Source organism: Cetorhinus maximus, chromosome 3 (genome assembly GCF_964194155.1).
Source record: "Cetorhinus maximus chromosome 3, sCetMax3.hap1.1, whole genome shotgun sequence".
Taxonomy (NCBI): Eukaryota; Metazoa; Chordata; class Chondrichthyes; order Lamniformes; family Cetorhinidae; genus Cetorhinus; species Cetorhinus maximus.
In genome coordinates, this window is record NC_135881.1 from 99,994,210 (window position 1) to 100,138,388 (window position 144,179).

Below are 144,179 nucleotides of genomic sequence, written 5' to 3' on the forward strand. Positions count from 1 at the left end.
TCTTCATGTGGGGCAGGAACCAACCACCGGGCGTGGCGCAAAAACCAGACCCACAGCAATGAAGGGAGAGATAATGTCCGCTGTTAGAAACATGAAAAGGCCTAATAGAAACACTTCAGCAGCAACTCCAAGGTTAAGTTGTTATAGATGTGGAGGCGACAACATACCAGACATCTGCAAATTCAAGGAGGCAGAATACCATTACTGCCATAAGAAAGGTCACATAGTAAGGCAATGAAGGGCAAAGCCGAAACAGCCTGTAAAGCAACAAACTAACATGAGTGAATTAAAAAATACAACAAATCCTGAAGCTGCCGATATTGACATCTATTCCCTGTGTAACGTCTCTGTATAACGTATAAAAACCGAACCTATCACTGTCTCAATCTAGGTTAATGAGAAGCCACTAATAATGGAGGCGGATATGGGTGCCTCAACCACAGTGGTAAAGAACACACTGTCAAATACCTTAATAAAGGTAGACAGCCAATAAACCTGGAGCAGACAACCGTTAAATTAAAGACATACACTGGGGAATCTATTCAGGTAAAGGTCATCACCACAGTACCAGTGTCTTCTAGGCAACAGACAGCCCAGCTGCCTGTGATAATAGTGACAGGAGAAGGGCCCAGTCTTCTGGACTGAGACAGGTTACAGAAAATCAAGCTTGACTGGTCTGAAATATTTCACGTGAAAACAGAAGGAGTTCCTGAACTGTTAAGGAAATAACACATTGTATTTCAGGATGAATTAGGGAAGTTAAAAGGCCTGCAGGCCAAGATATTTGTGGATCCTTATTTGACACCACATTTCTTTAAGGCCAGCCCTGTGCCTTATGCATTGAAGGAGAAGGTGGATGCAGATCTGTGCTGGTTAGAAGAGCTGGGCATCATCCAACCTGTCCAATTCTAGGAATGGGCAGCACCCATAGTTCCACCATTAAGCCTGACCAAACTGTACGTATTTGTGGGGACTATAAATTGACCATGAATAAGGCCACAAAACTAGACAAGTACCCCATTCCAAGGATAGATGGCTTATATGCAAAGCTGGCTGGAGGCAAGTCTTATACAAAGTGGATATGAGCCACACCTACCGACAATTAGAACTGGATAGCACATCGAGGGAATACATGACTATAAACACACACAAGGGTCTTTATCAGTACACTCACCAACCCTTTGGAGTATCATCCGCACACGCTATCTTCCAGAGAATAATGGAGAGTCTTTTACAAGGACTTCCCCGAGTGGTAGTTTATCTAGATGATGTTCCGGTCACTGGGGTCAACCAAGGCTGAACATTTGGCTGACCTGGAGGAGGTGCTAAGAAGGTTCATGGAAGCCGGCTTACGGTTACAGAAGGAAAAATGCACATTTCAAACACCAGAAGGAACTGGGTCACAGGGTGGAAGCCAAGGGTTTGCAACCAGTAGAAGAGAAAGCTCGGGCAATAAAAGCTGCACATTCACCGTCCAATGTAACCGAATTCATGTCCATCCTGGGTATGATCGACTATAGCCGCTTCTTGCCTAACTTATCAATTGTGTTAAGCACCAACACATTTATTGTTAAAAGAGAATCACATTGGTCGTGGAATTCACAACAGGAAGAAGCCTTTGTGAAAGTGAAGGAACTATTGCACCCATTGTCTCTACTGATACACTACGACCCATTGAAAGAGTTGGTATTAACATGTGATGCCTCCCCTTATGGTGTAGGAGCCGTGTCATCACATAGGGCTGCATCTTTCTTATGTCGGGTGGGCTGGCGAGAGCAGGCGGGGCGGGTGCGGAGCCAATCGCCGCACATGATCGCCTGCGCGCCGTCATTTTACGTGGGCGGGCTAATTAAGGCCCGCCCAGTGTAATGCTCGGCTGATAACACTCAGTGCTACACCTGTGCAGGCGGGGGTAAGAGGGAGAATCGGGGCCTGCGCTCTTTCACGCATGCACGAAGCTGCCTCAGGGAGATTAAGTTGATAAGAAAATGTTGTTATAAATAAAGTCAAAAATTATTTAAACATGTCCCCTCATGTGACAATGTCACATGAGCTGAGAAATGTTCGCCAAGTTCACCAAATTTATTTATTAATTTTATAAAACTTTCAGGATACCTCATCCCACCCGTGGATGAGGTTTCCTGGAAAACGCGAAGGCCGCTTGGGCTCTTCACCTGCCCGCCAACATTAAGGTTGGACGGGCAACAGTGTTAATGATATTAATGACTTTCTTAATGGCCTTAGTAGGCCCTTGACAGTTGGGCAGGTGCTCAGTCACCTCTGGCACGTGCCTGCCGAATGCAATATCGGAATGACGTGTGATGACATTGGGATGCACGCCCAACATCATATCGCAACATTTTGCGCGTCGGCATGTCGGGCCTGCCCCCGCATTCCATAGAATAGAAAATGGGTCAGAAAGGCCCATTGCTATGTCTCGAGAACCCTCTCTACAGCCGAGAAGGGTTATTCCCAGCTAGAAAAGAAAGGTTTATCGATGGTATTTGGAGTGAAGAAATTCCACCAATACCTACATGGATGACATTTCACCATTGTATCAGACCATAAACCATTAATGAGTTTATGCAGTGAAGATAAGGCCATTCCGCCAATAGCATCAGCAAGAATGCAACACTGGGCCCTGATATCATCTGAATATGAGTATGTCTTTATGTACCACCCTGGCTTACACATTTCAAATGCAGATGCACACAGTCATCTCCCGTTGCCAGGTAGCATTGTACATGCTCCTGTTCCACATGAAGTTATGCTATTACTGAATTTCTTGGATTCTTCGCCTGTGTGTGAAGCAAATTAGAAATTGGACAAACAGAGGTCCAATATTGTTGAAAGTCAGAGACTTTGTTTTGCAAGGATGGTCAAATTTGCCTGTATCTGAAGATTTGAGACCATTCCATGCCAGAGACACAGAGTTAAGTTGTCAAGATGGAATTTTGTTGTGGGGATCAAGAGTTGTCGTCCCATCACAACATAGAGAACCACTCTTGACAGAGCTTCACAGTGCACATCCCGGCATATCAAAGATGAAAATGCTTGCACAAAGCTATGTCTGGTGGCCAGGCATCGATAGTGATATTGAAAGCATGGTCAAGCACTGTCTCTACTGTCAGCAACAACGGAAGCTGCCTGTTTCAGCTCCACTACATCCGTGGGAGTGGCCTGGTTGACCCTGGGTTAGACTACATATCGATTACGTAGGACCATTCTGAGGTACCACGTTTTTGTTGATTGTAGATACGCATTCTAAATGCATGGATGTATACAAAGTCAAATCACAAACATCGAACGCAACTATCGAGAAGTTGTATCCTTGTTTTAGCATACATGGCCTACCAGAAATTGTCATTTCTGGTAATGGTACAGCTTGAATCTGAATGGAATCAGACATATTAAAACAGCCCCTTACCATCCCTCAGCGAATGGTTTACCCGAGAGAGCTGTACAAACTTTCAAGTCTGGTATGAAAAGGCTATCAGAAGATACTCTAGAAACTCGCTTTCTTCTCAGTTATCGTACAATGCCACTTTCAACTATGGGTTCAACACCGTCTGAATCATTGATGAAACACCACCTACGTACATGGTTAAGCCTGGTGTTTCCAAATTTAAAGGGGAACACAGAGAAGAATCAGAGTGATCAAAAATTGAATCACAATATATACAGCAAAGCTCAAACATTCAGTGTAGGTGACACGGTATTCATGCAAAATTTCAGAAGTGGCCCTTTCTGGGGTCCTGGAACCATTGTCTCAGAGACTGGTCCATTATCTTTCCAAATACAAGTGGAGGGTAGAATTGTTTATAAGCATGTAGGTCATACTTGTGCTAGAGAGACATTCTAACAACCAGCTATTCTGCCTGTGATTAAAGTCGAACCATCAATTCCTGAGGTGACAGATCAACCTAGAATAGACATGTCTGATGTCTCCGTAGAGTTGCCAAACTCAGAACTGTCACTTTCTAATGATGTGTCTCGTGCTGCAGTTCTAGATTCTGTCGATCCTGTTGAGAAACCTCAAGTGGTAGAGCTACGCTGCTCTAGCCATACAAGGAAAGCACCTCAGAGGCTTGATCTTTAATCACCTGAAGTTGTATATATGTAAATGTTGTTGGATATTCAAAATTTTCCCTGTAAATAGAAAGTGTAAAAAAACTAAAGGGGGAGGAAATGTAATAACTGAAGATATAGGCTCTCCTGCTGTCTATCAGAGGTCACGTGGTGTTCTGGGAGGCTCCGACCAATGAGCACTAAGCGCAAGCAATCGGGTGGGGTGGGGCTTCCTAAGGAGAGTCCTGATTGAGCGTGTAGCACCTGAAAAGCTCTCTGCAATAAAGTTTATCTCTTTCTTGTTGAAGCCCTGTCTGCTCCATCGAGTCATTGCACCAGCTAATGCTCGATTCTTCTCTTCTTGGTGGGGCAGTGCTTCTACCCAATATTGTGGTCCTGCCATCATTGTAACTCATTTTTCTGGGTTGTTTGATTTCAGCTGCAATAGCAGAGGAAAATCTAGCACAAGAGCTAAAAAGCGAATAATAAGAAAAGGATTGACTATCAGATTGTGTAGTTGATAACGTAGTGAAGGTTGCACTGATTGCTTCTGCTATCCCCCGCTAAAGGACCTAAATCTCTTTCTATGGGGTTTCATGCCCTTGGTGCCAACAAACTATTGGGGAGAAATTAGGCTGCGTAGCACGCATATTTTATATGCAATGCAGCCTTCAGTTGCTTGAAAATGTGAATCCAAAATGCTCATACCCTTCTGAAGCGATGTGCTCAGGACATCATCTTAATAAGCGGGTTTGCATTTTCACACATCTAATGACCAAAGGCAGCATGCAGAGCAGGCATCAATCAGTGAGAACTACTGATTTGAGGCCAGCACTGCCATTTCAAATGCCAAAATCCAACCAATACCTTGTTTTCAGCTACACTGGCATGAAAAACATTCCTCAGCGAAACTTTAAAGGAATCATGAACTACTTACAGGTTGGTTGCTGGTTTATTTATTCTGGCTTTTTTCTGAAACCGTAGGTGTTTTTAGAACTTTCCCATACTTAGCTAAAGTTTAAACAGTATACAGGAAGTGGACTGGCTGGTGCTGAAGTTCTCTTTGTTGACATAAAATTTTGTACTGAAACAAGTTTCCTCCAGACATGGGTGGCCGAGACTTGAGCATGACTGGGAGAATGAAGGGAGGTCACGCAGAGCAGCCGCAAGAAGAGAGAGGAGGAGGGAGAAAAGGGCTCATATCAGGAAGCCATTTTTGTTTTATTCTTTCATGGGGTGTGCGTGTTGCTGGCAAGGCCAGTGTTTGTTGCCTATCCCAATTGCTCTTGAACTGAGAGGCTTACTCGGCCATTTCAGAGGGCAGTTAAAAGTCAGCTACACTGCTGTGGGCCTGGAGTCACATGTAGGCCAGACTGGGTAAGGATGGCAGATTTCCTTCCCTAAAGGACATTAGTGAACCAGATGGGTTTTTACAACAACCTTTTACAACATCGTTTCATGACTGCTATTATTGAGACTAGCTTCCAATTTCAGATTTTATTAATTGAGTTTAAATTCCACTAGCTGCAGGGATTTGAACCCATGTCCCCAGAACATTAGTCTGAGTTTCTGGATTACTAGTTCAGTGATGTGACCACTACACCACCATCTCCACCCCCACTCCCCAGGGATGAGGTCATCAGAGGTCTTTAGGGAATAATTCCCTTACTTTAACTACAAAGATGACCAATGCTTGAGATGTCTTTGCTTCATAAAGAAGGCTGTTACTGAAACCTGTCAACTGCTGCAACTACAACTACAACTTCAAAGTAAAGCAAGGTCAGCATTGCCTGTGACTGTCAAGGTGACCGTGGCTCTTAACTTTATGAGCCGGGCTCCTTCCAGGTTACTACTGGAGTTATAAACAACATATTGCAGTTGGCAGTACATTGCTGCATGAAGGAGCCCTTACCACCACCCTTACCACTAGGTGAAAAGGTGAGGAGGAGGAGCATGAGAAAGAGGTGGAGGAAGAGGAGGAAGCAGAGGAGAAGCAGGCGCAGCAGAAAGTGGAGATGAAGGGAGGCTACAACACAGACAGTCCCTTTCGGCCTAGACTCTATGTGATTAATAATGACTGAGTTACCACTAACCTCAAGCACCCTTCCCCATAAGCAACAGTCCCATGCTCCCTATCTTTTTTCTTTCACTGATTATCACATCATCTTTTTTGAAACAATATAAGAATAAAAACCACCAGAAAATGAAGACTATAATCCATTTTTATAAATTCATTCATTACATAATGCATAAAAAATCAAATCTTTGTGGATTGCTTTAGTGCCTGTCTTCTTTGTGTCTTTGTCTATCCTAGTGCTAGCACAAGATGCTTCCCAGTGGCTGCAGCTTGGATGGTGAAGGCTGTCCTCCTTCAATTGAGGAGACTGTAGAAGTTCTTAGAAGGTGACCATCAGCTGCTCTGATCCTAGAAGGCCCTGCTTCAGCCTCTACCATCTTGGTGTGGGCTGTAACAGTCTGAACTGGCTTCAAGGCAACAGCATAGGCATTGACAGAGTGGCAAGGGTGGGAACAGGAATGTTGTCATCCTGAGAGAGAACAACAGATTCATGCTCCTTGGAAACACTACACTCTCCCAGAGCAGCGTCTCAACAATCCTTCTGAGCTGTTGGGAGAACAGATTGGTGGACTGTTATGAGATCCCGGAACAATGGTATCTAGAGCCATGATGTTCTGGCCTTGCAAAGCAGCAGTCAGAACTTCCAGTGCAGCACTCAGACTTTTGATGAAAGTTGTTTGTGTTGCAATGGAAGCTGTGACATTGGCCATAAATGGTGCATTATGGCTGGTTCCTGTGTGTTGATGGAGGTAATCACCTGTTCCACATTGGAACAGTTCAGTTCCAAGATCTGAGAAAAGCCCTGTACCAAGTTGGTCTGGAGTTGTCCATGCTCCTTGACATTGAACACAGGTTTTATGTACCATGCATTTGATTATGTACACCCATCAGCCTTCTTTTGTAATCTGGCAATCAAAGTCCTCATCCAACTCCTCTGCAGCGGAACTAGTGTGTGGCCTCACTCTCTGGTGAGTTGGCACCTATGTTATTCTTTCTCCCTGGCCTGGCTTTTGCATCCTTGTTCCCAGTGTCTCACCACATGCAGATTGCTCTGCTAACCTGGCCTATAAAATGGTCTTGTAGCTGCATGTCTAAGATCGAGTGATTGTGTCTTTTCATCTTCACTCTCTTCTTATTCTCCTTTTTTGTCTTCCTCTTCTTCTTCCTCTATTGACTGGGAAGGTTTTATCTCTTGTATATGTAAATATGTTACAATTATGAGATTTATAAGATTGGTATGTTTTGGGATTGTGGCTGGGATTTTGCGGTCCCAGCATGGCAGATCCTTTGTAGCAGGTGCGGCAGGCCAGCCAAAAGTCCATTGACTTCGGTGGGACCAGAAGATCCTGTCAGCGGGCAGGGCCAGAAAATTCCTGCCTGTGTCTTTGATATAGAGTAAAACCGTTGGGGGGGGGGGGGGGGGTCATGTGACTGTTCCAAAGCTTGCTTGACAACAGGCCTGGGGCCGTTGAAGATCAAAGGGAGGCCAATATTGTGTAGTGATGTAAGGTGTTCATGGTTGGAGCCAATTGCAGCAGTCTCTGAGTTCACAATGGGTAGGCTCTGAGTTTCCCAAAGTCCCACAAAGGTATTGAAAGTATTGGATTATAAAGAGTTATGCTGTAAACTGTCCATTTACTTTTAAGATGAAAGAAAGTTGGGGTCAAGATTGGTTCATCAGCAACTCTGCCTGGGTTGGGCTAATGTGTTTCACATTGCCTTGGGGAAGAGTGCAGAGAAAGCCATTTTTGAGATCAGGTTCAAGGCTTCCCTATAAATCAATGAATATCAGACAGACAGCAGTTTTGTAAAGTCAGCAGAGTGTAGAGGCTGCTTGGTTTTGCAAACTACCACAATCAGATGCAGGAGGGGGTAGTCTCTAGTCAAAGAGATGCATCCCTCACCTATCTAAAGATTCTGGGAGATTCATCCTGGCATGAGGGGAAGAATCATTGGGACAAGCTTGGCTGCCGTGAATAGTTTTAGGAAAACGCTCCAAAAACTAAGGGAAGCACCTAAGCACCCAGAGGCAGTGCCTCAAAGTTGCTATTCAATTACACAGGGAATTGCGAATCCTTTGGAAGTTGGAAGCAACTGTGGATTGTTTGTTAGTCTGTAATTCTGTGGAGAGTGTGAGGAATGAGAAGTATAAAAGGGGAATGTTCCTTTCTGAAGTTTAAAGTGTAAGTTGCTTACAAATGGAAAATAGTGTGTCATCAAAAATGCTTTTAGTCATTTTGTTACAGTAAAAATTTTAAAATGTAAAAGCTTCTCGTGTCATCCTTTACGGTGGTCTGATGGGAATACCCTCTACTTGCCAGCTGTGTGCAGCTCCAACAACACTAAAGAAGCTCAACATCATCCAGGATAAAGCAGCCATCTTGATTGACACCTCATCCACCACTTTCAACATTCCTCCCTCTAACACTGGTACACCTTGGCAGCAGTGTTACCATCTATAAGATGCACTGCAGCAACTTGACAAGGCTCCTCCAACAGCAATTTCCAAATTTGCAATTTCTACCACTTAGACACTTAAGGGGCATAGTTTTCTGCTTTGTACTCCCAGCAAAGACACTCATGTGATGGAAATACACATAAAGGAATCCAAGTGTGGAGTTCAGCATACCTCTATTTTGATGCCTTACTTCACCAGCATCTCCCAAACCTGCCACCTTTATCACCTAAAAGGACAAAAGGGCATGGGAACACCACAACCTGCAAGTTCCCCTCCAAGATGCACACCATCCTGACTGGGAACTATGTCACTGTTCTTTCACTGTCACTGAGTCAAAATCTTGGAACTCTCTTCCTAACAGCACTGTGAGTGTACCTACACCATACAGACTGCAGCGGTCCACTTCTCAAGGACAATTAGGGATGGCCAATAAATGCTGGCCTAGTCAGTGACACCACATCATGAGCAAAAAAAATGAAAGCATCCAGTGCGTTGTCAAATCACCTTGTGCTTAGTCTCTCACAGATTCAGCCCAGATTGGCTTCCACTCCCCCTACTTCTTGCAGCTCAATGCACCTTCCCATTTAAAAGAGAGCACTAATTTAATGTGCTGCCTACAATACAATGACAGGGTGTGGATTTAAGGTACACTGCGATCCCTTGCCTGTTTACAGGTACAAACTAATTTCTCCCTCAATCACTTCAGCCAACTACACGTCCACATTTGCATCAGAGACTTTCCTGCTGCTAACATTAAACCTTCAGGCATTCTAACACTTGCACTCGTGAATGCTCACAACTTGATGTCCCTCTTTAAGCTAGCTCCAGCTATCTAAGATTTTGCAGGAGTACCCAATTTACTTCTCTCCCAATAACAGCTACCCTGTGAAACTGTTCTTAGCCCTCTCTGTATTGATAAGAGTCCTGCCTCACCACTAAACTGCTAACAGGAGGAGAATTCAGCCCCTTGTGGCCTTGACACCATGATGCAGCATCAAAATGTTTTTGTAATATTGGGCTGAATTTTCTGAGAAGGTAAGTGATTCCACTGCAGAAACCAAAATGAGAACCTAACACTGCGCCAACAAACAGCAGGACCCCGGACAACATTCTACTGGCCCAATCAGAGGGCTGGCAGCTCGATAGCCCCAGCATCATCACCTTTAGAGGTGGCCACTGCTGAGACTTCAGGAAGAAGAGGGCACCACCATGTTGAGGTGCCCTCAAAGGCAAGTTAACTGTTAATATTTACAGTGCTGGGACAAGGCAGGCAGGCCCCAGTGAGTGGGGAAGGGGGTGCACCCTCCATCAGTGGCAGCGTAGCCATGGAGCCAGCCATTGCCACCATGGGCCCCACCGTGGGCCATGGAACGACCATAAAGGAGAGGACCCTCTCAGCCAGGGTCCCATTGGGAAGCCACTGGGGTTTACAAAGCTGTCTCCCAACTTGGTGTCGGCACCTTCTGATGCCAATAAACTGCCAGTGTGGGTTGTAAGTGGTCCTTAACCAGGCACTTAACTGGCTTAAATGACTCCCCAGTTGCTTATGGTCATTTTTACCAGCCTCTTGTCTCCCAGCCTTAAGGTGGTAAAAGCCCATTGCCTGCATTAGCAAATCACTACAAATTGCATAGTTGTTTGTATTTACCCATTAACTGATGAAACTTATTAAAATGAGTATATTGGCTCTGAGGTCATTAGGTTTACCTTGCTGTAATTTATTTATAGGCAAATGTTTAGATATCTCATCCACTGCTCAGGGATTAACTTAATAATTGAAGAATGCGATAGTATTTACATAGCACCTTTCACAGCCATCGGTATCCCAAAGTGCTTTACAGCCAATTAAGTACTTTAAGTGTAGTCACTGTTGTAATGTAGGAAACACAGCAGCCAACTTATTTTTTATAATCTTTTCATGGGATGTGAGCATCACTTGCAAGGCCAGCATTTGTTGCTCATCCCCACTTGCTTTTGAGAAGGTGATCTGCCTTCTTGAAACACTGCAGTCCATGTAGTGTAGGTACACCCACAGTGTTGTCAGGCACAACAAACCCTCACAAACAGCAATGTGATAGTGAACAGATAATCTGTTTTTGTGATGTTGATTGACAGATAAATGTTAGCCAGTACACTGGTAATTACTCCCCACCTCTTGTCCAAAATAGTACTGTGGGTTCTTTTCCATCCACTCCAGAGGGCAGGCAGGGCCTCAGTTTGACGTCTCATCCAAAAGACAGCAACTTCAATAGTGCAGTACTCCCTAAGTACTACACTGGATTGTCAGCCTTGATTTTTCTGTTCAGGCTTTGGAGCGGGACTTGAACCCACAGCCTTCTGACTCAGAGGCCCTATATGCCTGACCACACCTCTGCTAAATGGAAAGGAAGGCTCTCACTCAGCATAATGCAACAAATAGTTTAGCTGTCACTTGAACTCTGCTCTGCTCACTCACATATTTTCTCCCTGTCTCACTCAGCTTCCCCCTTGTGGTTCACATGTTCCCCTCGTGTTACTCATTCATATTTTCCCCCTGTTTTGCTCATTAACTCACACTTTGTCTTTCTGACTTGCCCCCTGGTCCTATTTTGAATCTTTGCTCGCATTCACTTTCTGCTCCGATCGCTATTTCATACTCAATTTCTTAGGTTTGAGAGTGCTTGAAGTCAGATATGCCAGTCAAGACTTCAAATCCACTAACAGCAGAAAGCACAATCATGATCCTCAAGAACACATTATTAAAAGTGAAATGATTACGTTTAAATACAATTATTGCTCAAAACTTCCCTAAACCCTACCTGCCTTATTGTTACACCTTGTTTTTACATCAGGTTTTTGGTACATTGCTATTAACAAGAAAATGGAACAACTGGAGTAAAAAAGAGTTTGGTGTTTTTATAAGACGTGGAGTACAATTGTTTTTGGCAGCTCACACTGGGTTTTTAGTTTGTTCTGGAATTTTTCCACTGGACCCATCAGATATCTTGGATTTGCAGTACATTGCTAATGTGAAAAGCCAGGCTGTGGCTGAATATTATGGCTTCTTTCCCAGTGTCTGGATTTCAGTTAATGTGGTTGGAGATTATTTGCATTTTTTTCCCTGTCTTACACCCCGTAGGTACAATGCCACTCTAGCATCACACTCTATTAGCTATTATTCATTTATTCATGTAGAGTCCTCGGCAGCAGGTTATGGAAAGTCAATGACTCCTGCAGATCATCACAACTGACTCGGGCCTCACCTCACCTGATGTTGACATATGAGAGCCTTCCAGCACCAATCGCTGGCTAGTGATTATGAGTGGGAATCTTGGCATATTTTCCATCTCCTAATCTAGAAGAATTGATACCCATTGTAGTATATATAGTCAATAAAATGATGATTCTGCAATCCCATATTCCCAGCAGGTAAACTGTGCAAGTGTGCCTGAGCTGGGCCTGATTCTCCAAGTATTACACTTACTGAGATTGACTCTTTAGAGGGAATGCAAGGTCACAGAATCACCAATTAAATCAATAGAGGAGATCAAATGACTTAACTAACTCAGACAAAGTTGACAAAGTTAAAACATTTGCCGAACAATAGCCAAGTTATCGCGCAAATAGCTAATTACTGTCTTGGAAGCAATTTGTTGTAATAATCATATCATTTTCCAACCTATTGCTTTTAAATAACAGGTTATGGCAATGTAGCTGAGCAGAAATAATTACACTCTTCTGGGTTAAAATTAGGCTGTGTGGTATTAATGAAAATGTATTAACAGATCTATATGACATTTCTCTGATCCCTATTTAACTTGTTTATTTGAAATAAGTTTGTGTCTCTGTTGGGGAATTTTTTTACTAACATGTTAATGTTCATTACTAATTTCATAATGTATGGTTTTGACTGCTGTATGAGTTGTGAATTATAATATTTTTAATTTATTCATTCATGGGATGTCAGCCTCGCTGATGAGGCCAGAAATTATTTGCCATCCCTAATTGCCCTAGAGAAAGTGATGGGACGTCCATCTTCTTGAACCACTGCAGTCCATCTGGTGTAGGTACAACCTCAGTGAAATTAGGAAGGGAGTTCCAAGATTTTGACCTCGTGACGATGAAGGAACAGCAATATAGTTGAAAGTCAGGATAATATGTGGCTTAGCAGGGAACTTGGAAGTGATGGTGATCGCATGCATTCAGCTGTACGAGGGCTCCCCCTCCCACTGGCATTATTTAAAGGCATCAGCATGGTAATTTCAGGTGAGGTGCTTTTGACTTTCTTTTACTGCTGCAGAATGAGCAAAAGCAGCACTTGCCACAAGGCCTTTGGCTTGGCCTGGTGCTCCTACACAGTGCTATCTCAGTGGCAGCAACATGGCTGGTAGAAGGCTGTTGACTTTCACTGAGTGAGACTACACATTCCTTGCAGGCCAACCTCAAGCAGCTCTGGGCCTTGTGGGCCCGACTTAGGACTGCACCACCTTAGCATGGGCAGTTGCAGACTGGACTGGCTGGCTGAGGAGCATCAACAAGGGCAATGGTGGAGTGGAGGTGGTGGAAGCCTAAATGCTGTCCTGAGGGAGGGCACCAGGCTCCTGCTCCTCAGAACCACTGGCTCAATAATCCCAGTCATTTGCTGGAGTGCAGTTTGCTGTGAAAGCCTGTAAGCCCTTTTTGAGCACTTGTATCTGCAGCCACGATGGCAGCAGCCCAAACCTGCACGGCAGAAAGCTGTGTTTGTATGGCAACAAGTATCATCTCATGAGCAGAGTCTGTGTTTCCACTGTATCATTCAGATGTTGGTGGTCTCTGCCTGTGCAGTTTTGGGTATTTGAAAGCACAAATGTGGAATGGGAGGGCTGAGGTGAGGGAAGAATGATTAGGTGGAAAGCATGAGGTCCATGGTCACAGCATCTGCAGCTTCTACTTCATGCCAGATAGCAGGATGAGCTTGAAGTTGGATTTGAAAAGGGGCATAAGGCAGGAACATATCGTCATCCTGGATGTTCTCAGTGAAGTCGATTAAACTGCCTCAGGCACTGCAGCCATGCCAAAGACCAGCAGCACTATCTCCTCCAAGGAGCTGAGGACACGTAGCTTTGCCTGATCATCACAGGTTCTGTGCTGCTCCCTCCTGTTAAGTGCTACCTTGTCCTGCAAGAGTGAAGGAAGAGTATCAGTGAATATGTTTCACTGTGTTTGTGCCTGTCATGGCTGCAGTGCTGGGAGTATGTGGAAGCTGTGAAATGTGGCTGTGTGAAGCTTGCAGTAGTGTTGAGTGTGTGTGGGTGAGATGGAGCATATAAAATTAAATATGACTCCTGATTTCTGGAGATTGTCAATGGTGAGTGCTGAGCAGTCCATGAGGTTAGTCCTGGCATCACCCGAGCCTGAAGGAAGCTGCATGTGATTAAATTCTCAACTTTTATTTTGAGAATTAATGTGCAGTGAGATAAGGTGTCATTTGAAGATGCAATCACTGATCTCGGCCACTTGTGTAAGGACTTTGAATTTTTTGCGTCACTGCAGCCAGGTCCTTGGGGCCAGACTCTTGCATTGGACTCGGTGGCTACTTGCTCCCATTCCCTTCCCTGTTTAAACCTAAAGGGTCTCCTGACCCCCTGTGGAAATGTGACATCCCTCTCTCTTTCCACCTCCTGGACTGAAGCCTCCAGTGCTGCATCAGAGAAAGTGCAAGTCCACTCTCTGGCCTGCTGCTTGGCTTTATCCTTGTGAGGAACACTTTACGGTACAGTTTCAACCCCTGCTGCAGCCAGATGCATCTCCCCTTAAGAGGATTTCCCCTTAAGATGTGCAGCTTGGCTTTAAGGAGTGCTGCTAGTTTTAACTCAGGCTAGACTTTGGAAGCTGCTGAGCCTGCAGCCAGTCAGCAATGCCTTTAGCTTCAGGCTACTCGTCACAATCACAGAGATGACTAAGTATGTGTGCTGTCTGCATCACCTCAATCAGGCATCCACAAATCGGCCCTATCACATTTTTAGCCCCAGATGTTTCTGTTATTGGTTTCTATTATTGATCTTATTTTCTCAGGTCATGTATGAGGCAGGCAGGCCTTGTGCCCCTCGAAAGACCCTAGATAATTGAACATCTTGTAACATTCCCTGCCTCATCATTGTTAGCTACCATTTCAATGAATAAATATGCATTCACAAGGAACAGACCGGCTTGCTAGCGGGCAGACATGGATTTGCTCACCATGCTGTGACCTCAGCGCTTCCTCGCTCTAGGCGCCATAGTTAAAGCACGGCCCACTTCATGTCTACAAACCAGGACTGCTCCAGGTGGCAGACGGGCCCAAAAACAAAGAACACGGAAGCCCCAGGTTTAGTGACGGCTCTCGGGGGCACCTGCTGGATGCAGTGGAAGGCTGTTGCAATGTCCTCTACCCCGACTCTGGCCGCAAGAGGTCCACCAGAGTCACCAATCAGGCCTGTGAGGCGGTGGCAGTGGCAGTCAGCGCCACCGGAGCACAGAGGAAGTCAGCCATCGAGTGCAGGAATAGGATGAATGGTCTCATCCGTTCCGCCAGGGTAAGTCGCTCTTCTCGTCACTCTCAATTCACACACTCACAAACCCATCACACATCCACAGAGATCTCACACCTCAAGGGAAAACACCACTAACTCTCACACACACCCTCACATCTCCATCAGGCTCATATCACCTGGAGCTCGTGTCCTCATCCTATCCATGGCTCTGCTCACCACACAAACATTCCACACAGTTTTCAATGTGGCTCTTTATCAATTCTCATCTTGTTTCTGGAGAGAGAACTTGTTCTAGTTACCTCTGCGAGGGTTTCTGTCTTCATGCCTGTGATACCCAGATGTACCCCAAGTTGTGCAGGAGTCTGTCACTAGGATGATCATTAAGGGATGTCCTTCAACATCAGTGGAGGAGGTAGGTGTCTTGTGATTTTCACACTGGGAGGCACTCATCATGGATTTTCAAGGTCAGCCTTCGTTAGGAATATTGCACAATGCAATGCAAATTCAATCCATTTGTCACCAGATTGTCCACCCTGACATTTTCTTCCCTATCCTGCCAGGTCCTCCCCTCATCCTCAGCTATAATTTACTGACTTTCCTTTGTTCCTTCACGGGATGTGGCTGAGCCAGCATTTATTGCCCATCCCTAGTTGCCTTTGAGAAGGTGGTGGTGAGCTGTCTTCTTGAACTGCTGCAGTCCATGTGGTGTAGGCACACCCACAGTGCTATTAGGAAGGGAGTTCCAGGATTTTAACCCAGCGACACTGAAGGAACAGTGATATATTTCCAAGTCAGGATGTTGAGTGACTTGGGGGGGAACTTCCAGGTGGTGGTGTTCCCATCTATCTGCTGCCCTTGTCCTTCTAGGTGGTAGTGGTTGTGGGTTTGGAAAATGCTGTTGAAGGAGCCTTGGCGAATTCCAGCAGTGCATCTTGTAGATGGTACACACTGCTGCTACTGTGTGTCAGTGGTGGAGGGAGTGAATGTTTATGGATGTGGTGCCAATCAAGTGGGCTGCTTTGCCCTGGGTGGTGTCAAGCTTCTTGAGTGTTTTGGGAGCTGCATGTGGGGAGTATTCCATCACACTCCTGACTTCTGCCTTGTAGATGGTTGACAGGCTTTGGGGAGTCAGGAGGTGAGTTACTCATCACACGATTCCTAGCCTCTGACATGCTATTGTAGCCACAGTATTTATATAGCTAGTCCAGTTCATTTCTGTTCAATGCTAACTGCCAGGATGTTGATAGTGGAGGATTCAGTGATGGCAATGCCATTGAACGTCAAGGGTGCTGGTTAGATTTTCTCTTGTTCGAGATGGTCATTGCCTGACACTTGAGTGGCATGAATGTTAGTTGCCACTTGTCAGCCCAAGCCTAGATATTGTCCAGGTCTTGCTTCATTTGGACATGGGCTACTTCAGTATCTGAGAATACTGGCCGAGTCCTAACGGACATAGCTGCTAGACTGGGTCTGCAGCAGGTGGTGTGGGAACCAACAAGAGGGGAAAACATGTTTGGCCTCATCCTCACCAATCTGCCTGCCGCAGATGCATCTGTCCGTGACAGTGTCAGTAGGAGTGACCACTGAACAGTCGTTGTGGAGACCAAGTCCCGCCTTCCCATTGAGGATACCCTCCATCGTGTTGTGTAGCACTATCACCATGCTAAATGGTATAGATTTCGAACCGATTTAGCAACTCAAGACTGGGCATCTATGAGGCACTGTGGGCCATCAGCAGCAGTAGAATTGTACTCAAACACAATCTGTAACCTCATGGACCGGCATATCCCCCAATCTACCATCACCATCAAGCCAGGGGATCAACCCTGTTTCAATGAAGAGTGCAGGAGGGCATGCCAGGGGCAGCACCAGGCATACCTAAAAATGACGTGTCAACCTGGTGAAGCTACACCACAGGACTACTTGCAGAAGCAGCAAGTAATAGACAGAGCTAAGCGATCCCACAACCAACGGATCAGATCTAATCTCTCTAATCCTGCCACATCCAGTCGTGAATGGTGGTGGATAATTAAACAATTCACTGGAGGAGGAGGCTCCACAAATATCCCCATCCGCAATGACGGAGGAGCCCAGCACAGCAGTGCAAAAGATAAAACTGAAGCATTTGCTACAATCTTCAGTCAGAAGTGTCGAGTGGATCCATCTCGGCCTCCTCCAGATGTCCCCAGCATCACGAATGCCAGTCTTCAGCCAATTTGATTCACTCCATGTGATATCAAGAAACAGCTGAAGGCACTAGATAGTGCAAAGGCTGTGGACCCTGACAATATTCCGGCAATATTACTGAAGATTTGTGCTCCAGAACTTGCTGTGCCCCTAGCCAAGCTGTTCCAGTACAGCTACAACACTGTCATCTACCCGGCTATGTGGAAAATTGCCCAGGTATGTTCAGTACACAAAAAGCTGGACAAATCCAGCCCGGCCAATTACCGCCCCATCAGTCTACTCTCCATCATCAGTAAAGTAATGGAAGGGGTCATCAACAGTGCTATCAAGCAGCACTTGCTTAGCAATAACCTGATCACTGACGCCCAGTTTGGGTTCCGCCAGGGCCACTCAGCTCCTGATCTCATTCCAGCCCTGGTTCAAACATGGACAAAAGAGCTGATCTCCGGAGGTGAAGTGAGAGTGACTGCCCTTGACATCAAGGCAGCATTTGACTGAGTGTAGCATTAAGGAACCCTAGCAAAACTGGAGTCAATGGGAATCAGGGGGAAAACCCTCTGATGGTTGAAATCACACCTAGCACAAAGGAAGATGGTTGTGGTTCTTGGAATTCTGGCACCTCAACTCCAGGACATCACAGCAGAGTTTCCTCAGGGTATTGTCCTCAGCCCAACCATCTTCAGCTCTTCATCAATGACCTTCTTTCCAACATAAGTTCAGAAGTGGAGATGTTCGCTGATGATTGCACAATGTTCAGCACCATTTCTGTCGCCTCAGATATTGAAGCAGTCCATGTCCAAATGCAGCAAGGTCTGGACAATATCCAGGCTTGGGCTGACAAGTGGCAAGTAACGTTCATGCCACACAAGTGCCAGGCAATGACCATCTCCAACAACAGAGAATCTAACCAGCGCCCCTTGATGTTCAATGGCATTACCCATCACAGAATCCCCCACTATCAACATCCTGGGGGTTACCATTAACCAGAAACTGAACTGGAATAGCCATATAAATACTGTGGCTACAAGAGCAGGTCAGAGGCTAGGAATCTTGCAACGAGTAACTCACCTCCTGACTCCCCACGGCCTGTCCACTCTCTACAAGGCTCAAGTCAGGAGTATGATGGAATACTCCCCACTTGCCTGGATGAGTGCAGCTCCCACAACACTCAAAAAGCTTGACACCGTCCAGGACAAACCAGCCCACTTGATTGGCACCATACTCACAAACATTCACTCCCTCTAGCACCAATGCACAGTAACAGCAGTGTGTACCATCTACAAGGTGGACTGCAGGAATTCACAAAGGCTCCTTCGACAGCACCTTCAAAACACACAACCACTACCATCTAGAAGGACAAGGGGAGCAGATAGATGGGAACACCACCACCTGGAAGCTTCCCTCCAAGTCACTCACCATCCTGACTTGGAAATATATCACTGTTCCTTCACTGTTGCTGGGTCAAAATCCTGGAACTCCCTTCTTAACAGCACTGTAGGTATACCTACACCACATGGACTGCAGCAGTTCAAGAAGGCAGCTCACTACCACCTTCTCAAGGACAGCTAGGGATGGGCAATAAATGCTGGCCCAGTCAACGAAGCCCACATCCCCTGAATGAATTAAAAAAACTCTTGGTGATAGATATTGAAGTTCCCCAACCAGGGTACATTCTGCATCCTTGCCACCCTTAGTGCTTCCTCCAAGTGGTGTTCAACATGGAGGAGCACTGATTCATCAGCTAAGGGAGGGTGGTACATGGTATTCAGCAGGAGGTTCCTTTGCCCATGTTTGACCTGATACAGACTTCATGGGGTCTGGAATCGATGTTGGGACTCCCAGGTTAACTCCCTCCCAACTGTACACCACTGTGCTGCAACCTCTGTTGGTGATGGTGGTACCTGGGACATTATCTGTGAGGTTTGATTCTGTGAGGGTCACTATGTCAATCTGTTGCTTGACTAGTCTGTGAGACTGGTCTCCCAATTTTGGTTCTAGCCTGCAGGTGTTAGTAAGGATGACTTTTCAGGGTCAACAGGGCTGACTTCACTGTTGTCTTTTCGGTGCCTAGGTTGATGCCGGGCGATGTATGATTTCATTCCTTTTTTCAGACTTTGCAGCAGTTTGATAGTGGCTTGCTAGACCATTTCAGAGGGCAGTTAAGAGTCAACCACATTGCTGTGGGTCTGGAGTCACATGTAGGCCAGACCAGATAAGGACGGCAGATTTCCTTCCCTAAATGACATTAGTGAACCAGATGGGTTTTTACGACAATCGACAATGGTTTCATGGTCATCATTAGACTTTTAATTCCAGATTTTTATTGGATTCAAATTCCATGGAGAAGTTGCAAAGACAAGCTGCACTACATAATTATATCAAAATTACCTATTTTGTGGCTCATTGTGCTTTTTAAAATCACATTTCAGTAAAAAAAAATCTCATTTCAATTTTTCTCACCATATATCTGATTTTCAGATGCATAATTTATTTTTGAATCCAGTTGATGATAGTTAGAAACATCTGTAACAATGTTTACTATGTATAGAGAAAGTAATTATATCAGACTGTCAGAATGTACCATTAGAACTCACAATATATATAATTTCAAACTCTGTCTTACTGTGTAATTCGTGCTGGGTGCAGCATCTTAGATGATTCAATTCACTTAATGTGGTATGATGAAACTCAAAACAGCTTGACTTACTTCAGTGGAAAATATTTCAGAATGCTAACCTTATGTTTTAAAATGCAGAATGTCCATAAAGTACTGAATCTAACCACACCTATGCTATCTTAAAAAATATATAAAACTGACAGGATCATAAACAAGAGCAGCTTCCTCCTTGGATATCTGTTTTCACTCCCCTGTTTAAGTTATACTGCAGAGACAGATCTCAGACTAGTTCCTGTATTGTCTAATGTTCAACCAGCAGGATTGCTGCCTGTTACACGTTTAATCTCTGACCACTCACTGAACTTTTAACTGCAGGTCAAATTGTAAATTGTAGGAATGAGTCAACAGTAATGGCTAACTACTGCCATTAATTTATAAGATTCAAAACTGCAGATGGTTGAATGGAGTATTTGGGAAGACAGTATTTTAGAAGCTTGCCGTTGGATTGAAGTGAAGTTGAATATTGGGCACAGTGTAAAACCCAAATAGAAAGAGTGGCCTCGAGGTGGTGTCACCCAATGGATGCAGATGGCTATTATAACTGTCTCATAATGACATGGTTTAGTGATTATTGTAATTTCATAAAATATTGTAGCAATGCATAGAGAACACTGACAATCAAGATAACTATCCTAAACCATGGACGTAAATGTCTGGTTGCGAATAACAATCATCACCAGAGCAAAAAATCTAGCTGTGTCCTGACTGTAGACTATTGTGGTGTACCAAGTGCTAGAAGCTATAGCTATTCATAGGGGAGGCTCTTACTGCTAATCATGAAAAAGTTGAGTGTCTAGATTCTAAACAATTTTATTTTCAAGACTTTAATATAGCCTTTCATCACGTTTTGAAGATTTCACTGGTTCTGTTAATTTAGTAGATTCCATGACTTTTTGTGTTTTGGCACTGATTTACTTTATTGAATGACTCACAAGAAGATTTTCAATATTCCCACAACCTCCGTCACCCTCTTCAATGGCTCCAAGCCCATAACAAAAGTGATAAAGAATGTAAGTTACTCTCTACTTTGTATCTTGATCACATCTTAGTTTCCTTAATTTAATCCTAAAACTTTTCTTTTGAGTTTATCACTGCTCAATTAGATAAAAATCGGTTGTTCATCAGTAGTTGAATGACCTGCCCTCTTGTTTGTTGTAATATGCCTTTAGGAATAGCAGCATGGCATCAGTCGAAGAGAAAGTATCATGTGATCCAGTCTTAGTTTCACTTTTGTTTTGAGTAGAGCACAGACACACAGCTCTGATGTCTTCAAGACGTATACCTATGTATAAGTGTACTCATGGGCCTAGTCTTAGTAAATGAATCCACAATGTGTTTACCAAATCCCTTATGAGTGATTGGTGCCTTGTGTCTTGTACAGTACGACATTGTTGATCTACTGAGCCTTTTTCTCTTCCTTTGGTAGTTCCATGAGTAATCCTGATACTATCCCCTTCCTTACACACAACCATGAATGGGAAGACTATCATGTTAAGGGTTGAGAGTTGGGATCTTTATACTTTCCTGCTAATCGTCCTAGTGTTCAGCATGGGAGACCTGTTGTTAGGAAGCTTAGGAGGGATTCTATGCACTACCCTAACCTCCCTGAAACAACTTCCTGATTCAAGCAGCTTGATAGGACACTGATATGTCTCTGATTCTAGAGTGACCCACAATGTCATGTTTGTATCTGGATTTCTGACCTTGAGTCCATTTGTCACCAGTTAAATATCTATCCTGAAAGAACCCCAAGTCACCTTCATTGCAACTATAAATGCTACCAATAAGAATCCATCACCAGGACACATATTCAATTATATGATTCTCCTGATCTGCATTCAGTTTATTCTTAAAATTGCTAACTCTAATTTTGATTTTATAAGGCCCAAAAGAGACCCACCCAATTAACAACAAAAACAATGACAACTTCCATTAATATAGCATGTTAAAAAAAATTTTAAATCCCAAAATGCTTCACAGGGAAATAATCATAAAACAGGTGCTCAGCCAGAGAAGGAGATAGAATAAGAGGGGTGGTGAGGTGAGTTTTAAGTTGGTGCTTAAAGGTGGAGGAAGAGGTGAAGAAATTGAGGCATTTGGGGAGAGAATCACCATGTGTGGGGCTTAGGTAGCTAAATGACAATTTTGTGGCTATCCGTCTTTGGATAAAACAGTTTGACAACCTTCATTTGTGTTTTTTCCCCCTAATTGGATTACTTATGGGTATCAGTAATTGAATCAAGTGCTTCTGTTGCTGTGAGATTGTAGAGTCATTACTGGGAATACTACTTGGCATTACTATTAGGATTAACACACTCCGAGGCATTGATTGTCCCTTTTCTGTAATTTTATTAAAAAATCTATCAGATTTAATGTTTCTTGCTATGTGCTAAACACTCCTAACATTCTTCACAGTTGAATTAGACTTTCCAATAATATGCTATTGAGTGATATCATCATTCGCTACCTTTTAAACATGCAATCATGTTAACTTTAATTCTCATCCCAGCACAACCTACATTTAACTCCCAGTGCTTTTGTATACTTTTCCACCAGTTAATTGCACTGTATGGAGTTGATGTCTGACATTTAATGATACCTGCCTGTCAAATTTTTATTCTTACCAAATCCTTCTGAGTAATGGCCTTCTTCGTCTACCAAATATTGAGCCAGTATTTTCTTTGTTTTGAGAAAGGACATTGAAAACTTTCACATGGAACCCTACAATAAAATATTACTAGGATGAAATAAAACAAATCCTTTTAAAAAGAAATCAATACCAGAAAATGGTCTAAAGGTGATTATTGACAGAAGGAAATAGAGACCTAAAGCTTTTTGCTGAATCAGCTATCTTTCAACATGACAATGAAGTTAAAAATATGTTTTAATCACAAAACTTATAACTAAGATAGGAAGCCAAAATTGCCAGCCTGCCTACAGGCCTTACAGCAAGTAAGGAGTCAGCTGTTTTCTCAATGTTAATTTAGTTTTAATTGGAAATTAATAATAAACATTACAGGTCTTTACATCAAGCCACATCTTGCAATATAATTTAAAGTCTGCATTAAATAATTATTGCTAGTGGAAAAAATCATCGTTTAGCCAATTATTAGGAGGCAGATCCAATCACGAATTTTGCCCTTGGCAGGGGTGCTTGGTGGGGGCGGTTGGGAAGCCGACCGCCACCCGCAATCGGCACCGCAGTGCGGTTTTACACTGGCAGGCCAATTAAGGCCAACCCGGTGGGCAACATGAGCAGCAGAGCTCAGCGCTACCTGTGCGGGCGGGGGAAGGAGGACGAGTGGGCCGAGCGCAAACTTCGCGCATGCGCGCGAAAGAGCATTTCAATCTCCCTGAGGCACGGAGATGAAGCACTGTTTAAAAAATAAAATAAAATAAAAATGTCATAAAACATGTCCCCCATGTGACTCTGTCACATGAGCAGAGACACATTTTTAATTGAAGTGTAAAATTTTTATTTTATTTTTATTTGCTTTAGGAAACCTCATCCCGCCTTGGATGAGGTTTTCCTAAAAATTGCAAAGGCCGCTTGGCCTTTTCGCCTGCCTGCTAACCATTAGGTTGAACGGGCAGCGAAAAATTCAGGACAATTGTTTACTTAGTGGTCTTAATGGGCCTTTTAATTGTTGGCGGGTGTGCTTTTGGCTCCGGCGTGCACCCACCAATCCCCTAGCTATTGCAAGAGTGCGCGTTGACATCGACACACTCAGCCAACATCAACGCGCTTTATTTCACGCTCGGGCACACCAAGCCCACACACCAAGCGTAATTTTCTGCCAGCAACAATACATATTCTGGTATTACTAAACCTTTACACATTCTGCCAAACAGGGGCAAGTCTATAAAAGCACTGAAAGCAATACAAGGCAATCTTTCCAGTAGCCCCTGAGGGGAATGGGTACACAGCAGTCAGAAAATTGGGTGGAGATGCATCTAACCAGATTATGCTCTTTGTATGTCACACAAAATCTCTCTTTTCTCTTTCAAATTTCTCTTTCAAAATCAGCCTTCAAGGCCAGTCCACAATCCTCTCACCTAAAATGGACAACAGCTTCATTTTCATACATTAATCAATTGAAAAAAAGATATGACCTTCACAATAGTGCCCCATCCACTTGATACAATGCCAGTCTATTCCACATGCATACATTACAGGGACTAAACATAATTCAACTGCAATACATCCCATTCCTTTCATCTGCTTTTCAGATAATACTTTGATCATTGGTTTTACTTAGAGTTCAAGCAGTAGCCCTATCCCAATCCTTGTACCACAAAATCCACCTTTAAAGCATCTTAGTGCATTCCACATGTCCCCACACACACTACCAGGGACTTACAGCTGTGTAAAATGACAAATATGTGTAAGTGTTGAGCATTGATATAGGTTGCCATACTGTTTCTTCTAGCTACTGTAGCTCAGGCTTGAACCAGTTCTGCATTAGGGCACATTGTTCACTATACAGGATGGTTTCAAACCAGTAATATTGGATCTTAAATGGCACTGGCTATTTTAAAGCTCAGAGCCTATCCATGAGCTATCATTCTCTTTGATAATTTGGGAACTGAGACCTTTGATTCTAATTACTGTCACCTTTCTGCTGTATCATTAAGGCCACATGAAGTTAATACTTAATTATTTAACATTTTGTGTGGCTGTGAGCAGATACATAAGAAATGTTTCAGAACGTAAACAAATATTGGTTTACAAAGGAGCAATATAGGGCAGTATCATGAATTAAGTAATGTTTTTCTATCCTTTACTACTGAGCTCACTCAAACAACAAGTGCAAAGAGTTCATGAACCTCTTTCTCATTAGGATCTAAACCAACTAATCTGATTTTTTAAAATTTGTTCATGGGATGTGGGAGCCACTGGTTAGGCCAGCATTTATTGCCCACCCCTAATTGCCCTTTTTTAAGGGTCAACCACTTTGCTGTGGGTCAGGAGTCACATTTAGGCCAGACCTGACCAGGTAAGGATGGCAGATTTCCTTCCCTAAAGGACATTAGTGAACCAGGTGGATCTTTACAAGCATCATAAATGATTTTGTGGTCATCATCAGACTTCTAATTCTAGATTTTTTTAAATTTAAATTTCACCATCTGCCATGGTGGGATTCAAACCTGGGCCCACAGATCATTATGCTGGGCCTCTGGATTACTAGCCCAATGGCAATATCATCACGCCACCACCTCCCACTGTTGAGGCCTTCCTTTCCACTTGCCCAGCTGGCCAAACCTCTTCTACTGTTCCCCTGCACCCTAGCTCCCTCATGACATCTCTGAGCTCATCATGCCCATGAGACCCACCTCCTGCTCTCTCAATCCTATTTCCACTAAACTGCTGAAGAGCCAACTCGTCCTCCAGGTCCAGGTATGTTAGCCAATATTGCCCATTTAAGACAGAGGTGAGGAGAATTTTTTTTCTCTCAGAGGGTCGTGAGTCTTTGGAACTCTCTTCTTCAGAAGGTGGTGGAAGCAGACTCTTTGAATATTCTTCATAAGAAAGGGGGTGAAAGGTTATCGGGGTAGGCAGGAATGTGGAGTTGAGGTTACATTCAGATCAGCCATGAACTTATTGAATGGCAGATCAGGCTTGAGGGGCTGAGTGGCCTATTCCTGCCCCTCTATGTATGTATGTTCATAAAAACAACCCTGGACCCCACTGTCCTTGCAAACTACTGTCCCATCTCCAATCTCCTTTTCCTCTCCAAGGTCCTTCAATGCATTGTCACTTCGCAAATCCATTCCCATCTTTCCTGGAACTCCATGGCCTGAATTTTTCAGCTGGCGTGCGGGGGCGGGCCTGACATGCCAGCGCGTAAAATGACATCGGGCGTGCGTCCCACCTTAATTGACCCACCCACGTAAAATGGCACCGCAGAGCCGATCGCGCCCCCACCCGCTCCTGCCAAGCCCGCCTGACGCGGGGAAAATTCAAGCCCTTGTTTGAATCCCTCTAATCAGGGTTCCACCGCTGTCACAGTACATCATCCAAAATCACATTGGTTTTCACATGTATGCAGATGACACCTGACTCTACCTCACCACTGCATCTCTCATCTGCTCCACTGTTATTAAATTATCAGACTGCTTATCTGAAGTCCGGCACTGGATGAACAGATAATTCGTCCAATTAAATATTGGGAAGACTTGAGCCATCATTTTTGTTCCCTGCTCCAAACTCCATTCCCTAGCCATTGACTCCATCCTCTCCCTTGCAACAGACTGCGTTTAAGCCAGTCTGTTTGCAATTTCAGTGTCACATTTGACCCTGAGACGAACTTCCAACATCATAGTTGTGCCATCATGAGGACCGCCTACTCCCCCTCTGTAAAATCGCCCAACTTAATCCCCATCTCAGCTCATCTATTACCAAAACCCATGTTCATGTCTTTGTTAACTTTAGACTTGACTATCCCAGTGTATAACTAGCTGGTCTCCCACATTCCACCCTCAGTAAACTGGAAAACACCCAAAACTCTATTGCCCGTGTCTTCACTCACATCAAATCTCTTTCACCTATTACCCTTGTGCTCACTGACCCACCTTGGCTCCCAGTGAAGCAACTTATTGATTTTAAAATTTGCACCCTTGTTTTCAAATCCCTCCATGGCCTTAGCCTCTCTTCCTCTGTAACCTCCTGCAGCCCCACAACTCTACAAATCATTTGTGTGCCACTAAATCTGGCCTCTTCAGAATCCCTGATTTTAATCACTCCATCATTGGTGATAACAGTTTCAGTTGGCTAGGCCCTAAGCTCTGGAATTCCTTTCCTACAGAACTCGCCTCTATATCTCACTTTCCTCCTTTAAGACACTCCATAAAACCTACCTCTTTGACGAGGCTTTTGACCATCTGATCTAATAGGCTGGATTTCATGGTTTCTGTTGGGGTGAGGGAAGCAGAACGGGAAGGATTTGGTCAGCTCACTACCAGCCCCACTATCTCAGCTTGGCAAATCAAGCATCAGATGGCGGACTGGTGGGAAGGTGGCCAATTAGCTTTGAGAAGAGGGACTCTGCACCTAATCGGGCATTTAGGGCAGGACATCAGGTGGGAGGCGGGTTATGCCGTGAACAAGAAGTTGGTCAGGGTCACGATTTTAAACGCCCCCTGCCTTCTCACTCTCCCTTTATTTGTTATGTCAGCCTTAAAAAAGCAGTAAAGTCTACTACCAGTCAAATGCCATCACCTTCACCAGCAGACTCTGCTGCTATGTGCAGTCATGGTCCTGTTTGCAACCTTTTTTGCCCACCTTTTTGGTCCCTCCTCAAATCTGGCAAAAATCACTCCCAATATCTTTCCCATATGCTACTAAAAAATGGAGTGGGTAATGTAAAATTGCAGTCAATTGCCTCTTTAACAAGCTCAATAGCTTGTTCATTGTTTTTTTCGAAATGTCGGGTGGCCTTCCAAGTTTGGTGCCCACTTGCTTTCTGTAGTATCGGAGAGTAGTAGAATGGCATCAAATTGCCAACCAATGTCGTAACACCATACTTTATTAAGTGCAGGGATTGGCTCACCCAATTTGCAGCCATAGGGCAAAATTTTACGGCAGTGGGATTTTACATTTCCGCCGAAGCCAGTGAGGTTTAGAATGTCTCGCCGCATTTTACAGCCCCGTCCCCACCAAAATGGAGCCGTAAAATTCTGCCCAAAAAATCTAGCCGAATGTCTCCTTCTGTGGTTCATTGTCAGATTTTGTTTATACTGCCCACCTGATATCTATTTTAGCAATGTTTGAATGTGTCATAGGTGCTATGTTGCTGCTGTTCTTGTTGAGTAGTTCTTCTCAAAAATTTTTGAAAAACACAGGTCAAACGCCAAACATATAATAAGAAAAAATTTATATCATGTTTTAGAATATTTATTTTAAACTATTTCATGGGATGTGGGCATCACTGGTCAGGCCAGCACTTATTGCCCATCCCTAATTGCCCTTGAGAAGGTGGTGATGAGCCGCCATCTTGAACCACTGCAGTTCATGTGGTGTAGATACACCAGGGTGCTGTTAGAGAGGGAGTTTCAGGATTTGACCCAGTGTCACTGAAGGAATGGCTATTTCCAAGTAAGAATGGTATGTGACTTGGAAGGGAATTTGAAGATAATGATATTCCTATGCGACTGCTGCCCATGTCCTTCCAGGTGGTACAGGTTGCAGATATGGGAGTGGATGGCAACAGAGGCATCAAATCGAGGCATGATGAACTTCACATATGATTTCCTTAATATCCACTTCTGGAACATGGGCCAGAATCTTTAAGTTGGCGAGTGCGGGGCAGGGCCCACTCACCGGTGCATAAAATGATGCGGGATGACGTCGGGCGGAACTCCCGACTTCACCCCATGTCATTTCAATTTTCAGGTTGGCCGGGGCGCAGCCGAATCAGCTGTGCGCCTGCCGACCTGTCAACGGCCTATTGAGGCCATTTAAAAAGTAATTGAAATAATTAATGTACCTGCCTATCCAACCTTTAGGGTTGGTGGGCAGATCGGGAGCCCAGGTGGGCTTCAGAAAAAGCACAAAACCTCATCCATGGGCCAGATGAGGTTTCATGAGGGTTTTCAAAAATTTAATAAATGTCTGATTAAAAGTGATGGACATGTCCCAGCTCATGTGACAATGTCACATGAGGGGACATGTCAGGGAAATTTTGTTTGTGCACCTTGACCATTTTTAAATTTGGCGCCGATCTCCCTGAGACAGCACTTAACCGCAGGGAGATGACTGTGCTCTTTCGAGTGCATGCGTGAAAGTGTGCACTCTTAGCTGAGGAAATCCCCCCCGCCCGCACAGGAAGTGCACACTTCCTGGTGGATGTCACGCTGGGTGGGCCTTAATTGGCCCACCCACGTAAAATGGCAGCGCGCCCCTGATCAGGGGCGTCAATCGGAGGCGCGCCTGCCCGTGCCCATTCCTGCACTAACCCCCAACGGGGGGAAAATTCTTCCCATGATTTTTTTTACTGAGACCACTAAGTAGAAAACTCTCCCATTTAAACATCTCTTTGAATTGGCTGTAGTTATACAGCAGAAAATGTGTGGCTGTAAGATTGTCTCCCCCACCTGCGGAAATCAGGCTACATCATTCCCAGGTCACAATAAATTGTTCACATTATTAAAAAGTGAACATTACATTGTTGCAAAATGTGCCCCATATCTGGTCTGTAAAATTTTTAATTAAGAGGTACAAAACATAAAACTACTTTAGGCTTAAACTCCTTGGTTTGTAGAAGTGAAAAATTTTATGGACAATTTCTTATGATGTTGAGAGACATACGTGGCATTTGGATGAGTGAGTTGGCAATACAAATAACTAGGATTTGAAACGAAAGAAACGTTGAAGTTCCAGATGTTTTAGATTAACAGCAGCCTCTGCCTGCTTTTGTGGGCTTTAGCAAAAAGAACGATCTAGTTTTTAAGTCTGATCAGAGGGTTTAAAAGATCTACATATGTAGATTACATGTTACAAAAAATGAAATCTAAATGAAATATTAATCAATATAACGTAAATATATCGCAATGAATTAATATTTGAACTCATCTAATTACATTATTCACTGTGTATTTATTCACATTTCTATTTTAGAATATGTATTCAAAAGTATTCACACCATCTACAACTATGTATTGCAAGTGCTGGGTGTCCACATGTGAGTCAGGTAGAGAGATGTAAATTGGTCATCATGAAGGTTACTGCTGATTATTTAAACATGCATAAAGTACTCTGCTAACCAGCTTCCAAAGAGCAGTAAAATGTTCAGATGTCAGTAAGGAATAAACAGCCCTGTTGGCTACTTTGTCAACATTATGAACACTAAATGTGCAAAGAGTGTGTGTGAGAGATTGTTTCCTGGAGCTGGTCTCGTATTAGCTAGAGTAACTTGTACTGAAGCTATAGTCATACTGCACAGTTCAGCGCAAAGCTAAATCCAAATCAAAAGCTGAATATGTGCATTAGAACTGGACACATTTCAAAAGCTGTAGCATTTGGGACTTCTTTTTAATGCTCAATACAAGCATATTGAAACAATTATATGTGAACAATGATGTCCAAAAACCAACAACATATGAGTTATTTGCATGTTAGCAAAAATGAAATCTGCATGCCCAGAACAAATATAACGTCCATTAGTTGACAACATACCATTTATAAGGGAAATTTTCATCTTCCCCTCCCAGTTGGTAATAAGGTTCAGCAGATTGACTGCTACTGTAGAATTGACATTTATGTTTCCTTGTCTCTTTATTTTTCATTTTGCTCATGTAATTTAGACTAAACATGTAAAATTACTGAGATGTTTATGCGTTTTTCATCTAGTTTCTGTCAGGCAGAACATTTTACTATGGGCAGAAATGTGAGTTCGATTGTGCTAAATTGGAAGGGCTTGATCTCCCTCTCACAGTCATCAAACCTATCATTGAATCAACCACTGGGGGTGAATCATACTTAATTTATAAAATATGCTGTAAACAGCTGTGACTACAGCATTTCTAAGTATGTGGAATTTGATTAAAAGCCACTGTCTATAAAAAAGAAAAGGTGATTTTACAGAAATTTCACATATATTATTAAGATGGTATGACCTGTCATCGTCCCATTTAAACACTTGCAATATTTTTTCTCATTTTATGTTTATCTGCCTTATCATCTTTTAATAAGATTTACCCATTAATGTGGCAGCAGTAACTGTGTAGTTCCATGCTCTGGTCACTAGATGGCAATGCGCAGAAGATATGATAATTATCATCTGAAATTTATAACAAGTGCCAATTTTTGTATTAATTGTAATTTTTAAATTTCTATTATAAAGGGTTGAGAAAAATACAAACAATGAATATTTCACATGATTAATGTTATTAATTGAATTGTCTTTTCTGCCTTTTAATACTTTCATTAAAGCTTTTTATTTGAAGGGTTCAGACTGACTCATAAGTCACAGCATTCACTAAATATTTAAACCCCACCCACTTAATCTTTCAATGATTTCAAGCATTCTGAGTAATGCTGTGTGTAGAATGTCCCCACATGTAATCAATGCACATAGAGGAGTTGATCCTCTAAATCTGTAGAAGAATTTTTATGATAAGACTTTTTCAGAGATTCGTCCTTCCATTTTGGACTCCAGTTGTGGTACTTGGTTCTTAGACAGACTGTAGACATACCCTGGCATCTGCTTAATATTTGTTTATTAGTATTACTTCTAAACAGGTTACAGAATAGGTACATTTCACCTATGCATGATTGCAATCTCTCTCTCGCAAGAGCCTATCACATGACTGACAGATGTCAGTCGTACATCATCGACCAAGTCATACATTAGCATATCCCATCTGTTAATCCTCATACTACACTCCCCCCCGACCAAGTATACCATCCTACTTTTTAACAACATGAAACTATATCTTTAACTATTTGTGTCGTATTTCTGTAACTCCCTTTTTACAACTATACTCAACTCCAACTCCTACTCTTCCCCTCCCCAAGTCACAGTCCTGGGGGACTCAATCTCCCTCAGTATTTTCAGCCCTTAGGGAAGATGCCTTGGAAGCATGAGAGCTTTCTTCTGCATCAGGTAGGTCATCATCATCTGCAGAATAGGACAAGACTTTAGCAACACTACAGTAAGCATAGCTGGAAAGCTGAGTGCAGGTTGTAGGATGACTGAACTGCAAGGACATCAAAGACTTTGGAAAGACTGATTCAAAAGAGAAAACTGAAGAGAATCAATATTTGGACCCTCTGGGACAAGAAAAGAAGAACTCAGGACATCCTGAGAAACTCACAGCTCCCACAAGGGATACTGGGAAGAAGCTTCAGAAGGAGAATGATCTTCAACTTCAGGAAAGACTGTCACCACTGTATCCTCCACTGCTGTATCAAAGACTGAAAAGACATTGAAGATCTGAGATTTCCATGGACTTAGATGACGAAGGAAAAAAGCACCAACTTCCTGTAAGACTGTCAGGAAAAGAAGAAGAGGCGATTTTCCAATGATATTCCGGAAGAACTGTTTACTTTCTGTAGGCTGTGGTAAGAGACCCACACTTCTCTCTGTGTGCGGCTGCTCCAGTATGGGCAATGGGAAGAATTGCTGATGATATAGAGACAAGAAAGCATCATCTTCTGCAATGAGAGGAATTTCCTGTAGACAATGAACTTGGGGACAAGATTGCTGTACAGGATTCTGCAGCTTCAGAAGTGCTAAAGGTTGTGCTGTAGCTTCTGGCATTGACCTTCAGCTCTGGCAGGAAGGAGATTTTCATTTGGGGCTGAAGTACAGGTGGCAATTGGCTTTCACCCTTGGAAGGTACCAGCTCTTTAGCAGTGTAATCCTCCATGGACTCTAACCTGGACTCGGGTAAGGCATCCTCTGTGGAAGGCTCTTCATGGACAACAGGAGATAAAGTAAGTAATACATTGGTAGATTCAGTGGAACTAAGGTCTGAATACTGCACAACCATCAAAAACACAGCTGACTCCTCTAAAAAGACAACAGAGACATTATAAGTTGCATCCATTGACAGGAAAGATGAATCATTCTCTAGGACCTCAATCTCCAAGAGATCACTCAGTACTGTAAGGGATTCTTCCTCATTACTTTCTAGGAAAAGCCAATTCTTGTCCAGCAGGTTTTCATGGGGATGGTCACTGTCTGCTGCAGTGCCTTCTGTACCCTCCACCTCTGGCCTTACTTCGTGAAGAACTGAGAGATTCATAACTTCAATGTCTGCCCTGGGTCTAGTGGATGGTATCTCTGTGAAAGAAAGGAAGTTATTGCTGAGTGAATAGACTTCCTCAGCTTCTGAAGGCTGAATTTCCACTGCTTCTAAATAAAAGGTTGAAGATTGTTGCAGGAAAGACAATGAGTCATTCAAATGATGAGCATCATTTGGTTTTTCTAGGATTCCTAGAAGTATGCTAACATTGCCACTCAATAGGGATGTATGTTGCTTATGAAGAACATAGAGAGATTCAACGATCTGTAGTCCCTTGTAGCTGAGAGAAGCAATAATTGTGCCCCTGATTGGAAAGTCTATCTGCCCGGACCTTGTAACATGGTGTGTGATGGATGAAGGGTCATTGACTAAAGTTAGTAGAGATCACCTGCCAATATGTTAACAGCTACAGCAGTATCAACTTTAAAAGTAGTATTGAAGCCTTGAACTTGAAATATAAATGACAAGTAGTTTGGATTAAGACCATCTACTTCCCGTAGGAAAACTGTAATTTTGTCTTTTTATGGACTGTCCATTTCTGGGAAGGAATATGTTTTATAACTACTTGCTGGTCTGTGACTTTGATTAAAATTGTTGAATTTGCAGAAACGCTTGAAATGCCTAGTTTTGCCACACTGGATGTGTTCTGCGCTTCCAACTGGGTGATCTTGGCATCTATGCTGAGTTTTCACACCACAACACAAGCATCTCAAAATGGCTGCTGGCATAGAGTTTTCTGCCCTATCACTTAGGTTGGTGAGCTTTCATATGGGCGGGGCTGCTGCCCCTGGGCCTACCCAATGTGCAGAGTCACGTGAAGCCTCGGAGTCGGCACGAATTATAGCCCGATTAAATGCCCTAAGCTCAGCCTGCCTTGGACACTGGATCACATGAGCCAAAGTAAGTTGATCTTTGATCTGCAGAAACTGAGAGAATTTTTCATCCTGGACACCTACGGCTATGTGATCATGGATTAGCTCGTCCTACAGTGCACCATATCTGTAAGAACTAGCTAGGCAATATAGCTCATTTAGGAATAATTCAATCAATTCCACAGGCCTTTGCGAGCGCTGGTTAAAACATACTCAATTACTAAATTTTGCTTTGGGCTAACATAGGTATCAAAGGCTTTAAGAATGAACTTACAGTCCACAGTGGGCTCCTGCACACCCTATCTTAGGAGAACATTATTTGCTACTGGACCTACAGCATAAAGAAAGGAACTAACTTGAAGCTTTGGCTCTTTTTTGTGAAGACCTGATGCTGCTCAGCGCCGGAGAAAATGGCGTTTCCATAACTCCCACTGCTGGCCTCTCTGTGGGTCCTTGAGGCAGTCAAAGGGACAGGGCAAGAGCAGAGTCTGCTCACCTGGTATGGTCATCGTTATGTCTCTCCAGTGTGCCTCCTTCTGCCTCCGAAATTTCTTTGAGCTGCTTTCAAAGGTTTTTCAACTCTATGGTTCCTTCGATAACACTAATGTCTCTTTTGGCATCTCTGTCTCCACCGCTGCCACAATGTTCTGAGATAGATTCTTCCATCTTGGACTCCAGATGTGCGATTTGGTTCTTAGGCAGACTGCAGTCATACTCTGGTATCTGCTTAACACTTGTCTATTAGTAATACATGTAAACAGGTTACAGAGTAAGCACCTTGCACCTAGACACGATTGCAACCTCTCTCAAGACTGTCTAACACATGGCTGACTGATGTCAGTAGTACATCATCATCTACAACATATATTAGACTTTAATAGAAGCTGGTGCATTCCCAATGTTTTTACTTCAGGCAAGTGATACATTCATATAAATATCTTACAGTGGTGCTTTTCAATTTTGAACACATTACAGAAAAATAAGACAATGACTGGACACAGAAACAACTGTTGTTATGCCTAAATCAGCAGTGGAAATAACACAAATAAAAATGTTTCTCTGATGATGGTTAGAAAATAAATCAGAATGTTTAGAGGGAATGGATTTTTTTTAGTTAATCATTGCTTGCATATATTCAATTAATTTATATCTGGAATGCAGTAGAGCAGATCATTGGAGCCCTTCAGTATGTCCACTGCTTGAACCGTTCTGGAGCAGCCCTGCAGTGGCAGAGTAGGTGCCATGATTTGTGGTGGTCTTCTGCATAGGGCACAACCACGCCAGCATGAGGGCACAGTTCTTATCGTTGTACAGTATTGGTTACAGTTTGGTAGATATGAAAAAGTCATCTTCGTCATACTGTAAGTCTTTATTGGCTCTTAGAACTATTTACAAATATATAGTAAAGGGTACAAGCTAGGAGCTGTCTCCTTGCTTGCTGGTGCACACAGCTCAGTCCACCGCTAGATTGACCCTAGGTGTGGGTCATGTGTTCTCTTACATCGCTGTGTGGATGGTACTGTACTCAGTCCCACATTAACCTTATATGTGCCAGACCTTGATACTGCACTTATCACCAGCTTCACGACATAGAGCTGAGGAGGATAAGGAGGAAGTGGAGGGTAAGGAAGAGGAGGAGAAGAAAGAAGAAGGGAGTATGCAATCAACACATCCCCTTTCAGGCTGGGCTGTCTGTGACCACCTCATCCAACTGCGATTCCAGGAAAGTTAACCACAATAAATCATTCACCAAAAGTTCCACACACTGCCTTCCCTTGGTTGCTGACCCTCACAACATTTGTTTGGCCACAATTCTGAAATGAAAGCCAACACAACATTCAAGATCAAATCAAACAATGCTACATCAATACAGACGTCAACTAATCACCCTTGTGTGCATTCCTGTAATGTCTATGTGTCTTTTCCTGTCCTGCTCCTGCAAAGTGCAACCCCAGTTGTATAGAATTGCTAGCGGAAGGCTGCTGACTTTTAGTGGGGGAGACTGCTGAATGATCACAAGCAGCTCTAGCTTCAACACCATCTTGGCATGGGATGCAGCTGTGTGAGCTGGTTGGCTGACAGGCAAGGGCACCAGCAGAGTGCTCTGATAATGCAACCTTCCATACTAGCACTCCTGATATATCTTCCTTTTTCCTCAGCTGAGGAACACCAACCAAACTGCCCTCCCTCCCCCCGCACACCATATTTGACAAGGTCCTCAACCAAGTCCATCCAGTTCCCCCTTCCCATCCCTCTCAGAATCACAATGGAATTCTGCTTGTTCTCACCTGATGATCCATATTTAACGGATAATTTTCTGCCACGTTTGCCACCTCCAGCATGGTGGATCAACTGCAGATTGGGTGACCGCTTTATGGAACTCCTCTATTCAGTCCACAAGCAGAACCCCGAGCCTCTGATTGCCTGGCATTTTAATTCTCCACCTTGCTCTCATGCTGACCTCTCTGTCCTCGATCTCCTGTAGTGTTCCAATGAAGCTAAACCTAAGCTCGAGGAACTGCACCTCATCTTTCGCTTAGGCATTTTGCAGCCTTCTGGACTCAACATTGAGTTCAACAATCTCAGACCATAACTCTGCCTTCATTTTGTTTCCTTTTCTCTTTGCAGGTCTTGAATTTGATTTTTGGTTTCTCTTGGTTTTCTCTTCCTTTGCTTTCAGACAGCAGCTATTCATCATTCTGCCAGTTACACCTCCCCTGGGCACACCATTTATTTCTCTACTTGTCCCATTACTATTCCCTTTGACCTTGCACCATGAACCTTTGTCATTTAATCTTCCCTATTTTCCACCCTATCACACCTTCTCTGTTGTTCTCTTCCAACCTTCCAATTTCCACTCACTTAAAACCCATTACATTTTGAACTTTTCCCAGTTCTGATGAAAGGTCATTGACCTGAAGTGTTAACTCTGTATCTCTCTCCAGAGATGCTGCCTGACCTACGAATAAGTTTGTTTCTCTCCCTCCTTTACTCGGTTCTCTGCACGTTACCCAGCATGTCGCTTGGAGCTACAATAGGGGTGACTCTCCTTTTGATTCTCCTTCTCCTTCTATTGAGAATTGGGTGTCATAAACTCAATATTTCCCCACAGTGACACAATTATTCATTTAACAAGTGAAGTATTTAAGAAAAAAAACATGTTTGGCAGTCACGTAATTCTCCAAAGAATTAAACCTTGATAAAGTGCTATAAATGAGGGAAACATCTAAAAACGTCCTTTTTCCTTTTCATTACTCAGAATGTGCCACAACTCCTTCCAACTGAAATAAAACATTTTATTTTGCCTCCTCTGCACTATCTTTTTAATTTACAGGTGAACTTGAGGACAACAATAGTTGGCATATGATGTCAGACAAAAGATCAAAAGATTTAATGATAAGACATAGACATTTGCAAGAAGTGATGCATTCTTCCAGTACTAGAAATCTCTACCTCCGGGCACAAACTAAAGTTGAAAAGATAAATAGGAGTGATTTCAAGATAGGCAAAAAAAAAGGAACCTGAAAGGCAACAGGAAAGAAGGGAAACTTCTCGTATTCCTGAATTTCTAACTGACAGATCACCAAGTAGCAACCAATTACTTAACAGCAACAAATTCCTTTATTCTGAAGTGAGTCACACTAGCAACTAAAGTAAGCCAAGTGGAGGAAAGTCTCCATCTCGAGGCATCAGTATTCAGGCCTATTTAAAACAGTTTCTGTAACTGAGTAACCCCATGGTGCACCTCTGCTTTACATAAGAATGGTTTCCAACAAGGGTAATGGGAATATTGGTCAAAATGAATGAACAGTATTTGTCAGCAAATACTTTGCTTGATGAATTCAATTATTTTCTGCAATTCATGCTTCATCTCATTTCTCAAGTCAAACAAAAGCAGGACCATTCACCTTCCCCCAAGTACTGTGAGGTTAGAATAGGGCAGAGCAAAGAGTGATTAAATAGGAGTTTGATAAATGATGAAGGAATGGGAGAGTGCAGATAGCAACAGGCTTTCAGTGCTGAGGGAGTGAAGAATGAGGGACATAGAAGAAGCAATTTAGGAGAGAGAGCAGGATAAACCTTTTTACACTGAGGGCTGTCAGGCTGTGAAATACGCTATCAGAGTTAGTGGAAGGAATCATCCCAGGTTTGTACTGAGTGTGGTAGTGGGCGTGAAGAAAGATATTTTATCCACTGGCTGCAATGGTGGGATTTCGCGCCATATCGTCCCCTTCCCAGCGCATCCTGCCTCATTAATAATGCAATCATGGGAAACACTCTGAATCACTGGCGGATGGGCTCAGATTTCCCACCACGCCGTGACCTCAGCACATCCTCACTCCAGGCGCCATATTTAAAGTGCATCAGAGTGCAGCCTGCTTCATGTCTACAGACCAGGGCTGCTCCAGGCAACAGATAGCCCCGAAAACAAAGAAGATGGCAGCTTTCAAATTTAGTGACGCCTCTCTGGGGTACCTGCTGGACGTAGTGGAAGGCCACCGTAATGTCCTGTACCCCGTCTCTGGCCACAGGAGGTCCACCAGAGTCACAAATCTGGCCTGGGAGGTAGTGGTAGCGGTGGTCAGCACCACCGGAGCACAGAGGAGGTCAGCCATCCAGTGCAGGTAGGAAATAAATGCTCTCATCCATTCTGCCAGGGCAAATCAACCGCCTACCACTCTGAAAACACATTCCCAAACCCATCACACATCCACAGGTATCTCACACCTCAAGGCATCTTCTTCTCCTCGGATGTCCGCAACTTGAACAAGGCCCTAATGGTAAGTCCCGATTCCTGAGCACCACAATTGTCCAGATGTGTTCTGGGCCATGTGTTTTCCTATCGGCCTGATTGTAAATCTGGAGTTGGGGGACCATTCCGGTCGGGCCTCACTTTGCATCCCATTAGCGGGATGCAAATTGGGTTCACGAGGGCCTCCAATGTGATTTGTGATCTCCATCAGGCAATCCCGCTGTGATTTCACACTAGCGTGAAACCAACTTCTGTCCCTCCCGTCGAATTCTCCCCCCCTTGCCCGCCATGACGCCCGCCGCCAACAGGACCAGATGATTCCGTCTGGTGAGTAAAGCAAAGGGAATAAAGGGATTTATGAACAGAATGGGTGCATGGGATTAGAAGTGTGGATCATGTGGAGAATAAACACAAATGTACGCGTTGGACCAAGCAGCCTGCTTCCATATGGTAATTAATGCCATGGCCCCCCCTGGCATTTACAGGGAAGAGGAGAGTAGTTTTATATTATAAAAACTCGGAAGAATGGGAACATAAGAGCCGGGAGTCGGCCTTATGGCCCCTTGAGCCTGCTCTGTCATTCTGTAGGATCATGGCTGATCTTCAACCTTAACTTCATTTCCTGCCCAATTTGCAAATCCCTTGATTCCCTTTGTGTGCAAAATCTACCTCTCCCAGCCTTGAATATACTCAATGACTGATCACCCACAGCCTCCTGGGGTAAAGAATTCCAAAAATTCACAACCATCTGAGTGAAGAAATTTCTCCTTATCCCAGTCCCAAATGGACAATCCCTTATGCTGAGGCTGTGATCCCTAGTTCAAGACTCTCCAGCCAGGAGAAACTGTCTCTGAATATCTACCTAGTCAATGGGTTTCTCTTAGGTCCTGTAGGATTTAATTAAGATTTTCTTGTCAATGTATCCAGCTGTAGCTAACCAGATTGAGAGGCAAGTTGGCTGGCTGTCAGGCAGATAGGTCTTTGACATCAGGCTGCAGCCAGCGAGTTGACCTGCAGGGAAGGATAGGAAAGGCTGGAGAGGGAGATCAGGGGATAAGTGTAGAGGCGGGAGGTCAAAGGGTCGGCGGGGGGATATCAAAATACAAGAGGCGGCATTGAAGGTGTTATCAGAAGAATCAGTGAGAGAGTTCAGGAGGGATGAGGGACAGACTGGAGGCCTCAGCTGGGGAGCACAAAGAGAGGGCGGAAATGCAAAGCCAAGGAGGTGGGGGGACATTGGAAAGGAGATTGTGACTTGAGGGGAGGGGTTCCAATCACATGGATGAAGGGGGAGAGAGTTGCCAATCACAGGTGGGGCTGAGGGGAGGGGGTGGAACTTAGAAGCAAGTTAGTTTTGTGAGTCGAGGGGAAGCACTCCTGCTCTTCTTGGCCCACAAGGAGTGCTGGAAAGGTATCTGCTGATTGCAGAAGTCTTCATCTCCCTTCAGCCACTGACTTTTTCAAGGCCTTGGAAACCTGGCTAACCAGTGTTAAATTTAATGGCGGTAACATTTCAGGCACACAGTCTCATTAAAATATTAAATGAATGCCCACCTCTGTTGAAACGGGAAATGGGTGGGTTTGAGGTGGGTTAGGTTCAGGTCCAAGGTTGTTCTTATGATGGCCCAGATCTTCTGCGAAGCAGCAATCATTGTCAGATTGTCACTCCACTCGAACTTTTCGATGGCCAGACGGCGCTCCACATTTCTGGCCAAATCCCCTGAGCCCAACTTCTTCAGAAACGCGGAGTGTACAGTCCCGTAAAGAACTCCATCACAGCGCTGTTACCGTGGGGAAAGACAAGTCACGCCCTCTTTTTACGGCACTAGATGCTTTAAGGTGAATTTAAATGTCTGTGTGAATGTTAGTGAAAGAGTGAGTAGATGAATGAGTGAATGAGCAGGGTGGTAGGCTGGGTAGGTGAGTGAGGTAAGTGAGTAGGGTGGAAATGGGTAAGGTGGTAGGTGGGTAGGGTGGCAGGTAGGTAGGGTGGCAAGTGCGTAGGGTTGTAGGTGGGTGAAGTGGTAGGTGGATGAGGTGGTCAGTGGGTAGGGTGGCAGGTGGGCTGAGGATAGGTTGGTAGGGTGGCAGGTGGGTTGGGGGGTAGGTGAGTAGGGTGGCAGGTGGGTGAATGGGTAGGTGGGTGAGTGAATAGGTGGGTTGGGGGGGTAGTCAGGTCAGATCAGGCTGGGGGGTAATCAGGAAGTCAGGGGGGATAGTTGAGGTTTCGGGAGCGATTGATTGTTGTGGGGGTGGGGGGGTGGGGGAGGTTAGTCCTGTAGTAACCCAGGAGTTAGAGTAGGATTTTTCTGTCTAACATTTTCTACTTAATTATTCATGTAAGTACCGCAGAACTGTCCAAAATCTCTGACTCTAATTCAGAGTTGAAGGCTTTTGCGGAGGGTCCCAAGGAGCACGAGAATTGCCCATCGGAAGTTCAAACTTCCCGGGCAATTCCCACAGAGGTCTGGACATCAGGTCTTGCACGGGCTCTCCATTCATGTCTTGGGTTGGTCTGCGATGATCTGGAGACCGGAAGATCTGGGCCAAAGCAGTCCCACCCAATTCAAACCCACACGCTCTTTGGGAGTTAAAATGTCCCCTTATGTGCTGAGTTTTAACTGTCACAACCCACCCAGTGGAGCGCGATGGCGTGCAGGAATGTAGAACTTTCAGCAATGTGTTTTTCAATGACTTTTTAACATATCCATTGTATTTGCATCCGACTTCCAGATTTCCCAACCCATCGAAGCAAGTGTGAATAATGGCAACATTCATCAGTCTAATTCAGCTCAGCTATCCAAAAGGACCATGGAAGGATCAGAGTTGAAGGATGGTAGAAATCTTCAGACAGAACCAGAAGTTGCAGAAATGAAGACAAAGTGTAGCAGGGTAGATGGAATATTGTGGACAATTTTGGGCATCAACTTCAGGGAAGATGTAAATGCATCAACAAGGTACAGAGAGGTTTACCAGACATAATCAGGATTGAGGGGCTTCAGTTATGAGGAGAGGCTGGGAAAGTTACGACTGTTCTCCTTGGGACTGGAGGTTAAAAGGTGACCTCATAGAGCTTTTCAAGATTATGAGAGCTTTTGATTGAATAGATAAACATTATCCCCTCTGGCGAGTTGTTCACTAATCAGAGGTCATATATTTAAAATCATTGGCAAAAAATCTAGAGGGGAGATATGGAGATTTTTTTTCATTCAAACGATCTGGAACGTTCCAGTTGAAAAGATGGTGAGAGCCAATTCCAGAAGTAAATTTGAAAGGGAGTTGGACAGGTTCTTGGGAATGAGAAACTTATCCTGAGCAAAAAGCGGAGATGTGGGAATAAGCACAACTGCTCTTTCTAAAAGCCAACAAAGCACAATGGGCCTTTTGTGTTGTACGTGTCATGAAAATATAATAATTTTCATAGTATTATTGAGATTTATTGTAAAAGTGGGCTAATAGTGGGGTTTGGGTTAGTTTCTCCGTGTGTGTGTGTGTGTGTGTGTGTGGGATTTAATTGAATTGGAGACAGCTGGTCTGGAGGCTTTGAGTTATCAACAAGAAGTTGGGTTTGAAATGCTAAATACATAAACATGGCCGAAGTTTTAAAATGTGAGGTGTGAGGAACATTTGGGGCAGGATTTTGACCTTGTTGTGCAGGCGCAGCAGGTGGGCTCGGGGGCAGTTGCGAAGCCAACCACAGCCTGCGATCGGGCCCCGACATCGATTTCACGCTGGCTGGTTAGTTAATGGCCAGCCAGCGTGAAATGTGCGCTGCAGCGCTGAGCGCTGCCGGGGTGGGGGCAGGAGGACCACGAATGTGGAAGTTTGCACATGCGCGCAAATGCGCAGAATGAAAGCTCCCTGAGGTACAGAGCTGCCTCAGGGAGCTAAAGTTTTTTAAAATCAAAAATAAAGAATTTACAAATGTTAAAAACATGTCCCCTCATGTGTCTCATATAATAAATATTATAAATGATATTTCAAACTTTTTATTTTTAATTCCTGTTGGAAACCTCATCCTGTCCATGGATGAGGTTTCATAAAAAATCCAAAGGCTGATTGGCCTGTTTGCCTACCCGCCAACTGTAAGGTTGGACAGGCTGCAAAAAATTGCATTCAATTAAGACTTTATTGGCCTTAATAGGCCTGTTAGTTGTCAACGGGCATGCTGCTGACTCCTGCGCATGCCTGCCGACCGAAATATCGCATGAGTGCGCGATAATGTTGGGACGTCATCGTGTGTCATTTTACGCTCAAGTGGGTCGGGCCCGTGCCCGCCTGCTCAGCAAAAAATACAGCCATTTTATTTTAAATAAATTAGGTTAGTTTGAATTTCAAAGAGATGGTAAGATGTTATACCTAGCCAGAAGCTAAGCCAAACAGTGTGTTTATTTTTCCCAAAGATTACTGATAAAATTAGCGCTATGAAAAGATTTACATTATGAGAAATGTAAAGTTGCAAAGACATATTGGAACAATGGAATTTATATTAAAAAGGGAGAAACATGTATAAAGGAGATGAAGTTATGTGTCAGGGAAGAAATCATTGTAAGATCTAACAAGTATGAAAAGCCTCCAGCATCTGTGCATCAAGTTGCTGTCTACAGAAACCAAAGCTGAGAAAACTCACCTTGAATTCTCCTATCCAGGGTATTGTGTTGCTTTGCCTGGGTCTGTTTAAATCTATTTGTTTTTACTGTTGCATTAACGGAGGTGTAACTGGGAGCCAGATTAATTAGGGCTTTTAGGAGTTATTATAGTAGCAATTTGTAGACCTATGTATATGCTTGAAATCTTTTGTTTTGTTAATAAATGTTTAACTTAGCTTTCTAAAAGCCTCTGAAGTCATGGTAGTCTTATGAATTCTGAATTCAGGGCACGCATCTCAAAACAAAATACAAATTGCAAAACAGTTTTGACTGTTCAGGTTTCCCTCGTGGATTTGATCCACCTGGCACAGATCATTTGTCACATCATGACAGTACTATGATTATCAGATAATCAGAGTTAATCTATTTTGAATTAAGAGTAGATTATGGGCAGAATTTTGTGCCCTCTCTCATGGTAAATTTGGTGGCAGGGGTCATTTAATCGGGTGGGATGGTGGCAGGTGTGGACCCAACAACCTTCCCATCTCCAGCCCGTTAAGTCCATGAGGGGAAGGCCCGTGGACTGCCTTCCTGCTCAGATGCCAATTGAGGTCCTAGTGGAAAATTAATGCGCATTTAAGGGCCCCATCCTGCCGCTGCTGGTATTAACCCAGCTTCAGGCAGGGAAGCTCGCCATGAGGGAGCCTGACAAGCAAACCCTGGCATGTTTTCTTGCAGGCTCCTGGGCTGGGATGGGTATTGGGGGGGGGGAGGGGCTCCTGCATTCAAAGGCACTCAGTGTCTGATCGAAACACCTGTCATCAGGAAGGGGGGGGGGCATTGAGCGCCACCCACATGCCCTTGCTGCTGGCCCTCGTCTCCACTACTTCCCCACGACCACCATGCCACAAACCTCCTCCTACCATCACTCATCTGTACCTGGGTCCCCCTTCAATCCTGGGCCTCGGTGGGTGTAATACCAGCAGCAACCACCACCTTCCCAGTGCCGCTGTTGAATACAGAAGAGCTACCAGCCTCTAATTGGTCAGCAGCTCTCAGCAGGTGGAACTTTATCCCTGAGATCCCTTGATGCTGGGGGCAGGGCCGGCTCTGGCAGGTTAAGTGCTTGAGTGGCACAAGATGCAGCAGGCCTACTCGAAAAGAGGCAGCACAGGGGTTTCACCGGCTCTTCAGCCACTGGCCGAGACTCTGGCTGCATCCACAATATACCACCCTATAATTCTGAACGCCCTGTGGAATATGGGATTTTTAATGTTAGTCTTCATGTATACCACACAATCCTTGACGCATATAATGGGGAGATTACAGCCCTGATTAAACTACATCTGGAGCACTGTGTATAGTGCTGGGCACTGCAACTTTGAAACAATATTTTGACTTTGAGGAACTGCAGTGCAGAATGTTTGTTACCAGGGCTCCAAGCGTTAAATTATAAGGAAAGGTTACATAAACGAGGCTTAACTTCCCTGGAATACTCAGGTTAAAGTTTTTCAATGTTGCAAAAGAAATTAATAGGGTAAATAGAGAAAAACTTTTTCTGCTGGTGGGGAGTGGGGACTAGGCAAAGGGGACGTAACTTGAGAATCAGCATGAATAATTCTTGACAGCACACTTGAGTGAAAATGTAAAAGTCTTAAAAAAAGAGCTGCTTCAAAATGGAAAGAGGAAACCACTTCAAACCAAAAAGGTGAAAGAATGTTATTCTTTAAGCACATGCCAGAAAAGCAGGGCAAAAAGTATCTCAGGAAAAGTATCCATTCAACCAATTTTTCCCTTGGAAACTGCCCTATCCCAGATAAGCAAGAAGGCATTAAGTCACAGGAGCTGCTCTTGCATGACAGAAACAACATGCTAAAGAAAATTAAACTGAACATGAACTTAATAACGAAATAATGGTTTTAAACCCACAGCAACTTGCCTAAGGCTCCTTCGACACCCTCCAAATGTGTGATCTCCACCACCTAGAAGAACAAAGGCAGCAGACGCATGGGAACGCCAACTGCAAGTTCCCCTCCAAGCCACACAACATCCTGACTTGGGACCATAGCACCATTAATTCACTGTTGCTGGGTCAAAACCCTGGAACTCCCTTTCTAACTGCACTGTGTGTGTACCTGTACCTGCTAGACTGCAGTGGGTTCAAGAAGGCAGCTCGTTATCGCATTCTCAATGACAATTGAAGGTGGTCAACAAATGTTGGCCTTGCCCACATCCCATGAAATAATTTAAAAAGGGCACTGTATTCATGTAAAAATGTTTTTTTTAAATTCTGTCTGAGGAGGGAGGACAACCAGAACCAACAAAATAATGACATTAGCACAATGCATGTTTGCATTATGAATATGATCATATTGCATGTTTGTAAACAAATAGGGCATATTTTGCTCATTACTTATGCAAATGCTGTCTCTTTAAGTAGCAATCATCCAGAATCAAATTTAACAGTCCAAAGTGGGGATAGGAACCTAGGTAGATTAAATGACAGAAATCATCCAGATACCAAATAACTTCATAATAGAGGTTTAGACTCACAATAAATTGAAAACAGCAAGAAAAATTTCAAGTGAAAAACATAGAAATAATTATGAAAACATATCTAAACAGAAAAACAATTGTATGTAAATTAGCTGTAAAAAAAAACTTGTTTAGAAATGATAATATTAACATTATCAGAGACAGGGTTCCGGGAACATCAACAACAGTTGAAATAAAAACAGAATTACCTGGAAAAACTCAGCAGGTTTCCAGCATCCGCAGTAGTTTTTTGTTTTTATAACAGTTGAAATAATTTGGGATATAACACTCAAATTAGGAATAGCAGTAAATTGATTAATTTCTAGTTAAATTATAAACACAAAGCAGAAAAAAAGGAATATAAAAAAACCTTTTTACTCAAAAAAGTAAAGAAACAAATAGAATACACTACTTTGTTTGAAGAAACTTTATGAAAGGAACATATATTTATGACTGAGAAGTGTTGAGCTGGCTGACAGCTGAAATAAACCAGAAGCTGGAGTAGAATTCTCTAAATGATGAGTAGGCACTGCAATAACAAGAGGCATGATTGGAGTCCAAAACCATATGTTAAAAAGCAAACAAGATAATCTAGAAAAAAAGAAAATTGCAAATAAAAAAGACCCAAATTTCCTTTCTTAAAGTTGTCCATCACAATTTTGACTTAAACGCCAATAATTAAGCTTATCCATCAGTCTCAGCAGTCTTTCTAAACTGTTGAAGAAAATGTTGAGATTAACAATCAAAGATTAAATCTGCTGCTAAATATTAGTTTGCTAACATGTCTTCAGTCTCTAAACGTCAATCCACATGAAAAACACATAAGATAGTCTATGCTACTGCCTGGCATTGTATTTATTCCTCTGTTATGGCTCATTCTGGAGTCCCATTACCCTCTCCTGTTTTATGTTGAACCCTTCAATCTGTCAACTAAACTGACCTCTCAGGAATTACCATGCATATTTTTCTTGAACTCCTACTATTGGTTAAAACCATGTAAGAGTCTTGCAAACCATGTTAAAATTACATTCAGATATTTGAGTTTTTGTAATTCTCTGTTTTATCAGTACCAATAGAATAATTTTCCCCTGAGCTTTTTATTCATGTTCGTCCCATGTTTTCCTCCCTTATCATGCAGAGATTAATACTGACTGCACAATCTTTCCCAGACCCTCAAAATACTAGAATCCCTTCTTTCATCTCTACAAGCTTTCAAAGTACAAGTTTTGGATTTGTCTCATCTTCTGCATGACTCTTTTCGTCATTAAGTAATTCTGCACCATCTGCTATGACCTTTTACTTATAGGCTCGTTAACACTGAAACAAACTACACGCATCATTGTGAATATATAAGCATTATAAAATCCTGAGAAAACTAAAGCAAAATGGAATTAGATTGTCCACATTATTTTACTGGGAATAATTAGCAATCTTATTTCTTCATAATTGTTTTATATTCACTTTTTATTGTTTAACCAGGAAGTTTCCACCCTTAATGTTCTAATAGCACTGTCAAAATGAACACTGCTTAAGGACAAGCCTATTTTTTTCTGAAGACACTGGACTGGATTTAAAGCTCCCCTGCCAATGATTTTGAAGGTGGAAGGGCTTGTTAAATCCAGCGGGTGGCTTGCCCGCTGCTTACATGCCTGCCACTGCCCTGACCACAATTATAACAGTGACAGAGGTGGCATTGTGTGGTCCGTCAACTAGTGGGCCAATTGAGGCCCTTACATGGGCAATTAATGCCCACTTAGAGGCCTCATCCTGCCACTGCCAGGTTTTAGCCAGTGGTGGGAAAGGCCCACATACAGTGCCCAGCCCGGTGGGTTTCCATGCACAGACTGGTGGTGGGCAGGGATCGGAGGTCGCGCCTTAACAGGCCCCCTGGGCCCATTGAAGGACCTCCCAAGTTTTTAATTGCCCCCAACCACAGAGGTTTTCCTGCATTGTGGTGGTGGAAAGAAAGGATGAGGGTGCATGGGCAGAATACATTTGGTTAGGATTGAGAAGCAAAACGGGTATGATTACACTACTTGGGGATTGGGCGGCTGGGAGGGGGCTATTCTAGAGGCTTCTGAATAGTGAGAGAGAGAAGCAAATCTTCAGGGGAATCTTCAGGAATATGCAAGGACAAGAGAGTGGTTATATTGGGGATTTTAATTATTCAAAGATCGATTGGGATAGTTTTACAGTAAAGGGTGGGAAGAGGGAGGATACTCTGAAATGTGCTCAGGAGAACTTCCTTGACTAGTATGCTCTTGGCCTAACTAAAAGGAGCCATCGTTGGATCTGATGGTGGGAATGAGGTGGGCCAAATGGATCAAGTATCTGTTGAGGAGCATTGGGTAAGAGTGATTATCGTATCCTAAGGTTGAGATTAGCAATGGAGAAAAGAAAGGAACAATCCAATATAGAACTTCTAAACTGGAAGGGCACTAATTTCAATGGGTTGAGAAAGGCCATGGTTAAAGGGAACCAAAGACTGACAGGATAAACTGTAATGGAACAGTGAGTGATCTTTAAGGTAGAGATGCTTCAAGTACAGGCTAGGTACATTCCAACAGGAGAGAAAGGAACGGGAACCAAAACAGGGCTTCTTAGATGTCAAGGGAGAACATGATGAAACTAAAAAAGGTATATTCTTGAAGCGAGTGCCTGGTTGAGAGGGGAAGTGAAGAGGAAAATAAGACTGGCAAAGAGAGAATATAAGAATAGAATGGCAGTCGACATAAAAAGGAATCAAAAATCTTCTACAAGCATATAAATAGTAAGCAGGTAGTAAGAAGTGGAGTGGGTCCTACTGCAACCCTTTCGTGCCCAGTTACTCACCACATGCTGATCTATATTAGCCTCCACGATAGATACAGTGCCAGTATTTGAGCTGGTGGCTGCCATGGTCAGATGAAATGGTGGGGTTTCTTCATTAATGTTATGCTTTTGCCCTCTCTCTACCCTTGGGCTGCTGTGGCTGGGCAGGCAGAAGTTCTTGGGTTTTTAAAAGCTAGAAGTCAGAAAAGAGAAGTTTGCTGTAAGGTAAGATGAGTGGGGAGGAAAGCAAGAGGTTCATGGTCACACCATCTGCAGCTTATACTTCATGCCAGACAGTAGGATGAGGGTGAGGTGGGAGTTGAGAAAGGCCATAAGGAAGGAACACACTGTCATCCCTAATGTTCTTAGCAACGCCGGATAACTTGGGCTCTGATGCAGCCAACCCCATGATGTGGAGAATGATTTCCTCAGTGAAGCTCAGGAGATGCAGGCATCCTTGCTTGCCCCGCTCCGGTTTTGCTTTGCTCCCTTCTATTGTGTGACACCTTGTTCTGCAGGAGAGAGAACAGACTGTCAGTGATTGTGTTGCACTGTGTTTGGGTGATATGCTTGCCAAAGCTGAATAGCTGGAGTTATGTGAAAGCAGCATGAGCAGGGTAAGAGGCAGGCATCATTGAAAGGGATGTAAGGGTGAGGTAGATTACCTAGATGGTAAGCGTGTGTCCTGAGTGCCAGGGAGTGCTTATGGGGGTGTGGTACATTGTGCAGTGTGAGAAGTTGGTGTTGTGGTGGGTAGGAGATGCCATGTGAAGATGCAGTTACTGATCATATTGGGTAATTGAACTACTTATGACACGGTTGCCAGGCCATCGGGGCCAGCCTCTGTACATTGACATTCTCTGGTCACCTACACCCATTCCCTTTGGACAGTGGTCCTTGTGGGCCTCACAGTCCTTCTGTCCACTTCCATGACTAAGGCCTCAAGCATTGAATCCACGAACTTAGGAGAGCTCTCGCTTCACTGATGTTCCATTTGTGCAACTCCTACATGTATCCAGTGTCAGTACAGGTAGCCAGCAGCTTCTTGTCAAAGAGTACAGCTCCTCTTTAAGAGCCTCCTTAGCCATGGATCTATTGGTTGGACTCTCACTTCTTAATCCCAATGTTCCAGATTCATGTTCTACTCCAGGGCATAAAAATTAAGGCTGACAGTCCAGCACAGTACTAAAGGAGCGCTGAACTGTTGGAGGTGCCATTTTCAAAAGAGACATTCAACCAAGGCCTTGTCTGCTCTCTCATGTGAATGTAAAAGATTATGTGGCACTATCTCGAAAAGAGCAGGGGAACTACCTCTGGAATCCTCGCCAATATTTATCTCTCAATCAACATCACAAAAACAGACTATCAGACTATCAGATTAGTGATAATGTTAGTGATATTGTTAGTGGGAGTTTGCTATGTACAGATTGCCTGCCACATTTCTTACATTACAATAGCGACAACACTTCAAGAGTACTTCATTGGCTGTAAAGTACTTTGAATCATCCGCTGGTTGTAGTGAGTTTGATGTAACGGACTGGTTACTTACTTGAAACAGGTAACTTTATTACAGAACTCTTTTAGAAGCTACATGCTTGAACCAGGTCCATGACAAGAAAGTTCCACCCCTAAGGTTACCCGTGCTTAGGGCTCATTCGTCAGTATAATCACGTGACCCCTAAAGGCAGCAGGAAAGGTTTTACCTATAGTCACTACATTTCCTCCCCCTTTAGTTTTTTTTCACATTTCTTATTTACATAGAATATTTTAATCCACAAAATATACATATGTACACAGGTCATGTGATTAAAGACTAAGGGCAGAACTTTCCCATTGGCGATTTGGGGGCGGGGCCCGCTCGCCGACGGGAAAATGACGTGGGATGACATCGGGAGCAACTCCCGACGTCATCCCGGTCCCTTTAAATATTGAGGAAGGCGGGCGGACAGTGAAATCAGCTGTCCGCCCGCCGACCTGTCAATGGCCAATTGAGGCCAATGACAGGATAATTAAGATAATTAAAGACCCTGCCTGTCCAACCTTAAGGTTGGCGGGCAGGCCAGGAGCCCCAGAGGGCTTCTGATAATACATGAAACCTCATCCAATGGTGGGGTGAGGTTTCATGTCCGTTTTTATAAACTTCAATAAAGTTTACGTGCTTCTTATTAATATGTCCCATCTCGTGTGACATCACACAACCATGCCATGAATGATGTGTCCTCTTTCACAGGCCACTGCCATGCACTAATTATCTCCCCTTGCTTTTGCAGACATGTCTGCCAAACGGACAATGGAGTCCATCACCCAGGGCCTCCAATCAAGCCCCGAAGAAACCTTTGAAGAGGAATCTGAAGGCACCCTCCCTGAAGCTCTGTGCAGCCTTCAGACCACAGTGATGGTCCAGCCTCATGCTCCCTGGAGACATTACTGGTGCCGGCACCTTGGCAGTGCTGGTCATCGCTGCCAGAATGTAGTGGACAGGCACCACAGAGTTCTCCGTTCTCTCTGTGTGCTCTCAGCACCTTTAAGGTGGGGCTGGCCCCCATCTCTTCAGCATCTGTGACCAGTGATGCTGTGCACAAGCTCCTGAAGGGCTGCAGTGCTGAAGGCTGACACAGCATCAGATGCATCTAAAGTTTCATGGCTGCATCACTGAGATGGCCCTGATCATGGAGCGCAAGCGAGCTGCCCTCGGCCAGACAGGAGTCAGACATTCTCAGAGGCTTTGTGAAGATCTATGGAGTGTCCTCACTGCATGTTGTCATCATCCTCCTGAGGTCGAGCGACTATTAGGGTCTCCACTGCATCTCCATGACAGGAGCATTCTCGCAGAGGGTATTGATGCTGCCATAAGCCAGACTGGAGTCAAACGTTCACAACTGCGATGTGAGGATCTATGGAGACACCTCACTGTATGTTATCATCCTCCACAAATCTGGCACCTATGAGCATGCCTGCCTCATCTAGCCAGTGCAAGAGCCTCATCCCCATCATCGTCACCTCCGAGGACCCCCTCACCCTCTTTCCCGTCAGCATCCTCCTCATCTGAGGAGGTATCCAGCTCTTCCATCTCCTCCTCAGCCAGCTCGTCTCCCCATTGGGATGTCAGGTTGTAAAGGGTGCAGCAGACGATGACGATGTGTGACACCCGCTGCGGACTGTATTGCAGAGTTCCACCATACCGGTCCGGGCACCAGAACTGCATCTTCAGCATCCCGATGGTCTGCTCCACCAAGTTGTGAGCTGTTGCATGGGCCTCATTATACCGTCACTCTGTTGCAGTCTGAGGACGCCACGTGGGTGTCATCAGCCACGGCTTCTGTGGGTAGCCCTTTACCCCAAGGAGCCAACCCTGCAGCCTCTGTGGACCATGGAAAACTGCAGGGATCTGCAAGCGATTCAGGATGTAGGCGTCGTGCACACTTCCTGGAAACTGTGCGCATACCTGCAGGATGTGTTTCTGGTGGTCACACATCAGCTGCACGTTCAGTGAGTGGAAGCCCTTGCGGTTGATGAAGCCTGCTGAGTGTAGCGATGGAGACCTGAGCGCCACATGAGTGCAGTCAATCGCACCCTGCACCTGTGGGAATCCCGAGATCAGGGAAAATCCAATGGCCTTGCATCCTGGCTCTCCCGGTCCCAGGCGAAATGCACAAAGTTGTGTGTCATGGAGAAGATGGCATCCGTGACCTCATGGATGCATTTGTGGGTGGCAGATTATGAAATCCCACAAAGGTCACCTGTGGAGCCCTGAAAGGAGCCACTGGAATAGAAATTGAGCACCACGGTCACTTTAACAGCTACTGGCAGTGGATGCCATCCATGTCCCCTTGGCGCCAAGTCCAGTAGTAAGTGGCAGATGTGAGCTGCCAGGTCCCTAGACATGTGCAGTTGTCAGTGACACTGGTTCTCAGTCACCTGAGGAATGGCAGGCGGCGTCTATAGACCCTGGGTGTCGCTAGGCACCGACCAGCCACGGCTCACTGTCGTTCCTGGACAGCATGTGCGGGAGTCCCTGCTGCCCATTATTCATGAGGTTGCTGCTCCTGCCTTTGTGCAGCCAGGAGCCTCAGTCGCTCTCTCCTCCATCTTCTACAGTCTCTATAGGTCATCAGGCACACAGCTAGGTCACCATGGTCCATGATCCTGACGTGGTCCTCCTGCAGCATGAAAGAGAGAGAGAGGCGTGGTTATCATGGCTGTTCTTAGCACCTTTCCTGGCCCTATGTGACTGCCCCTTAATGCTTCCCGGAGAGTGCTGGTCACCCTTCGGATGGCCAGAGATGAGTGCACTGCATGGCTGCCCTGTCAACCTGCGACATGGGGGAGACTGGTCCAAACAGGGATGCTGAGATTGCAAGGGGCTGTGAGCACCTCCAGCAGTAACTGCTCCATGGCCAGTGTTGGCGAGGAGGTTGCACAATGTGTGCAGTCCAACTGCTCCACGGTCTAATAAAATTGTGGTGGACTCGAAGCCTGTGCCGGGGGATCGGGGGGAGCGGGGTCTGGGGTAAGGCATGGAGCGCTGATGCCACCGCATTGCTTGTATGGGTGGGCAGGCTAGGAGCCTGACCCCAATCATATCACTGCGGCTGTGCCTGATCTGTCTTAGTTGCAGAGGCACGGTCAGTTTATACAGACGTCCCTAATGTGTGGCCACTTCCCTCACTTAACCTGACCCCCACTTCGATTGCCTGTGCATGGGATGCAAGTGCCAGTGCAGCACTTGATGCCCCCACCACTGACAACAGTTGCCTCCATGGCTGGCCAGCATTTGGCCCCGGACAACGCCCGCACAGCCCCCGCCCCTAGCAGTCACCTGTAGGGCCAGTGATCAGTTGCCCCCACCACCCCGGTGCCCCTAAGGCCTGTAGACAGGCGAGCTGTGGAGAACGCTGCTGCTCACTCACCTCAGTTCCCCCAAAGTGAAGGCCACCAAGTGCACGTCACCTGCTTGCTGTTGTGAAACACATCGGTGTGCTTTCCCGCTGACATGGACAGACTGTATGGCGGGGTTCCAAGAGCCTGGCAGGATGGCCTTTTAATTATATGCTGATATATTATAATTAGCTCCCCACTGACCGATGACAGGAAACACGGCCCATTGTCGGCAGGCTGAGCAGACAATCACAACCTACCTTCACACCGTCGTGAAGCAGGTCACGCCATACTTTTCATGCACGCCACCTATCACGCTCACCGCCAGTGGGCTCGGAAAATTCCACCTACATATATTTTTGCTCGTAGGCCTTTTATCTTTCCCAATTCCTCACAGCTAAGGAATTCCTCCTGTTCTCATCTGAAATATCTCTGACCAGTTGAGCTTAATTTTTCATAACCAATCGTGGATCAGAAGACTAGATCCTTCGCCTGTTACAATGACCACTGGAAGTTGGGCTGTCTGTTGCCCGTAGGACACAGGAACAGTGGCGATGCCCTTTGCCTGTATTGGCTCTCCAGTGTACATCTTCAGTTGATGCATGGTTTACTGCAGATTTAGCGGCTGGGCACCTTCATTTACATTTTCAAATGTATGTTCCCCCACCACCGTGGTCGGAGCTCCCGTATCTATCTCCATGACTAGAAGCTTCCCATTCACTTGAAGGATGATGGTGATTGGTTCAGTTTTTACTGCTTTGACATTGTATAAGGGAATAGATATCAGTATCAGCAGCTTCTGGTTCAGTTATATTGTGCACTTCAATCATCTTGGCCTGCTGTCTGATTGGCTGCCTCAATTTCGCCCTGCATTGCTTTATTACGTGCCCTTTCTTGTGGCTTTAGTAGCATTCTGCCTCTTTAAATCTGCAGGTTTCCAGTACGTGGTTACCCCCACATCAGTGACAGATTGATTTTTGAATCGCTGGTGAGATGCTTCCATTAGGCCTTTTCGTAATTCAAGCAGCAGAGGCTGTGTCCCGCTTTGCTGCAGTCTCTCTGGTTTTTATGCCATGCTCAGCGGTAGGTTCCCGATCCAACTGAAGAATGGTGCCATGTTACACACTCTGTAAAGCCTGCGAGTCCCTCTCAGCACTCTCCATTGCTAGCGCTATTTCCATGGCGCGCTTCAAATCAATCTTAACTTCTGCAAGTAAATGGTGCTGAATGACATTGTTATGAACACCACAAACCAAAGTGTCATTTAGTGTCTCTCTGAAGTCGCAGTGCTCAGTCAACTGCTTTAACTTCGCTATATAAGTTGCAATGAACTCTCCCGGGGCCCTTTCTCTGGAGTTAAACTTAAACCTCTGCATTATTACCAATGGCTTCAGCTGAAAATGAATCATTAAAAGGTTTAGAATTGGATGCGTTCGGGGTCATCAGACTGCGGATGAGGTTATATGTCTTGCTACCCACAGACACTTAAAGGAATTGCTTTCTGCTTCTCCTCCGCTGTTTTTGCTTTCGCCATGAAATAAAAACCTAGGCACTCTATGGACTAGCTACAGTCTTCCAAGGACGATTCATAAGAGTTGATTCTGCCGAAGAGTGGCAGGACTGGTGAATATGCTTTTCTTTCTTTCCTTAAGAACTGACAGGTGAGGTGCAGCGTCAGAGCTATTTATCCTCATCGCCAAATGTAATGAACTTGATGTACCAGACAGGTTTCTTACTTGAAACAGATCCCCTTCCCCCCACCCCACCCCCACTAGGGCTATCTGTACCTTGCTCATCCTGCTTTCTACCCTTAATGTCACCTAATATCACATTCCTTAGATAATATCACCACCTTCAACACCTCTTTGTCCTTTTGTCTATGACATCTTTTGGCTATCTCCAACTATCACTGGCCCTCTATCCAGCTCTACTTGTCCCACCCCTCCTTAAACCAGCTTATATTTCACCTCTCTTCTATTTTTCCTTATTTCTGTTGAAGTCATACGGACTCAAAACGTTAACTGTTTGCCTCTCCGCAGATGCTGTCAGACCTGCTGAGTTTTTCCAGGTATTTTTATTATTATTTTAACTTTATAACAGAGCTTGTTTAGAAGCTGCATGCTTAAATCAGGTCCATGACCAGAAAGCTCTGCCCCTCAGATTACCTGCATTTAGGGCTCATTCGTCAGTACAATCACATGACCCCTAAAGGCAGTAGGAAAGGTTATAACTACAATCGCTACTCTGGTCATTAGAAGTGCTATATAAATACAAGTCTTTCTTTTTTTCTTTTCAGGCTGGTTGTACCATATGTTATTAGTGTACACTGCTTGGTCCCCTGCTGAGCATTCAGACAATCAGCATATGGGTACCCTGTGCCAGGGCCAAGCCTGAACGGCAACTGGTGAGGGCAGATCATGAACCAGGACTCTTGCACATGAAAACTGGCAACAACCATTTTTAGGACAAAAATTTCAACTTTTTGGGAAGACCAAAACCATGGAGCATAAACATAAGATAATCACTAGTAAATCCAAAAGGAAATTCAGGAGCAATTTCTTTACCCAGTGAGTGGTTAGAATATGGAACTAGCTATCACAAGGTGTTGTTGTGGCATAGACCCATTTAAGAGGAAGTTGGATAAACATATGAGAAAGGAATAGTTTGTTGCACTGATTTAATTAGATGAAAAGAGATGGGATGAATCTCATGTGAAGAATAAACACTGACCTTGGCTTGAACAAAATGGCCCGTGCCTACATTGCACATTCTAGTAATCTATGCAAATTTGCATTAATCCAAGATTTCTTTCATAATATTGTGGGAGCAAATTTACCCAGATGCTTTCTTGCTGGACAGACTCCTGACACGCATTCTCTTGAATTGCCAATATGGCTGAGGAAATTGTCCCAGAGATGCACAATGGCTTTAGACCTTCCATAGGAACCTCCAGCATGGTCTTTGTTGCTATCCAAATCCAAGGAAAATGTCAAGAACAACACCAGGAGCTCTTGCATTGTTTAACCTGATCAAAGCATTTGACTCAGTAAATCTCTCTGGGTTCTGGTCCAAAGATTGGGAGATCCACAATCTTGCAACTAATTGCTTCATGATGGCATTACTGCAGCTGTCTTGTGTAGGAGATCTGAAACAGATGCTTTCAAAATCCAGACTGGCATCAAGCAATTACAAGTTACCTGACAGTGGCTATTAACTTCATCAAAGATCAACTGCCTTCTAGTGTCAGTATTAAATATTATCTGGATGGATAATTCTTTAACTTCAGTTGCCTCCATGCCAAAAGTAAACTGACCACCATAGACATACATGATCTACAGTTTGCAGATAACTGCAGTGTTGTTGCCCACTCTGCACCAGATTTGCAAGTCCCTCTTGATCTCTTCAATTCTGCATACAAGAAAATCAGACTGTCCTTGAAGGATGCCATAACAATACTCAGATATCAACCCACACCTGGTCAGTCAAATATTCATAAGTCCTTAAGAAGTAGGAGCAGAAGTAGGCCATTCGGCCCATCAAGTCTGCTCCACCATTCAATAAGATCATGGCTGATCTGATAATCCTCAACTCCACTTTCCTGCCTTTTCCCCATAACCCTTGATTCCCTTACTGATTAAAAATCTGTCCATCTCAGCCTTGAATATACTTAATGACCCCACCTCTACAGCCCTCTGTGGTAAAGAATTCAACAGGTTTACCACCCGCTGAGGGAAGAAATTCCTCCTCATCTCTGTCTCAACTGGGTGACCCCCTTACCCTCAGATTATGCACTCTGGTCCTAAACTTTCCCACAAGGGGAAACAACCTCTCAGCATTTACCCTGTCAAACCCCCTAAGAATCTTATATGTTTCAGTAAGGTCGCCTTTCATTCTTCTAAACTCCAGCGAGTACAGGCCCAACCTACTCAACCTCTCCTCATAAGAAAACTCCTTCATACCCAGGATTAACCTAGTGAACTTTCTCTGGACTGCCTCCAATGCCAGTATATTTTTCCTTAGATAAGGAGACCAAAACTGTTCACAGTATTCTAGGTGTGGCCTAACTAGTGCCTTGTATAGTTTTAGCAAGACTTCCCTATTTTCATACTCCATTCCCTTTGAAGTAAAGGCCAACATTCCATTTGCCTTCCCCATTACCTGTTGAACTTGTATGTTACCTTTTTGGGATTCATGCACAAAGACTCTCAAATCCCTCTGTGCTGCAGCCTTCTGCAATCTTTTTCCTTTTAAATAATATTCAGCTCCTCTATTCTTCCTGTCAAAATACCTAACATCACATTTTCCCACATTATATTCCATCTGCCAAGTTATTGCCCAAACTTAACCTCTCTATATCCCTCTGTAGACTCTTTATGTCATCCTCACCACTTGCCTTCCCATCTATTTTTGTGTCATCCGCAAACTTGCCGATAGTACATTCACTTCCCTCATCTAAGTCGTTAATATATATTGTAAATAATTGTGGCCCCAGCACTGATCCCTGTGGCAATCCACTAGTTACAGGTTGCCATGCTGAAAATGTGCCCCTTATCCCAACTCGTTGTCTTCTATTAGTTAGCCAATCCTCTATCCATGCTAATATATTACCCGCAACACCATGGGCTTTTATCTTATTAAGCAGCCTTATGTGCAGTGCCTTATTGAACGCCTGTTGGAAATCCAAATATATCACATCTACCAGTTCCCCTTTATCTATCCTGCTTGTTACCTCCTCAAAGAATTCCAATAAATTTGTCTGGCATGATTTCCCCTTCATGAAGCCATGCTGACTCTGCTTGATTATATTATGTATTTCTAAATGCTCTGCTACTACACCCTTTATAATAGGCTCTAACATTTTCCCAATGATGGATGTTAAGCTAACTGGCCTATAGTTACCTGTTTTTTGCCTCCCTCTCTTTTTGGAAGTTTTCAAATCTTCTGGGACTTCTCCAGAATCTAAGGACTCTTTGAAGATTACTACCAGTGCATCCACTATCTGTGTAGCTACTTCTTTTAATATCCTAGGATGCAACCCATCAGGTCCAGGGGACTTATCTGCCTTTAGCCCCATTATTAGTTTCCCTAATACTTTTTCTCCTGTGATAGTTATTGTATTTATTTCCTACCCACCTTTTGCCCCTTGATAATTTAGTATTTCTGGAATGCTATTACTGTCTTCTACCATGAAGACTGACGCAAAGTACTTATTTAACTTCACTGCCATTTCCTGCTTCCCCATTATTATTTTCCCAGCCTTGTTCTCGAAGGGCCCTATGTTTACTTTGGCCCTCTATTCCTTCTTATATATTTAAAGAAACTCTTACTGTCCATTTTTATATTACTTCCTAGTTTACTGTCAAAGTTTATTTTCTCTCTCTCTATTATCTTTTTTGTCATCTCTTGTTGATTTTTAAAACTTTCCCAATCCTCTGGCTTACTACTAACCCTTGCCACATTGTATGTTTTTTCCCTTCAATTTGATACTATTCTTAACTTCCTAGGTTAACCATGGTTGGTTTACCCCCTTCCTAGAATCCTTCTCCCTCACCAGGGTATATCTTTGTTGCGAGTCATGAACTATTTTCTTAAATGTCTGCCATTGTTCATCACTGTCTTTTCTGCTAAACTCCTTTCCCAGTCCACTCCAGCCAATTCTGTCCTCATTCCTTTGTAATTACCCTTATTTAAATTTAGCACAGTTGTTTCCGACCCAAGTTTCTCACTCTCAAACTGAATGCTAAATTCTACCATGTTATGGTCACTGTTTCCTAGTGGATCTTTTACTCTGAGATCATTCATTAAACCTGCCTCATTACACATTACCAGATCCAAAATAGCCTGATCCCAGGTTGGACCTGCAACATATTGTTCTAGGAAACTGTCCCAAATATAGTCTACGGCCAGAATTTTCTGTTAGCGTGTGGGCATGCGCCCTTCACGCACAAGTGTAATATGATGTGCGATATTTCATTTGGCAGGCGTGTGCCGGAGTCAGCTGCACATCCACTGATAATGGAAAGGCCCATTAAGGCCATTAACGAGCTAATTAATTTGAAATTTACACTGCCCATACAACCTAACAGTTGGCGGGCAGGCAAAAAGGCCAAGTGGCCTTAACATGTTTTAGGAAACCTCATCCTCAAGCGGGATGAGGTTTCCTAAAGCTAATACAAATTAAATAGCTATAAGATCATACCCATTAACCTCTATTTGTGCCGTTAATTAATTTATTTTGTTCCAAATACTATATGCATTTAAGTGAAGAGCCATTAACTTTGAATTTTTACTATTTTTTCCCCCCTTTGACCCTATTTGCTGCTTTTTTTTATGTTTGTACACTCTGTCCCTTCCTGTCATACTCTGGGTATCATTACCTAAATAGCTGCCCTGCAATGCTACCATATCCTTTTGCTTTGTAAGCGTATGTATCTGCTCTCCAAAGCCCTCCCCTCAACTATTTAGTTTAAAGCCCTCTCTACAGCCCTAGTTATTTGATTCACCAGGACACTGGTCCCAACATGGTTCAAGTGAAGCCCATCCCACCGGAACAGCTCCCTTCTACCCCAGTACTGGTACCAGTGCCCCATGAACTGAAACCCATTCCTCCCACACCAATCTTTCAGACACACATTTAACTCCTTGACTTTATTTATCTTATGCCAGTTTGCCCCTGGCTCAGGTAGTAATCCGGAGATCATTAACTTGGAGGTTCTGCTTTTTAATTTAGCTCCTAACTGTTCAAATTCTTTCAGCAGAACCTCCTTTCTATTCCTATCAATGCTGTTGGTACCAACATGGATGACAACAGCTGGATCCTTCCCCTCCCACTCCAGTTCCCCTCCAGCCCTGAGGAGATGTCCTTAACCTTGGCACTGGAAAGACAACACAGCCTTCAGGACTCACGCTCATGGCTGCAGAGAACAGTATCTATCCCCCTAGTTATACTGTCCCCTACCGCTACTATGTTGATATTTCCTCCCCCCACTTCAATGGCTCCCTGTCCCATGGTGCCATGGTTAGTTTGCTCATCCTCCCTGCAGTCCCCACTCTCGTCCACACAGCTTGCAAGAACCTCGTAATTGGTGGAGAGTTGCAGGGGCAGAGGCTCCTCAAACACTGCCCGTGTGTCCCCATACCTGTTTCACCTGCAGTCACACCCTCGTGTCCCTGATCACAGAACAAATCTGAATTATTTAATCTATGGGGTGTGACTGCCTCCTGGAGCAAAGTGTCCAGGTAACTTTCCCCCTGCCCAGTGTGGCACGATGTCTGCAGCTCAGACTCCAGCTCCTTAATTCGGATCCAAAGTTCCTCAAGATGCAAACACTTACTACAGATGTGTTCGCTCTGGATCATCTTGGTGTCCAGCATTACCCACATGCTGCAGCTGCAACACATCACCTGTCCTGCCACCACTATTGTATTTTATTTAACTTATGAATTAATTACTCTTGTATTTATTTAATTTATTAATTAATTACTCTGGTACCCCTGCTCTTTACACTTTATTATAATAATTTTATCGATCTTATTATTAGCAAGCTATTTTTAAGAAAAAGAGGAAAAAAAAGACTGATCTAAACACAAACTAAAGACCTTACTTTTACTTTAAAGCCTAGAAATACTCAGCAATCCTACTCACCAATCAGCTGCTCTCTGAGCTCTTTTCCCTCTTGTGCTCCTTAATGGCCTCTCGCCTCTCTCTCCCTCCGCGCTCTTTAATTGTCTCTCGTCTCTCTCTCTCCGCACTCTCTCCACCTCCCATATATATTGAAGGAGAGACTCTGGAATATGTTGAACACTTCCCATACCTTAGCAGCCACCTCTCTCCAAAGGCCACCATTGATGAGAAGATCCAATACCAGATCAGCTGCACCAGTTCAGTCTTCTATAAACTACAGCAGCGAGTGTTTGACAACAAAGATCTCCGCAAGTAAACACAAGTCCTAGTGTACAGGATGGCTGTTGTCACCACACTCCTATACTGCAATAAGATATGGCCTGTGTATCACTGACACACAAGAGCGCTAGAGGAATTCCATCAGCAATGCCTCTGCCACATTATCTGGATTTACTGGGAGGACTGTCAAACAAACGCAGGTATCTTTCTTGAATCCAACCCACAAGCATTCAGGCAGAAGCCCTACAAATCAACTGTGATGGTTTGGAAACTGTATCCAAATGGCCGAAAAGTGCCTCACCCATGAGGTCCGGCTTTCTCAACTCTGAAAAAACCAATGTTCCAAGGGAGGAAAAAGAAAATGCCTCCAATTTACTCTGAAGCTCTGGAGTGTGACAGCATTAATGACTGGTAGGAACTTGCTACCACTTGCTCAAAATGGTGACAACTTGTCCATCAAGCTGCATCACGCTCTCATCAGTGTCTCAATGTCTTCATGATGAGACAGGACGATGACAGAGAAGGAAAGGGAAAGAAGCAAATCCTGCACTCCAGGTCCCTCTATCTCATAGGATGTCCTATCCCATGTGTCCAAAAATTTGCAGGTCGAGAATCAGCCTGTTCACTCACCTGAAGCCTCACTGCAGAAACTCACGACCCTGAGTAGACGCCATCCTTGAATTGAGGGACAGCCGAGGATGACGGCTTCAATTAATGATCTCTCCTAACAGCGACCAACTGAATAGGAATAAACAAGTTGCTGCTGAGAATTTTGAGTTTTACTTAACGCTCTGCTCAGTTTTCACTGTTCATTTGCTGTTAAAGGTTTGAAGGGGACTTTCGAACAGCATTCATTCCCTTGAAGCTGCATGGGTGCACAATTGTACAGCGGTCCAGAATTAACCACACAGGGGACAAACAAGCTGTTCACAAGAAGCAGTTCCTTTAATATGTGCACATGTGTGGCCACAGGGCAATCCAAAAGGGTCAATGCAGTGTAACAAACAAGCCACAAGTAATGAAGGGAAATTAGAAGGAACATTGAGACACATCAAAAAACTTCCTTGGATACTTTGTCAAGAGTTCACCAACACATTGTTAGCATTTATTTGGGAAATTCTCTGTGAACTTCACCTAAAGGGAGTAAGTGTTGTGATACTTCTATCTTATTGGACACATTGGAGTCAGCAGAAGAAAGGGAGTGTTTGATCATGGGGATCTTGTTAGGGGCCCCCCTTGTTCTGTATGAGAAATGGAAAGAGGACATGAGGCAGGGCACAGCAGCACCAGCTGCCATAAGGGTCAGAGGGAGACAGGAGGCTGAGGTGGGTTACTTCTCCCACTGGGTGTATCCTCTTCATCTGTATCTGCTACACCAGGATTTCCTGTGCAATGTCTTATAACTTGTGTGTCCTCTCCCTTGACCCCTAACTATCCTGAATATTCTGTTGTGTGAGAACCACTCCACACCTTCAGTGGAAGCGGGTGCATGGAGGCTACATACACTGCCCCATGAAAACTGTTTCTAATCAACACTTGAGTGCTAAACCTGCTTTTGTCTGTTTTAGTGCCGCCAGACAATTCTAACTCATGGCAATCATCATTTAGCCTCAGAATTGTGGGCTAAAACTAGACTTTCAAACAGGCATGTCTAATTAGCACTGCACTCATTAGTGCCTGTTTTCACTCTTTCCCCAAAATAACCTCCTTAATCTTAGACCAATACTAAAAAATTGTTTTTTTCTTCAGTGGACATATTTCAGCTTCCTAATGGCTCAACAGGTTTATCCAGGGTATGGTAGCACAAAAGTTATGTCACTGAATTAGTAATCCACAGACGTGAACTAATAATTCAGAGAATGGGGGAACTATCACAGTTTAAGAATTTGAATCAGGAAAAGTGATAAGAAGCTGCTGCAGGATTGTAGAAAACGTCCAATGTTCCAGTCCCAAAGCATTGCGCCTGTCTCTGGGGATGGGAATAAACACTAGCCTTTTCAGTGACCCCTAGATCCTGAGAATAAATATTACAAAAAAACTGAGCCTTAGCTGTACAGACCAGGAACAGCTAGGCCCAACTGGGGATCTGTTAGCTGATTTCAGACAGGCCGAAAACAAATGTTTGAACCAATCTGGGTTAGAGAAAAAGTAATTTAGGTTCCTATTCCAGATGATTTTTCAGTGACCATATTGAAAATGTGTACATGTGGAAGTTTGAATGAATATTATTGGCCTAGCCAGAGTGTTGTACCTTCTATAGTTGAACAGCCTGCGTGTATTGAATGTCAATAATGTCAATACTCCCATGTGAATAACTACTACTTGACTGGAGGGGGTGGGTGGCTGGTGCTTTTGGATCCAAAACCTAACAAATAGCCAACGCCTTCATTCGAGGATAGGCAAGCAAAGAAAATTTGCAAAACAAAATTGGTAAGGGAAAGAAAGTTATATTTCATCCCGTCCAAATAAACCATTGCAATGGGTTTGGAAGCAGCCTGTTCCATATTGGGAACAGATTATAGGCATGCCTGTGGTTTTTATGCCTGCCTTCATTTAAGAGTATTAAACATCAGTTTCTTCAGTAATGTACATTGCATACATGGTCCAAAATTTTAAACTTCAATTTGTTTAGCCATTGTTTAATACCAATCTTGATCAACTTTTTGGAGTATAACTGCTTCAGTTTAGAGCTACATTTTTTTGAACGTGTATAAACCGTCTCATGGAAGGAATTTTATATACTTTCACTTATAGGACAAGAATTTGATTGATGGGAATCCAGGCTATTTGCCAAAATTTAATGAACTCCTAAAACTAGTCATAGCTTGGACGAACTACAGCTAACTTATTAAGCACTTTGGGCTGGATTTTAAGTTCCAAACACTCCAGGGCCGAGGGAAAAAGGCATTCGGTAGCACTCAGGAAACTCAAAAGAAAATGCATTTGTCAGTGGATTTTTATAATTTTTAAAATATTTTTTCATGGGATTTGGGAAATTTGTTACCCATCCCGAATCGCCCATGACAGCAGTTAAAAGTCAACTACATTGCTTTGTGTCTAGAGGTACATGTAGACCAGACCAGGTAAGGGTGGCAGATTTCTACCCCTAAAGGAAATTAGTGAACAATTGATGACAGTTTCATGATCACCGTTACTGACACTAGCTTTTAATTCCAGATATTTTAAAATTAATTTTATTAGTTAGTTGAATTTAATTTCCACCAGCTGCCACGATTGAATTTGAACTTATGTCTCCAAACCATTGGCCGGAGCTTCTGAATTTCTAGTCCAGTAAAGTTACCACTGCACCACCATCTCTCAGCTATAATAATAAATTATTAAAATTATTGTACTAAATTAATAATCATATTTATTCAAGAAACACATTCACAGCCGAAAGGCTGAATTGCATTATGACTTGCGTTGAAAAATTCATTTTTCTTTTATGTATTCATTCACGGGATGTAGGCTTCACTGCCTAGGCCAGCATTTATTACCCATCCTTAATTGCTCTTCTTGAACCGCTGCAGTCCATGTGGCATAGGTAAACCCACAGTGTTGTTAGGGTGGGAGTTCCAGGGCTTTGACCCAGTGACAGTGAAGGAACGGCGATATATTTCCAAGTCAGGATGTTGAGTGGCTTAGAGGGGAACTTGCAGGTGGTGGTGTTCCCATGTATCTGCTGCCCTTGTCCTTCTAGGTGGTAGAGGTTGTGGGCTTTGAAGGTGTTGTTGAAGGAGCCTTGGTGAGTTGCTGCAGTGCATCTTGTAGATGGTACACACTGCTGCCACTTTGCATCACTGGTGGAGGGATTAAATGTTTAAGGTAGTGGATAGTGGATAAAGATGGCTGCTTTCTTCTGGAAGGTGTTGAGCTTCCTGAGTGTGGTTGGAGCTGCACTCATCTAGGTAAGTGGAGAGTATTTCATCTCACTCTGGAACTGTGACTTAGAGATGATGATCAGGCTTTGGGTAGTCAGGAGGTGAGTTAATTGCCTCAGAATTCCCAGCTTATGACGTGCTTTTGTAGCCACAGTATTTCTATGGCTGGTCCAATTACATTTATGGTCAATGATAACCCCTAGGATGCTGATGGTGGAGTATTCAGTGATGGCAATGCCACTAAATGTCAAGGGGACATGGTTAAAGATGTCTGGCGCTTGTGTTGTACAAATGTTACTTGCCACTTATCAACCCAAGCCTGAACGTTGTCCAGGTCTTGCTGCATGCGGACACAGGCTGCTTCAGTATCTGAGGACTTGCAAATGGTACTGAACATTGTGCAATCATCAGCGAACATTCCCATTTCTGACCTTATGTTAGAGGCAAGGTCATTGTTGAAGCAGCTGAAGTTAGAAAGCAACCTGACGAACTCCTGCAGTGATGTCCTGGGACTGTGATGATTGGACTCCAACAACCACAACCGTCTTCCTTTTCATTAGGTAAGACTCCAACCAGCGGAGAGTTTTATGCCCGATTCCCACTGACTTCAATTTTGCTAGGGCTCCTTGATTCCACACTTGGTCAAGGGCAGTAACTCTCAGCTCACTTCTGGAATTCAAGTCTTATACACATGTTTGGACCAAGGCTATAATGCGCAGAAATTTGGAGCATAATTGCCATCTGACTTGCCTCCTCCAATTTAGCAAGACCCACTGAATAAATGGCCTGATGTAGAAACATAGGGTAGAATTTTGCTGTCGGCGAGCAGGGAGCGGGGTCTGCTCGCCGAAGCGTAAAATGACGCGGGTTGACGTCGAGCGGAACCTGTCAATGGCCAATTGAGACCATTGACAGGATCAATTATACAATTAAAGGACCTGCCCGTCCAACCTTAAGGTTGGTGGGCAGGCCAGGAGCCCCGGTGGCAAATTGAAAAAACATGAAACCTCATCCACCGGAAGGATGAGGTTTCTTGTAGGGTTTCAAAAAGTTTAATAAACTTATTATGTAAGTTATGAACATGTCCCATCTCATGTCACATGACATTGTCACATGAGGGGGACATGTTAAGGATTTTTTTTTTCTATTTTTAATATTTTTAGAAGTGTCAGCAATCTCCCTGAGGCTGCACTTTGCCTCAGGGAGATGTGCACTCTTTCTTGCGTATGCGCGAAAGAGCGCACTCTCGCTTTTGGGAAATTGCCCCCCACCGCCCACACAGGGAGTGCATAGCGCTTCCCGCCGGACATCACGCTGGGTGGGCCTTAATTAGCTCGCCCGTGTAAAATGGCAGGGATCGGCTTCCCGCCCGCTTCTCTGGCAGGGATCGGCCCCCCGCTCGCTGGAGATTGGGTCGGGCCCGCCCACCTAACAGACAGAAAATTCTGCCCATAGAAACATAGCAAATAGGAGCAGGAGTAGGTCATTTGGCCCTTTGAGCCTGCTCCACCATTCAATATTATCAAGGCTAATCCTCTAACTCAACACCATATCCCTGCTCTCTCCCCATAACCCTTGACGCCTTTAGAGTCTAGAAATCTATCCATCTTCTTCTTAAATATATTCAGTGACTGGGACTCCACAGCCTTCTGTGGTAGAGAATTCCACAGGCTCATCACCCTCTGAGTGAAGACGTTCCTCCTCATCTCAGTCCTAAATGGCCTGAGATTGTGACCTCTTGTTCTAGACCCCCCCAGTCAGAGGAAACATCATCCCTGCATCCAGTCTGCCATCCCTGTCAGAATTTAATACGTGTCAATGAAACCCCTCTCATTCTTCCAAACTCCAGTGAATAAACGGCCCAATCTCTCCTTATACGACAATCCTACCATTCCAAGAATAAGTCTGGCAAACCTTCGCTGCACTCCCTCTATTGCAATTGTATCCTTTCTTAGTTAAGGAGACCAAAACTGCACACAATACTCCAGGTGTGGTCTCACCAAGGCCCTGTACAGCTGCAGTAAGACATCCTGGCTCCTATACTCAAGTCCTCTTGCAATGAAGTGCAACATACCATTTGCCTTCTTAACTGCGTGCTGCACCTGCATGCTTGCTTTCAGTGTACAAGGATGTCCAGGTCCCTTTGTACATCAACATTTCCCAATCTACCAACATTTAAGTAATACTCTGCCATTCTGTTTTTCCTACCAAAGTGGATAGCTTCACACTTATCCACGTTTTACTGCATCTGCCATGTATTTGCCCACTCACTCAACCTGTATAAATCACCTTGAAGTCTCTTAACATCCTCCTCACCACTCACATTCCCACCAAGTTTTGTGTCATCAGCAAACTTGGAAATATTACATTTGGTTCCTCATCCAAATCATTGATATATATGGTGAATAGCTGGGACCCAAGCATTGATCCGCACTAGTCACTGCCTGCCATTCCGAAAAAGACCTATTTATTCCTACTCTTTGTTTCCTGTCTGCTAATTCTCAATCCATGCCAATATATTACCCCCAATCCCATGTGCTTTAATTTTGCACAATAACCTTTATGTGGGACTTTATCAAAAGTTTTCTGACAATCCAAATACACCAGATCCACTTGTTCTCCCTTATCTATTCTACTAGTTATGTTCTCAAAAAACTCCTGTAGGTTTGTCAAACATGATTTCCCTTTCATAAATCCATGGTGATTTTGTCTAATCCATTGATATTTTCTAAATGTCCTGTTATCACATCCTTTATAATAGACTCCAGCATTACCCTGCTACTGATGTTAGGCTAACCGGTCTGTAATACCCTGCTTTCTCCCTCCCACCTTTTTGAAACAGTGGGGTTACATTTGCCACCCTCTAATCTGCTGGGACTGTTCCAGAATCTACAGAATTTTGGATTATGATAGCCAACGCATCCACTATTTCCATGGCCACCTCCTTTAGTACGCTGGGATGTAGATTATAAGGCCGTGGGGTTTTATTGGCTTTCAGTCCCATTAATTTCTCCAACACTGTGTTTTAGTAATACTAAGTTCCTTCAATTCCTCCTTCTCATCAGACCCTCGAATCTCTAGTATTTCCGGGAAGTTATTTGTGTCTTCCTCCACAGTTGTTTGATTGCTCTGCCTTTTTCTTTTTTGTCTTCACCAATCTTTTTCTTCTTACATACTTATAGAAGCTTTTACAGTCCGCTTTTATGTTCCTTGCAGGTTTACTCTGATACTCTATTTTTCCCCTCTTAATCAATCTCTTAGTCCTCCTTTCCTGAATTCTAAACTGCTCTCAATCCTCAGGTTTACTAATTTTTCTAGCGACTTTATATGACTTCACTTTGAATCTAATACTATCCTTAATTTCTTTTGTTAGCCATAGTTGGGCCACTTTTCTTGTTGTATTTTTGCGCCAGAAAGGAATGTATAACTGTTGCAATGCATACATCCATTCCTTAAATATTAGCCATTGCCTATCCACCACCTTTTAATGAAGTTCCCCAATCTATCTCAGCCAACTCATGCCTTATACCTTCATAGTTTCCTTTGTTTAGAATTAGGAGCCAAGTTTCAGGTTGGACTACTTCACTTTCCAGCCTAAGGAAGAATTAAATCATGTTATGGCCGCTGTTCCTTAAAGGACCCCACACAACAAGATTATTAATTAACCCCTTCTCATTGCACAAAACCGAATCTAGGATAGCCTGTTCCCTAGTTGATTCCTCGACATACTAGTCTGAAAAAACATCTCGTACACACTCCAGGGGCTGAATCTTCTGGCTGACGTGCAGGTGGCAGAGTCCGCACGTCAGCCCTTAAAATGTCGCGAGCGTCCCGAAATCAGCGCGCAGCATCGCAATGTTTTGGTCGGCGGGTGCACTATGCAGCACGACGCGCGCCCACCATTAATTAAAGGCCTTGTTAAGGCCATTAAGTTACCAATCGACCAGGATTTTGAGGGGCCCATGTGAACTTCGGCTTGGCACATGGGCCCAACGGGCAGGCGGGTAAGTGATTTTTTAACAAACCTCATCCAGTGGCGGGATGAGGTTTGCTTTCGGTTTTAAAAAAGTTTACTAAAGTTTTTGTGTACTTTATTACCATGTCCCATCTTGTGTGACATTTCCACATGAGGGGAACATGTTTATGATTTTTTTATTTTTCTACTTTAGAACTCACACCACCTTTCAGCAATCTCCCTGAGGCAGCACTTAGCCTCAAGGAGATGTGCGCTCTTTCACAATGCGCGAAAGAGCGCACTCTCGCAGTTGGGGAATCCCACCCCCCCCGCCCTCACATGGCGCGCATAGAGCTTCCCGTCGGGTGGCATGCTGGGTGGGCCTTAATTGGTCCGGCCACGTAAAATGGCGGCGGGGTCCATTTCGGCCGCGGCAATTGGCTGCCCGCCCGTCACCAAGTCAGTAGGGCCCGCTCGCCCATGAAGGGCAAAATTCTGCCCCAGGAATTAATCCGCCACAGTATTATTATTAATCTGGTTTGCCCAGTCTATATGTAAATTAAAGCCACCCATGATTACTGTAGCACCCTTGTTACTTGCATCTCTAATTTCCTGTTTAATACCATCCCCTACTTTACTACTACTGTTTGGAGGCCTATAGACAACTCCCACTAATGTAGGAGGAATGTTGTGCTTTCTTCATCTCAACAACTGAAATCAACACAAGAGATCAGGACCTAATACATATTTTATTATCACAATGTTCCACAAGACACAAGAAATGGGTAAGGTATATCGGCAACCTTTCGGCCTAACTTCTGCGTTCTGAGGTCGGGCATGCGCATCCTGATGTCACCACGCACACGTGCAATATTGAGTCGGCAGGCGCACATGGGAGTCGGAGCGGTGTCTGACGACAATTAAAGGGCCATATAAGGTCATTAAAAAGCCTATTGACCGCAATTTTACGTTGCCCATGCAATTTTTAGAGTCACACAGGAAAAACGGGAAGGTGGAATTCGTGTTTTAATCATTTCCTCATCCAAGAGTGGGATGAAATCTCCATTGGGATATAAAATAAAAAGAAATATCTAGGGACAGTGTTTTTATGAGGTATACTTCCAGGTGATTGACTGTGCTGCATGGACATTTTTTGCAGCAATTTTGGGCTTTGTTTTATTATTTGGAGGTCTGTAGCCCCCTAAGGCAGCTGTCCACCTTCAGGGAGCTCAGTGGAAACGCTCACCAGCACCCGCAGTGACGTCGATGCCCGCCCTCTTCCTGCCTGCACCAGCAGTGCTGAGCCTTTCTCAGGGCGTGTTTCACGCTGGCTGGCTGTTAATTGGCTAGCTAGCGTGAAATCACGGTTGGGGGCCGGTCGCGGTCAGTGGCCCAATTCCTGTCCACTCCCAGGCCCGTTGATCATGGGCGCCAAACAAACATAAAAGTCAGGTCTTCATACTTCTAGTGTGGAAACTTCATGTCGTATTTCTTGTCTTGTCTTGCCCTGTTTTTTATCTGTCCATGTTCCAAGAGTTGGCCAATGAACAATCTTTCTGTACTGACTTCTATTCTCTGCTGCCCTTACTGTCTGTCCCATAGCGAGGCCAGTCCATGTTCTGATGTTATCCATCCATGACATCTTGGGTCTTCCTTGTGCACGTTTTTCAGGTGCTTTGCCTTACATTACCTCTTTTTCCAAACACTCCCCTCCTGTTTGCATCACATGTCCAAAATATGCGAGCTTACTTGATATCACTGCCTCAAACAAGTTCCTCTTAAAACCAGCTTTCTCGAGCACCCGCTCGTTTGTCCACTTGGCCGTCTGTGACACACATAATATCCGTCTGATATTCCTTTCATTTCAAACGCTCGTCTTCGATCTTCATCACTCTTCTTGGCAGCCATACATTGTCACCGGCCACACAAAGGCTTTCAGAAGACGAATCTTTGTTATAATTGAGATTCTGTGGCTACTCCATACTCTTGAGTTCACAACACTATGACCCTTGTTAAGTCTAGCCCAAATTTCTTTGATAGACTCTGCTTCTTGCTGGATGAGTGACCCGAGGTAGCTCAAAGTATCAACTTCTTCAAGCTGAACTCTGTTAATCAGAATCTTACAGGACTTTCCACCCGCCTCCATCACTTTTGTCTTGTCAACATTAATCAGGAGACTGCATTTCCGGTTAACTTGATCAAAGCAATTAATGAGGTATTGCAAAGCTGTAACCTAAAGGGTTAATCATTTCAAGCGATATAATTCATATGTTACTATTCTACATAAACATGAAACAAAACTAATAAGAGAATAGTTTAAGGGTCTCGAAAACAACAAACCTTCAAGAGGAAATCATGTAATAATTCCTGGGCAGTATGTGAGAATCCAGCCAATCTCATGCTGCATTCGTAAGTAACTTTATATGTATTATTTCTTCCCCCTGTGAGGGCCCCTCTTAATTATTTCTTCCAGAAATGTATTTTAATTCCACTGCTATGCTGAATGTGGTATCAAAAAATCTTTTACAGTGAAAAAGGAAGTTAAAGAAACATGCTTGAATTCCCAGTGTGGTTTATTCATTTTACTTTTTTGACTCCATATGCTATTCTTCATAGTTGGAATCAGATATTGGTCTGGCTTGGAATCTCCATGGAAACTGTTATTGTTGTCCTTTGATTGACATGCCAGGGGTCATAGTTGAACAATGCAGGAAGGAATTCTTCAGATGGTTTTCCCTCCATTCTCTCATATATTTGAGACTGGAAAGTAATTACTCCTAAGAAAACTTAACTGAAAATATGAGATGGAGATTTAAATTTAGCTTTGTTAATTGGCAACCCAATTTTCCATCATTTTACCTGAAAAATCATCTTAAAGTATTATGTGTTGTACTTATTGATGAGCAAAATATTAGCAGAAATTTTCAAAATGGCTGTTCAGCATTGCTTTATTCTAACTTTGTGCATGCTCAAATACATAATGTATTAAAATTCCAGTTGGTGACTCATTTACTGCTGTTTTCATCTGTGCTTTTCAACTGTTGATTTATGATGCAGAAAAAATACCAACATTTTGAGCGTCCCTTCCCCGCCCCACCCCCCACCCCCACAATTCCAAAAAAGGGCAAAAAAGTGGCTGGAAAAGACCAAGGATTATCAAGTTAGTTTGCTGAAGGCTGTAAAATACCACATGAATACATTCTTATCAACAGAGGCTGAAAAATATTCAACTGACAATGTTTCTGCTTATCTATAACATATAGCTAAAAGGTAATGTGCCAAAAAGTACCCATCCTTTTTTTGCTGATGCCTAAATAAGGGAAATAGTATTGAGGCCACAGCCCAATGTTTTGCTGCGTCGTTGTCTCTCTCAACTGCTACGTGGCTTTGATTGTGTGTTGATCTGACTGATCTCTGGAATGTACCCATAACACTGGATCGTTTTTCAACCTTCCCTTGAGGCTAGTGATTTCATGCACAGTTGGTCTGCGCTTAGTACTGTTCAGAAAGATATAGTTCAACACCACATCCTACATTTAATGTTCGGTGAGACCAGACTTTCATAAATATAAAAGCTCCGCAAAACACATTTGTTCTGAAAATTAGTTACGCCGAGGTCTCTCTAAATGTCCACGTTGGTAGGAGTTTGAAAAAAGAAGTTCCTTGCGTTTATAAGTCAGGCAATAATGGGAGGAAAATGTTTCCTTTTTGCAACCCTTTGTGGCCCCATAGTCTGCAGACTTGTAAGACTCCTCTTACAGCACCTTCAAGCTGCCAAAAAAACACCACAAGACATTAGTTTACACTGCCATTTATTTTTAAAAATCCCAGTTTTTCTCTCTCCTTTCCAGAAGGCACTGACTATATGGAATATAGCTCCATGAATACGAATATCCCACTTGGTTAAGTGGCCATTCTTATTGAGTTTTTTATATTATTCCTGGTGACGTCAGTGTCAATTTAAGGCCAGCATTTATTGCCCATGCCTAATTCCCTTGAGAAGGTGGTGGTGAACCACTTTCTTGCACCGCTGCAGTTTTCTGTAGCAGTTCAGTACAACTGAGTGGCTTGCTAGGCAATTTCAGAGTGAAGTTAAGAGTCAACCGCATTGCTGTGGGCCTCTGAGTCATATGCAGGTTTCCTCCGTTGAAGAGCATTAGTGAACTAGATGGGTTGTTATAACAATCCAGTAGCTTTATGATTATTATGAATGAGACTCACATTTTTTGCTCCAGATTTATTAATTGAATTTAAATTTTCCCAGATTTCATGGTGGAATTTGAACACAGCCACCAGAACATTAGTATAGGCCTCTGGATTACTAGTGCAGTAACATTACCACTATGCTAGCGTCTCCTGAACATGACGCAGGACTACTTAACTGGAGAGAGCAACCCAGAGCAGAATCATGGAAGATTTGCACCAAGTGCAGTAGGGGACGTGAAAAAAGATGTTTTACCTGCCTGCCGCAATGGCGGATTTTCACGCCATATTGTCCCCTTCCCCACCTCATAGGGCAGGATTTTACTTATGGTGGGTGGGCTCGGTGGGAGCGGGAGCAGGCACGGGCAGGCACGGAGCCGATTGCCACCTGCGATCAGCTCCACGCCGCCATTTTACGCGGGCGGGCCAATTAAAGCCCGCTCAGCGTGAAACACGGCTCCTGAGATCAGCGGGAAAGGGCAGCCGGTGGCGGGAGGCCAATGACCACCGGGTCCAATGGCGACCCGACCTATTCAAAAATGGCGCAGGCAGCCTTCCAAAGGTGGCCACTGATGTCACACAGGAGGATGTCCACTGCTCTCGGAGAGTAGGCCAGGCAGGAGGGCAGGTCGGCGGGGCAGTGGTCCCTGGGATTTTCAGATGAGTGCCTCGCTGCCCTCCTAGAGAAGGTGGCAGCATGCTGTGACATCCTGGTGCCAAGGAACGGGAGGTGGCCCCCCCACATGACAAAGCGTGCCTGGGAGGAGGTGGCAGAAAGGGTCAGCTCCCATGATGTGGTGAGACACACCTGGGTGCTGTGCCGCAAGTGGTTTAATAACCTCTTGTGAACAGGAAGGGTGAGTACCGTGTTGGCATGGGTCACTTAGCACAGCAGTTGGTTGCCCCCCAACCCCGGCACCCCCCAAACTCAGAATTTTGTTTTTGCATTAATTCATTCACGGGATGTGGCCTTCGCTGGGTGGGCCAGCATTTATTGCCCATCCCTAGTTGCCCCTGAGAGGGTGGTGCTGAGCTGCCTTCTGTATCCGCTGCATGTGGTGCTGGAACATCCACAGTGCTGTTTGGGGGTGAGTTCCAGGATTTTGACCCAGCCACAGTGGTGGAACGCCAAAACATTTCAAAAGTCAGGATGCTGAGTGACTTGGAGGGGGACTTCCAGGTGGCGGTGTTGCCATCTGTCTGCTGCCCTTGTCCTTCTAGGTGGAAGTGCTCGTGGGATTGGAAGGTTTTAGAGTGTGAGTGGCAAATGTGATGGAGGCAGCATCTGGGCAAGGGGGTCAGCCCTGGCTGCTTGGAGTGAGTGTAGGCGGCTCCAGGGTCACGAATCGGCTGAGCCCTGCGAGGTTTGCCTCAGGTGGGGTTGGCCAGGCTGCAATGGCAATGCAGGTACAAGTGGACAAATCAATGCTCCTCTCTCCCTTCAGGAGAAGACAGCGCACAATAATGCAGAGCGGCTGCGGACTGGCGGAGAGCAGCCTCGCCTTCTCATCATCACCAGATACGAGCAGGAGGCAATGGAGCTGGAGAGGCGCCATGTGCCCAGGTCAACCGGTTGTGGTGAGGTTGGGGTGGCAATGGGAGGTAAGAGTGCTGTGCATTGAGATCACAATGTCTGTCAATGCAAACATTCCACTGTTGACTGTATATTGATTTCAGCATCCAACATGGGATCCCCATTGATTATGGAAGGAGGAGCGCATCCTGATCCGAGTCTTTTTCTTATCGTGTCCACGGACAGTCTATACGTGGCCCAGCCAGAACGGGACACATTTTTGCGCCTTGTTGTTGAATTCGGCAAGATCTGCAACTGCGCAGGGTTCCTCTAGCGATAGGCATTGCAGGAGATGTTGCATAGTCTGTGGCTCAGTTCCACATTCACAAGTTGTCGGGCTGGTTGTATATCCCCATTTGCTTAGTGACACCTTTGAACAACCTACACCAGTCCTAAGTCTGTTAAGGCACTTCCAGGTTGCCCAGTTGCAATTAGCTCCTGGGGGAAGGCTTTCATCTGGTAGAATTTCCATCGCTGGGGGTTGTTTGAGACTGGCGAGCCGGTCTTTCCACAAGGCGATGCGGGCTTCAGATGGGGTTGATTGTAATGGAACAACACTGTTCATGAAGCTCTTCCTTGACTTTAGGCGGCTGGGTTTAGGTGTATGGCCATGTAGAGGGTGCCTCTCATCTGATGTTTGACGGAGTCGCTCTTTCTTGCTGGCTACCGTTCTTCTTATATCAGGGGGAGCGATACCCACCAGGATATATAGGCTGTTGGTGTTTGTTGGTTTTAAACAACCTGTGATAAGCCAGCAGCTTGCATTCAGAACGGCATCCATCTTCTTAGCATGAGTAGATCTTTCCCATGCAGGGCAGGCGTATTCGGCAGTGGAATAGCAAAGAGCAAGTGCACTGATCCGGGTGCCAGGCATACACATTAACAGTGTAACGACTTCAGCTAATCAAATGTCCTGTTTTTCCTTTCATCCTCACCAGAGCACGCCCGGATTGAGGAGGCAGAGGGACTGCCACTGACCCCTGAGGGCCCAGAGATATAAATGCACCAGCGCCACACCCTCTCAGCCAGGCAGGCACCAGCGCAGATACTAGCACCTCGGTGCTGGTAAGATCTTCGCTAGTGTCTCGGTGCACAATGGTGAGGGCACTTCACACTCGCTTGAGGTGCAGGCGGAGGCAGAGAGTGCCCGTGGCACCAGCAGTCGGAGGACTGCAGGGGCCCAGGAACATGTTCAGTCGGTGGCTGATGGTGTGTCTCTGGAGTCGTCCCTGAAGCAGCAGATGCTGGAAGTGCAGCAGGGTGTGCGGGAGGATCTGGCGGAGATACATGATGGAATATGTGCCATGGTCTCCATGGTAGAGGAGTCCATGCGGAGTATAAGCCATTCAATGACTCTCATGGTCGAGCGCCATGCTTCCTCTACAGAGAGAGTGGTGACTCTCATGGAGAGGCTTCCTCCGCTACATCCCCCTTTCCAGTGGCAGAATTTCAGAGCGCAGCATGTAACCACTATCAGTGACACAGGATCTGGGGGGTACTGGATCTGGGGCGCCCCCTGAATAGTCCAGGCATTGGAAGCGCATCTTGAGAAGACCAATGGTTCTCTCCACCACAGCCCTTGTGGAGGTGTGGCTTCTATTGTACCACTGCTCCGCCTCTGTTCTTGGTTGGCGGAGAGGCGTCATGAGCCACTTTTCGAGGGGATAGCCCTTGAACCCAGCAGCCAACCACCCAGCCGGGCTGGAGCACTGAAGACCCCCGGAACCTGGGAGTGTCTGAGGATGTAAGCATCATGGGAGCTGCCTGGGTACCTTGCACAGGCTTGTAGAATCAGCATCCTGTGATCACACACTATCTGCACGTTCATGGAGTGGAAGCCCTTCCTGTTGACGAAGGCACCAGGCTCACCTGCTGGCGCCTCTATGGCCACATGTGTACAGTTTATTGCACCCTGGACACGGGGGACGCCAGCAATCACTGCAAAACATCTGGCTCGCTCTGTCTGGCTTGCCTCGTCTGAGTGGTAGTGAACGAAAGTCAATGCACGCCTGAACAGAGTGTCTGTCACCCGCTTGACACAAGTGCGGACAGCTGATTGGAAGACTCTGCAAAGATCACCCACCGACCCCTGGAAAGAGCCGGTGGCATAGAAGTTGAGGACAGCTGTGACCTTCAGCGCCACTGGCATGGGGTGTCCACCCACACAGTTGGCGCAGATCTCAGGGCCAATCATCTGACAGAAGGAGGTCACTGTCTCCCTTGACAGTCGGAGCCTCCTTCGGCACTGCACCTCAGACATATTGAGGTAGCTGCATCGCCGCCTGTAAACCCTGGCAGTGGGATAGTGGCATCTTCTGCAGCCCTTTCAGCCTTGCACTTCCTGTTGGCCCTGCGCCCCTTGTGCCTGCGCCTCTCCTCCCAAAGGTGGCTCCCCTGAAGGCTGAATATGAACTCCTGGCCTTCTCCCCCTTCTGGCCCCCTTTTCCTCCTCAGAGGAGGTGCCTCCGGCGGAGAGCACAATCCCCATTCCCAGGGTAAGGGAAGGCTATCTGATGCCTGCAAGCCCCCAAGTGTTGTGACTCCTCCGGAGTCCTGAGCTGAAGCCTGTTCTTTCTATCAAAGCAGTTCTGAAGAGAATTGAAGTTGTCTTGTTCACACAAGCAAATAGCAGAAGTTTAAAAAGTAAAGTACTAACAACTCGCATTAGTGAGCCCACTCACCCCTCTTATCCCGCCTGTGGATGAGGTTTTTAAAAATGTGGCCTACCCGCCTGCCCGTTGTGCCCATGCGATGCACTGAAAATCGCATGGGCTATGAAAAATCCCTACCAGTTACTGCCTCAAGGGTCTTAACTGGCCCCTTAATTATTGGCGGGTGCGCCACCGAACGCATAGTGCCCACCCTCTGAAATATCGCGATGGCGCGTGGTGACGTCGGGATGCATTGCCGATGACATAGTGCGTTATTTTACATGTTGGTGTGTCGAGCCCGCCCCCGCACGCCGATGGCAAAATTTTTCCCATAAATTATGCAGTCATGGGAAACACACCGGATCGCTGGCAGCTGGACTCCAATTTGCCCGCCATGCATTACCTCGCCACTTCTTCACTCCAGGCACCACATTTGAACTGCAGCCCAATGCACGGTTCTCAATGCTTGCAGCCCAGGGCTGCTCCGGTGAAGACATGACCCTAGAATCCAATAAGAGTGAAGCTTCCCCGATTCAGTGAAGGCATCTCTGGGACCCTTTTTGGACACAGTGGAGGCCTGCCATGATGTCCTCTCCCAATGCTCTGGCTGACAGAGGCCCATCAGTCTTACCGCTCCAGCTTGGAAGACAGTGGCAGAAGTGGTCAGTGCCAACACTACACACAAGGGGCAGAATTTTCAGCTCGGTCGGCAGGCGTGGCCCTGACCTGATCCAGCGTGAAATCGTGTGAGATGACATTGGGCGAGCATCCCAACAATGTGCGAAACAGTTTTAGCTCAGTGGGTGGGTGCGCGCGTCCCAACGTCAACGCACAGTTGCGCGATAGTTTGGTTGGCGGGCACGCGCCAGAAGTGGCAGCGTGTCCGCCAACAATTAAAAGGCCTGTTGAGGCCATTAAAGAATCAATTAACTTAAATTTTTTGATAACGGTTGACGGGCCAGCGAAAAGGCTAAGTGGCCTTTGCATTTTTTCGGAAACCTCATCCACGGGCGGGATGAGGTTTCCAAAAGCAATTAAAAATTAAATAAAAGTTTTAAAATTTAATTAATAACATGTCCCTGCTCATGTGACAGAGTCACACGAGGGGACATGTTTTATTACATTTTTCAATTCTTTATTTTAAAAAAACGCTTCTGTGCCTCAGGGAGACTATGACGCGCACACTCAAATGCACGCTCACCCTCCTACCACTCCCCTCCCACCCCCCCGCACAGGCAGCATTCGTGTTTCACGTTGGGCACGCCTTAATTGGCCCACCAGTGTGAAATCGTGTTCCAGCCCCGATCGCGGGCAGCGTCGGCTTCCTGACCGAACCCACCCGTCCCCTGCCGAGCCGGCCCGACATGGGCTAAGTTCTGTCCCATCCCACGCTCGCGTGATATTTCGGTCGGCGGGCATGCACAAAAGTCGGAAAAGCGCCTGCCTAAAATTAAGAGGCCAATTAATGTCATTAATGGTGCAATTGTCTTTAATTTTACCTTGTCCATCAAACCTTATGGTTGGCAGATGGGAAATCGGCCAGGCGGACTTTGCATTTTTCATGAAACCTCGTCCAAGGGCGGGATGAGGTTTTCATTATTAAATGAAGGAAAAATAAAAATCTATGGACAGCATTTTTATCATGTATGTGTTCAGGTGACTGCGATGCTTGGACATTTTTTTACTGATTTTAAAAACTTTATTTAATGCTTTTCAGGTCTTCAGCTCCCTGAGGCAGCTCTCTACCTTCAGGGAGGTTTCTGTCAGTGCTTGGCCATGCCTGCCCTGGCAGTGCTGAACTTCTCAGCGCGCGGTCGGGGGACGATCGTGGTCAGCGGTCTGTTTCCTGGTCGATTCTGGACCCGCCAATTGCGCCCGCCCTCTGACCTAAATTTCTGCCCAAGAGGTCGGCCATCCAGTGCAGGAAAGGATGAATGATCTCAGCCATGTCGTCAGGGTAAGTCAACCATCTCATCGCTCTCAACTCACCCACTCACAAGCCCATCACACATTCACTGGCATCTTACTCACTGCCATCACAAGGGACATCACTGCTCATTCTCTCACACATGCCCTCACATCTTCATCTAGCCTCATATGCTCTGGAGACTGCCTCCTCATCCCGTCCCTGGCTCCACTCAGCACACACGCGCACCTGGCATCCTTCTCATTTGGCCTGGCATGCACCTAGTTCACACTCTCTCCATCTGTCTATATGCAGGACAAGATTATGCACAATCAGTGGGAGAGGTTCCAGACCAGGGGTGGAGTGCCAGACATCAAGGTGCTCACTCCATTTGTGAGTGACACATTGGAGCTGGCTGGAGAGGACGTGGGCCGTTCCTGCAGCAACAGTGAGGTCAGCAGCAAGCACCCATGTGAGATCCTCATCACATCATCCCTCCGTTAATGCGACCCTGAGTCCACTGTTCTGTGCATAATGTGGCTGCCAAGCACTGATAATCTCTACTTTCTCTCCTAGACACATCTGACACGCCGCCCTCAGGTGACGTTGACCCCGACTCCAGCACTGAGAGCACCTTGAATGAGGACCCTGAGGGCAGCACCGTCAAGCGTTCATCCACACCCTCCACCAGTGCAGCGACATACGCCTCGGTGGGACCTCGATGTAGAGCAGCCTCAGGATCTCAATCTGGTGAGCACAACACACAGGAGTAAACAGGGGTATCCTTGGTCACCGGCACTTGGAGGACTGTTGGAGTCAAGGAATCTGCTGAATCCAAGTCAGATGATGAGCCGCTGGACTCGGTCCTCAATCAGTTGATGAAGCTGTAAAGAAAATCACGGGAACATCAGGAAGGGACGTTTGGCGCATAACTCAGATCGCAAGGGACAATGGAGGAGTCTTCAGTCTGAGGTGATAGCGCTGGCATGCCAATGCACTGAGGTCAACACTGACACAATGGTGGCCACCATGGAGACCATGGTCCAGATTACCTGTCCTGCCCTGCTGCAAGGGCTGAACTCCATCACTGATGCCACAGTTGGCCTGAAACAGTGTCAACTCAAGAAAGGTGTGGGGCAGCTTGATCTCACTCCAGCTTCCCCCTCCCCTTAAGCCAGGAACCCTCAGGCACCCATAGGGAGGAAGACCAGCAGCACGACACCCTGGGGCCATCCACCCGGGTGACTTCAGGAATGTCCAGCCCATCTGAGCCCCCTCAGCTTGTGACCCCATCATCTCCAGCTCCACAGGGCGAGGAGGGTACACTTGGCCCACAGCAGGACACCCAAAGCAGGCCCCCAGGTCTCAGTCCTCTACAGGACATCTGCCAAAGTCATCACAGACAGAGCGTAGTAGTCAGCAGGCTGCCTCCACCTCCACTGTGGATGTCAAGGGAGCACCAGGATGTAGGTCAGGGTTAAGGATCAGGTGCATTTAAAGTTTCACGGCTGCATCTCTATGATATGACCCTGATCACAGGAATCAGACATTCACAGAGACAATGTAAAGATCTATGGAGTGTCCTCCTTGCATGACACATCATCGTCCCGGGATCTAGCAAGTATTAGGGATTCCGCAGTATCGCCATGTCATGGGACAGGATTTTCACTTCATAGGGCGGGTGCGGTGGGCAGGTGCCGGGAGCGGTCATGAAACCGCCCGCCACCCACGATGAGGCCCCGATCGGGATTTCACGCTGGCTAGCCAATTAATGGCCAACTGGCGTGAATCGCGTGCTGCAATGCTGAGCACTGCCAGGTGTGGGCGGGAGGAGGGCGAGCGCAGACGTTTCGCATGCGTGGGGGTGCGCCCTCTGAAAGCTCCCTGAAGGCACAGAATTGCCTCAGGGAGCTGAAGATTTTAAAAACATGAATAAAGAATTTAAAAATGTTACAAACGTGTCCCCTCATGTGACTGTGTTACATAAGCAGGGACATGTTATAAATGAGACTTGAATACTTTTTTTATTTTTAATTCCTGTTGGGAACCTCATCCCGCCTGAACGGTTGGACGGGCAGCGAAAAATCAGATTTAATTAATTGATTAAGGGCCTTAATAGGCCTCTTAATTGTCAGCATTGCTGCCTCTCCCACGCACCCGCTGAGCAAAATATTGCGAGAGTGCGCGAGGACGTTGGGCACTCGCCCGACGTCATCGCGCACTATTTTACTCTCGTTCGGATCAGGCACGCGCCCACCCAATGAGAGAAAATTTCTTCCCATGAGCCTGAGCAATGAGGGTATGTGCACTGCCATCAACCACGCAGGAGTCAGCTGTTCATAGATGCAAGGTGAGGATGTCAGGACTGTCTTCACTGCACCTCATCATCATCCTCCACCAAACTTGTGGCTATGAGGATGCCTGTCTCGTCTGGCCAGTGCAATGCCTTCATCGATGGCATCCTCGCCTTTGAGGACCTCATCACAGTCACCTTCTTCAATGTCCTCCTCACCAGAGGAGATGTGTAGCTCCTCCATCTCTTCAGCCAGGTCCACCAACTGTTGCAGCGTCAGGTTGTGCAGCACACAGCAAGAGACGATGATGCACGGCACCCTTGGGGGCTGTATAACAGTGCTCCTCCAGACTCACCGACGCACCAGAACCTCATTTTCAAAGTGCCTACCATTTGTTCTACCGAAGTCTGGGTCGTGGTATGAGTCTCGTTATACCGTCGCTCTGCTGCTACCTGAGGACGCCGCACGGGTGTCTTCAGCCATGTTCTCTGTGAGTAGCCCTTGTCCCCAAGGAGCCAATCCTGCAGCCTCTGTGAACCCTGGAAGATGTCAGAGATCTGAGACCTGCTAAGGATGTATGAGTCATGGATGCTCCCTGGGAATCATGCGTAGACCTGTAGGATGCGTTTGTGGTGGTCGCAGACCAGCTAAACATTCAGTGAGTCCATGTAACAATAACATATCCTTACTTTATTGGAAAAAGGATGCAGTACATGTTAGTTACCCATAGCTGTGAGGTATAGAAACTCAGACCAAGTGCTGTGTGAATAGCACATGTCTGAACAGAGGGGCTCAAAACTGGCCCAAATTTGGACTTCAGGCGTTATCTGCATATTTGGGGTGAATTGTCAGTGGCAGCAAAGGAATCCTGAGTGGGGCAGAGGCAATGCTCATCATGAGCTAATTTTGTAAAGGAATCCTTCAACAGATCACTCAATGACAAATTCAAGGGGCCTGATGTCTGTTTTTGGTGTCTGCCCAGTACACTTAAAATTGGACCCCATGAATTTAGCATCAGAATCAATGCCTGTACAGATAGGGTGCAGCGCTAAATTAGTATTCTTTGCCCTGTTTTATGTTCAAAAAACTAGTGCAAAGTAAAATAAAAACAGAATTACCTGGAAAAACTCAGCAAGTCTGGCAGCATCGGCGGAGAAGAAATCAGTCAACGTTTCGAGCCCTCATGGCCCTTCGGCAGAACTGAAGCATAGTTTCAACAAGGGAGAAATATAAATTGGTTTAAGGTGGGTGGGGGGGAAGAGACACATTGAGGGTGTGGTGTGAGCAGATAATCAAAAGATGTCACAGACAAAAGGGTCAAAGAGGTGTTGAAGGTGGTGGTCTTTGTCTGAGAAAAGTGCTAATTAAGAATGGAAGACAGGATATTCAAAGTACAGCTCTAGTGGGGGTGGGGTGGAAAGACTAAAGGTTTTAGTTTTAGATTTAAAAATAATGGAAATAGGTGGGGAAAGAAGAATCTATATAAATTATTGAAAAAAAAGGCGGGTGGGGGGGGGAAAGAAACGGGGTGGGGATGGGGGGAGGGGGAGTTTAAGATCTAAAGTTGTTGAATTCAATATTCAGCCCAGAAGGCTGTAAAGTGCCTAGTCGGAAGATGAGGTGCTGTTCCTCCAGTTTGCGTTGGGCTTCACTGGAACAATGCAGCAAGCCAAGGACAGACATGTGGGCAAGAGAACTGGGTGGAGTGTTAAAATGGCAAGCGACAGGGAGGTTTGGGTCTTTCTTGCGGACAGACCGCAAGTGTTCCGCAAAACGGTCGCCCAGTTTGCGTTTGGTCTCTCCAATGTAGAGGAGACCGCATTGGGAGCAACGAATACAGTAGACTAAGTTAGGGGAAATGCAAGTGAAATGCTGCTTCACTTGAAAGGAGTGTTTGGGCCCTTGGACGGTGAGGAGAGAGGAAGTGAAGGGGCAGGTGTTGCATCTTCTGCGTGGGCATGGGGAGGTGCCATAAGTGGGGGTTGAGGAGTAGGGGGTGATGGAGGAGTGGACCAGGGTGTCCCGGAGGGAACGATCCCTACGGAATGCCGTCAAGGGGGGTGAAGGGAAGATGTGTTTGGTGGTGGCATCATGCTGGAGTTGGCGGAAATGGCGGAGGATGATCCTTTGAATGCGGAGGCTGGTGGGGTGATAAGTGAGGACAAGGGGGACCCTATCATGTTTCTGGGAAGGAGGAGAAGGCGTGAGGGAGGATGCGCGGGATATGGGCCGGACACGGTTGAGGGCCCTGTCAACGACCGTGGATGGAAAACCTCGGTTAAGGAAGAAGGAGGACATGTCAGAGGAGCTGTTTTTGAAGGTAGCGTCATCAGAACAGATGCGACGGAGGCGAAGGAACTGAGAGAATGGGATGGAGTCTTTACAGGAAGCGGGGTGTGAGGAGCTGTAGTCGAGGTAGCTGTGGGAGTCGGTAGGCTTGTAATGGATATTGGTGGACAGTCTATCATCAGAAATTGAGACAGAGAGGTCAAGGAAGGGAAGAGAAGTGTCAGAGATGGACCATGTGAAGATGATGGAGGGGTGGAGAATGGAAGCAAAATTAATAAATTTTTCCAGGTCCCGACGAGAGCATGAAGCAGCACCGAAGTAATCATCGATGTACCGGAGAAAGAGTTGTGGGAGGGGGCCGGAGTAGGACTGGAACAAGGAATGTTCCACATACCCCATAAAGAGACAGGCATAGCTGGGGCCCATGCGGGTACCCATAGCCACACCTTTTATTTGGAGGAAGTGAGAGGAGTTAAAGGAGAAATTGTTCAGTGTGAGAACAAGTTCAGCCAGAAAGTATATGAATTTCTGCCGCCACAAGTCTATTGTGAGGGTGTGGCATATCTGCATAATTTTGAGAATTGCTGCTCAGCTTTCCGGCAATGTATAACCCTGCTACTTTCAGAACAATCTCACAACTTTTAAATTGTACATATTACATCTGATGAAGTCAGATTGTTTGCTACTGACATTTCAAACATTTGGCATTGTCTCAGTACAGGTGTAATTTTTGCACAAATAAAAACCTTGTTCAAACTTGGTGAGCTCTAGTAAATATCGGTAGCAAATAAAGCAAAAGTCATTAGTAGCTGCTGTGAGCATGATATTTCAGAATCTGCCTAAATAAAGATTAATTCACTAGTAGTTATTTTCCTATCCTTAACTGGTGGGTAAATTACCTGGAAAGGACTGCTTTACCTTCGCATGTAGAGGAGGAGTGAGTCAGTGGGAGAAAAAAGTTGCACTATGTTACAACAGGAAAGCAGTGAAGGATATGTAGGAGGGAAACTAGCTTCTGAGTTGCTTTGTCAACTCAGTTGAATTTTTTCTTTATTCATTCATTGTATGTAAGCATTCCTAGCAAGGCCAGTGTTTATTGTTCATCCCTAACTGTCTGAAAAGCTGGTGGTGAGATACCTTATTGAAACATTGCTGTCAGTGTGATGAAGGTACTCGCGCATGCTGTAGGGAGTTCCAGGATTTTGACCCAGTGACAGTGAAGGCACAACAATATAATTCCAAGTCAGAATGATGTGTGGCTTGGAGGGGTACTAGCAGGTGGTGGTGCTCCCATGCACCTACTGCCCTCGTCCTTCTAGGCGGTAGAGGTCACGGGTTTGGAAGGTGCTGTCAAAGGAGCCTTGGTGAGTTGCTGCAATGCGTCCTGTAGATGGTAAACACCGCACCACTGTGCGTCAGCGATGGAGGGAGTGAATGCTCAAGGTGGTGGATGGGGTGTTGATCAAGTGGGCTGCTTTGCCTTGAATGGTGTGGAGCATTTTGAGTGTTTGGAGCTACACTCATCCAGGCAAGTGGAGAGTATTCAATCTCACTCCTGACTTGTGCCTTGTTAGATGGTGGATAGGCTTTGGGGAGTCAGGAGGTGAGCCATTAGCCACAGAATTCCCAGACTCTGACCTTCCCTTGTAGCCACAGTATTTATATGTCTGGCCCAGTTACATTTGTGGTCAATGGTAATCACAAGGATGTTGATAGTAAAGGTTTCAATGTTGGTAATGCCCTTGAATACCAAGGAAAGATGGTAGATTCTCTCTTGTTGGAAATGGCATTGCCTAGCACTTGTGTGGGTAATGTTATTTGCCACTTATCAGCTGAAACTTGTATTTTGTCCAAGATTTCTGTCTGCAGGCATTGACTGCTTCAGTGGCTGAGGTATTGTGAACAGTACTGAACATTGTGCAATTATTAGCGAACATCCCCACCTTTGAGTTTAGGATGGAGTTAAGGCCATTGCTGAAACAGCAGAAGATGATTAGGCCGAGGACAGTGGTTCTCAACTGGAGCCTGCAGACCCTAAGAGGTTCACAGAGACTTTCCAAGTGGTCTGGGAAACAATGTAAAAGATCCCCGTTGCTGCAATGGGACAGGTTGGGTGTCACTGTTGACCCGTATTTTGATTTCCTTTGTACACTTGGACGGTGCATTCAAAAACCTCACACAATGAGGAGTTTGATGCCAGGCACAGGAGCCTGGTGCATTGACCCAGCAAGATATTGGAAAGCTATAGCCTGGCAGGCACTGGAAACTGAGGGAGCTCTGGAAAGGGAAAGCTAACCGGATTGGCAGGACCCCGGACTGACTGAGAATCCCAAGAAAAGAGAAAAGAGATCCCAGAGGCTAAAGCTGGGTTCCCATCTACTGACAGTGTTCAAAGTCAGAAATGCTGCACACCAGGCAATGTGTCAGTAATATTCCAGCACAGAATGGCCCATAAACAGCGGGGGGAAATTAAAATCCAGAAACACTCAGCAGTTGTGCAGTGAGCAGGCATGTGGCGGAGGATTACACCTGAAAATACCAGTATAAGCCATCAAAGTCAGTCCAGAAGGAGCAGGGAGATGTCCTGTGGTGAAGTAACCAATGGGCATGTCTCTGATCCTATAGGATTAGCTTTCAGCTGGAGGAAAGATAAAAGTTCTCACATCACCAATCATGTCAATGTTTAGTATATCAGACAGGCCTGGCAAAATTCCTTACAAGTCCCGTTAACAATATAGAGAGGTAAATGAGTAAGCTGTTTACAGTGCTATAATTTTAGATTTGGGCCGTGATTACTAATCTATTTGAAAAGGGGTCCTTAAAGCTGAAACGTTTGAGAAACAATGGCACTAGACACAACCCTGAGGAACTCCTACAGCAATGTCCTGGGCCTGAGATGATTGGCTTCCAACCACAACCATCATCCTTTGTGCTAGGTATGACTACAGCCATTGAAAGTTTTCCCCATAATTCTCCTTTACTTCAATTTTGCAAGGACTCCTTGCAATTCTGAGAATCACAAATCTTCTTATATTGGGAGTATGTATAAGAAATTTGAGTGATGTACTCAGAGAATATACACAATGTCACAAGAAACAGTGGTATGATCCAAGCTGATGTTATACTGGACAGGTCAGGTCCCAGAGTGAAACCTGGTTTGATAGTTCTTAATTTTTTTTAGAAACCATGGAGGAAACCTACTGAACAAATTCACAGGAGTCTGCTGATGAACTTTTAACACAAAGAATAAAATATTTATGAAACAAGAAAAATGAATTATATCACATCAGGCAAAAAGGTTGGGAAGATCTCAATACAAACACAAGAAGATGCTTCATATTCAGACTTCCTTTATCCCAGCAATATCTTTGCAGACACATAAACCAGTGAAGAGTTACCACTAGCTTGACACAAAGGCTTCTCGCTTGGGACTGGCGCAATTGCAAACAGTTTACTTCCAGTGAATTTCTGAGAATTCACTTGATGTTTTTCACCCAACTCGTATCTCTCCCTGAAACACTCAAACTGCACTCTAAGCTCACTGTTTCTTCAACTGCAGAGCAAACAAATGAGTTCCCTAAACTCAGTCTTCCAGTAGCACCTCTGCTAAACTGATCACTTTACTGAATTCTATAACTGACTAGTCAAGCAACTGCTGACCCAATAGCTTTGTAGTCTTTCTTATCAGACAGCTTAGAATTCCTGTCCCCTCTCTCTGACACACCCAGAATTCTCTCTTCTGTCTTTTTGTCTGTGTCTGTCCCTGGAGCACTGTTGCTAGGCAACAGTAAAGTCTTTTCTACTTTGTGCTTTTATTTTACAATCTCTGAACTTTTAACCCTTATTAACCCATCTCTTTAGCTTCAAGGGTTGTAAAACTTCATTAAAGATCAGCTGATCGGCGTAGAATCGCGTGAGCTGACATCGGGCGAGGGTCCCGACGTCATCACGCACTCGCCTGATATTTCACTTGATGGATGCATGCAAAAGTCGGAAGCGTGCCCGCCGACAATTAAAAGGGCAATTGAACCCATTAACAGCACAATTGTCTCCGATTTATCGTGGCCTTTCCAACCTTACGTTTGGCGGACGGGCCAATCGGCCAGGCAGCCTTTACATTTTTCATCAAACCTCGTCCAAGGGCAGGATGAAACCTTCATTATGAAATAAAATAAAAATAAGTATCTGTGGACAGCATTTTTATGAGGTATATTTTCAGGTGCTTGATTGTGATGCGTGGACTTTGTTTTGCAGCTTTTTAAACCTTTATTTCATCATTTGAATGTCTGCAGCTCCCTGAGGTATCTGTCTGCCTTCAGGGAGCTCTCTGGCAGCACTCACCAGCGCCTGAGGTGATGTCATTGTCTGCCCTCTGCCCCCTTCCCACCCCTGCCACGGCAGCGCTGAGCTGTTCAGTATGTGCTTCACCCTGGCTAGCCGTTAATCGGCATGAAATCACAGCCAGGGGACAATCGTGGTCCATTTCCTGGCCGCTCCCAGGCCCGCTGATCGCTCGCGCCTGCCAAAGGTAAAATTCAGGCCTATGTTTGTTCTTTGCATGTTCATGTGAAGCAACATAAACATTTATTTGACTTAAATGGGCTGAGTTGGCTGGATGGTATGAATAGCCCCAGATGCAGCACAGGCCTGTAAAAGTATGGCATTGTGTGGTGCTGGCACACTGGGCTGGGTTCTCATTTATTGATTGTTAATGAAGGAGACAGTGCTATTGGCTTGACAAGGCATCGATGCCTTGGATGCCTAGCTGAAAGTTTGCTGGATCAAAGCATCCCAGCTGTCCCTGCTTCCATGAAGGTTCCTGCTCTCTGCCTCGAAGTCCTCACCCTGTGCCTCCCCAGGTTCTTCCTCTGAGCCATCACTTGAGGCATCCTCCTTGTGGATCTGCCTCGCTTTCCTCAGCCTCCAGTGTGTGCCCCCTTGACAGAGCCAGGTTGTGCAGAGCGCAGCATGTGACGAGGGAGACACACTCCGGAGGATGCTGCAACGCTCTCCCTGATCGGCCCAGGCATCTGAAGCGCATCTTCAGCAGCCTGATGGTCCTCTCCACCACCGCCCTTGTGGAGACATGACTCCTGTTCTATCTCTCCTCAGTTCTTAGGTGACAGTGTGGGGTCATCAGCCACCTCTTCAAGGGATAGCCCTTGTCACCCAGGAGCCATCCATCCACTCGTGTAGGAGCCATGAACAGCCTTGGTACCTGTGAGTGCCTCAAGATGTAATTATCATGTGAGCTCCCAGGGCAATGGGCACAAACTTGGAGAATCTGTGTCCTGTGGTCACAGACAATCTGAACATTCATTGAGCGGAAGCCCTTTCTGTTTACGAAAGCTCCAGGCTCACCTGCTGGCGCCTTGATGGCCACGTGAGTGCAATCTATTATACCCTGGATGCGGGGTAACCCAGCTATCACAGTAAAGCCTCATGCTCTCTCCGCCTGGCTCGCATCACCTGTCCAGAAGTGGATGAACATACGGACGTGTCTAAAGATAGCATCAGTCACGAGCTTGATGCAACTGTGTGCAGCTGATTGGGAAACACTGCACAGATCCCCCACTGAGCCCTGAAAAGAACAAGAGGTGTGGAAGTTGGGGGCCACTGTGACCCTCAAAGCCATCGGCATGTGGTGTCCGCCCGCGCAGTAGGAGGCGAATTCCGGGCCTATCATGCGACATATTGCTGTCACTGTGTCCCTGGACACAGTGAACCTCAGATACCTGGAGGTAGCTGGAGTGCTGCCTGAACACTCTTGACACTGGGTAATGGCATCTTTGGCATGGCCTCCCACCAACTGAGCCCGTGCCTCTCCTCTTAAAGGTCTGTCCCTGGGATGCTGCCTGCGCCCAACTGGTCTCCTCTCCCTGCTGCCCCTCTCTTCCTCTGCAGAGGAGGTCCCACCAGCGAAATACATGACCCCCATTAGGTGGGATGCAGAGGAGCAGTGCCTTGAAAATGAAGGAGCTCTGTGCTGCAATACTCAGGGGATCATTCCAGGGAAGGTTCCAGGGAAGATGAGGACCTGAGATGCTGAAAGGCAGGCTTGACAATCAAACAAGATGCCAAGAAACTCTGGGACAACTCTGTACCCAAACAGCAAAGAACTGAAAATGGCAGAGAAAGTGTTGCTGCTCCTGGGGCCTTTTATCCTGCCCGTGGATGAGGAAATGATTAAATCATGATTTATGCCCAACCGCCTTCCCATGTGGCGAGCTACAAATCGCAGTCTATTGGCTTGTTGATAGCCTTAATTAGCCCTTTAAATACTGGTGTGTGTGGATCCGATTCACGCACACACCCGCCGACCATGAAATTGAGCGCGTGCACGATGATGTCGGGAAACACGCCTGACGTCATTTGACGATATTTTATGTTCGGTTGGGCTGAGTGCGCGCCCGACCCCCCGAACATAAAATTCTGGCTGGAGTGCAGAGGTGCTGAGCACTGTCCGGGGCAGAGGGAGGGTTATGCCAGGGGTTGGGGTGGGGAGCGGTTGAGCACTGTCCGAGGTTGGAGAAGGTGTCCTTGGAGGGTGGGGGATGGGTTCTGGGGGTGGGGAGTAGGGCATTCACTGTCCAGAGTTGGGGAGGGAGATGAATGTTGCCAGGAGGGAGGTGAACATTTCTGGGGAGGGTCGGGGAGGTGAACATTGCCAGCGGGGGGGAGGTGAACATTGCCAGCGGGGGGAGGTGAACATTGCCAGCGGGGGGGAGGTGAACATTGCCAGCGGGGGGAGGTGAACATTGCCAGCGGGGGGAGGTGAACATTGCCAGCGGGGGGAGGTGAACATTGCCAGCGGGGGGAGGTGAACATTGCCAGTGGGGGGAGGTGAACATTGCCAGCGGGGGGAGGTGAACATTTCCAGCGGGGGGAGGTGAACATTGCCAGCGGGGGGAGGTGAACATTTCCAGCGGGGGGAGGTGAACATTTCCGGTGGGGGGAGGTGAACATTGCCAGCGGGGGGAGGTGAACGTTGCCGGCGGGGGGAGGTGAACATTGCTGGAACAGGGGTGAACATTGGCAGAACGGCGTGGGGGTGAACATTGTCAGGAGGTGGGTGAGCATTACTAGCTGGTGGTGTGCGAACATTGCTGGGTGTGCAGTGCTTTGGCACTGAGTTTATACCTGCTGTGAAAATCTCTAAGGAAATCCATTTAAAAGCCAGGTTAAGTATAGCACAAACAGCCCAAGTCTCCGTGGTTCTGGCCATCTGATCGCACTGTCGTTGGAATCATTGAGTAACTTGGGCAGTGTAAAACGGACAATCGGAAGTTAATGTTCCCGTGTAAGTATACTGCACATCATGACTTCCTCAGGGTCCCAATGCACATCAGTGATGTAAGTTGAATCAGAGGCCTCTCCCCATATTGGAAGATTTGGGCCAATATTGGTAAAGATATAGTACTGGAAAAATTAATAGGACTAAAAGGTAACAAATCCCCTGGACCTGATGACCTACATCCTAGGGCTTTACAAGATGTGATTACAGAGGTACTGGATGCATTGGCTTTGTTCTTCCAAAATTTCAACTTTCATTCGACCTGCTAGTCCACTGATCAGCAAAGCAAGGCTCCAGTGCCCAGTGAAATGGCAATGTTTGGAGAAGACCTGCCTGAGACTGTCAGTTCCCAGGACAAGCCTGCCCTTCAGCCTTCATCCTCATGCCACTGACATGTAGGAAGCAACATGTCCAGGCACAACCTTCAGAGATGTGGCTTCGAATGCTTTCCTCGTAGGAGTAAGCTGCTAACTGAAAAGGGCCACCTCCATCTCCTGATCCTTTTGTAGCAAATCAGAAACCAAGCACCTCTTAGGAAACTGGCATCTCGGAGAAATCTTAGGATTGGAGAGGCAAGCTTAGTCAGTCAGTCAGTTAGTTTTTCTTCATGTTGGAATCTATTCTTCATAAATTAATGTCAGACAGGAAAGGGTGCACCAATATCGTTCTGACACTAAATCGAGTAACTATTATTGACATGGTCATGTAGAGGAAGGTCTACAATGTGGTGTGGTGCTCAAGGATGGATATTGGGTTGAAAGAGAAAAGGTAGATTTAAAATTATATAGCTCCTTTCACAACTTTAACAAATCCCAAAACGTTTTACAGCCAATGAAGCATTTCATTCTATTGAAGGATTAGTACTTTATTTGAGACAGAAGACTTTCATGATCAGTCGCACTCAGATGCTTTTTGCACTAATTTACTGAGAACTCCACAGAGTTACAGCTCTGCTAATGTTTGACATATTGTTCTCCCTCCGACAAAGCTAGGGCTATGTTTCCAGAGAATATACATGTCCAGGACTTATTAGGTGATAAAGTTGTGCAGAGTACAGCAGTCTGCAACTATGCAGGACATTTACTGGAGAGAGTCAAGATAAAACAAAATCAATCAAAATAAGGGTTAGCCTCTGGTTGCAAATGTCTATTTTACCCATGTTGTACTACGTTTTTGTAGAAATAACTCCGCAAGACAAACAGGTTCATTAGCAGTAGGAGACTCACTGAGAAGGGAAAGATGACTTTATCAGGGATTTCCAGATTGTATCTGGTAAATTCAGAAAACATCACACAAAACCTAACCATAAAATTAACTACGATCTGAATATTTACAAGATGTTGATCACATGATAGTGTTAATATTAACTAGTTACTGAAGACTGATATCGGTATATGTGTGAAACAACAGAACACTTCAATAACTTTTTGCTCTCTCCTAATAGTGACACTTAGGGCAGAATTTTCCTGTTGGCGTGTGGGGGAGGGGCCCACACGCTGACGTGTAAAATGACGTGCGGTGACGTCGGGCGAGTGTCCCAATGTCACCATGCGCCATCGCGATATTCCGTTGAGTGGGCGCGCGATGATATCCAATGAGCACCCGCCATTACTTAAAGGGCCAGTTAAGGCCGTTGAAGCGACAATTGATGGCGATTTTCGGGTCGGCACACGGGTGCAATGAGCAGGCGGGTAGGACACATTTGTATAAACCTCATCCACGGGCGGGATAAGAGGGCTCACTGGGGTCGCAAGTGTTCTCTGTCAAATATTTAATTTTCAAAGTTACTGATACTTGCCTGTGTGATCTGCAATACTTCAAAACACATACCAGCTGCTTGGACTGGATTCACAACCTTCAGGTCAGCACTCTGCAGTGAGGAATCATTTTTGGGCCTGCGTGTTTCAGGAAGCCTTCCCTTAGCCTGGGAATGGGAGTTGAACTGTCCACTGGAGGCACCTCCTCTGAGGAGGAAGGGGGAGCTAGAAGGGGGAGGAGGCCAGAAGTGCACATTCCGCCTCCAGGGGAGCCATCTTTGGGAAGTCAGGCACAGGCACAAGGGGCGCAGGGCCAACAGGTAGTCCAAGGCGGAAGGGGCCGCAGAAGACGCCACTTTCCTGCTGCCAGGGTATACAGGCGGCGAAGCAGCTACCTCAAAATGTCTGAGGTGCAGTGCTGAAGGAGGTTCTGTCTCTCAAGGGAGACAGTCAGCTATTTCTGTCAGATGATAGGGGCTGAGATCTCTCCTAACTGTGTGGGCAGACGCCCCATGCCAGTGACTCTGAAGGTCACAGTTGCCCTCAACTTCTATGCCTCTGGCCCCTTCCAGGGCTCGGTGGGTGATCTTTGTGGTGTCTCCCAATCAGCTGTCCACACATGTGTCAAACAGGTGACAGGCGCTTTGTTCAGGTGTACATTGATCTTCATCCACTTCCGTTGGGACCAGGCAACGCAGACACAGTGGGCCAGAGGCTCCGCAGCCATTGCTGGCTTCCCCCGCGTCCAGGGTGCAATAGACTGTACACGCGTGGCCATCAAGGTGCCAGCAGGTGAGCCCGGTGCCTTCATCAACAGGAAGGGCTTCCACTCCATGAACGTACAGATAGTGTGTGACCACAGGACGCAGATTCTGCAAGTTTATGCAAGGTACCCAGGCAGCTCCCACGACGCCTACATCCGCAAACACTCCCAGGTGTAGGGGCTCTTCAGTGCTCCGGCTCGGCTGGATGGATGGCTGCTGGGTGACAAGGGCTATCCCCTCAGAAGGTGGCTCATGACGCCTCTCCCCCATCCAAGAACAGAAGCTGAGCAGCGGTACAATAGGAGCCACGCCTCCACAATGGAGAGAACCATCAGTCTTCTCAAAATGCGCTTCCGATGCCTGGACCACTCAGGGGGTGCAATCCAGTACCCCCCAAGTCATGTGTTGCTGATAGTGGTTGCATACTGCACTCTCCACAATCTTGCGCTGGAAAGTGTAGATGCTGTGGACAAAGAAGATGTAGACCTAGCAGCTGCACACGATGAGTCCAGCAGTGAGTCCGAGGATGAGCACGCACAGGGAAATGCTGAGGAGGTAGACGCTGAGCCGGGCATACACCAGGCAGGCAGGGACACCCGGGAGGCTTTAATCCAACGAACCTTCAGCTAGCACAGCACATAATGGACCTCCAGCACATGCCAGGGCTGCAGGCTCCATACTCGATACCTGAGTGCAAAATCTGCCCGGATAGGAACATTAACTAAGGGCCTTATCAATAAAGCTGAATGCCCCACAAATCACTCATAACATTATTGATAACCATCCACTTGCAGAAGAGAAGAGGCACCGTCAGCCATAGTCACATGTCTGAATTTAATGTGATAACAAAAGGAACTTAAGAGAACAAAATGACAAAGGTGTTCAACATCACACCAACTCATAAAGACCTCATTGCGAGACAACACAAAAGCACCAGTGATATACCCGTGGTGTGCCTAAGGTGCCTTATGTTTACGTTTTCGGGTGCTACATCTTGGTGCTGCCCCCTCACTGGGAGTGTCATCTGAAACAGCCTGCTCACTCTGCTGTCCTGTTGGCCTCTATGACCTTGGCGGCTGTCCTCTGGCTCATGGAGCCTGTGCTGGCCCCGCCTGGGAGGGAGCTGCCAGTTCCACAGCTGGAGTCGCAGCCTCAGCAGATGTAGTGGTCATTGGGAGAGGGGCGGAGGAGCTGCCGCCTTCAACCAGAGCGCCCTGAAAGGAGCCCGCAGAGATGACAGGCAGCTGCTGCGCCAACGTGAGGTCACTTCGGACCTCCCTGCTCACCATGGATGGGCACAAGCTGGGAAACTTGGTGCCCAGACCATCTCCCACACTGGCATTGACCAGCTGAGGTCAATGCTGATGTGAGGGCTTGCTGGTCAGACCGCATCCGCAGGAAGCCCTGATGGGTCTCCTGGAGGAGCCTCTCCACGAGAGTCACCACTCTCTCCATGGAGGACGGATGGCGCTCGGACATGAGGCTCATTGCATCTGCGATGGTCCACGTAAACTCCTCCAGCACAGGCACAAAGCCTCATGTATCTCCACCAGACGCTCCCGCACACCTGGCCGCATTCCCTGCATTTGCTGCGTCACGGATAACTCCAGAGGCACATCATCAGGCACTGACTGAGCATGTGCCTGGTCCCCTGCAGTCCTCCGACTGCTGGCGCTATGGGCACTCTCTGTCTCTGCCAGCTCCTCCAGCGAGTGTGAAGTGCCCTCACCGCTGTGCCCCGGGACACTAGCCGATGATCTAATTCCCACCGAGGTGCTAGTATCTGTGCTGCTGCCTGCCTGGCAGAGATGGTGTGGCGCTGGTGAGACTTCAGGGCCCTCAGGTGTGAGAGGGGGCTTGTGCTGCTCCTCCTCACAGCCCTGCTCTGCTGATGCTGAAAGGAAGAACAAGGACATTGGATCAGGTAACGTGGAGACAATGTCAATGTGCATCCCTGTCCCCTGGATCATTGTGTGCTCATCCTTCCATAACCAATGGTCAAGCCATGTTGCAAACTTCAATCACTGAACATTCAGCATTGCCATGCCTGTTGGGAGAAAAATGGCAACATCAGTGCTGGGCATACGTACCTGCCATTGGCACCACAGCCTCACCGACACCGGTGGACCTTGGCACATGTGCCTCTCCAAATCTATGGCCTCCTGCTTGAACCGGCTAAGCATTGTCACTGGGCCGGCCCTCCGCCAGTTCTCACCCGCTCAGCTGCATTATGTGCATTCTTCTCCTGAAAAGGAGAGAAGAGCATTGATTAGTGCTAATTGTACCTGGAATCTCTTCGCGCACGGCCCACCCCAACCAGAGTGGAACATTGGCTCCAGTGCGTCCTCACCCCGCTGCTGCCAAGCACTCACACAAAGATGCCAGGCCTGTCCCCCACGCACACCCCACCTTGGCCAAATGCTGCCTACATCACATTTGACACCACACGGTCTATCCTTCCATCGCAAGGAGGCGCAAGCACATGGAGCGCAGAGGACAGCAGATCGATCTGTGCCAATGTCACCTTGAAGCTCCCCTCCCAACATGTCATCACCCTGACTTTGACATGTCCTGGAGTTCCAGCACTGCGCCGAGGTGCAACTCCTCCAGGTTGCCCCCAAAACAATAATGTGGGCCTCAGTGTACCACATGCTGCAGGGGCAGAACCCATCTCTTCACCACCCTCTAAGGGTGGCCTAGGTATGTGCAATATCTGCTGGCCCACCCAGCAAAGGACACATGCCGTCAATGATTCATTGCAGTCACTGCACTCAGAGCTGGGAGGTGTGGGGTGGGGGGGTGGGGATCGGGGTGCCATGGGGAAAAGCCTACCTGCTGGGTTAAATACCCAATGCCAACATGGTGCTCACTCTTCCCGAGTGCAAGAGGTCGTTGAAGTGCTTGTGACACTGGATCCAGATGCGTTGCACCATGTCATGGGAGCTCACCACCCCCATCACCTCCTCCCAGGCATGTTTCGTCATGTGGAGGGGGCTTCCTCCTCATGTCCTGGGGTACGAGGACCTCCTGCCGTACTGCCACCTCCTCAAGGAGGGTAGCAAGGCCATCGTCCAAAAAAACAAGGGGCACAGTGCCCCCATGCCCTAACCTCCTGCCTGGCCTGCTCACCAGCAGCGCTATGGGGAGCCCTTCCAGTAGCCATGTTTGATAGACTTTGAAAGGCTGCAGCAGCTTCTTTAAACAGGCCGCGGGGTCGCCATTGGACCCGGCCAGTTGTTGCAGTCCCACCACCGCCCGCCCACTCCCGCTGCCCTCAGGAGCCGCGATTCACGCTGGGCGGGCCTTAATTGACCCACCCGTGTAAAATGGCAGCACAGAGCCGATCGCTGGCGGCGATCAGGTCTGCACCGGCCTGTGCCCGCTCCCGCTCCACCCACCTGCCAGCCAGAAAATTCTGCCCTTAGATTCAAACTTGATTTCCCTCCTAAGTAACTATGATAATCTTAACCTTACAATTCTTATTGCACTTTCATATTCTGTTTGAAACACAATGTTACTTTCAGCTAGAATGATGAGCAAAGCGCCTTGGTCGCCAATTTTAAGAGAAACAAATGCCCATGCCAACCGTGTAGTTTTATTTGGCTGATTTGAAGAATAAAATTAAATAGTATCACAGTATATTTACAGTGCAGAAGGAGGCAATTCAGCCAATCAAAACTGCACTGGCTCTCTAAAAGATCATTCCACTTAGTCCCACTCCCCTGCCTTATCCCTGTAACCTTGCACATTCTCTCTTAAGGCAGCAACCCAATTCTCATTTGAATATCTCAATTGAACCTTCCTCTCAGGAAGTTTGTTCCAGACTTCAACCACCCTCTGGGTGAAAAAAATTTTCCTCACATCACATTTACTCCTTTTGCCAATTATTTTGAATCTGTGTCCTCTAGTTCTTGATGTTCTCTTGAACAGGAACACTTTCTCACTATTTACCCTGTCCTCAGGATCTTGAATACCTCTATCAAGTCTCCTCTCATTCTTCTTTTTTCCAAGGAAAACAATCCCAACCTTTCCAATCTATCCTCATAGCTACAATTCTTCATCCCAAGAATCATTCTTGTGAATCTTCTCTATACTCTCTCCAACGCCTTCACATCCCTCCTCAAGTTCTCCAGATGAGGGCTAACTAGTGTCTTACACAAGTTCAACATGACCTCCTTACTCTTGTACTCAATTCCCCTATTAATAAAGCCTAAGGTACTATATGCTTTATTAACTGCTCTCTCAACATGTCCTGCCATCTTCAATGACCTATATATGTATACACCGCGGTCCCTCTGTTCCTGCATCTCCTTTAGAGGCTCTCCCTTTATTTTACACTGTCTCACCATATCTTTCCTGCCAGAACGAATCACCTCACACTTCTCTGCATTGAACTTCATCTGCCACTTGTCTGGCCAATCCACCAACATGTCTATTTCCTTTTGAAATTCAAGACTATCCCCATCACAGTTGACAACATTTCCAATCTTCATGAAATCTACAAATTTTGAAATCATGCTCTGAACACCACAGCCTAGGTCATTAATATCTATCAGGAAGAGCAAGGATCCCAACATTGACCCCTGGGGAACTCCACTACAAACATTCCTCCAGTCTGAAAAACAACAATTTATCACTACTCTCTGTTTTTCTGTCACTCAGCCAATTTCTTATCTAAGTGCCCCTTTTATTCCATGACCTAGAATTTTGCACACAAGTCTGCGCTCTCTGTTACCTCCTCAAAAAACTCCAGCAATTTAGTTAAACGTGATTTTCCCTTGATGAATCCATGCTGGCTTTCCTTAATTATCCTACACTTGTCTAAGTTATTATTTATTTTATCCCGTACTATAGTTTCCAGAGGTTTCCCTACCACTGAAGTCAAACTGACTGGTCTGTAGTTGCCGACTTTATCCTTGCACCCCTTTTTGAACAAGGGTGTAACATTCACAATTCTCCAGTCCTCTGGCACCTCCCCTGCATCTAAAAAGATTGGAAGGTTATCACTAGTGCCTCTGTAATTCCCACTCTAACTTCCCTCAGTATCCTTGGATGCATCTCATCTAGTCCTGGTAACTTATCTATTTTATGTTAAGATAGCCTTTCCTCTCGATTGTAAGTTCTTCTATTGTACCAGGTACCTCCTCTCTCATCTCGGCCTGGGTAGCAGGTTCTTCCTTTGTAAAGACAGGTGCAAAGTATTCATTCAATACCTGTGCTATTTCTCCAGCTTCCACACGCAAGTCCTCTTTTTTATCCCTAATCGGCCCTACTCTTTCTTTTATCACCCTTATATTTTTTACATGCTTAAAGAAGACCTTTGGATTCCCTTTTATGTTAGCTGCCAGTCTCTTTTCATGCTCTCTTATGGCTTTTCTTATTAGTTTCTTCACTTCCCCTCTGGTCCTTCTGTATTCAGCCTGATTGTATTTTCTGCCTGACATCTGTTGTATGTGCAATTCTTCCTTTTCATCTTTATCTCAATCTCTCTCATCATCCAGGGTGCTCTGGATATTTTTATCCTACCTTTTCCCCTTCAACAGAATATACCTTGACATTGCCTACAATACTTTTTCTTTGAAGGTGGCCCATTGTTCAGCACCGCCTTTGCTGCTGCCAACATTTGATTCCAACTCACTTGACTCAGATGCATTCTCATCCCATCGAAGTTGGCTTTCCCCCAATTAATTATCCCTGCTCTAGATTGTTCTCTGTCCTTTTCCATGATTAACCTAAACCATATGATACAATGGTCACTGTCCCCTCGAGGTTTCCCTACTGATATTTGAGCCAGTTGGGATCTACTAGGCTCCATATGAAATTTGCTGATACTAAAGGTAAAGCTATCAGTTGTTTAATTAAGTCAAGCATAATTGTACAATAAATAAAATTGAATTGTCAATATCTGCAACTGTGTGGCTACATTAGCAGCCATTAGAACAGACGTACTTGTAAACTCAAACATATGATGCTTAGTGAACTGAAGCAGATACTCTTTTTTAGAGTAATTATAAGTTGGAAAGAATGTAGACATACTATTTAGGATACAGACATTCGAGAAGGTATGGACATTATATACAATCTCAAGGATCATAAATACAGCTCACTCACATTTGTTGAACAAATTTCATATATTCTTAGTAAAATGGTAGTTACAATATTGCACAACTGGCCTGAGTTGAGTCAGTCCCAAATAGAAATTAAAATCACCGTTTAATCCCCAATCTCTGCTGGGTTTTGCTGACCTCAGCTCATATGGCAGTTGGGATGCTGCAATTGATCGGGGAGGTGGGGGGAGTGCCCTGGGTGTTTGGGGGTGTGGGATGAGTCCCATGGGGAGTCAGTGTGGCTCTGTTCAATAGTTACCCAGAAGTTAGAAGAGGTTTTAATTCTTCTAACTTTTTCTAACTGGGTAACTATTGATGCAACCCAGTCAGAACCATCTAAAGTTTGCGGTTTAAGTCACATTTTCAGATGGTTCCCAGTGCAGGGCAATTGCCCACCGGAGGTTTGCACTTCTCAGGCAATTGCCATGCAATCCTTACCTGGGAACATCCGGTTCTGGTGGGGGGTTCCCCAGCACTTCTTTGGGGTACCCCCCAATACAATGCCCTGGGGATCGGAAGTTGCGGCCCTATGTCTTAAACTCAAATATGATGAGCATTTCACTGTACCTGTCAGATGCTCCACACTGAGCAAAAGATACTGGGAAAGTATGTTTCTCTTATACTTCTAAATACTGCTGGTAAAAATGCTTAACCAAGTAAATATAATTTGTAAAAATCAATGCTGGAAGTGCAACGGAGATTCAGTGAACCCACATAAATAGGGTTTCCATTGACTTTTTTTTTATTCGTTCATGGGATGTGGGTGTCGCTGGCTAGGCCAGCATTTATTGCCCATCCCTAATTGCCCTTGTTCAGAGGGCATTTAAGAGTCAACCACATTTCTATGGGTCTGGAGTCACATGTAGGCCAGACCAGGTAAGGACGGCAGGTTTCCTTCCCTGAAGGACATTAGTGAATCAAATGGGTTTTTACAGCAATTGACCATGATTTCATGGTTTTCATCAGATTTTTAATTCCAGATTTTTATTGAATTCAAATTTCACCATCTGCCGCAATGGGATTCGAACCTGGGTCCCCAGAGCATTAAAATTGCTCCCAAGAATTTTCGGGAAGGTCCTTAAGATATAATCTAGTTTTGCTATTGCAAAGGCTCTGTATTTGAGAATTATTGATTCTCTTCCCACCCACCCTACTTGTCCTAGTGCTGGCCCCACTCAAACAGCAGCGCATGAAGGAATATGGCTGCAGGTCTGACCTGTGTCATATAAACTCTGTTATAGAAGATGAACCAAAATAGTGTGGGATCCCTCCGTTGATCTTCTTCTTCTCTTAAAAAGCAGAAATATAAGATGAATCCACTGAGGATTCCAACTGTACCATTTTTGGACCAACAATCACCAGCATAATAATTAATATGAAAGCAATCATAAAATCTAAGTGACAGTAAGAAAAGTAAAATAACCAAAATTGTTGTGACATAGTCTAACAACCTATCATCCTTCATGGGCTTTTTAAAATTGGTCCTGAGTGCAGCAAAGCTCCCAGTATTCAGACTCAAAATGGTGTGTATGAGATTACAATGTTGTTTTAGGCTTCTTGGTACACATTAATCTACAATAGGCAGTGTAAGCTCAGGGATTTGACCAAAAATGAGCATAGGTCTACCAAATTTCAAATTGGGTTCATCCTATTTGGACATCTGTCACTGGAAAAAAGCTGGAATTCATTATTAAGGGGGTAATAGCAGGACATTTAGAAAATCATAATACAATCAGGGAGAGTCAACATGGATTGTGAAAGAGAAATTGTGTTGGAAAAATTAATTAGAGCTCTTTGAGGATTTAACAAGCAAGGTGGATAAAGGGGAAGTAGTAGATGTAGTGTATTTGGATTTCCAAAAGGTATTTGATAAGGTGCCATATTAAAGGTTACTACACAAGCTAAGGGTTCATGGTGTTGGGGGTGGTATATTGTCATGGATAGAAGATTGACTAACTAACAGAAAATAGAGAGTGAGGAGTTGGTCATTTTAAACTTAGCAATCTGTAACTAGTGGACTGCCACAGGGATCAGTGCTGGGGCATCAATAATTTACAATCTATATTAATGATTTGGATGAAGAGATTGACTGTATTGTAGTCAAATTTGCTGATGATACAAAGGTGGCAGGAGAGCAAGTTGTGAGGAGGATACAAAGAGTATACAAAGAGATATAGATAGATTAGGTCTGCGGGCAAATAAATTGGCAGATAGAGTATAATTTGCCAGGTAAAATAGCAAAACAGAATACTATTTAAATCGCGAGAGACTGCAGAATGCTGTGGTACAGAGGGATTTGGATGACCTTGTTCATGAATCATAAAAAGTTAGCATGCAGGTACAACAAGTAAATGAATTTTAGGCTTTTATTGCAATTGGGATGGAGTGTGAAAGTAGGGAAATCACGCTACAACTGTGCAGGGCATTGGTGAGACAGCACCTAAAGTACTGTGCACAGTTTTGGCCTTCTTATTTAAGGAGGGATATACTCGCAGTGGAAGCAGTTCAGAGAAGGTTCACTAGGCTGATTCCTGTGATGAAAGGATTGTCTTATGAGGAGACATTGAGTAGGTTTGGCCTATACTCATTGGAGTTTGGAAGAATGAAAAGTGATCTTATTGAAACATATAACATTTTGAGGGGCCTTGACAGAGTAGATGCTGAGATGTTTTCCCTCCTGGGGAATCTAGAACTAGGGGGTACATTTTAAACTTAAGGGGCATCCCACTTGAGACAAAGATGAAGAAAAATTTCTTCTCTCAGAGGGTCATTAGGCTTTGGAATTCTCTTTCCCAGGTTGCAGTGGAGACCGGGTCATTGATTTTATTCAAGGCTGAGTTAGACAGATTTTTGATTGAGAAGGGAGTCAAGGGTTATAAAGGGGCAGACAGGAAAGTTAAGGCCACAATCTGATCAGTCATGATCTAATTGAATGATGGAACAGAATTGAGGGGCCAAATAGCCTACTGCTCCTATTTCTTTTGATCTGATGATCTAGACCTAAAATTAAACAAATCCAATCATAAAATCTACCCTTTTGAGTCTAGGACGGACTCTACGATCTAGATTTTATGGATCACCCATGGGTGAGAAATCAGACAGGTGGACTGTAAAATAGGCCTTCAATTGGCTGGCAGCTCAATGAGGCAGGCCTTCCTCCTGGAGAGGGATACAAGTCTTAACTCATACTAAATAAAGGGCTGTTAGTTGAAACAAAGAAGGATGAGCTGGTCCAGCAGAGGCAGTCTCACACCTGGCATTTATGCTGATGTGCAGAGAGCCTGCCCTCAGTGTCTAATCCAGCCTGTCATCCACATTGTAAATGCACACTTCTGGTGTAGGCCATGACAGATGCCATTTTGGGTCGGCTGGGCAATTTCAGCAGAAGTAGGCAGAGTACACAGATCAGTCAGTGTGTAATGCTGATTTGACTCCAGAGGTGCCATTTTCAATTTGAATGTTCTATCTAATGCCCTGTCTTAACCTCATACAGCTGAACATGTCTTCTCAGCAGCAGGTAAGAACTGGGCTTTCTACTTTCCACTTTTAGGTCAGTTGCTCTTTGATTTCTACTGACTATTGCTGAAATCAATAGAACTGCTTAGTAGTTTATGTTGATACTTAATGTTGTTGTCTCTGTCCAGGGACAGAATGCCTGTGGTCATCTTCCCACCCAGACACCAATTGAGGCACTTAAGCGGCCAATTAATGACCACATAAGGGCCTTATCCTGCCACCGCTGGTGTTAACCCAGCTGCGGGCAGGCCTGTCACCATGCAGTGTGCACAACAGGTAAAATTGTGAGGATTGCTCATGGTCTCTGGGGTAGAAGTCCCTCAAGGGACTGGCATCAGGAGGATGAGGAGGAGGAGAAGAAAGGGGAAGGGAGGAGGTGATCAACTCATTTCCTTTCCCGCTGGGCTCTCTATGACTGGTTCACCTGACTGTAGCACCAAGGAATGCAATCCCAATTCCCCATTCAGCAACAATTTCCTGTTCAATACCTTACCTTCTCTCTGTTATCGGCCATCCTCTGAGCCACAATGCTAAAATAAAAATCAACAGAGAACAAACATTCCAAAGCAAGTTTATCAATCAAACCATCTAATATTCTATAAAGTCTAGAAATCACCCTTGTACATTCCCTTAGTGCTTGTCTTCCATGTGCCTTTACCTGTCCTGCTCTTCCTGTGCACTGCTACACCAGTGGCTGGAGCATGGCTTTGAAAGGCTGCTGACTTTCAGTGGCGGAGACTGCAGATGGCCTTGGAGGGCACCCTCTAACAGCTCTGGGTGTACAAGCCCAACTTTGGAGTGCACAACTTCAGCATGGGTGGCAGCAATCTGGGCTGTTTTGCTGACAGACAACAGAAAGGCACTGGTGGAGTGGCAGGGATGAGAGGACAATACTTTTCAACATTATTGGCTCGACGTATTATTCTATTAAATTGGAAGCAGTCTGTCCTGCCTTCGTTTACTAACTGGATACATGATCTTATGCAGAATCTTAAACTTGAGAAAACAAAATACACTAAAAGAGGCTCCACTGGTGGATTTTATGTAGATTGGCAACCTTCCATGCTCCTTGACAGTGACTGCAGTCTTTCTGGCAGGCCTGTAAATGCAAAAGTGTTTCTGTGTGCATATCCATCAGCTTCCCCTTTGGAGTCCTCTGCGGCAGAACTCGTGCGTGACCTCATCCTCCAACAAGATGCCGCCTGCACTAGCCTACATCACAGTCTGGCCAAGTAGCAGTTATTGTGACTCTGAAAGGAGAAAGGCAAAAGATTGTGGTAAGAGGAAGGAGAAAATCAAGAGGTGCAAACTTTGACCACAGGCAGCTTGTAAATCAGAAGTAGTTATTGGCTGAGAGGGAAGTTGGATGTGAGAAGGAGGATTAGGTATGAGCTAACCATCAAATTCGATGTGTTCAGCTCTGCCACCGGCCATGGCCTCAGTGATGGCCAGCACCGTCAATGATGGCAAGCACTGTCTCCTTAATCAGGCTGAGGATGTGCAGTCATGCCTGTTCCCCGCAGCCCCAGATAGGTGCTGCTGCCTGTGGTTGTGTTAAATAGCTGGTAGTGTGTGCAAGTTGTGAGATGTGGATGCAATGGTTGAGCAGTGCTAAGAGTGTGAAGTTCAGGTAAAGCTATGATCTGTAAATCTTGGTTGTTGGAGATTATTGATGAGTGAAATATATGTGGTGCATTGTGCTGTGTGTGAGGCCAGTGTTGTAGTTGGTGGGAAACAACATTAGAAAATGTTTCCACTGACTTTGACTTTGTGTGAGGTCGTTGAACTTCTTATAGCACTGTATTCAGGTCTTCGGGATAACACTGCTGACATTTGACCCCATAGTAATGTGCTCTCTCTGCCTTCGTGGTATCTGGCTGGGGGACTCTCAGGCTCCCTGTGGATAGATAATCTCTCTCCTCTGTCCACCTCCTGCACAAAGGACTCCAGTGCTGTATCAAAGATACTTGAAGTCAGCTCTCTGCACTGGTGTTCCATTCTTGTGTCATTCCCAGGTCAAGCTCGCTTCCAGAACCTGCTTCAATCAAAATACACCTCCCCTTTAAGAGGCGTAGGCTGGCTTTAAGTAGCACAGGCTAACTTTAACTCGGACTAGCCTTCAGGATTTTGCACATCCTGCTCAGGTCCTGCAGCCACTCAACAGCATGCTTAGCACTGGCTATATGCTACAATCATGTAAATGAGCAGACAGCATGAAGTGTGCGTGGTGCATCTGCCAGAAGGAATTGGGTGCAAGTTAACAGTGCATTGCGATCCCTGTGCCTGTTTTCAAATCTTGTCCCCTGTCCCTATTCCATTTTTGTTGCTAGTTCCTTCTTTTGGCACTAACTTGAATAAAGGTGATAATAAACCAACAGGCTATACTGCTGTCAGATAAAACCTACTACCAGAAACTCAGCAATTTGACAATTGTCAGTGCTGCAGATGAAAACTGACCTGGTGAAAATCCCAGTTCAGAATAAATGGACAAGATTCTCCTGTTAGCAGTAAAGGTTTATTTTTTAAAACCTCAAGCAAGCTACCACTGCATGCAAGCCTGCAAGATAGAATTTTTCATAAATTAGCATTAAATTAGCAATCTCAGTAAGATAAACCAGCACAAAAACAGAATTACCTGGAAAAACTCAGCAGGTCTGGCAGCATCAGCGGAGAAGAATAAAGTTGACGTTTCGAGTCCTCATGACCCTTCAACAGAACTGAGTAATATTAGGAGAGGGGTGAAATATAAGCTGGTTTAAGGTTGTGGGGGTTGTTGGGGGGAGAGATGTTGGGGGGGGCGGTGGTTGTAGGGATAAGCAAGCAGTGATAGGAGCAGATAATTAAAAAAAGTCACAGACAAAAGTACAAAGAGGTGTTGAAGGTGGTGATATTATCTAAGAGAATGTGCTAATTAAGAATAGATGGCAGGACACACAGGGTACAGCTCTAGTGGGGGTGGGGTGAAATAAGACTAACAGGGCATAAAAGGTATAAATTTAAAAATAATGGAAATAGGTGGGAAAAGAAAAATCTATATAAATTATTGGAAAAAACAAAAGGGAGGGGGAAGAAATGGAAAGGGGGTGGGGATGGAGGAGGGAGTTCAAGATCTAAAGTTGTTGAATTCAATATTCAGTCCGGAAGGCTGTAATGTGCCTAGTGGGAAGATGAGGTGCTGTTCCTCCAGTTTGCGTTGAGCTTCACTGGAACAATGCAGCAAGCCAAGGACATGATAAACCAGCACATTGAACTCTATTTCCTGTGTATACTAAAATATGACAATCCCAACATTGACATCACAAAGTTCACCAAATTGACTTGTAATTAAGCTATTATTTAAAGGCTCCTTAAAACCTTATTTATGGACAAGTTAGAAAGTTGCAACCTGCAGTTGGAGATTGCTGGATTTATTGTAATTTAGAAGACAAGTTCAGATCACTTTACAACAATGCTTTTTGGTAGTGCTAGTGAATAAAACAGCAGGCACTTTCCTGATATTATTAACATTAACACAGGCAACTCTGCAGAAAGTCAATTGCTAATGAAATAGTCTAGTTACAGGTTTAGACAAGCGAAAGTGCTTCAGTGATCTCTATTCTTTCAATCTATTCTTTTATTTAGTATACATATTGCATAATTGATGATATAGTGCGTTCCATTCAATATTGCTGCTAAAATACAATAATTACAGGTGCCAAACTGTGATGTACCATGACATCAATCGGGATATTTGACCAAAAGGGGAAAATAACTTATAAGTGATAACGATATAACAGGTCATTACTTAGCTGCTTGCGGGATATCTGGTTTATGTGCATCAAGGAAAGGAAACAATTTGGAGGAGCAACTTAATTTGTCTATAGGGCATTTTAAAAACATTTGTTATGCTGTAGGTACTGTTTTACAAAGGGCACCTAGTTAGGCTGATATGGAGCTGGCAGACTTGAGTTATGCTGCAAAACTCAGAAAACATTTCCTGCCAAGCAAAGGAGAGCTCTGTGAATGTGTACAGCGCAGAGCTCTGCTGACTAGCATCTAAATACCAGATTAAATTGAGGAGCGAGAACCAGAGTTAGTGCTTCAGATCAAAGACTTTTCATCAGAACTGGAATAAGTTAAAAGATAAGAGTAACAGGTATAAGAACAAAGGCAGGGAAAGGTGGGAGGAGAGGGAAAGAAGATAATATGATATGATACTGAAAACAGGAGAGATTAAATGGCAAAAGAGATCATGGGCAGGATCTTCCAGTTGGTGAGCGGGGGTGGGGCTCACTCACCAACGTGGGATGATGTCGGGTGGAACTCCTGACGTTGTCCCGCATCATTTCCATTTTCAGTTCGGCGGGGGCGCAGCCGAGGCAGCTGCGCGCCCGTCGACCTGTCAACAGTCTATTGAAGCCATTGAAAAAGTAATTAAGGTCGCTAATGGACCTGCCTGTCCAACCTTAATGTTGGCGGGCAGGCCGGGAGCTTTGGTGGGCTGTGGAAAAAGCATGAAACCTCATCCACGGGCAGTATGAGGCTTCATGAGGGTATTTAAATCTTTAAGAAAGGTTTCAATAAAACTTCTGGACATGTCGCAACTCATGTGACAGTGTCACATGAGGGGACATGGCAGGGAAAATTTTTAAACATGTTAAATAAAAGTTTTAAATCAGAGCTGATTTCCCTGAAGCAGCACTTTGTCTCAGGGAGATCTGTGCACTCTTCCACGTGCATGAGCCTTAATTGGCCCACCCACATAAAATGGCGGCACGCCCCCAATTGGGGGTGCCAATCGGGGGTGCTGACTGGAGGCGTGCCCGCCCACACCTGCTCCCACACCTCCCTCCCAACGGGGGGAGAATTTTTCCCCATGGTGGAAGACAAAAGGGTGGGAGGGGTGGAAATGGGGCAAGTAAAGAAAACAAAGATATGTCCAGAGGAGGTGTAAAAATGAAGTGTAGTGGTAATGATTCATTGAGCTGATTTTACTGTGCACTGTGACCCCTGGCTAAAAGGTCGACGGGGGGAGCCAGCCCACGATCCTCACTGCTATGCAGCAGCAATTTAACGATGCGCCAATCCGGTTGGCCAACAGCTCTGTAGTCCCACTAGTGCAAGTGAGAGCAGCTGCCACTGTTGAGACTACAGGCTGTCCCACCACAAAGAGGAGCCCAAGTAAGTCCAGGATGGGAGGTCTCAGTGAGGGGGAGTGGAGAGTGAGGGGATGGGGCAGGAGGAGGGGGTCTGGGGTGAGGGTGAAAAGGGAGGGATGACCTTGGGATAGGGGTGCAAACAAGAGGCCATGAGGGCCACAAAGGAGGATCCCCCCGCCTTGCCCAACACCAACTAAAGCTGGAAAAACTCAGCAGATCTGACAGCATCTGTGCAGAGAAAGACAGAGTTAATGTCTTGAGTTCGTATGACTCTCTGAATACAGACTCGAAACGTTAACTCTGTCTTTCTCTCCACAGATGCTGCCAGACCTGCTGAGTTTCCCCAGCATTTTTTGTTTTTGTTTCAGATTTCCAGCATCTGCAATATTTTGCCTTTACCACCTAAAGCTGCCAGACTACCTGCACGTCTTGGACCTCCTTCCACTGAGACAGGATGAGGCCCTTTCAGTGGCTGTTATTTGGCCACTTAAGTACCTCAAGAGACGCAATGCCTCCCACAGACAATGCTGTCCCCGTAAAGTTTCAGGCAAGTCAGGGAGGGGAGGTAGGCAGTGGTAAGGCCACCTGCTGGACTTCGCTTGCCCCTACACGCCCCCTCCCCCCACCCGCTTTCAAACTCACCAGTGGTGGTGAAATCCAGTCCACTGAATTTCATTAAGTTTATCATTTAAGGAGTTATTGACAAGTAAAACATTTTGCAACACTATATGCTTTGACTTGTAGCCTGATGACAGTTAGTGCATATTTTTGCACAGTAATTACAATATTTAACAGGCTAAAATAATACTATTTAAAATAAGGTATCTTGTTTCTCACTTTATATGAGGGTGCTCCCTAAAATAAACCTGTAATGTTTATTGTTTACTTTTACTTATAAACACTGGCATTATTTCTCATCTGTGTATTCTGCTTCTTTAGATAACCTACTGCATCTCAGTGATCTGGTAAATGTTATCACAATGAATACATAATATGTATTATATAAAATTGCGGATTTAGAGAGAGTTCATTGAGGTTTAAGCTTATCACCCCTCTTGGATTGGGACCTACAGATTATTCATCTCAAAGGTTAATATACTCCTAAACTGTTTTAACTCTGTGCTGTAAATACTAATTTACATAGTAACTATGCAGCAGAGTACATATTACTATTTATTCTTTCATGGGATGTCAGTGTTGCTGGCTAGGCCAGCATTTGTTACCTATCTCTAATTGCCCCTTGAGAAGGTGGTGGTGAGCCTCTTCTTGAACCGCTGCAGTCCGTGTGGCACAGGTACACCCGCAGTGCTGTTAGGGAGGGAGTTCCAGGATTTTGACCCAGCGACACTGAAGGAACAGTGATATATTTCCAAGTCAGGAAGCTGTGTGACTTGGAGGGGAACTTCCATATGGTGGTGTTCCCATGCATCTGCTGCCCTTGTCTTTCCAGGCGGTAGAGGTGGTCAGTTTTGAAGGGCCTGTTGAAGGAGCCTTGGTGAGTTGCTGCAGTGCATCTTGTAGATAGTACACCCTGCTGCCACTGTGCATCAGTGGTGGAGGGATTGAATGTTAAATTGGTGGATGAGGTGCCAATAAAATAGGTTGCTTTGTCATGGATGGTGTCGAGCTTCTTTAATGTTGTTGGAGCTGCACTCATCCAGGCAAGTGGAGAGTATTCCGTCACACTGCTGACACATGCCTTGTAGAAGCTGGACAGCCTCTGGGAAGTCAGAAGGTGGGTTACTCACCACAGAATCCCCAGCCTCTGACCTGCTCTTGTAGCCACAGTGTTTATATGGCTGATTTTAGTGGACAGAAAATACCTGGGTAGATACATTGCTGGGTACATGCCAGTGTTGTAGCTGTACTGGAACAATTTGGCTAGGGGCGCAACTAGTTCTGGAGCACATGTCTTCAGTACTATTGTCGGAATATTGTCAGGGCCTGTAGTCTTTGCAGCACCCAGTGCCTTCAGCTGTTTCCTAATATCACATGGAATGAATCGAATCATCTGAAAACTGGCATCTGTGATGCTGGGGACCTCAGGAGGAAGCCGAGATGGATCATCCACTCTGCATTTCTGGCTGAAGATGTTTGTCTTTTGCACTGATGTGCTGGGCTCCCCCCATCATTGAAAATTGAGTTATTTGTGGAGTCTCTTTTCCAGTGAGTTGTTTAATTGTCCACCACCATTCACGACAGGATGTGGGAGGACTACAGAGCTTAGACTTGATCGTTATTAGTGGGATCGTTTAGCTCTGTCTATTGCATGCTGCTTCCTCTGTTTGGCATGCAAGTAGTCCTGTGTTATAGCTTCACCAGGTTGACACCTCATTTTTAGGTGTGCCTGTTGCTGCTCCTGGCATGCTGCCCTGCACACTTCATTGAACCAGGGTTGATCCTCTGGTTGGTGGCAATGGTAGAGTGGGGGATATGCCGGGCCATGAGGTTACAGATTGTGGTTGAATACAATTCTACTGCTGCTGATGGTCCACAGCGCCTCATGGAGGCCTAATGTTGAGTTGCTTGATCTCTATCCCTTTGAAGTCTATCCCATTTAGCACGGTGGTAGTGCCACACAACATGATGGAGAGTATCCTCAATGTGAAGGTGGGACTTCGTTTCCACATGACTGTTCGGCGGTCACTCCTACCGATACTGTCATGGATAGTTGCATCTACGACAGCCAGATTGATCAGTTGCCATGGTGGGCCAATTAATGGCCAGCCGGCGTGAAATCTCGGTCGGGGGCCAATCACGGTTGGTGGCGCATTTCCCGTCCCTACCTGGACCCGCTGATCACACGCGCCCGCTGACCAAAGAATTCAGACCATTGTTGCAGAAAACTGTCCTGAACACAATCATCAAATTCACTACTTTCCTGACATCAACTCATCTGCTTATCCCAATGTATATGGAACCTTATTAAAATCCCCCAATAAACTCACTCTGCCTTTACTAAATACTTGCGTAACCTTGGCATTAATACATGATGTCAATTCATGGCTGCTACCAGGGGACTTCTACAAAACATCTGCCAGAGTCTTAAATCATTTGCTATTTCTTAACTCTACTACTAAATTATCCACTGCTTGCTTACCTCTTGTTATATTATTTCTCATCGCAGAAGTAATTTCATTCTTGACCACCATTGCTACTTTTCCATCCCTACCAGATTCTCTATCCTTCCTACAGACCCTACAAACTGGTTTATTCAGTTCCCAACCCTGACTGTCTTACAGCCATGTCTCAGTAATGCCTACTGCATGAAGTCCAACCTAAGCTGAATGTACACCTGCAGTTTATTAAATTTATTCCTTATACTCGGTGTATTTGTATAAAGAATGCTTATTTGGGCCATACACCTTAACCTGTCCTGATCTAATGCTGTTTTTCTCACACATTTCTTATTTTACTCTCCTGGTTTAATTATTTTACATCTTTTAATTTTTCCCTTTACCTGTATTACCAAAGCAAAATTTCCTTCTATTACTTGACTCTCATGTTTTATATTTATTTTGGAATTATTATTTATGCTTAACATCACTAGGACAGAGTAGTTCATTTGATCGACACTCCTACTAATGGACTTAACATCCACTTAACAGCAAACTGTGGCTGCACAAACTACAGGATCCACTACAGCAAATTACCACAGTTATTTTGACTGCACACCTCTCTGCCTGGCAACATCTACCAATAAAAAGGACTGTTTGGAAGTCCATCACTCCTAAGTCACCTAAATGTTGTTGTTCAGAGTGTATTCAGACAAGGAACATAGAAAGTTAGCATGCTGGTATAGAAACCAACTAGGAAGGCAGAACTAGCCTTTAATGCAAGGAGATTGGAGTACAGGAATTAAGAAGTCTTTCTACAACTGGACAGGGCTTTGGTTTTAACACACCTAGAATATTGTGTTCAGTTTTGGTCTCCATACTTAAGGAAGGATATATTCACATTGAGACAGTGCAGTGAAGGTTCACAAGATTGGTCTCAGGGATGAGAGGACAGTCCTTTGATGGGAGGCCGAGTAAATTGGACCTATGCTCATTGGAGTTGAGAAGAATGAGAAGTGATTTTATTGAAATATACAAGATTACAAAGAAGCTTGACAGGGTAGATACTGAGATATTATATCTCCGGTTGGGGAATCTACAACGTGGGGTCACAGTCTCAGAAAGGGGCTGATCATTTAGGACTGAGACGAGGAGAAATTTTTTCACTCAAAGGGTTGTGAATCTTTGGAATCCTCTACCCCAGATGCAGAGGCGGCTTTACAATTAAACACACCAGGCCCTAAAATGATGAGTGAGTGCTGAACTGTCTTTCAGCTGAGATGTTAAAATGTCTACTTGGCTGCATACAAAAAATCTCCTGGTAGGTTCCCCCCTCTCAATAAAACGGACCATTACGTGACTTGCATGCTTGATGCGGCTGGAGCGAAGGGGAAGAAGAGTTGTGGGGGGTGGCGGGGTAGTGGGGGAGGGGGGGGGGGGGGGCGCAAGGTGAAGGGTGTTTCGGGATAAGCAGCCTCAGCATACTCCAGGCAATGTGGATGGATGGCTGAGATCTGAGAGACAGGAGACACTTTTCAGTGATATCAGAACGTTCAAAAGCAAAGCAAAAAAAAATGTACAACAGGATTAGGGAGCTGGGACTTTATACACTCTTGAAAGCATACTGTTCAAACAGGTTTCATTGAAGACTTTAAAATAATGAAGACTTTAAGATAATGAAAACATTAAATTTGGTCTGTGTAGACAGGCTATTTTGAGGTGGTGAGGCGGCACAGGACATAAGTATAGGTTACACAAGCGTAGAACTAGGCTATAGATGTCAGCTGGTATTTGTTTTCACAGAAATACCGACTTATGGAATAAGTTTTATTTCAGGCAACAATTTGCTACAAACATTCAAAAGGAGTTAACGATACTGCAATTGAGGTGATGTTGCAAGTTGGGGGTGGGGGAATGTATCTCCCATAACATCATATCATCTCAGGGTCTGCAATAAGTTTCCTAAGCCCACACCGGAATTGGTCTGGAGTTCTGGGCTGGGTTTTTTCACTAATGTGGTTGACGATCCTGAGCTGTATTATCCTGCACCATGTTAGTTTGAGACAGACTTGGTGAAGAAGCCCTTTTCCTGTCCTTCCCCATTGCATGTTGGCTAATAGTTTGTAAGTACAGCTTGAAAGTAGGGGATGAGGACAGTTCATACCCCCTGTCTTAATGCCACCTCTTTTGGCTTTTAGATTCACCTTTCTGTGCTTGCCCCGTTATAGTGTGTGGGCTGCTTTCGTCAGACTGCTGCAGGTTTCAGCCGTGCAAGATGGGTACAATGAATGCAACACGGTCCTAGGGAGACGAACGGTGACACGGTTCTTGCTTGCAGAGGCATCAGGTTGCATTGCTGGATGGTTAGTTTTCAACATAGGTTATAAAACAAGAGGGGTGGAAGAAAGAGAGAGAAATGATCTGGATGCACAGCACATTCATTTTACTGCATAATAACCTTTCTTTTTGTAGGCAGTACAGCGGTAGGAAAAGAATGCCTGAATATTGAAAAAACCGATTGGAGATCCGAGTTGAACTGAACAATGCCTGGGAGACGGGGGGTGGGAAGGATGGAGCGAGAGGCAATGAGGTTGCCATTTCATTGCAGTGCTATTCATTCAGAGGAAACCAGGCGGGAAAGGGTGTGGTTTTGATGTTTTCTTGAAGCTTCAGCCCTTTTTGTTGTGTGCATTAATGGGGTTCTGGCTGGCATTGTTTTCTAGAAGAGCAGGGGAATTTTCCCTGCATACCTGCTATCCAAAAACCAGCATCACAAAAGCAGGTTAGCCGGTAAAGGTCACGTGTTGTTTGTGGAAGCTTCCTGTGAGCAACAGTGACTGCAACGCAATAGTACTTTATTGATGTATTGTCATTGTTCACAATCACCGATGTCTCAAAGCATTCTTACATTTCAGCCTTTCTTTTAAAATCTCCAGTGCAAAGACAGGGAGAGAAATTGAAGAGAGTCACAGGTTAAATTAACCTGGAGACGGCTGACGGGAAACTACATGGTGACACCTCTCCTGCCCACACCGCCTAACATACATCGAGAATTCTATTGCCCACTTCATATATTGATGCATTTTAAAGGGCAATAAATAGGTTTTGAGGTGAGCTGGGGTATAAATGAACTGTTTTATAAGATTGAGCTTAACCGCGGACTTTAATCTCTATCCTGAATGGTTAACCTATTCATAACGTCTTATATTAATGATAAACATGGGATGGTTTGGATTACAGTAATCATTGCTGCGACTTTTTTCGATCCGAGAAATTAGCAACAAATTGAACAACATGAAATGAGCTAAAGAGTCCATACCGAATGAAACACATGGTGCAGGGTCAGCAATATCAGAAGGATCATCGCCTTCATTTCTCTCTCCACAGAAGCTGCTTCGTCTGCTGGGTATTTGCAGCATTTATGTTGCTACTTGAGACATTTAACTGGGACAGGTCTGTTCTCAATCTACAAAAATTGGTCCCTTCTAATTAAATTATTTTATTGCTCGAGATTGCACCACATCCTGTTCCCCAGCCAGTCGAAAGCTCACGCTTTTCACAGCATGAGCTGTTCAACAGAAATCCCTCTAGTTTTGGCTTGAACTCACAACCTCGACATTGCGCACACCTCAATCCTGCTATTAATGTTCTAAGTACTAACCAATTGCGCCACGAGAGCAAAGCAGCACTCATTTGCATACATGTTTTAAGTTGTATTATCTCAATAGAGGCATTAAGTTTAACTGAGTGGTGAGAACTGAGCTTATATGATAGTATGCGGAAGTAGTTATGTGACTGTGAAAAAGCTGGTGAAATAACCAATGCCCCCATAGTTTTGGGTGTGTCTGGGTGTGGGTGGAGTGGGGGTGCGTTGTGGAGGGGGGTTCCCAAAAATGAAGCTGAGCACAGGGCCCCACTAACTGTATATCCGCCACTGCCCAGATGACTGTGGATTCTCCATCGGTGAATACATTTAAAGCTGCCATGGAGAGATTTTTGGTCTCTCAGCGAATCAAAGGATAAGGGGGGTGGGCGGAAAAGTGGAGTCAAAGCTGACGATTGGCCATGGTCATATTGAATTATGGACCAAGCTCGATGACCATTGGATCTACTTATGTTCCTATTCATTATGTTTTTATATTCACACGCAGTCTTGACTTGAACTCATATCATCCATTTCTTCATCATTGCTAGTTAAATATTCTGACATTCCCTGTAAATGCATCATTATCACAGGCCCTGCAGGTTCAGGTTCTTATCTGAAATGGCACTATCTAAAGGCTTTGTTGCTTTTTGTTACCTATTAACTTAATGAGACAGCAGTTGATGTTAATTCTTAGTGCACTATCATAGAATTCGTATCAGTAAAATCTTTATTGTAGGCCATCACATGAAACATTCGAACATACAAATTAAGAACAGGAGTAAGCCATTCATTCCCTCAAACCTGCTCCGCCTTTTGATAACATCATGGCTGATCTGATTGTGGCCTCAACTTTCAACTCTACTTTCCTGTCTACTCCCTATAACCTTTACTCCCCTTGTCAATCAAGAATCTATCTAACTCAGCCTTAAAAATATTCAATGACACAGCCTCCACTGCTCTCTGGGATAGAAAATTCCTTAGACTAACGACCATTAGAGAGAAAAGATTTCTCCTCATCTCCATCTTAAATGGGACATCCCTTATTTTTAAACTGTGTCCCCTAGTTCTAGTCTCTCCCACAATGGGAAACAACCTCTCAGCATCCATCCTGTCAAGTCCCCTCACGATCTTGTATGTTTCAATAAGATAACCTCTCATTCTTAAAAAGGCAACTCGGATATAGATTTGCCACACTATAACTGTATTTCACTACTTGACATTTTAAAAGATATGCCACACACTTTAATAAAAAGACAAAATATAAGTTGATCGAAATCATTCAATTTTAATAATTGCTTAAAATTAAAATGTGATCAATGTAATGGATTGCAGCTTTAAAAAACTGTTACCAAGCTTTGCCATTTGAAGTATACTTACTAATTTATTAAAGTATTCTAATGCTCCCCAGATGTAATTTATATCCTGCTATTGTCTTGGCAAAATCTTCAAAGTTGAATCACATACATTTGGCTCTGTTTATTTCAGATAAACACACTTTCTAGTCAAATGAAAAGCAGATTACATTGTATATTAAAACTTGAGCATTTAATTTTATGTGCAGAACTTATTACTAGAAATTCTAAGGCCACAAAATTTGGCTCCATAGTGTCCAAATTTTCAGCATCATGGGTGTCGTTTTACATCCAAAATGGTATCAACATTATAAGCATGGGTAAAGTTTTTAGCCTGGCGGACAGGAGGGCATGTGCCTGACCTGCTCGAGTGTAAAATGACACGCAGTTGCGCAATATTTCATTTGGCAGGCGCGCACTGGAGTCAGCAGCATGCCTGCTGACAAATAAAAGGCTTGTTAAGGACATTAAATTATCAATTAAGTTGAATTTTTCACTAAGATGAAAGCAAAAAACTGTGGATGCTGGAAATCCAAAACAAAAACAAAAATACCTGGAAAAACTCAGCAAGTCTGGCAGCATCTGCGGAGAGGAACACAGTTAACATTTCGAGTCCGAATGACCCTTCAATAGAACTAAGTAAAAATAGAAGAGAGGTGAAATATAAACTGGTTTAAGGCGGGGGTGGGACAAGTAGAGCCAGTGATAGGTGGAGATAACCAAAAGATGTCACAGACAAAAGGACAAAGAGGTGTTGAAGGTGGTGGTATTATCTAAGGAATGTGCTAATTAAGGGTAGAAAGCAGGACAAGCAAGGTACAGATAGCCCTAGTAGGGGTGGGGTGGGGTGAAGGAATCGAAATCCAACCTGACAGTTGGCGGGCAGGCGAAAAGGTCAAGCGGCCTTTGCGTGTTTCAGGAAACCTCATCCACGGGCGGCATGAGGTTTCCTAAAGCAAATAAAAACAAAATTAAAATGTTAAAACTTAATTAATAACATGTCCCTGCTCATATGACAGAGCCACATGAGGGGACATGTTTCATTACATTTTTATTTCCTTTATTTTTTTTTATGACTCTTCACCCCCCTGAGGCATCTCTGTCCCATATATTCTGGTATGGAGCACACAAGCCACCATTTTGGATAAGTCAGTAGTACCAGCACTAGCAACGTGTGCCAGAAGAATGCAGAGTAGGAAGATTGGGATGTCAGTCAGTGTGTAACTCTGATTTGACTTTAACACTGCCATTTTTGACCTCAACATCGCCTGTTAGCATCACACGGCTGAACATGTCCTCAATAGCAAGAAGGAGCTCCTAGCCAGGAAGACGTTAATGGGCTCATCGCCATTCTCATATTAGTTGCTGTTTGATTTCCACTAGGTGATCCTGAATTAGTAGAAGTGTTTGGTAGTTTGTACTGCTAGTTACAGTTGAAGAAGCTGGCAGGAGGTAGTGTGGAATGTGGTGAAGGTCTTGGTTCTGGCTTCAAGGATTCTCCTGTAGTTTCAATCATCCTTGACCTGTAATGTGACAGGGAGAATGAAACAAGACAACACAGGGGAGGACAAGCTGCTCAAAGACAGAGGATGGGGAGAAGGGATGTCAGCAGGAGGTTATCAATTCATAGTCTTCTGGGAGCAATTCTGCTACTTCAACCTCATTGGGGAAGAGTGTGTTGGTTGCTTTCATTTAACTGAGGAGGTGTCCACTGAAATTTGCCACCCTGCAGCCTCAGTGCAGGATGAGGTCAGCCCTGCCAGGGGCTGTGAAGCTGACTATAGCCATGAACTTTCTCACACCAGGTCCCTTGCAGGCTGGAGCAGGTGACATTTCCAAAATACTCCTGTTCACCATCCACAGCTGCACAAGGGGGTGACTAATACAGTGTATGTGAAGAACGGGGAATACATTGCCTCTTCTCTTGCCAGAGAGAAGTAGGGGGAATATTCATGTGGCTTCACCTGGATAGCCAGCTTCCCCATGCTGCAGGTTGCTTTGCTGACACCATATCTAAATTCAGAGAGGTATTGCAAACCCAAATGGTTCCACACCCTCGGTGTGCAGCTAGTGTGCAACAATGTTCAGAGAATCATGCAGGTTAATGCCCCCATTCTGGCAGGAAGCAGGACTCCTTTATTCTGCACTTTGCCATCAGTATTTGAGACACCATAAGAGACCAGAATGTGGCTACTGGCTGACAAGGGCTATCCATTGACCACCCACCCGGTTTGTGACTCTGGTGTGCACACACATATGGGCAGCATGCAGATGAAGAGAGCCATACTGCCACATAGAATGACATTGAGCAGACAATTGACATGGTTAAGCAATGCTCTTGCTGCCTGGGTTACCCTGGAGGAGCCCTGCAGTACCATCTAGAGCTTGTATCACAATTTGTTTTGGTTTGCAGCATTTTACGCAAACTCAATATCATGAGGACACAGCCCTTGGCACCACATATATGGTGACCAGCTGAAAGGAAGAGGAGGGAGAGAAGGAGTAGGAGAAGAGGATGAGGAGGTGGGAGAGGAGAAGGAGGATGAAAATGAGGAGGAAGAGAAAGGGAGGAGGCAACAAACAAAAGCCCTTTCTGAGTGGGCTGTCCTGATTTGGCTCATCTGACAGAACTACCAGTGAACACAGCCCCAATCCCCCATTTTACAACAGTCCACACATAACCTTCCCTCTGTTACTGACCAATACAGTGTCTACTTGGCCATAATGCTGAAAGAAGAGCCACCATAAAACAAACATTCCAAACCAACTTTATCAATCAACCGATCCAATATTCCATACAAATGTAAACTAATCACCCCTCATGCATTTCCTTAGTGTCCACCTTCAATGTACATTTGCCTGGCTTTATGCCCATACTCAGTGTTACCCCAGTGTATCTGGTGGAAGGCTGCTGACATTCAGTGGTGGAGACTGCAGATGGCCTTAAAGAACACTCACACAGAGCTTCTGGGCCCAGAAAGCTTGACTTTTGTCTGTTCCATCTTGACATGGATGGCAACAGTCTAGGTTGACTGATGAAAGGGCACTGGTAGAGTGGGAGTAAAGCGAGGACGAATGCTGTTAATCTGAGAGAGGACAGCAGATTCATATTGCCCAAAGCCACTGCCATTCGCCTGGTGCAGTGCCTCAGCAAGCATAATAGCTGGAGCACGGATTGCTAGACTGCTGTGACATTCTGCAAACTCCTTTGAACACTGGATCTAGAACCATGGTGGCAGCAGTCTGGCACTGTATGGCCATGGGGAGGTGGTGGTGTAGTGGAATTGCCATGGCACTGGTAATCCTGTGACCGAGAGTAATACTCTGGGGACCTGGGTTTGAATCTCACCAAAAAAAACTGAAATTAAAAAGTCGAATGATGACCATGAAACCATTGCTGATTGTTGTAAAACCCACCTGGTTCAATAATGCCCTTTAGCGAAGGAAATCTGCCATCCTTACCTGGTCTGGCCTACATGTGACTCCAAACCCAATGTGGTTGACTCTTAAATCCCTCTGATCAAGGGCAATTAGGATGGGCAATAAATGCCCACATCCCATGATTAAATATTTTAAAAAATTGAGCTTGCATGACTTTAATATGAGCTTTCACTGCAGCACTAAGATGTTGAGAGGAATTTTACAGCCCCCTCCCCTCCCCACCAGGTGTATTTGAGGTGGAGTGTCACATAAAATAGGATGGTGGCTAGCCCTCCACCTTTCCACCCAACCCCAAGCTGCCCCCCATACCACAATGGGTAGGTAAGGCATCAGCCTGCCTACCCACCCTTAGGCCTATTGGGTCCCTTAACTGGCAAATTAAGGTGTTTAATTCCATCTCTGCCACATAATACAGTGAGCGATGGAAAGCAGTGGAAAGTGGCCAGCATGCTTTTTCACCACCTGAGGTGAAAAGACAGAAAGGAAGGGGAAGTACCTCCGTTGGAGGGTGCCCTGTGCACATCAGGTGCTCTCTCTCCTAAGATGTTACCCTCCTTATTGTCTCCCCACAAGCCTCCTAAGCCCACCCCCCACCCAGCCCAGATCACTTCCCATCCAAAAGCCCCTACCTACCTTAGTCCAGTAACCATGACACTTCTTCCCAGGTACTCCCTTGTAGTCCCAGCAGCAGCCACCACTTTGCTTCTGGCACTGCTGGCACTATTCAGCTGCCGGCTAATTTGATTGTCCAAAAGCCCCCGAGGGCGAGACTTAATTCCCTGAAATGTCCCACACTCACACTTGTTTTCGCTGCAGGGCTGCTATTTTTAGAGTTGGCCGGTTTGCAACTAGCTTTTCTACAGGGAGAGGCAAGCAATCTCCCCCTTGAAAATCCAGCCGATTGTGTGGCCTCTGCTTGTACTGCATTGGAAGCTGTGACATTGACCATCATGGTTGGATCTATAGTGTATTAATAGAGTTGGTCACCACATCCATGTTGGAAAGAATAAGTTCCAAACTCCAAGCAAAGCCTTGTTCAAGGTTGGAGCTGGACTCTTCCATGCTCCTTGACAGTGACACCAGACTCTCCGGCAGATCTGCCAAATGATCAAACATTCCTGTGTGAATAGTCATCAATCTTTTCCTGTTCATTGCCCATTGAAGTCCCCATCTGAGTCCTCTGCAGCAGAACTCATGTGTGGCCTCATTCTCTGGGGAGCTGGTACCTGCACTAACCTCTCCCCCTGCCATAGCTGCAGGTCACCTGTTCCTAGTGACTCACCATGCACAGATCTCAGCTTTAAGTTCCCCTCTAAATTGTGTGCAGTGCCAGTATCTGAACTGGTGCCAGCAAGCGTGAGACCGAATGATGCTGCTTCATCATCAGTCTCTTCTTATTCTTGCATTTAACGGTCCAGTTGTAATGTACCTTTAAGGGATATCAGCATGACATCATTGGAAGGGAAATGTGTCATGTGATCCAGTCTTAGCTTCTCTTTTGTTTTGAGCAGAACAAAGATACACAGCTCTGATGTCTCCAAGCTTTATGACTATGTAGAATAGTTCTCATGTGCCGAGTCTTGATAAATGAACCCACAATGTGTTTACTCAATCCCTTATGAGCAATTGGTGCCTTGTGTCTTGTACACTAAGTAAGTCTAAGATATTATATCATTATAATAACACAACACTGCATCATTGCCTGGCCAGTTGCAATTTATGGGTATCTGATAGGAGAAAGATCCAAGAGTAGGATTTTGGTCAAGTGAGGGGGGAAATCAACTGATGCATAGTTGCACCATCTGCAGTTTCTAAATCAGAAGAGTTTGTGGAATGGGGACGAGTGAGATGTGAGAAGATTGATTGGTTAGGAAGAAATGGTCATCTTCAATGGCTTAAGCCCCGCTGCCGGGCACCACCTCAGTCATGACCGATCCAGTGATGGAAAACACCTTCTCCATCGGGGCAAGAACAAGCAGCTGTGCATTTCTGCTGCCTTCGGTTGTGAGCTACTTTGTCCTACAAGAGAGTGGGAAATGCATCGGAGAATATGGTGCAATGGATCTGGCTCATGGTAGAATAGCTAACACTGTGTGCAAGCTATGAGGTGTGATTGTGAAGCTTGGAGCAGTCTAACGGTAAGGTATGTTAGTTATGAGTTGTGATTGATAGAGACTAGTGTTAGGTGAGCAATGGATCATGTAGTACATTCAGCAGTGTATGAGGTGAGTGGTGCAGTTGGTGGGATATGCACCATACTTGAAGATACTTTCACGGCACTGACCTTGACCAATCATGTGAAGTCATTGAACATATTTTGGCATTTCATCCAGGACTTTGAGCACCCTGATAACTTTGGTCTGTACAACTATCTACTCCCCGACTGCTTTCTCAGAGTTTGTCCGGAGGGCCTGCTGTGTTTAGAGGGCTTCGCTCTTCCTTTGCAGCTGCTGCGCCAAGGCCTCCAGTGCTGCATCGGAGAACCTTGGAGCCCATTCTCTGCCATGTTATGTAATTCCTTTGTCCTTCCCAGTCAAATTGTCTTCTAGAATGATTTCTAGCACCATTTCCAGCCAAAATGTATCTCCCCTTTGGAGGTACAGGCTGGCTTTTTAGCGCTGGCTAGCTTAAGTTCGTGCTAATCCCTCAAGACTTTGTGACCCCGGTCAGGTATGCAGCCACTCAACACCACACTTAGTGTTGTTTGTACACAGCTATCATCTGAATGAGGAGGGAGCACAATGTTTGCCTGCTGCCTGCATTGGAAGCAATGGGCAAGGGTTAATCACGCATCACAATCTCCGCACCCATTTTCAGTTGAATTTTCCCGCCTTTCAATCTATACAAATAAAAGAATACAATTCAAAGCTGAGGACTAACAAATTAAGAGCTTCACCTTGTACCATTGCCTACTAGCTTCTTTAATTAAGAAAAGGATAGGTTTACGTGGTGAAATTCCTCTGAAATGTGCATCTCCATAATTAGTGACCTAGTAATTCAATCACACACTCACAATTCACATGTTTCAGAGCCTTGCATTCCTGTGATTCCATTCCCCTGCATTAATTGCAGAGAAAAAGGAGTAGCTTACTATTTTTCCTTAAAAATATTTCATGCAGGGATTTAGCTAAATGTGCAGTGTTACAGTAGGTAACATATTACTCCAGCACACTGCTGAGTTTTCCATTTGAGGTCTATTTCCAATTCAAACAAGTAGAGACTAATTAAGAACTTATTTTTGTTTCTAAACGGCTGTTAATAATTATATGTAAAATCCTGGCAGAATTATCCAGCAAACTTAATCCCAGCTCCATGGAGAAAATACTACGCATGCAGACCATGAAAATGCCAGCTTGGTATTTGATTTCCACCAGCAGAACTATGGATGGTCAAGACCATAGGAATGTTAACCCAAAATTGCACAGGAAGGATTTTCTCAGACAGACAGTTATATTGAACAGACAACAAAGAGAGTTCACAATCAATGAAACATAAGGTCTGGAATTAAAAATTAAAGCAAAGGATGAGCCTCAGATCCCATCTAATTTACTAAAGGACTGTAATTTGAGGTAAGGATGGCACTGTAATGTTAAAGGATGCCTGGAAACTCTGGCAACAAAAAGACAAAGGTTTGAATACATCACTCACTTGTTTTTATATAGTTCTATTAGGGATAAATGCCAAAATCAGTGAACTGTGCATATCCAAGCAGCTAAGACAAGAATTGGCCTTTGATCCAATTAGAATTGACTGTAGCTTTCCCTTCCCAGTTGCTAGGTAGTACTGATCAACAACAGGAGGCAAATAATTGAGTTTTAGGTAGATATACACACAGGCATGGCTATCATAGTGTATATAAAATAAAGACTTGCATTTATATAGCACTTTTCATGACCACAGGACATCCCAAAGTGCTTTACAGCCAATGAATAAGCATTAGTTTGGGCAATGATTTCTTTGATGTACGTGGAGAAATGAAAGCATAAATTAGTTCTTTACAAAAGCTGGCATTGAGCAATCTTACCAGCACTCCTTAAAGTATCATTAGAAGTGCTTAAGAAACTTCACTGATAGGCTTTTATATGATTTTAGCGGGATCAGAGGGAGCTGGCCTCTGTGGTGGAGATGCCAGGTTTTGATCGCTTGTCAGGCCTTGGACCACTTGCATCAGGTGAGCAGCAGACTCACTCTATCTACCTGCCTGATGGAAGTGATCGCATTAAATCCCATCCCACTGTATACAACACCACAGGAGATTGACTAGTGATTAAATAATAATGGATACCTTGGACTATGCAGTTTGACCTAAGACTGGATGCTGGTGGATGGTGAATAAGGAGTCTTAATTCTTTAAATCTTTTTGTAAAAATCTAATTTCATTTGTAGTTAGCATTTAGCTGAAATCTACAGTTTAAATTCTAAAGTTCCCAGCTTTAAGCCAAATTTGAACAAGGTCTCCACTGGATGAGCAACAATTTCCAAATTCCAATGAAATCACAGCTGCATATGGACAAAGCTTGAGAGGGAGAAAGCTCACTGGCCAGTACAGTGTTCAAACCAGCAACCTTGACATTATTACTGCCATGTTCTAACCATCTGCTACTAAAGATGACCCCTCACTTCACAGGTGAGGATTTGGACAACAATTTACCGCTCCGTCTGGGAATTGAACTACAGTCTCCTGCTTGAGAGGTAGGGATGCTAACCACTGTACTACAAAGAGATACCTATAGTAGTTTGGCCCGTGGGCTTAGTTAATTAAAGAAGCTGCTGAAACTGGTTCCTCTGTAACTGGGTCAACTAGCCTTTGTCTTAGGAGCATACAAAGCCAGCCAAATTAATGCGACTTAAAATGGAGTGCTGGGAGTTGGGTAATTAAGGGAGTTAGGGGAGGAAGGGTAAGAGGTGCTTCTTTCCTGTTGCTTTTGCTTCTGGCATTTGATAACGCAAGAGGAATGACGGCCTTAAAGAGCACTGGGAACCAGGCCCGAGACCAGTGGAGGACCGGAGCCAGTGCAAGAGTAGCAGCAGCCTTGGTAAGTAGGACCTGGTGAGTATTTCTACTATCCAGTCTTTAAAGTAAAAATTGGGCTTTAGTTTAGATTAAGTAATGTTTGAAGTATAAGATGTGAGGCTCCTAGTATATATTTAATATGCCTTAAACTAGAGGAAGTAAAAGTAAAGGGAATAATTTAAGGGTAAGTCATGGCAGGGCATCTCTGACACGTGGGATGCTCCTCCTGTGCTATGTGAGAAGTCAGGGACCCTTCCAGTGTCCAGGGCGACCACGTGTGCAGGATGTGTCTCCAGCTGCAGCTACTCGAAATCCATGTTTCAGAGCTGGAGCTGGGGCTGGAGTTACAGTGGAGCATCTGCAAGGATGAGATCTTCACTGATAGCGTATACAGTGAGGTAGTCACACTGCAGGTAAAGAGTGCGCAGGCAGAAAAGGAATGGGTGACTGCCAGACAGAGTAAAAGCGATAGACAAGTAGTGCTGGAGTCCCCTCGGTCCATCTCCCTCTCTAATAGATTTTCTATTTTGGATACTGCTGGGGGAGATGATTTCCCAGGGGAATGCAGCAAGAGCCAAGTCCAATGCACCACATGTGGCTCAGCTGCACAGAGGGGGGAGCAAAAAAGAGTGGGAAAGTAACAGTGATTTGGGATTCTATCGTAAAGGGAACAGATAGACACTTCAGCTGCCGTAGACATGACACCAGGATGGTATGTTGCTTCCCTGGTGCCAGGGTCAAGGATGTCACTGAGCAGCTGCAGGACATTTTGAAGGGGGAAGGTGAACGGTCAGAGGTTGTGGTCCATACCAGTACCAATGATGTAGGTTAAAAGAGGGATGAGTTTGCAAAAGCAGAATATAGGGAGCTAAGAAATAAATTAAAAAGAAGGACCTCAAAGGTAGTAATCTTAGGATAACTCCCAGTGCCACATGCTAGTGAGATCAGGAATAGGAGAATAGACCAGATGAATGCGTGGCTGGACAGATGGCGTAGGAGGGAGGGATTTAGAATCCTGAGGCATTGGGACCAATTCTGGGGAAGATGGGACCAGAACAAGCTGGACGGTTTGCACCCCAGCAGGATCAAGACCAATATCCTCAAAGGGGTATTCACTTGAACTGTGGGGGAGGGTTTAAACTAGAGTGGCAGGGGGGTGGGAACCTGAGCAGGGAGACACAAGAGAGGGAAACCAAGATAAAAATAAAAGGCAGAAAAGTAGAAAGCAAAAGTAGAAGGCAGAGGAAACAAGGGCTAGCAGCCAATAGGGCCATAGTACAAAAAAAAGTGTAAAAATGTTAAAAAGACAAAGTCTAAAGGCACTGTATCTGAATGCATGGAGGATTTTCTATAAGATAGATGAATTAACAGTGCAAATAGATGTAAACAGGTACGATATGATTGTAATTACACGGACATGGCTGGGAACTGAACATCCACGGATACTCGATATTTAAGAAGGCCAGGCAGAAAGGAAAAGGAGGTGGGGTGGCATTGTTAGTTAAGGATGAAATCAGTGCAATAGTGAGAGAGGGTTTTGACTCAGAAAATCTAGATGTAGAATCAGTCTGGGTGGAGCTAAGATGCAACAAGGGCGGAAAACATTAGTGAGAGCTGTCTATAGGCCTCCAAACAGTAGTGGTAAGTTAGGGGACAGCATTAAAGAGGAAATTGGGATGCATGTAACAAGGATGCTACAGTAATCGTGGATGACTTTAATCTACATATATAAAAACAAAAAACTGCGGATGCTGGAAATCCAAAACAAAAACAGAAATACCTGGAAAAACTCAGCAGGTCTGGCAGCATCGGCGGAGAAGAACAAAGTTGACGTTTCGAGTCCTCATGACCCTTCAACAGAACTAAGTAGAAATAGGAAAGGGGTGAAATATAAGCTGGTTTACAGGGGAGGGGGAGGGGGGGGAAGAAGTGGGGGGTGGGGGGGGTTGTTGGGACAAGCAAGCAGTGATAGGAGCAGATAACCAAAAGATGTCACAAGCAAAAGAACAAAGAGGTGTTGAAGGTGGTGATATTATCTAAAAGAATGTGCTAATTAAGATTGGAGAGCAGGACGAGCAAGGTAGCTCTAGTGAGGGTGGGGTGAAATAAACCATGGGTGGAATACATTTAAAAATAATGGAAATAGGTGGGAAAAGAGAAATCTATATAAATTATTGGAAAAAACAAAAGGGAGGGGGAAGAAACGGAAAGGGGGCGGGGATGGAGGAGGGAGTTTAAGATCTAAAGTTGTTGAATTCAATATTCAGTCCGGAAGGCTGTAAAGTGCCTAGTCGGAAGATGAGGTGCTGTTCCTCCAGTTTGAGTTGAGCTTCACTGGAACAATGCAGCAAGCCAAGGACAGACATGTGGGCAAGAGAGCAGGGTGGAGTGTTAAAATGGCAAGCAACAGGGAGGTCTGGGTCATTCTTGCGGACAGACCGAAAGTGTTCTGCAAAGCGGTCGCCCAGTCTGCGTTTGGTCTCTCCAATGTAGAGGAAACCGCATTGGGAGCAACGAATGCAGTAGACTAAGTTGGGGGAAATGCAAGTGAAATGCTGCTTCACTTGAAAGGAGTGTTTGGGCCCTTGGATGGTGAGGAGAGAGGAAGTGAAGGGGCAGGTGTTGCATCTTCTGCGTGGGCATGGGGAGGTGCCATAGGTGGGGGTTGAGGAGTAGGGGGTGATGGAGCAGTGGACCAGGGTGTCCCGGAGGGAACGATCCCTACGGAATGCCGCCGGCGGGGTGAAGGGAAGATGTGTTTGGTGGTGGCATCATGCTGGAGTTGGCGGAAATGGCGGAGGATGATCCTTTGAATGCGGAGGCTGGTGGGGTATAAGTGAGGACAAGGGGGACCCTATCATGTTTCTGGGAGGGAGGAGAAGGCGTGAGGGCGGATGCGCGGGAGATGGGCCGGACACGGTTGAGGACCCTGTCAATTACCGTGGGTGGAAAACCTCGGTTAAGGAAGAAGGAGGACATGTCAGAGGAACTGTTTTTGAAGGTAGCATCATCAGAACAGATGCGACAGAGGCGAAGGAACTGAGAGAATGGGATGGAGTCCTTACAGGAAGCGGGGTGTGAGGAGCTGTAGTCGAGGTAGCTATGGGAGTCAGTAGGCTTGTAATGGATATTGGTGGACAGTCTATCATCAGAAATTGAGACAGAGAGGTCAAGGAAGGGAAGGGACGTGTCAGAGATGGACCATGTGAAAATGATGGAGGGGTGGAGATTGGAAGCAAAATTAATAAATTTTTCCAGGTCCAGACGAGAGCATGAAGCAGCACCGAAGTAATCATCGATGTACCGGAGAAAGAGTTGTGGGAGGGGGCCGGAGTAGGACTGGAACAAGGAATGTTCCATATACCCCATAAAGAGACAGGCATAGCTGGGGCCCATGTGGGTACCCATAGCCACACCTTTTATTTGGAGGAAGTGAGAGGAGTTAAAGGAGAAATTGTTCAGTGTGAGAACAAGGTCATCCAGACGGAGGAGAGTAGTGGTGGATGGGGATTGTTTGGGCCTCTGTTCGAGGAAGAAGCTGAGAGCCCTCAGACCATCCTGGTGGGGGATGGAGGTGTAGAGGGATTGGACGTCCATGGTGAAGAGGAAGCGGTTGGGGCCAGGGAACTGGAAATTGTTGATGTGACGTAAGGTGTCAGAGGAATCACGGATGTAGGTGGGAAGGGACTGGACAAGAGGAGAGAGAAGGGAGTCAAGATAGTGAGAAATGAGTTCCGTGGGGCAGGAACAGGCTGACACAATCGGTCTGCCGGGACAGTCCTGTTTGTGGATTTTGGGTAGGAGGTAGAAGCGGGCCGTCAGAGGTTGGGCGACTATCAGGTTGGAAACTGTGGGAGGAAGATCTCCAGAGGAGATGAGGTCAGTGACAGTCCTGGAAACAATGGCTTGATGTTCAGTGGTGGGGTCATGGTCCAGGGAGAGGTAGGAGGAAGTGTCTGCGAGTTGACGCTCAGCCTCCGCGAGGTAGAGGTCAGTGCGCCAGACAACAACAGCACCACCCTTGTCAGCAGGTTTGATGACAATGTTAGGGTTGGACCTGAGAGAACGGAGTGCAGTAAGTTCAGAGAGAGACAGGTTAGAATGGGTGAGAGGAACAGAGAAATTGGCCGACTAATGTCACGCCGACAGTTCTCAATGAAAAGATCAAGAGAAGGTAAGAATCCAGAGGGAGGGGTCCAGGTGGAGGGAGAATATTGGAGGTGGGTAAAAGGATCATTGAACGGGGAGAGAACTCCTGCCCAAAGAAGTGAGCACGGAGATGAAGGCGGCGGAAGAAGAGTTCAGCATCGTGCCGAGCCCGAAATTCATTGAGATGAGGGCGTAAGGGTATGAAACTAAGTACTTTGCTGAGCACTGAACGTTCAGCGTCGGAGAGCGGAAGGTCAGGGGGTATAGTGAATACACGGCCGGGGCTGAGATTGGAAGATGGGGTGGGGACAGAGGGACAGGCAGGGGTGTACATATAGATTGGGCAAACCAAATTAGCAATAATAATACTGTGTCGGATGAATTCCTGGAGTGTGTATGAGATGGCTTTTTCGACCAGTACATCGAGGGACCAACTTGGGAATAAACTATGTTAGATTTTGTATTGTGTTATGAGAAGAGTTAATTAATAATCTTGTTGTGTGGGGTCCTTTAGGGAAGGGTGACCATAACATGATGGAATGCTTCATTAGGATGGAAAGTGAAGTAATCCAATCTGAAACTAGACTCCTAAATCTAAACAAAGGAAACTACAAACGTACAAGGGGTGAGTTGGCTATGATAGATTGGGGAACTTCATTGAAAGGCATGATGGCGGATAGGCAATGGCTAATATTTCAGGAACAAATGTATGCATTGCAAGTTATACATTCTTAACTGGATCAAAAACACAGCAGGAAAAGTGGCCCAACCGTGGCTAACAAAAGGAATTAAGGATAGTATTAGATCCAATGAGGAGTAATATAAAGTTGCTAGAGAAAGTAGCAAGCCTGAAGATTGGTAGCAGTTTAGAATTCAGGAATGGAGCACCAAGAGATTGATTAAGAGGGGAAAAATAGAGTATATGTAAAATATGAGAGTAAACTTGCAAGGAATATAAAAGCAGACTATAAAACCTTCTATAAGTGTATAAAAAGAAAATGACTAGTGAGGGCAAATGTAGGTCCCTTACAATGCAAAATGGGAGAAGTTATAATAGAGAACAGGGAAAAGGCAGGGCAATTGAACAACTACTTTAGTTCTATCTTCACAGAGGAAGGCACAAATAACTTCCCAGATATGCTAAGGAACCAAGGGTCTCGTGAGCAGGTGGAGTTGAAGGAAATTTGTATTAGTAAAACAATAGTGCTGGGAAAATTAACAGGATGGAAAGCCAATAAATCCCCAGGGCCTGATAATCTACATTAGCTTTCCTAGTTTTCCTTTAGTGGAGATTTGATTTTGTCTTTTCTTAAAAGAAATTTCAAAATTAATACTCATAATGTTCATTTGTATTTTCTTAAATCAGGTCTTATCTCAGGGTTTCTGCAACTCTTATACCAAACTTACTGTGAACCAACAGAAGAATCCTTGCAGCACTCACCCCCTTGCTTGAGTCTATGGGCAGAATCATCTCAGATTTGCACTAAGTGCGGTAGCGGGCAGGAAAAAGAACATTTTACCCACCAGCCGCGATGGTGACTTTTCACACCATATCATCCCAATCCTGCCTTATTAACCATGCATCCCTGGGAAGCATGCCGTTTCGATGGTGGGCAGTTTCTCATTCGCCCACCATGCTGTCATCTTGCCACTTTCTCACACTGAGTGCTACATGTGAAGTGCAGCCACACGCACATCTCTCAGTGCTTCGAGCCCAGGATTGCTGTACAGAAGACACGGCCCCAAAAGGCAAGAAGACTGCAGCCCCCCTGATTCAGTGATGCATTCCTGGGATGCTTTCTGGACACCAGTGGAGCCTGCCGTGATGTCCTCTACCCTGCTCTGGCCGCAGGAGGCCAATCAGTGTCATCACACCAGCTTGGGAGGCGGTGGCAGAGGTGGTTAGAGCCAACACTGCACACAAGAGGTCGGCCATCCAGTGCAGAAAGAGGATGAATGATCTCATCCTTGCCAGCAGGGCAAGGCAACCATCTTATCACTCTAAACTCACAAGGACATCACACATTCACTGGCATCTCACTCACCACCAGCTCAAGGGACATCATCACTCACACTCTCACACACACTCTTACATGTCCATCTGGCCTTATGTCCCCTGGAGGCTATCTCCTCAGCCCTCACCATCTTGAGGTTACTTGCACAGATCACCATGTGCCCCCACACACACCCTGAGATACCCCCCTTCCTCATTACAGCCTTCACTCTACTGCCTCTTCCCTTGCTTGAGGCCACCTCTCCCCTTTCCCCAAGCAAGCCCTAGCTCTGCAGCCAATGAAAAGCCACCCCCACCTTATGGCTGGCCTGGTAGGTAGAAACCTGTCAGTGAGACCCCCTAAAAATGATGTGGTCCTGCCTTCGAAGCCTGGCACTGATGACCACGAGTGCTGCCTGAAGCAAGAGTACCAAACTAACCTCAAAGTCCCAAATGAAGTGCAGCTCGCCAAGTGCACTTTGCTTATGTTTAGTTGTGAAACACGTCAGCTTGATCGGATGTTCTAGCATGGGGGGATAATTCTGGCAAGCTGGGCGTATAATGATATGCAGATGTATTACAATGAAGTTCCCAACATGCAATGGCAGGAAATGCGATTTTTGGCCTTCCCACCATATTGTCCGCTCACACCCATGATGACACCTGATGCCCGTGGGCAGAGGAAATTCCGCCCTATGGGTGTGATACCTCACATAGGTTAAAAAAAATAGAAGTTTTGCACTTCATTGATATTATCCATGACTTTAGAGTTCACTTTTAACGTAGCAAGTTATTTGACAAAAATGACCCACAGACTTATAATTAGAGTTTTATTTTGTTACCCTTACCTCTTCAGCTGCCTCTGACACTACTCTTTGATATAAGTGGGATGGGGAGGATCGTCTATCTGCTGTTGGTGGTCACAAAACCTAAGTAAAGACACTTGGGTGTTATCAGGTTCCCCAATAATGATTAGTCTTTTCGCAAATTTATAGTAAAATCTTATTCACTGGACATGTACATAGGTGATAAAACTGCACTCTCAACCTAAGAACTTAAATGCCTGCACTTAAGTTTATGCTGCTGAGAAAACAGGAACTCCATACAGTTAACATAACAAATGCTGGGACTATTGCAGGTTACCATAGGGTCATTATTCGTTTTAAATTAATGAAGGCTGAGAGATAAGCTAAAGCAATTGTAGATGTAGCAAGGTCTTAATAGTCACTTTTTCCACATACACAACAGTTTTTGTTTCATGGCTCCTCACTTATACTTAAGCATTTTAACTCATGCCTGAGGCAATCAGGTTGAGAAGGATCATTTTTCTATGAATTATAGTTGTCAGATGTACACAGCAGTCAGGTGATCATAAAATAACACTTTGTGTAGAAAATTCAGGTGTTTTATTGGGGATAAATTATTGTGTAAGATTTGGAAAGCATTCTAACTACATCTGTTTAAACTTGTGGTTATTAAGATAAAAAAGGGAAAAAAAACTACATGGCAGAAATATCAAATAAAACAGAATTTACAGAAATGTAGAGCAAATCTATCTGTAACTGGAATGAAGATGGTTGGAGAATGTTCATCACAACTGAGGGAAATAAGGATCAGTTAAAACAATTGAGCTGATTTCTCAGACCCTTGTGCCTGGGAAATACCCATCTCCAGAACATGAAGCTCTGAAAAAGAAAGGTCAGATAATTGTTGTATCATGTCCCGCACCCTTTTCTGCCAACCTGGATTTCTGGGCTTCCCTAAGGCATTGGAGGCAGGTATTTTCCTAAAGACAAATGTGTCAATGCAAATGAGGTCAGAGGAAGGATTCCAAACCCAACCCCACTCAATTTCTGAAGCTTGCAGACACAGGGTGTTCAGATAGTAATCGACACTGAGAGTTGTGCAGGCACTTTCAACAAGCTGAAAGCAATTAAATCCCTGGGTAGGCTTTCATCTTTTTTTTATTTCTTTTCCTGGTCATTTTCAGGCCTAGAACCTCCTGGGCTACTGCTTTCCAGCAGCAGCAAACCCCAGAGCCAGTGCCCAGAATTGCAAGTGAAGACCCCTTAAGTCTGCAGTTGTATTCCTGTTTCCTGTATTGTTTTCTCATGTTAAACGCAGGGTTGGTGGGCCTGTGCCAAAGCTTTTTGGCTTCCCAGGCCTGGCACAGGGCACTTTGGATGTGATGCTCTTGTCCAATACTAGGTTGAGGGGGAGGGTGTAAACTTGTTCCCAATTTTTCTGACTTCATAGTGGATGCAATAGAAGAACCAAACATTTTGATGATATTTAAAACATCAAGCAAAGATAGTGTGACAAATGTATTTTTTGACTGTATTACATTTCTGATTTGGGTTAATTATTGCTAGAAACAATAGATCCACTTAGATTAGGAGAAATAAACACGAGAGGACATGGCTTTAGGGTGAAAGGGGAAAGGTTTAGGGGGAACATTAGGGGGAACTTCTTCACTCAGAGAGTGGTGAGAGTGTGGAACGAGCTACCATCTGACGTGGTAAATGCTGGCTCACTCTTAAGTTTTAAGAATAAATTAGATAGATACATGGATGGGAGGGTTATGGACTAGGTGGAGGTCAATGGGACTAGCGGAATAATATTTTGGCACAGACTAGAAGGGCCGAATGGCCTGTTTTCTGTGCTGTAGTGTTCTATGGTTCTATGGTTCTAACAGTTTACAGGGGGTTAAAGCACAGAGAGGAAGTTTCAAGGTTGATGGGCAGTTGAAAGTCTGTTGAGGGCCATGTACATTTAACTGATTCAACTTTCAGGCAAGTCTTTAAAAGGACATCTGACAAAAATTGGCACCGGGATGTTTAAATTTACAAATAGAGGTCTTGCATCTAAAATACCTACTGCAACTTCCAAGGAGAACTGAGCAGGCCTTGCTCTGCAAATACTAGCCCCACTTTCACCTGGCATGGAGGGGCTCCTAAACCAAACAAAAATCCTCCAACCGGCTGTCAACCATTTCCTCTTCATCGGGCCTTACCTCCTGGCCAGCTGCATGCAGTAGTTATTTTTTTTGTGCTACATGTAGGCTGTTTGGGAATTTCTTTCAGTGTGCAGGCTTTTAGAAATACATGGTCAGAATAATACATTGAATTTTTTTTATTTCTGAGAAAGTGAGTCAACGTACTGTAATGTCCAGCACAAGCATGTCATATTATGAACTTTCAGTCAACACTTTTAAAAATTGGAAACAAAAAAGCTGTTAAGATGGCTGTCACAAATCATGTGACTTTTGGCATTTGGACTACAGACAGTATCAAGTCTCTGATAAATAACTAATTAAATATGGACATAAGTCAGGGTGTCTCACAGCCATTTGTGTGATTCACACATCTCGTTTTTAAGGATTGGCCAACTTTTAAAGACTATGGAATTTCCATACTGCCTATTCCATGGGCAGAATTTTCCAGTCGGCGTGTGGGGGCGGGCCTGACATGCCAATGCGTAAAACGACGCACAATGACACCGGATGTGCGACCTGACGTCACTGCGCGCCACCACGATATTTCGGAAGGCGGGCGCTATGAGTTCGGAGGCGCACCCATCATTAATTAACGGGTCAGTTAAGGCTCTTGAGGCAGTAATTAAAGATGATTTTTTGCAGCCTGTGCGATTTTCAGGGCGTCGCACAGGCACAATGGGCAGATGGGTAAGCCACATTTTTAAAAACCTCATCCACGGGCGGGATAAGAGGAGTGAGTGGGCCCGCTAATGTGAGTAGCAAGAACTTTAGTTCATTACTTACTGTTACATGCTTGTGTGAACAGGACAACTTCATTTCGCTTCAGAGCTGCTCTGACAGAAAGAACAGGCTTCAGTTCAGGACTCTGGAGGAATCATAACACTTGGGGCCCCCCAGGTATCAGACAGCCTTCCCTTACCCTGGGAATGGGGACATGGTCTCAACATGAGGCAGCTCCTCTGAGGAGGAAGAGAGGACGAGAAGGGGGAGGAGGCCAGGAGGTCATATTCAGCCTCCAGGGGAGCCGCCTGTGGGAGGACATGCTCAGGCACAAGGGGTGCAGGGCCAACAGGAGGTGCAAGGCAGATAGGGCCACAGAAGACGCCACTATCCTGCTGCCAGGGTATACAGGCAGCGATGCAGATACCTCGACATGCCTGAGGTGCAGTGGCGAAGGAGACTCCGTCTCTCAAGGGAGGCTGTGACCTCCATCTGTCAGATGATTGGCCCTGAGATCAGCTCCAGCTTTGTGGGTGGTCATCCCATGTCAATGGCGTTGAAGGTCACGGCTGCCCTCCACTTCTATGCCTCCGGCTCTTTCCAGGGATCAGTGGATGATCTTTGTGGAGTCTCCCAATCAGCTGTCCACAGTTGTGTCGAGCTGGGGACAGACGCTCTGTTCAGGCGTGCATTGACTTTCGTTCATTACAGCTCGGATGAGGCCAGCCAGGCAGAGCAAGCCAGAGGCTTTGCCACGATTGCTGGGTTCCCCCGCGTCCAGGGTGACAGCGACTGCACACATGTGGCCAAAAGGCGCCAGTGGGTGAGCCCGGTGCCTTCGTCAACAGGAAGTCCACTCCATGAACGTGCAGATTGTGTGTGATCACAGGATGCTGATTCTGCAAGTCTGTCCAAGGTACCCAGGCAACTCCCATGATGCTTACATCCTGAGACACTCCCAGGTGCCAAAGCTCTTCAGTGTTCCAGCCCGGCTGGATGGATGGCTGCTGGGTGACAAGGGCTATTCTTTCAAAAGATGACCCATGATGCCACTCCACCATTCAAGAACAGAGGCGGAGCAGTGGTACAATAGGAGCCACGGCTCTACAAGGGCTGTGGTGGAGAGAACCTTCGGTCTTCTCAAGATGCGCTTCCAATGCCTAGATCACTCAGGGGGCGCACTCCAGATCGTGTGTCGCTGATAGTGGATGCATGCTGCACTCTCCACAATCTGGCGCTGGAAAGGGGGGACGCAGTGGAGGAAGAAGATGTAGACGCAGATGCTTTGGCTACAGACGATGAGTCCAGTAGTGAGTCCGAGGACGCTCAGGAGAACACTGAGGGGATAGACGCTGACCCGGGCAACCTCCAGGGAGGCAGGGACACCCAGAAGGCTTTGATCCAACGCTCCTTCAGCTAGTCTACCAAAGATGAACCACTAACACATGCTAGGGCTGCAGAATCCATACTCGATACCTGAGAGCAACATTTGCCTGGTCAGCAACATTAACTATGGGCAGGATCTCCCGGTTAGCGAGAGAGGCGTGGCCCACTCACCGACGCGTAAAATGACATGGGATGACGGGTGGAATTCCTGATGTCACCCCGTGTCATTTCCATTTTCAGGTCGGTGGGGGCACAGCCGAGTCAGATGCGCACTCGCCAACCTGTCAACGGCCTATTGAGGCCATTGAAAAACTAATTAAGGGCATTAATGGAGCTGCCCATCAACCTTAAGGTTGGCGGGCAGGCCGGGAGCCCTGGCGGGCTTTGGAAAAAGTATGAAACCTCATCCACGGGCGGGATGAGGTTTCATGAGGGTATTTAAATTTTAATCACATCTTTCAATAAAGTATGGGCATGTCCCATAACAGTGTCACATGAGGGGACATGGCAGGGAAAATTTTTAAACCTCTTTATTTAAAGTTTTAAATCGGAGACGATCTCCCTGAGGCAGCGCTTAGCCTCAGGGAGATCTATGCGCTCATTCGCGCACATGCACGAAAGAGCGCACGCCCAGCTGAGGGAATCCGCGCCCCCCCCCCCACCCCCCGGCCCGCACAGGGCGCGCATAGCACTTCCGAGTGGACGTCACGCTGGGCGGGCCTTAATTGGCCCACCCAGTAAAATGGCAGCACGCCCCCAATCAGGGGCGCCGATTGAAGGTGCGCCCACTGCTGCACTTCCCCCCCCAATTAAGGCCTGCCCAGCGTGGAACACAAGCAGCAGTGCTGAGCAAAGCCTGTGCGGGCAGGGGGAAGGAGGGTGAGCCGGGCCTAGTGTGATCTTCATGCATGCATGTGAAAGAGTGCTTCAATCTCCCTGAGGCACGGAGCTGCCTCAGGTAGATGAAGCGTTGTTTAAAAAAAATAATGGAAATAAAATTGTCATAAAACATGTCCCCTCATGTAACTCTGTCACATGAGCTGGGACATGTTTTTAATTCAAAAGTAAAATTTTTATTTTGTGTTTATTTGCTTTAGGAAACTTCATCCCGCCCGTGGACAAGGTTTCCTGAAAAATGTAAAGGTCACTTGACCTTTTCGCCTGCCCACCAATCGTAAGGTTGGACGGGCAGCGTAAATTTGAATTTAATTAGCTTCTTAATGGCCTTAATAGGCCTCTTAATTGTCAGCGGGTGTGCAGCCGACTCCGGCGGGCACCCACTGAATGAAATATCGCAAGGCTGCGCAGTGACATCGGGACGCTCGCCCAACATCATCGCGCATCATTTTACGCCTGGGCATGTCGGGCGCGCACCCGCACGCCGAGCTTAATATTCTGCCTATAGAATTGTTATGGTGCAGAAGGAGGCCGTTCATCCCATCGTGTCTGCACTGGCTCTCCGAATGTGCATTATAACTCAGTGCCATTCTCCGACCTTTTCCCCATCCTCCTGCACATTGCTTCTATTCAAATAATCATCCAATGCCGTCTTGAATGCCTCGATTGAACCTGCCTGTACCACTCTTCCAGACAGTACATTCCAGACCCAAACCACTCGCTGTGTGAAAAAGTTTTTTCTCACGTCACATTTGCTTCTTTTGCAAATCACTTTAAATCTGTGCTCTCTCATTCTCGATCCTTTTATAAATGGGAACTGTTTCTCCCTATCTACACTGTCTAGCCCCCTCATGATTTAGAACACCACTGTCAAATCTCCTCTTAGCCTTCTCCTCTCCAAAGAACAACCCCAACTTCTCCAATCTATCTTCATAACTGAAGTTTCTCACACCTGAAACCATTTTTGTAAACCTCTTCTGCACTCTCTCCAATGTGTTCACATCCTTCCTAAAGTGTTGCATCCAGAACTGTACACAATACTCCAGCTGAGGTCTAGCTAATGTTTTATATAAGTTCAACATAACCTCCTTGCTCTTGTACTCTATGCTCCTGTTAATAAAGCCTAGGATACTGCATGCTTTATTAACTGCTCTCTACACCTGTCAACCAACTGTAGTGACTTATGCACAAATACACCCATGTCCCTCTGCTTCTGCACACCCTTTAGAGTTGTACCCCTTATTTTATATTATCTTTCCATGTTATTCCTACCAAAATGAATCACCTCACACTTCCCTGCATTGAACTTCATCTGCTATCTATCTGCCCACTCCACCAACTTGTCTATATCCTTTTGAAGTTCTGCACTTGCTTCCTCACAGTTTACAATACTTCCAAGTTTTGTATCATCGGCAAACTTTGAAATTGTCCCCTGCACAACAAGATCTTGTTACGACCGGTCTCCAGGCAAGGTCCTCCAATTTATGATCCAGAAGAGACACCCCAAATTGTTATGATCCCGGGTGAGGAAGGATGAGCTGGTTCCCTTTCTTTATTCAAGCCCTCGGTTGGTCGCAACAAGGTTAATTCAAAAAGGACAGCTTCCCTCGTGGTTACCTTTTCCCAGTCCATATGTACTTATGTTTTTATAGGAGACAATTTAACCAGGCTCCTTGAGCCAAAGAAAGAGTGAGTTTAGTAGTTCCTAAAACATGAGAAAAAATAATAAAAATGCAACATATACACACAGATTAGAAATGAGAAATGAGTCTAAAAATATAAGTTAAAAAGATATATGAATCTGTCTTTGGCTTGTCCATGGGGAGTAGATGGCGAAATATTGCGGCCGTTAAGTTGGGTGATTCTGGTAGAGCTGACTTTGGCAGTTGAGCAGTGGGTTTGGAGATTCTTGGTTCTGCAGGTTAGCTGAAAGGAGTTGTCCTGTTTCCTTTTCAAATGTGGATTTGCTGACTTATGACTTGCCTCCAGCAATCAGAAGGAGGGGACATTTTTACCTGCAAGTGCAGGGATGCCTAGTTGATGTTCTTCAGCTGTGACCTTCACAGCACACTCTCACATCATAGGCCTGCAACACCAAAACTAGCACACAGAACTAGGGTTGCAGTTAGTTTTTTAACCCCTTTGCTTGTGTATTCCTGGAGGGGAAAACACAAACAGGTCTTTCGCCCAGAAACTGCTTTCTTTCAACTTACATCATGTCCACAGTCTGGGATGTAACTCACCAGGAGATGGTTTCTGTTAAGATGGTAATCAGCCTTCATTATCTCCACAACCACAAGAGATTACAGTTCAGTTTTTTGCATTGCATTTTTTGCTTTGAAGTGTCTCTGTCTGAAGTTGGCCTTGACACCTTTTTAGATGCAACATCCTGTTCTCTGGGTTAGTTGGTCAAGTATAATCCATATCAGAATTTTCCAGCAAGTGGTTAATTTACAGTATCAACCAGCTTTTGCTTGTTTTCCTTTTTTTAAAAAAATACATCTTACTTAAAAGTTCAATATGTCCATAAGTAATTCAGGCTATGGTCCACTGTCATAAAAATCTATATCATTAATATATATCAGGAAAAGCAAGAGTCCCAGTACTGACCCTTGGGGACCTCCACTACAAACCGTCCTCCAGCCCAAAAAATATCCATTGACCATTATTCGCTGTTTCCTATTACTCAGTCAATTTTTTATCCATGTTGTTACTGCCCCTATTATTCCATGAGCTATAACTTTTCTCACAAGTCTTTTATGCGGCATTGTATCAAATGCCTTTTGGAATCTTTTTAAAGACAATGCAAATATCCTTTTCTTTAAAACCGAACAGTTAAATGTTGTTATCTTCCAACAGAAATCTACAGACACAGAAGTTTAGAATACAGGAGATCAGTTAGAAGCTATTATATGCAAGGAAAGATGAGAAATCAAGAAAATCAAGACTGATGTGGGGGAGCACAATGACTTCGTTATTTTGTATTATTGATTAAGGATTTGGTTTTGGGTTCATGTTATCAAGTGTTTTCTCAGTTTGCCTTCCATTAGTTTTGTGCATGTGGGGTACATGCAAAAGATATGAATATCCAGTTCAAATCACAAGAGGGTACAATTGTTATACTGCTGGGAATTACGGACACACCCTCAAATACAAAATACACAAATCCTATATTGGAGTGTCAATATTTCTCTGATAATGCTTCCGGGAAGCGTCTTTGGACATTTTACCATCTAAATGTGCTATGAAAATTCAAGTTGTTGTTGACTAGCACAGTTGTATCCAAGGAAATACCTAAGGCAAGACCCTAAACCTGTAATAAGAAGTCTGTGCTTCCTCAATGGATGGTCAGATCTTTACCACAGGGACCCTGGGTACCAGACTGGAGAGGACGCCTCCTTACAGACTCTAAGCAACTGCTACTGGATACAGCCTATTTGCTTCTGGGACTTCATTGATCTCAGTAATACCATTAGCACTGCTCGGCAGCAGGTCACTGACATGACATACATCACTTTATTAATGACCTGGAAAAAATGTCCACAAATGATCCTTTATCAGGATGGCAGCACACGCAAATCCTTCTTCCAACCTTCACCAAGGCATATACACTTGGCAAAATGCATGTAGGATCAGCTCCCCACACAACAGCAAAATATCAGCAGTCTGTAGCAGATCCAGCTCAGTTTCAAGAAGCTCTTAACTACACACAGCAGCCAGCAACTTCTGTCACTTAGGTAAAATGACAATTTTTTTCAAGCACATGAGGTGGCCATTCATCTCTCCATCTACAATGAGCTTAGGCACCACACAGGCTGATTTTCCACCAATTCAATTTTTTGCCTTCTCTCAATCTATTTATATTCTTCTTTGAATAATTATCCATTACCATTTGGCTACTATAAACAACCAGCACTTATGCTGAAGCATTCCAAGTAACGCTATTAGCTCTGAAAAGTTTCTTTTGATCTTTCCAATTATGCAGTTTGTGCTTATCTTGAATGTGACCCTTTGATTTCAATTTACCTACTGTTGCAAAGACATGCTTTATCAAAATTTTTTCTCTTCCTTTCAGGTGTTAAGGAACACAAACTCCAATAACTTATTGCTACCGGTTAACCCCGGTCCTTCCTCCCCTTCCCATCTGTCTGACCCCATCCCTTCTTCTAATCCCAGCTCTTGCCATGTGTTCACTATACCCTCTGCCATTCCCCCCTCTAATGCTAAACATTCTGTGCTCAGCAAAGGACACTGTTTTATCCCCAATTGCCCTCACCTCAATGAATTTCAGGCTTGGTATGATGCTGAATGCTTCTTCTGTCGCCTTCGCCTCTGTGCTCATTCCTTTCAGCAGGAGCTTTCCCCCCATTCAATGGACTATTTCACATGCCTCCAGTATTCTCCCTTTACCTGGTCCCCTTCCTCTTGCCTCTTACCTGCTCTTGAACTTTTCATTGGGAATTATCGGCATGACATTGCCAGCCTTAATTTCTCTGCTCCTCTCACCCACTCCAACCCGTCTCCTTCTGAACTTGCTGCTCTCTATTCTCTCAGGTCCAAACTTGACTTTGTTATCTAACCTGCTGACAAGGGTGGTGTTGTCATCTGGTGTACTGAACTCTACCTCGCAGAGGCTGAGCGCCAAATCTCAGACACTTCTTCCTACCTCGCCCTGGACCATGGCCCTGCCACCAAACATCAAGCTGTTCTTTCCAGGACTGTCACTTCTCCCTTAAATGGAGGCCTGAACAATTCCCATCCATCACCACTCTCCTCCACCTGGCTGAACTTCTCTCATTGAATAATTTCTCCTTTAACATGTCTCACTTCTTCCAAATAAAACATGTGGCTATGGGTACCTTTCTCTTATTCATTCATGGGGTTTGGGCATTGCTGGCTTGGCCAGCATTTATTGCCCATCCATATTCACCTTTGAGAATTGAGTGACTTGCTAGGCCATTTCAGAGTCAACCACACTGCTGTGGGTCTGGAGTCACATGTAGGCCAGGCCAGGTAAGGATGGCATATTTTCTTCCCTAAGGGACATTAGTGAACCAGGTGGGTTTTTATGACATTCAGTAATGGTTTCATGGTCATTAGACTTTTAATTCCAGATTTTTATTGAATTCAAATTCCACCATCTGCCATGGTGGGATTGAAACCCGGGTCCCCAGACCATTACCCTGGGTCTCTGGATTACTAGTCCAGCGACAATACCACTCCATCATCACCTCCTCTACGCAGGCCCATGTTACCCCTGTCTTTTTGTAGAGTATATGAAACATTCCTTGTTCCAGTCCTACTCAGGATCCCTCTCACAAATCTTGTTCCAATACATCGATTACTCTCTTGGTGCTGCTTCATGCTCTCGCCTGGACCTGGAAAAATTAATCTATTTTGCTCCAATTTCCAACCTTCTCTTGCCTTCACATGGTCCATCTCTGATATTTCCTTCCTTCCCCTGACTTCTCTGTCTTCATTTCTGGTGATAGACTGTCTACCAATATTCATTACAAGTTCACCAACTCCCAGAGCTATATGGGACTCCCTCAGCTATATTTTCTCACACCCTGCTTCTGTAAGGACTCCATTCTCCCAGTTTCCCTGTCTCCATCACATCTGTTCCGATGATGCTACCCTCCACAATGGCGCTTCTGACATGTCTTCCCTTTCCCTGGGCCAAGGTTTCCCCCCCACTGTGGTTGACAGGGTCCTCAACCATATCCGACCCATCTCCCGCACTTCTGCCCTCACCCCTCCCCCTCCCTCCTAGAACCATGATTGTGTTCCCCTTGTCCTCACTTTCCATCCTACCAGCTTCCGCATTCAAAGGATATCGCCCGTCACTTCCGTCAACTCCAGCATGATGCCACCACCAAATACATTTTCCACTCACCACCCTGCTCCCCCATCAGCATTCCATAGGGAATGTTCCCTCCGTGAGACCCTGGTCCACTCCTCTATCACGTCCAACACTTCACCCCCTTCCCACAGCCCCTCCCATGCAATTGCAGGAGGTGTAACACTTGTCCCTTTACCTCGTCTCTTCTCACTGTCCAAGGCCCCAAACACTCCTTGCAGGTGAAGCAGTGATTTACTTGCACTTCTTTCAATTTAGTCTTGTGCATTCGCTGCTCACATTGCGGTCTCCTCTACATTGGAGAGATGAAATGCAGACTAGGTGACTGCTTTGCGGAACACCTCCGCTCAGCCCACAAGCATAACCAAGCCCACTCTGTCGCTTGCCATTTTAATTCACCATCTAGTTCACATTTCTGTCTCCTGCCTCCTACAATATTCCTGTAAAGCTCAACGCAAACTGAAGGAACGGCTCATCATCTTCCGATTAGGCACTTTAGAGCCTTCTGGACTTAACAATGGGCAGAATTTTCTGCCTGTCAGGCGGGCAGGCCCGACCCAATCTCCGGCGGGCGGGGATGCTGGAGAAGTGGGCCCCACCACCATTTTACGTGGGCGGGCCAATTAAGGCCCACCCAGCGTGACGTCTGGCGGGAAGCACTAGGCGCTTCCTGTGCGGGTGGGGGGGATTCCCCAAAAGCAACAGTGCGCTCTTTCACGCATGCGCACGAAAGAGCGCACATCTCCCTGAGGTTAAGTGCTGCCTCAGGGAGACCAGCTCGACTTTTAAAAATATTAAAAATAGAAAAAAAAATTCCCTAACATGTCCCCCTCATGTGACAATGTCAGTGAGATGGGACATGTTCATAATTTACATAATAAGTTTATTAAACTTTTTAAAACCCTACATGAAACCTCATCCCACTGGTGGATAAGGTTTCATGTTTTTTCTATTGCCCGCCGGGGCTCCTGGCCTGCCCGCCGAACTTAAGGTTGGACGGGCAGGTCCTTTAATTGTATAATTGATCCTGTCAATGGCCTCAATTGACAGGTCGACGGGTCCACTGCTGATTTCGCTGTCCGCCCGCCTTCCTGAAAATTTAAATGGGCCGGGATGACTTTGGGGGTTCCGCTCAATGTCATCCCATATCATTTTATGCGTCGCCGAGTGGGCCCCGCCTCCTGCTCGCCTACGGCAAAATTCTGCCCAATGAGTTCAACAAATTCAGACCATGAGTTCTGTCCTCCATTTTGATATATTTTCATTTTTCTTCTTAACTCCTCCCCTCTACTC